Genomic DNA, 144179 nt, shown 5'->3' with positions numbered 1-144179 from the left:
ATGAATAATTATATCACGGTCATCCCAATGCACCCAGGTGACACACCTCATGTATTTAGTTTTATATATTTACAGTATTTATATTGCATGGACCTAGCCAGGTGTGCTAAAAAACTATTAAGAGTACAATGAACAAAGTAAAGCAGGTAGGTTAAAGGGAAGAAACATGGTCAACATGGGAGTAGAGAGAAGTCAAGATTTGAGGGAGAAAGGTTTTAATATGTAAATTATGAATAGGTGAGTTTTCAGTTTCTTCTAAAGTTGAAAAGGTTGTTGATGGCTCTGAGATGTTCGGGCAGGTTGTTTTAGAATCTAGGGCCCAAACATGAAAAGTTCAGGTTCATGGTCTTGCATTGTTTTCACTTTCAGAATTTCCAGAATCATGCATACATGGTTTCTGGTATTTCTCTTCCTTTGGGAGTCTTTCCATTTGTTATTTAGGTAGGTAGGCAAATCTAAGAGGCATATTTATGGAATAGTAGTGCAGTGCAGCACAATAAGTCATCTTGCTGTGCTGCACTGCATCACTGGAAAAGGGCAGGAATATGCCATATTTCAGGTATAAAGTGCATTCCTGACTTCTCCCCCAATGCTGCTGCCCTTTTGGCAACCAAGCACCAACACAGGCACCCTTGCACCATGGTGCAAGGGTGCCTGTGTTGCATGCAGGATTGTTTCTGTGCAGAAAGAGACACCTTCCTGCACAAAAACAATCCTGAGAGCCTTTCTCTCTTTCTGCTGCACACATAGAAAGAGGAAGTGACAAGGAAAGCTAAAGATATTTTTGCATGGTGCACCTCTTTTGGGTGACATATCTTTTTGGTGCATTCCCAGGTTTACAAGATCTTGTAATTCTGGGAATGAGTCAAAAATCATTGGAGTTGCTTGGGAACACCAATGCAATGCCAATTGAACTCCTACCCTGGGCAGACACAACACAGCGATTTGCACTGCTTTGCGTTACTCCAGATTTTTGGAGCCTCTCAAAGCCATGCGAAGTTCTTCCTGACTTAAGGTTGTGTCACTTGTGCACCATGTTGCGTGGTGCAAGAGCGCCGCAAACAGGGTCATAAATATGGCCCTCGGTGAGTAACTTTCTGGATGGGGTGATATGATCAGAATATTGGGTGCATTCACAGGGCAAGTGGACATGTATAGGATGGCCCCGAAAGGGGCAACAAATCACAGCAGTCACTTCACAGCCATGTTCACCAAGAACAGAATGTGTCATCAGAATCATAGACAGGTTCCTTTAGAAAATGGGAACCTGCCAAAAGTGTTGCTACTTGATCTCCTCCCATTTCTTTCTTGGAAGGAGAGTTGTTACTGGAATTTGTAGCAAGTATTTGTACAGCATGAACATGTCCAAATCAAACCTGTATTCTAATAGGCGCTGTGCCACAGCTGCAGAGACAAATGCGTGGATGCTTGAGGAAGCAGTGATAGAAAGTGCTGTTTAGTCCATCTATCTCATTAAGGATATTTGAATCAGTGGTCAAGTTACAACCTACTGGCCCTATTCATATTGGGAACCTACATGTGAAGACATCAGCAGATGTGATTTTCCACTTACACCTGGGCAGAAATCACAGTACAGACAGTATTCACTAGACAGAAGTCAAATAAGGCTACGTTTTCTTTGAGAAACTGCTGCTTATTGAGAAGCTTGTGTTTCTTGCATTTCCCTAAGAGAAAAGTGAGAGGATTTTGTTAAAGTGACCTTGGGTACAGGAAGTGACAGGAAAGGCTGTAGGCTGCCCAATATTTTGTAACACACAGCAACAAGAAAAACTGTAAATGGATGATACTCATATTTCAAAATATATCAGCAAATATGAAAGAAAAAATGAAGCATACTTTAATTCTGAGGTGTGATGTAAACAGACATTTTAATAGGATCAAAACAAATCAAGGCACTTGACTTGATGATGTGCAAACGATAAATATTTGATTAAACCGGCTTTCCACACATTACCATTTGTGTGCCAAATGTTTTACCAGTAAAGCTGAATGTCTTTGCAAATTTAGAGACCATTTCAGTGGAAAATGTACTACCTGTAAATGACAGTGCACTGTCACACCAGGGTTCCAAGATGCACCACCGGCTACATACTACAGCCTTACCACTCTCCTGCTGAATGGATGTGGTACATTTGCTACATCTTGCTTTGAGCAAGGGTTGGATTTTTCAAGATCCCTATGACTTCAGTGGTGTAACATTAATGGCAGCCGCCCACTCTGGAAATTGCTCCAGCACCCCTGCATGAGAGGGCTAATGGAGACCCATGCAACTGAATTTATGATGATAAAGTTACTACTAGGAACCTTACTGGCAGATTTCAGACGTATGCATAGATCTCTGAAGGCAAGGCAGCGATTTACATCCCTGCTATTGAAAACTCTGAAAAAAACAAATTAGGAAAACAACATTTACCTGACCTAAATCGTACACGTTATCAAACTTTAAGGACCACCTGCAACTGGGAAATTATATTGAAGTGTACATATATTAGAGGTAAAAATGCCATGATATAAGATAAGAAAAAAAATCAATAAAAATCTGCTTAGAAAAAAAGGAACACCTGTAACTTTTCCTTAGATGCAGGTACTTGAGGTTGTGGAACAGGACCAGACGCCTCCTGAGATTAAGACACCAGGGATCGGTTTAACCCCTCCCCTGCTCATGACGGAGCCATTCCGTCATGAGCCACGGTTGCCGTGTGCTCATGACGGAGTGGTTCCGTCATGCCGCGACCGTTGGCGGCCGCTCCGCCCACGCGGCGCTGTTTCCCTGCCTGTGCAGGGGGACAATGCAACTGGGCGGAGTCATGACGGAACCACTCCGTCATGAGCACAGCTCAACCGTGGCTCATGACGGAGTGGCTCCGTCATGAGCACAGCGCCACCGCGCTGCCCCCCAACCCGCCTCAGCGAAGGGGTTAAGGACAGAGGGGGGCAGACACCCTGGGAGAAACAACAACATTGGATGGGGAGAGTTGGGTGGCAGAACAGCAGGAATGAATCCAGTCCAGGAGGACAGGAGGCATTAGTGCTGTCCATCCTGCACCTCTCAGTGTAACGCCATCTGTGCCACCAATCTTGAAGGGCATGAGAAATCACCTTCTAACCAGCCTTTAGATGTCTCACGGTCTCCCAGAAGGCAGGTGTGGTGACACACTCAGTAACAGGGTGTGGCACACTATGTGAGGGATCATGGGGATCAGGGGCTAATCCTATTCCCAATGTCGGGGCATATTATCAAGACAGACAATAGAATTATCGCCGCTTTAGCGGCAGAAAACTGCCGCTAAAACGGCGATAATGGGCTTGATAATATGCTCTATGGAATTCCAATTGAAGCCCATGTTAGATGTGAAAGACATCTAACATGGGCTTCAATTGGAATTCGCCTGTCTTGATAATATGCCCCCGGGGGGCATATCAACAAGAACCGGCGATAATTATCGTTGAGCGCACTTAACGATCGGATAATTATCGCCAGCTAGCGCCGATTTTTATTGCTGAGATAGCGTGCTATTAGCAACGCTTATCTCATCAGCGATAAAAATCCTAGCGCTAACTGGCTAACGTGAGATTATCGCTGGAATCCCAGCGATAATCTCACGTTAGCTTGTTGATAGGGACTCACAAACTTAGCCATGATATCCTCCTTCCATAGGATATCATGGCTAACTCAGTCCTGAAGCAGGTGTTAGGAAAGTAGCGATAACAGGTGTTATCACTACTTTTCCTGACGCTACGCTTCATAGCGTTAGGCTTGCTGATAGGAGAAATGTCGCTTAGCAACATTTCTCCTGTCATGCCAGGTCAGGAACGCCCACTTTGCATCTCATTAGAGATGCAAAGCTGGGCGTTAGGAATCCTGACGCTAAAGCAAGGTTTCACGCGTTAGCGTGGCCTTGCTGATTAGGCGATACAATTATCGCCGCTTTTCGTCCGAAACGGCCCCAAAAGCGGCGATAATTTTTTATCGCCTGCTTGTTGATATGCCGCCACATTTCTTAAGAGCAGGCTCTTGCAGGAGCACATTTGTTACTGAGTTCTCTTGATGGGTGGGGCGAGGGGGTTCAGTCCCCAATGATGATGAGGCATACTTCTGAGACACAACGGTCACTGTTTTTTTTTAATTCCCAAGCTGCTTAACAGGCATCTCAAGGACCAGGCTATCTACTCACTTTTCAATTCTATTTATTTATTTGATAAAAAAAAAGCGTCGACTCCGGCATCCTCCATCCCAGTCGCTATTGTGGAATTGGGATAGACCATGAAACGGTCCATTTCTCAAACCTGTCCAATTGCTGGTGAATTCTGTTATAAATTCCATAGCTCTTTGCTGAAGAGGCCAAGCAGCGCTTTGTGATCAATGAGGTGTTTTCTGATATCACGTGATTTTAAGTAAGATGCAATTTATGCTATTAATTTTGGTGAAATAATGTTGAATTGTCATGAAAACTATATTGGTGTGAGTCAAAGTTGCAGAGCTCCACAATGGCATTGTGACAATGCTCGCACTACATAGGGTCGGTCAAAAAATTAACAACGCCAGCGAAACTGCAAATGATTAATTAAAAACGTCTACATGTTTTACACTTGCACATTTTGAAGACAACTGTTTATCATTGCTAGTCTGTTTATCCGCTGGCAAGTGAAACACGATTCATTCGTTGATGATGGTGTTATGGCTTTAATGCTTACGAGAGGACATGTAGGGGCATATTATCAAGGTCCAGCGTTAAAATTATCGCCGCTTTATCGGCAGAAAACTGCCGCTAAAGCGGGGATAATGGGCTTGATAATATGCCGCAGAGAATTCCAATAAAAGCCCATGTTCGGAACATGGGCTTCTATTGGAATTCTCTGCGGCATATTATCAAGACCATAATCGCCGCTTTAACGGCAGTTTTCTGCCGATAAAGCGGCGATAATTTTAACGCCGGACCTTGATAATATGCCCCGTGACTCTCCCATCTTGCCTTAAAGTGAATCATCAGCTCTTTGCTGTAAATCAATCATTTCTCTGCACAGCCTGCGCGAGTCACGTGCGCCTCTGGCGGCCTTGAACCACGAGGGGTCACTGATTCAAGTCCCACTTACAAATGAGCTAATGAAGGTAGTGTGGGATGAGTATTTCAACGTTGTCTTGTATCTCTTTGGTTCATACAGTTTAATGGGAAATTCCGTTTTGTGTGATGCTCCTCAATCACCAATTTCATGCTTCATTTTTATCTGAATGTATTTGTTCAGTTTCACTAACCTAGACAGGATGACGTTGCGGTTACATGACTTAAATCAATTGTTTGGCTTGACAGAGGGCGCAATAGGCATTTGTATTCATAAAAGCATATTTCAGGTACGATTGGAATATAAAGCAATGTTTAATAAATGCAGAAAGGAATTTATTAAAATGTAATTTATTCATAATCCCGATTCGTAGCAATTTTCTATTTGCATACTAGTCTTTTAGCCTCTAGGTCGTGATTAAAAAGTACAATAAATTGTGAGCTATTGTTTTGACATATGCGTAGATTGACTGGTCCAATCATAGAGGCGACGCATCTCTTAGGAAATGAACAGAGCAAAGGCTTATGAATTACATCAGGATATGGTGCATGCATATGAACCTCACGATTATTTTATTTTGATGTATTTCTTTATAAAGTTTTATATAGTGCGAACTTGATCCTGGTAACAGTTCAGTATATGAGTCTAGTGGGAATATAAAACAGACAATGAATCAAATGGGGCTCACATAACAAGGCCAGTTACAAATCCTAGGAGTCAGCAAAGAATGGGCTAGTAACTGATACATAGCGGCATAGGAGGGGAGCAAATGTTTCAACAAGAGAGGAAGAAGGGAAAAGAAGAAAAAAAAATACATGATTAGCATTCAGCTCTGGGCCATAAGGAGTATGTCCAATGCATTAGAGCAGACAATCTCGCTTCCTAATAAGGTAAGATTAGTCATCCTAACTTCTAAAACCTTAATAAATATGGTGCTTGAGGAGAGTTCACAACACTCTTGTGTTTTGGTCACTGTTACATAGGCTCTCAATGAGCATTTAAAAAGTCTTCTATTAAATTATTTAGGAAAAGTGAGCTGGTTATTATTACGCCATAATCATAGGGAACAGAATTAGCATCACTTTTTCAACTGAACATGTAAAGCAACTTTACTCCTTTTTAGGCTTTGCCTTAAATATAAATTCAAACATACATATATATATATATTCACACAACAAAATACAAATGTTACAGGATCATTATAGTTAGGCTACGAATTTACACACACAAAAAACACAGATATTCAGCCATTATAGTTAGAGTTATGTCAAGAAACTATAAGTCATGCTCTAAGGTAACTATACCTCGTACCCCCGCCCGCACAGGTTTCTCATCAATAATTTTACAGCAAATGTTGTACTGATATTATCAATGATGTCATAGAAGATGTAATGAGTGATGTAATAGGTGGGGTAATTAGCAGTGCATGGCGATGGTGTGAATTATATGTACCATAGGGCATTAGTAATAGTATCTTGATATAGCTCTAATTATACCTGCTGAATTTCTATGGTTTTGTGTGTGTAAATTCTGAACCTGACTATAACCTTCCTGTAACCTTTGTTTTTATTAGTCAATATCTAAGATTTTTTAAATTTGATTTCCTAACTATAACATCCCTGTAACCTTTGTTTTTAAGTGATTTTGTATGTTTTTTTCATGCTGTGGAGGGTTGTCCTCAGGCAGTGTGCCTTTGGCAGTGTGTAGCATGAGGTTGGTAGCTGAGCCTGGCCTGTGGCCAGGCGTTGCACCCAGCTGCCCACATGCAGCCAACCCCATGAGGCGATTAAGGTGGGTACGATGCCCCCTTTCCTGTATCATATTTTGTCCCTGGGGACCCCATCTCCCAGGGCCAGCCTTATTGCAAATGGAAAGGGGGCACACGGTATCCCTCCTCATGCTGACAGGGGCAGGGGCAATCAGTTCCCCTCCTCAGGCCAATAATGGCACCGGGGACCCCATCCCTGGGGTCCAACCAGTAAATGGTGGATGCTCTGGAGCCTACCCAGGGCACCCACTGCATATTTAAAAGGGGGAAGGGGCACTAATACCCCATCCCAGGCCAATATTGGCCCAGGAAACCCAATTCCCGGGGCCCACCCAGTAAATGGTGGGTGCCCTGGATCACATCCAGTGCACCCACTTTAAATTCGAAAGGGCGGCACGCATAGCCACTCCCTGAGCAATATTGACCACTGGAATTCCACCCGAAGGGCCTATATAATGCATTTTTAAAATGGGGAAGTGGGAACTGCGTGCCCCCCTCCTTTTCCTATGCAGGTGTGTCCTGGGGGGGCAGTAAATGGTGGGTGGTGGGGCCTCAAAACCCCTCTTCCTCATTTGTTTTAAGGCCAGGCCCTGGGATTGGGATCCCTGGGGCCAAAATCGTTTCAGGATGGGGGCTGCCTGCGCTCCTCTTCCCTTTAATGTAAAAGGCATTTCCCTCCGAGACCTAGCCCACACGGGGGACTTTAGAAAAAACAATTGCATGAGACTGTGCTGGGTTTTAAAATTCATAGATCCACCACAATTTTGTGACAACCCCCCCCCCCCCCAAAAACAATGTTTTTGTACTTCTGCGGCGCCCTGTGGGACCCCACCACCAGTCCTTGGGGGTCAGGATATTCTTACCCTGCCCCCTTCAGTTGTTTGTGCAGTTTTTTTGGGACTCAGGTCTAGTCCCAAGTCCCAATATGCCTGCCAAACCTTCCTGGTTGAATTGTTGGCAGTCAATCAGATCTCACCATGAGATGTGCGAATCTGCGGATGATTCTTGTCTCTTGATAAATAGATTTTTTTTCCTAATAACTGTAAAAATACTGAATGAATTTTCATCAAATTATAAAAAGAGATCTTTCTGAACCAAGTTCTAGCTCTCTGCTAAATTTCATGAAATTCCATTCATCGGTTCAGGCTGTAGTTGTGTCTAAAATCCTTACAGGAAATTGCATAGGGAAACGTGTTTTGGTCCCCCCATTGTTTTCTCGCCCCTACTTGATGAATCACTCAAACAATTTCCAGACAGCTGCTGAAGTGATTGGCGTACTAGTTTTGAAAATTCTGTGAACATTCGTTAAATGGCGCTAACGTAATTATCAAAACAAAAAAGGTTTCTTCTATGGAAACTTGGTCCTAACTACAACTACCTACTGGTGACTGCCAGAAGATAATATATATTTATTTATATGAAGAGTTTTATAAAGCACGAACATGACCCAAATGGGTATCATAGTGCTATACTAAAGAATGTACGTTGGCGTGAGGTAACAGCATGAGCCGTAAGTGAAAGTTTTGAGGTGATTTGTTAAGCAGGGACTGGGAAAAAGGGGTGTCCCAAAACTGTTTTTTACCATGCAATTTCCATAACGATTTTTAGACACGACTACTGCCCAAACCGCTGATTGGAAGTACTTTAAATTTGGCAGAACGGTAACTCTGGGCCCATGAAGAGCCCTTTTTGTTCTACAGTGTAAATCCGTTCAGTAGTTTTTGAGAAATGTAAAGAAAAGCAAGTTTGTATATCTAGAAGCAGAATACTTTGTGGATACTCCCAATTTCATGCACACATCTGATTGGCTGCCAATACTTCAACCAGGAAGTGTTGGCAGCCGTCTTGGGACTTGCCTCAGCCGAGTCGCAAAGATGAAAATATAAAGAAAAGTGGGCAGGGTAGGAATACCCTAACCCCCTAGCTTGGTGCTGGTGTTCCCCAAGGACCCCACCAGGGCAACAATTAAAAAGCATAGTCTCCCACACTTGTTTACATTTTAGCCCCTGGGTAGGCAAGGTCCCGGGTGCATGCTTAAAAGTAGGGAGGGGGGAATGCAGCCCCACTCCTGCAGCATTAGAGCCCAAAGGGCCACCACCTCCCTGGGGCTTTATTAATATAATGAAGGGAGACCATGCGCCCCACTTCAGCTCTTAAGAGCCCCGGGAACACCACCTCCCCGGGGATTTATAAATATATTGGAGGGAGGCCGCATGGACCCTGTCTATTGCCCTTTAATGTACCTGGGGACCACCACCTCCCCAGGGCAGCCACTTGAAAATGAAAGGAGGGTGGCAGCGCAGCCCCCTCCTGGTAGCCACTGATGGTCCTGGGGACCGCCACACTCCAGGGCCAGCTCCTGCTATCTCCCAAGGTGCCCACCCTCAGGAGATTAAAGATACAAATGGTCACCATTGGGGAAGTGTAGCCCCTGACTTCCATGGCAACAGTTTCATAAAGAAGCCATCTCACAAGTATGGATAATTTATAGATTCAATGCATTTTTATTTAATTTCAACAAATTGTTATTTTAAAATTAAGTAGTATCAAATATTGAATCAAGTTGCTCCTATCTAGTAATGACTCAGTAAAAAGTGATAAAGTGAATAAATAGTGCACTGGTGCTAAATATACTATTATATACTTGCAACAGAAAAGGATAGTATGATGTTAATAAATACACTCGTCTTACCAGTGTCAGGATCCATAATCCATTTAAACAGTTCACATTTGAACATTTTCAACGTTTCAACCCACAATGCCAAATAAATCAGAGAAGGGTCATCAGCAGGACAGAAGATTGAAGAAGAACCCAGAATTGAGGCAGTAGTCCTACACTTCAAATGAGTAGTTATCTCAACAAGTGCAAAATGATGGATGTAATCATCCGTCATGCAGACCGCAAATGATGCACTGCTCAATGATATAGAGAGAGTGGAGAATGAGATAAAAGAACTTAATCTACCGGAAGCTACTGAGAAAAATTACAAGATACTTAAAGACATCTTAGCGAAACATCAGGTTTACATCAAAGAAAAGAAGATGCGAAAATTGAAACGCGACGAGAACGATTATAAGAATGGAAGGGTTTTTACCTTTGCCAAAAGATTTGATGAGGCCAAGTCCCGACCATCTGCTTTTAGTGGTACTAACAATCCCTCTGAGATAACAGCCTCAACAAGTGAGTCAGACATCTCCAGCGTACATAGTGAGGCAAGTGATAGTGCAGCATTAGAGTCTGATAGTATGGGAAAGGCGCATGACCCCACCTCCTCCTCCTTTTTAGAGGAACTAACACGCTTCCGCAAGGGTTCAAAAGTCAACTTCAACAGGGCAAATCAAAGAAAACCACAACAAATCTAAGGGAGGGAGCAACAAACACCCGCTCACTAACACGCAATATGAAGAACTGAGTCTAACACCTGGCACTGATACATGTGACTCTGAACATGCTAATGTTGGATCTACCAATGATGTTAATATAGTGAATCTGTCTTGTGCTTTCCCCAGATGCCAGCAATGTTCTTGTGAAAGGCCTTGGTTTCTGTCCAACTACACAACCTGATTTTGTTAACTTACATATCGATTTATTTAAGTTTACCCGTCGAGTCAAATTGAAAAAGTACTTTGAAGAAAATCCCATGACTTTCCAATCTGTGTCCAATTCTGTTCTACTCTGTACCATTAATGATGTGCAAAATATACATCTTTTGTTGTCATTAGAAGATGAGTCAGACACCATGCTAGATACATTATCTGATCTTTAGATCAGATCTAACCTTGATGTGGCCAGTGGATGCAAACCCAAATCCAAATTTGTTCCTATTCTATCTTCGGACAATTTGATAGACTCATTTTATAGGGCTGTTACAAAGGATTTGCATACATTGGAGGATAGATGTAATAAGTCAAAGAAAAAACCCACCTTCAATCTTAGAAAGAACATGTTGCCCTCAAAATATTAGCTGCAAATTCGGATGTTGTGATCAAGGAAGGGGATAAGGGCGGTAATATTGTGGTGATGCAGGATGTAGATTACATCAAGGAGATAGAGAGACAGTTGGGGGATACAGCAGCCTATTTCAAACTTACAGCCAATCCACTAAAAGCTATCACCAGCCACATCGAGGAAACGACTCATCTCAGACATGGAATACAGATTCCTGTTTACTCCATTTCCCAGGGCACCTTGTATATATGTACTCCCAAAGATCCATAAAGTAGACACTCTTTCTCCTGGGAGACCTATGGTCTCCAGAATTGGGTCCCCCACTGAACACCTATCAGAGTACATTGATACATTCTTACAGCCCCTGGTATTAAATCTTCCTTCTTATTTGAGGGACACAGGGGACCTTTTAAATAAACTAGAGGACATAGAGTGGACAGGAGAACTCACCTTTGCCACATTAGATGTATGCTCCCTGTATACTAGTATACCAGTAGAACAGGGGATACAGGCACTTAGGGACACCTTATCTCAAAGAGACACAACCTTTTATGAACATACAGAGATGGTGCTAGATTTTACACGACTGGTATTAGAAAATAATGTATTTTTACATCTAGGCACATGATATAAACAATCTATGGGTGTGGCGATGGGCTCAAACTTTTCCCCATCCTTTGCGAATTTGTATATGGGCAGATTTGAAGCCAAGCATTTATGGATTAACAGCCCGACACATTTAACTGGACAGATCGTCTACTGGGGTCGTTATATAGACAATATCTTTATCATATGGGCAGGCACGGAATCAGAGTTCAGCACTCTGACCGAATATCTCAATGACAATGATTACAATCTCAGATTCACATCTAACTATAATGCATTGGAAATAGAATTTTTAGATGTAGTTGTCTATGCCAAGAACAACAAAATAATGTCTCGAATTTACAGGAAACCCACAGCATGTAACTCCATACTACACGCCTCGAGTGCATATCCCTCAACACAGATTAATGCAATTCCGCTGGGCGAAATGACCAGAGTGAGAAGAAACTATAGCGAAGACAGTATTTTCCTTCAAGAATTGAGCAATCTACAGGATCGCTTTAGAAATAGGGGATATTCTGCTACAGATCATAAGAAATCTAAAAAAAAGATTCTAGGGATATCTAGACGCACGTTATTAAGCAATAGGAAAAAGAAGAATCAAAAGAAATACAACAACCAAATCTGCTTTGTGACAGGATATAATACCCATAGCCATGCTAAATACAAGATTTTCCTTAAACATTGGCATTTATTAACTATGGACAGGTCAGTAGCCAAGCACATCTCTAGTAAACCAAGAATAGTGCATAGGAGAGGTAAAACCCTTAGAGACACCTTATGCACCAGTTATCTTCCCCCGGAACTACAAGGGAACACATGGTTACCAAGTCAACCAAGAGGCTCCTAGAGATGCACACAGTGTAATATGTGCCTATTTGCATGCAACAAGATTAAGGAATTTAAGTACAACACTCCAACTACATACCAAATTCAACAGTTTATCAACTGTAATTCTAGATATGGTGTGTACTGTATACGTTACCATTGTGGACTCATATACATTGGGAGCACAATACGTCCTCTTAAGGAGAGGATACAGGAGCATATGAGAGCAATACGTAATAATCTAATAAGCTATCCCTTAGCAGTCCACTTTAATACCTGCCATCCTAAATTGAACATGACCAAGATTTGCTTTCATGGTATTGCTATGATACGTATTGACCCCAGGGACGGAGACAGAACACGAGCACTCAGAAGAGCAGAAACACAATGGATTCTGCGTCTTCGTGCTGTAGAGATGGGTCTAAATATCGATAGGGAACTTCATGTTTTCCTTACTGACTAGGCAGATTGACTGTGTATTTTGTTTACAGATGTCTCATTGGTCAATTTGGATACAAGGATTGGGATCAATTGGGTGACAACTACTCCCCTATGAGGGAAGAATTCCTAATGAGGGTTACTGAATATTGGATTAACTGTTAAATGATACAGATGTTGCCTTTTCTTCTCACATTGAAGGAATGTATATCTTCTATGGCAATGTGTATTTACAACATTAGAAATGTATTCAAATGTGTTTTTCATTGAAGTACACTATACACAAACTTTGATATTTTAATTTATGGGAACTTTATGTGATATAACATTAAGATGGAGCTTCTATGTCTTGCTATTTGCTGTGAGAAACTGATTTGTCCTTTGTAAATTCAACAATGTGAACAACTAGTAGACGTGAGGTTTATGCATGGGTTCTAATTTTGAATCATAATGTCTTTTTCCAGCACCTCCTCTTATATAATGAGTTCCTTTGTATTTCTTCTTCTTTTCTTTCGTTTTCTGTATCTTCTTTTTCTTTAAGCATGCCTTTTTTGGTTCTTTCTCAGGAAAATCTGATTATATGTTATCTGATGTTTAAATCAAGATAAAACAGATCTCGCCCGATTTTAGTTAAGAATTGTGATCAATTTGGACCATTCCAATATGGCCGACATTTATCTATTGCCTGCCAATTCCTCCGTTTTTTTTTTACTATTGTTGCACATATATTTAATATGTCCGCTTTCCAGACGCAGAGTCAGTCCGTCGGCCTTTTCGCACTTTAGACGCTAATCACACCGGAAATGAATGGATGTTATCGAGCATCATATGCTACCCACACAGGAAATTCCTCTGATAGTAATTGAACGGGTCTTTTTTGGCGCGAATCCCGCCCTATCTTTAAATACAATGGAGAGACAACAATACATAAACTCTGGATAACAACCAACTTGCTCCTTGACATAATTTAGAAACACGGCGTAGGAACACGGCAGATGTGCCATTTCCCGAGGGGCATATCATAGCCTCTCATCTCATCTAATACGAGTAAGTTGACTATCTGGTAGTTTTAAAAGTTAGCTAGACTTCATCATTATTTGCTAAAAGTTACTCACTTCTCGGGCTATCATGAGCGGGGAGACTGCTCTTGTTTAATTATTACGGTGTTACTGTGGGATCTCTAACATGTTCTCAGCACGTCGTTAGCAACGGTATCTACGTGGTTTCCTTAGCTTGCCTCCGAAGATATATTTATTAGGACCATGCCCTTGTTACAGTTTTCATAAAAATAATTGATTAGTTAACACCATTTCTAATAAGTTTTAACAAATCTGGAGGTTTTTTGGCTTTGACACTCTAGATAGAATATGTTACTTAGCTCATATATCGAACTATGAAGGTAGGTTTAAATCCATTATAATTGGGATATCGCACACTAATGGCTCTATTTTTGTTTAGGCCTACTAGAAGAATTCTACTTTGAAATACTGACATAACATGTCACACCTATTTTAAATAATGTATATTAGAGAGGCATTGACTTTGCATATATGCCGTTACTGCTTTAACATCTTTTCCACGGCTACATATCCATATTTCCCTGATTGGGGATTACTTTTCAAATATTTTTTTTTTTCTATATGTGATGTTTAGGGTCCTAGTTTATAGAATATTGGACGCTCTCATACTATTCTTCTTTCTTAGACTAAATATGTGTTCTTCAGCCACAGCTACCATTAGGAACAATGGGGTAATTTCGTAAACATTCAGCTCGGGTTCCTAATAAGATGTATCATTCTCTTAAACATACAGGTGTTTCTCGCTATTGAGGTTAACAAACACTGAACGAATTCCTCCTTTATATACTGCCGGTGTTGGGGTTACATCGCACAACTGACGAGTGACTCATATGATTTAACTAATAAGGTCATCTTTCTTTGGTACCAGGACTTGTCTTTAGGTGATTCAGTACATTCGGTACATAGAATGACCAGTTCTCCCATTTATGACTTTTTTATTCTCATCTAGGGTGTTGTAAATGCTTTAATGCATTCAAGAATAGGATACTTACCTTTTGAAACAATCCGAAGCCTCTTGATATCTACACTCATCTTCATTTTAAAGGTAGATATAGTTACCTATTTATGCTGAATATCGCGGGCCTTATTGGTATTAGTGTCTTGTGTCACATCTTATGCCATTTGGCATCCCCGACTAGTCTCACACAAGGTTTCTCCAGCTCTAAATCACAATATCCATTTCTTTCACACTATACCCTATCGGTCGTTTTTGGTGATCGGTGCTTAACACATTTTATTCCACCTCATTTAAATCTCATTAGCTTCAATATTGTTTCAGTGGGTGCGTATTGTCTTATACACCTGCTTCTTTCTTTCTTAACACTTCTTTCTCTCCATTTTTTTTGTAAGGCTCTTTTTTTCCTTTTTATTTCTTCCTAATTCGCTTTTATGACAAGCTATGGGGTGACCTATGATATAATGGTTCCGACTAACCTGCATGTGCAAATGTATTATTTATGTTCACTTTCTAAAGCAAATATCTTACTGACCAGTGTTTAAATCATTTGCAGCCTTGAAGAAGTTACCTTGTAACGAAACACGTGTCGGCTGTTTATCCATCACTACTAACAAAGAGGCCAAATGATCTTCACGTCCGCGGACATTTTAAGAATATTTGTTTATATTTTGGGTCACCTGCATGTGCAAATGTATTATTTATGTTCACTTTCTAAAGCAACTATCTTACTGACCAGTGTTTAAATCATTTGCAGCCTTGAAGAAGTTACCTTGTAACGAAACACGTGTCGGCTGTTTATCCATCACTACTAACAAAGAGGCCAAATGATCTTCACGTCCGCGGACATTTTAAGAATATTTGTTTATATTTTGGGTCACGCCCCGTTCATTGTTTGAATCTATTTGCATGAAATGTCAATATTTGAAATTAAATGATATTGGGCAATGGATTTACTGCATGGATTGGTTTCCTGTGAGTCATCACACTACTTGCTGAATTTTAAATTATGTCATACTTTTTTGACAAACTGTAAAATATCTAGACAGTGTATACAAAAGCACAAGAGCAGCTGACCATAGGTCCCGCACAATAAACCCTATTCAAAAGTTCATTCAAAAGTTCTGTGCAAATACACCTCTGGAACCCGCCACCCTATGGTTCCACTGGCATTCAGAATCAAACAGTTTTCTGAAAAGGGAGGGTGCACCAGAGATAAAGTCAAATGCATCTGAATATTTCCATGTAGTTTCTTTTATTCTTCAAATAATCACATTCCGGACATCAGCCAACGCGTTTCGTTCCATACAATGGAACTTCATCAGGGCTATTCCACTGGGCTGCAGGAAAATAACCCTGACGAAGTTCCATTGTATGGAACGAAACGCGTTGGCTGTTGTCCGGAATGTGATTATTTGAAGAATAAAAGAAACTACATGGAAATATTCAGATGCATTTGACTTTATCTCTGGTTCACCCTCCCTTTTGAGGCAATATCTAGAGAGTGCCGAGGTACATTGGTTTTTCAAGTCTTGCACGGGAGCTCTTAAGAACTCTTGTGGTGTGACAACTGTGGTAGTGAGGTGTCTATTCGGTTACCTTGAGGGGCACCAACACTATTGGTATCGATTGAATAATCCAAGCCATTTACTGTACATGATTGATGTGCAATCCTGTTGAACCATCACTACCATTTCTCTTGAATGCTAAACTGTATACAAGCTGTTAGTGTGATTCTGCATCTCTTTTGTGACCACAACAGGACATGGTATCTTAGCTGTGTTTCTTCTTAGCAGGCCCTCGTCACAGTATGAGTGACCACCTATTTAAATAAATCAGGAAACTGAAAAATGCAGTCCATAAGATGGGTAATTTGTTAGAGGAATTGCGCCATCTGTAGTGAAACTGAATATTCTACACCCTCTGGAGATGGCAGTTTGTTTTTGCTTGGCAGGACCTTTGACAACTCCCATCAAGCAAGAGCAAACTGTCAGTCCACTCCCTGAAGGGGGAAGGGGGAGCAGGAAAACTGCTCCCACCAGCTGGGAGCAGACTTTTCATCTGTTTTCCTGCCTGCTTGAGAGCAGGCAGGAAAACATATGAAAGGATTGCTCCCACATGCAGGGAGCAGCATTTTTTGCTGCTCCTTACATTTGAGAGCAATGGCGGCTCCTGGAGGAGGCGGGAAACAGGTATGGACCGTGGGGGCATTGAGGCTCCCCACCACGGTCCACAATGTTGCATACTGGGTGACCTGGGTGGGCTCCATGGCACCCAGCATAAAGAGGCTGAGGCAGGGGAATGGGGTGCCTGTGGCCAAAATTGGCCTGGGGAAGGGAGGGCTCACAGCCCTCCCCCATTAATTGTTGGCCAGGCCTTTCTGGCCTTGATGCTCATTTCACAGAACTGAAACCTCAACAGGAGGCACTTACTTAATGAGAAGGGTGCAGTTGGATACCTGGGCCAATGTTTTCTCTGACCAGTCAGTGGTTTCCATTGTGATGGACCTAGGGTCTGCTAATATAGATTGGTCAAGGTGCAGCTCAACAGATCTCTGTTGTCAAATCCAGAGTGGGTAGCCGAGATGAGAGGGTTTATCATAGAGTTATTTCTTATCAATAGAAATATGGCCACTCTTTTCACGGTATGTAAGGGCCTTCAAGGCCTCAGTTAGTGGGAGGATCATCTCCTTTAAAGTGAATTAAGTCAGAGAAGGCACACGAAAAATATTAGGACTACAAATTGCAGTAGATAATGCTATAAAAGCAAGTGATGGGGTAGATGGGATAGAGCCCTGTTCTGGCCAACTTGGTAGGGCAAAGTTAAATCTTAGAGATTTTTATATGCTTGAGGAAATAAAAAATTCCAACGCTTTCCAGCAACAACTATATGAAGAAAACCAGCGTATAGAAAAGTTCTTAGCCTAGTCTACTTGAATTAAGAACGAGAGGGCAAGGATTAATTCCATTGAGAACCCGACCACTGGGAAAGTAGCAACAGAACAAGAGGAAGTTGCTCAAGTATTTCTTCAGCATTACAGGGACATTTATCAAACACAGTATGCAGCTTGTATGACCAGTATAAAACAATATTATTCCTCCATCAAGCTCCCGCAATCGCTGTATTCTTTGTCTCAAGCAATGTTGGAAACAATAATGCCTATCGAAATTCATGAGGCACTTCAAAAAATACCTAATGCTAAAGCATGTGGAAATGATGTATTCTCCTCGGAATTTTATAAAACATTTACCACAGAATTTGTGCCTTTTTAATAGAACTTTTTGATTATGTTAAGGAAGGTGGGGAAGTTCCTCCTTCTTGTAAGGAATTGTCTATTGTAATCTTTCCTAAAAAAGGTAAACATCGGAGAAATGTTAAATGTTAGAATGTTGAATTCACTGGCCATGTCATGAGTGATATAATATGTAACGTCATCAGCAGTGCATTGCAGGGGCGCGAGTTATAGTTAGCTGAACTAACTATAACGGGGAATTTCTCTGGTTTTGTACGAGTGAAATGTCCAACTAACTATAACTTTCCCTAAAACCTATGGTTTTTTCAGTGAATTTCTAAGGTTTCTTAAATGCTAATTTCTAACTATAACGTGCCTGAAACCTATGTTTTTTTCAGTGAATTTCAAAGGGTTTTTAAATGCTAATTTCTAACTAGAATGTGCCTGAAACCTATGGTTTTTTAAGTGAATTTCAAAGGTTTTTTAAATGCTAGTTTCTAACTATGCCTACAGAGGTAGGACATGTGAAGAAAGAAGAGAAAATGCACAGAAAGAAGCAATAGAAATGTAGAAAGAAGCAACAGAAGTCCACAAAGAGGAGGAAATGTGCAGGAAGAAGCAAAACATGTGCAGAAAGAACCATGAGAGAAGCAGAAAGAGGCCTTGTTGCAAAATCATCCTGTGCCCACAACTTTTTCAGATGGGTACCGGTAGTAACTGACTCTGACTAACCAGGCCTAGAGCCAGTGCTATACTATAAGACACTTCGAATACAGTAAAAACACCTACAAACACGAGGGAACACTATGCGTTCGAGTACCCATGTGATTAGCATGACCTCCTCTGTTAAACCCTAGTACATAATAGGGCAGGGGGATTAAAAATACCTCTAAGTCAGAGGTGCAGAAATATGCGACTTTAACTAGTAATCGTGTTTTCAGAGTGGTGGAGAAAGGGTGCTGGGCATCCAACTAACGCTCCGGAATTCCACTGCGTGGGACTTACAGGCGGTACCAGGAGGGATTCTCGGCCCCCAAACTCCCTCAGGAATAAATTGGACTCGAGGCACGTTTGCAGAGTGGTAGAGAAAGAGGGCCATGGCCTCCGAAGACGTCTTAGCAATCCCAATGTGTGGGACTTACTGGAGGTAACAAGAGGGGTAGTTGGCCCCCAAGGACATCCTTGGGGGCCAACTTCCCAAACTATTACCTCCAGTCAGTCCAACACAGCAGCACTGGTAAGCACTCGTACCAGGCCACGCCCACTTTGCCCACCACTCTACAACCCACTCCCTGGCACGCTCTTGGATGGGGATTGAAGTCCCCTTCACTGCTGGGGGTCAGTCAGTCAGTCAGAAAAACTTTATTCGGTTTTTGTTCTAAAACCATAAAAGTTACATAGACATAAAAACAATTTCAGCGAAATGACATAATTTAAATCAGGTAAACAAATAAACAAGCCTGAGGAAACAAACTTTACACATCCATGCAAATTCTGGATTTAACAGAAGCTTTTAAAAATCCTACTATAAAACATATACAGTCCTCTTTCAGTAGTTGCAGGAACACAAGTGCAAACCTGTCTAAAATTCATTCTTTTTAAAATAGGAACCAGAAAGTGCTTGCGAGGAATTTCATATAATTTACATAAAAACAGAAAGTGCAGCATATCCTGCGGAGAATGTCCGTCGCAGCCGCAGGGCGTTAGCACTTGACCTCAATTAAAACCCTTGGGTCTAGCAAGCAAAAGGTGAAAGAGGTTCAACCGAAACCTAGTTAACAAAAATTTCTCATGTGTTGACAGCGACCCCATAAGATAAGGTTCCGTCATGGGGGTTGCCTTGAGCATTATACACATCTGGACACTGGGTTTCAACACCTCCTTAGCTTCCCTTTCCTTTTTCCTTAGGGACAAATGGGCTATCTTGGTCGATTCCACATCCTTCTTTATGATGACATCAGGATTGGAAAATAGATCACCCTGCCATATCCTATCAAAACTATTTTTGATATATCTCAGCCACGGGATACGAGCCGAGTTTTCAAGGGACATGCACCCTCTTAGGATCAGGTGGTTGAGAGTTAGATCTTTATTCAACCAACATTTTAGCCAGAAAATCAAGGGTCGTAAAGCAAGAGCATCACTTAAATAGGGGACCCCCAGTTCCTCGTGTACAGCTTGATTAGAGGTTCCACAGGGAAAACATAGTAAGCGTTTCAAAAAGTAATTCTCTGCTATCTGGAGGGATTCTGCAACAGTGTATCCCCAAATTTCACTACCATAGGAAGCTATGGCCAGGCTTTTGGCCTGGTACACTTCCAACATATCTCCTGTTGGTTTCTTCCCTACTTTAGATGCAAAATTAAAAATTGCTGAGTTAACCCAACCAGATCCCCTTTTTTCTTCAGTATTAAGGGGCCCCATTTAAACTGGTCATCAAAAAGGACCCCTAAGTAGGAGAATACATTTGTGCGGGGGATCTTGGAGGGGCCTACACTAAATTGGAAGCTCTTTTTCGATGGTTGCCCCACTTTCATGACGTAGGACTTGGAATTATTGATTGCCAGGTCACGATCAGTCATGAATCTGGAGAAAGTGGTTAAAAGAGATTGCAAACCCAGTTCGGTCCTGGATATGAGGACGGCGTCGTCCGCATATAGCAGGACGGGAATACCTCGCCGTCCTACACAGGGGTAATTAACTCCAGTTGCCCTTAATGCACTATCCAGTTCGTTAATATAAAAATTAAATAAAAAAGGTGCCAGAATGCAGCCTTGCCAGACTCCCTTCTTGATCTCAAAATCCCTTGTGACCTGCAGATCCTGTGAAAACCTGACATTGGCTTTAGTTGATATATGCAGGTCCTCGAGAAAATTGTTCTCCACCCCCATTGCCCTCATGGACTGCCACAGCTTGTCCCTGTTGACACAGTCAAACGCAGATGACAAGTCCATGAAGGCAAGATGGATAGTTCCGGGGTGAGCAACAGTATATTTGCTCAGTATCATAGATAGATTGAGACACTGAGCAATTGTGGAACGTCCCGGCAGGAAACCATACTGGACGTCCGACAAGATCTTTTGGTCCTCTGCCCAAGATGATAATCTCTGTAAGAGGACCCGTTCTACCACTTTAACCACTGAGTCAATAAGCGAAATTGGTCTGTAACAGTGGGTACTATTTCTGTTGCCCTTTTTAAAAACAGGAACTATAGTACAAGATGCCCAAGACTGGGGACAACCATTCTTTGCCGCAGCGTTAAAAACTGACTCCAATATCGGCGCCCAAAAGGAGGGGTCCGACTTGAATAAATCTGGGGGGATCCCATCAGGACCAGGCGCTTTACCAATAGATAATCCTGTGATGCCTTCCAGGATCTCACCCCTTTCAAATGTTATCACTGGGTCCTTCCTGTCCTAGGGTTCTCTACAATTAAGCTCAAGCGGGCGGTCAAACATAGATTTAAAATGAAGAACCCACTCCTCATCAGTGATGTGTGAGTCAAGGCACCCCCCCTTCCTGGTCAAACAGGGGCCTATTCACAATACTCCAGAACCTCGAACTGTTTCTAAGAGTGCTGGAGTCAATCAGCTCCTTCCATGCTTCTTCCTTCAAAGCTCCCTTCCATTTGGCCAGGGCTAACTTGTATTCCCTACGACAGGCACAAACTTCAGATTGGATTCGAGGTTTAGCTGACAAGACTTCCCTCAACCTCTTGGCTGCCTTAGAGCAGTGGGAATCAAACCATCTGGGACCAGGCAAGATGTTTCCTCTGGCTGGAGCACATAACAATTCAGCCACTTTTTGCGAAATTGACTCAAATGCGCCAAGAATCTCATTTGGGAGGGACTTCTCCGTTGTACATAGTGACAATTCATGGGCAAAGGCTAGTTTTACCTTATTATAAAATCTTTCTGGGGATACCTGGGACCATTTTAGTCTACGCTTCCCATCTGTCGGTCTCAATACGCCCTTGCTCGGAGCATCCCCGAATATTACTGATAGTGGACCTGTCATATGAACTGTTAAGGGGTTATGGTCACTAAATTCACTTTCTACAATATTAAAATCATTAAAAAAAAATGCAAAGGAGACAAAATTAACATGAAGTTAATAAAAGACCCCCTCCCGTGCCCTTTGAAAGTTGGCACCGGAAACGTGGTGCGCGGGTCAGTTAAGGACATCGTAGCCACCATATCCAATTCATTTAACATGATATTCAGCAGTTCCCCTTGAGCGTGATGTTCAAAATGAAAACCCTTCATACGGGGGCAGCCCAGCTCAGAGATGCAAGATGTTGTTGGCTTGCCACAGGGATGTATATTGAAGTCACCAGAAACCAAAAGGTAATGAAGACTAGGGCCCAAGGATTGTTTTATAGTTGCTTCCAGGGCAGTAATGTTACAGGCCTTGTGCTGACATGTCAATGAGTTGTAAAAATGAACAATTCCCCAGCTAATGTCCCCCCTTTTGGCTGACAATGCCAGAATTCCTGGGTGTGTAGTTAGTATCACCTGCAACTTACAATCAATTGCCATGGAAATATATGTGACTAGCCCACCCTTTGGACTTCCACTCACAGATGGTGTGGCCAGAACAAAAAAGGCCTTGTAGCCTTCCAGGAATAGATCGCAATCCACAGACCACGTTTCCTGGAGGCTAATTACCATGAATTGCTTCACATAACACACCCACCGTGGGTCCTGAAGCTTATTTGCCAACCCTGCAATATTCCAGGATAAGGAGTTGTTAGATCTCACAACTGGGTGCCCCACAGCTACCTCACCTGGAGACTAGAGAGGTGCAACCAACTCGGGCCCAGGTGGTATAGGGCCCCTCAGTCAATCACATTCCTCCATTCTGGTTAAAGCAGCAAATCTGTTGTTTGACGCCAATGTGTGGGCGGTACCAAATTGCCTATCTAATTCTGGCGGTGGTTGGACCATAGGAATGGGCTGTTGTCAAGGGACTGGTCTATTTGTGCTCCCCCCTCGGTGGGGTACCCTAGGGCCATTTACAGACATGTCTGAGTAGGGGAGTGGCTTGTAGAAGTAGCACAAGGGTAAGGCCTTGATGACAGATCCTACTAAGGGGATGAGGCTGAAGCCCCTAGAAAGAATATGGCCCGCGGTGAAGAGGTTATCAAAATTCATGATAACACAATCGCCTGTCCCCTGTTTACGTGAGCTCCCAATCCAACTGAACCTACGTGCCATGAGGATGTTTTTAGATACATGGGCACCCAGGGTGGTATTATATGTAAACCAGTGGTTTAATTTATTTAACAGCTGCCCATAATCTTCACTCACCCCGTTGGAGAGGGGGCGGGTACACTCCCCAGAACCACAACATATGGAGTGGATTCGGGTGGGAGGTCAATGGTTGGGAGATTCGATTCCTGAAGGACCCTGCCCTCTGGCCTCCTGTCCCTATGAGGCACTGGGGACCCTGCTCTTATAGATGACTGCTGTGTGGATACCGGTGTATCTACACTGGTGGGCCTAATACTGTTAGAACTATTCTTGTCTAAAACCTCGCTATTTACTGCTGGCCTCACACAAGGGGCTACCCCTGCTCCTTTCCGCCCAGCTCTTTCACCCTCAGTGGCCGTTTGGTCTTTGGTCGCATTTGTGCTAGCTGCCGGGATAACCAGCGTATTACAAACAGCCATCCTTTCTAATTTAGATAACCTATCTTCTACTAAACTTTTTTTTTGAAGGATAGGGTCTAATAAGGTAGACAACATGGTTTCAAGCCTAGCCCAAAAATTCCCCTCCTGCATGCAATCAGTTGGCAGCCCTGCCATAGTCTGGTTCATAGAGATAAGATTTCCCTCTATACCAACACTTGTAGTAGGAACAGCTAACACTTTCCTTCCAGATGTGCCCTGTGCAGATTTATTTGATTTCAAAGCTCACCGGCTCTTCCTTTTTACGGCGGGGGATTCGTTAATATGATTTGATTTCGATTTTGCTTTCTGCTCTGTAGTTGTGGCTTTGGTTATAACAGGGCTAGATTCCTGCTCCAAGGATGAGCAGGAAACAGAATTAAGCCGTGTTACTGGGACAACAGGTGAAGACTGACTCAGCTGGGATGGAGATACATCCTGGTTGGACACCGGCAGAGTGTCAGGGAAAACAGGAGTTAAGGCGAGTCTGCCTTGCGAGGGGTGGGGCTCAAGGGATAGCCTACATTCAGTCAATTTTATTTCATTAATGAGGGCAGATTCGGCCCTCATAATGAAGGCGTCTAAAGTTCCAGCCACACTTTTCCACAGGTTTGGTTTCTGCTTATTCATGATTAGCAGCTTCTGGACACACAGGGTTATTTACTCAAATCCCTTTTATGGTTTAAATGTTTTTATTAGTTGGCAAGGTAAAAGACATAACCACCTACAAACAGTTATCTTCATAGTATGCGATAATGATGCCACTGCGCCCAATGACTATAAAGCATTGCTCAGTTGTCTGCGCCCTGCTGCGAAATACTACCTATAAATTGAGCAATAAAGTGCAAAAAAAAAAGAAAAAGGGGAACAATAAAACAGAAACCAAAAAAAAAAAGGGGGGGACCCAAGAAGAGAAACCCCTCCCTGGCCTGTAACCGTTCCCCTCCACCACCCTCCCATTGTCATGCTCCACGTCCACCACTTAAGCTATATGAACTCTCCGACTACCCCTTTAGCAGTCCGCCTGCCTCACCTCTGCGAGCCGCAGCAATCGTAAATACCTGTGGCATGTGACTTCTCGAAATTCTGCCGCTAACAGTGACAGAAATGGTTGCCACAACTCCCCATACTTAGTTCCCTCCCCTACCAAGGTGAGCGCTAGTTTCTCCATCCCTAGGACATGCCACAGGCGGTGCAGCCAACCTGTGCAAGCTGGGGAATTGGGAGTACGCCAATGTAGGAGAATATTTTGTGTCGCAGACCCTAGTGCTGTAGCTATCTGTCTACCTCTGCGGGATTTTAGTGGATAGGTCAAGGGATTGGGGAGACCCAGGAGGACATAGGCCGGGAAGCGTGGTATCTCGGTCTCGAAGTGGTTATCCACCTCATCCAGCACCTGAGTCCAGTATGGTTGGACATGTACGCACTCCCAAAGTAGATGTACTAGGTTGCCCACTTGGCCACAGCCCCTCCAACACGTCACCTCTCTGGTACAGTCCATTGCATGCAAGCGTTCCGGGGTGCAGTACCAATAGGTCACGATCTTAGTGAGTGTCTCCGTGAGTCCCATGTGGTATGTGAAATGTCTGGCTCTATAGTATATTCCCTCCCACTCTTTATGTGTGAGTACTCTGCCCAACTCGCGCTCCCACCGTTCTCCACTGGGGTTGTGATTGTGCGTATGCATTATCTGCAATCTCTTGTAAAGATCTGAAATGAGTTTTTGGTCTGATGTGCGCGTGAGAAGCCATCTTTCATAAGAGGAGAAGCGTCTGTCTGCCCCAGAGCTGACCTGTGGCTGGAGTGCCCAGTGCCTCACCTGGAAATATCGAAGTCTCTCGGACTCCGGGAACCCAAATTCCTGCTTCAACTGGGCGAACGAGTGGACTCCGTCAGCGCCGTAAATGTGGTACAGAAATCGGCAGCCAGCCGACCTCCATCCCTCAAAAGCTGCCTTATCCATCCCGGGGGTAAAATCAGGGTTATCCGCCAGTGGGGTGAGCGGGGACGGGAAGGTTGTGAGTTCATGTTTGACATTAGTAGCATCCCACACTTCTAGGGGGACTCGTGTGATATATGAAGCATATAAGTTAGGAGGCCTGTGAGGCTTGTGCAGAAAAGGGATTTCCTGCAGAGGTCGGGCCGCCACTGCCTGATGCTGAAATAACCAGTGCTTTTCGGATTTCAAATCCCTTTTAAAGTGCAAATTCGCTTTTGAAGGAAAAGTAGCTAGTGCTATATACAATGTGCAAAATACAGGACAATACTGTGACACAAGCTGCAAAGATAACAAATGTAAAAAGCTCCTCAGGACTTTATAGATAAAAAAGTGCTAGATACTTATACAGTATATAGCAGCCAGATTAATAAAAACAGCTAATCAAAGTAAGGGCGCTAAAGTGCAACGTGCAGTACAGGATCCTGGCTCATGGTACAAAGTCTAAGCTGGGTTTAGTCTAAGTGGTGTAATCACACCTTGTCCGTCAGGGGAGAGTACGTTGAGGATATGCGAATAGCAATACAACCCCTGAACTGACAGCCATCTGGAATGGTGGTTATACCACAAAGCCAACAGTACCTGCAAGCAAATTCCAAAACCTGCAAAGGGCCCTCAGTCGCGGATGAAAGGGGAATGGCCCTGCCCTGCCTCCTCCTGATAACAGGCGCAGGACGGGCCTGCCCTTGGCCCGGGCTTTGCCCGGGCACCGCCTGCGCCCATCCCGTGCTGCGGGAGGGCAGCAGTGCTAATGAAGGGGCTGAAGGCACTGATCTGACGCTGTTTCCCTGCTCCGGGCAGGGGCTGCTGGGCGTTGTAGGCCGTTCCCCTCATGGCAAAGGAAAACGCCAATGTTGCCCAAGCCGTTCCCCTCACGGCGGTGCAAAGGACTCTGGCTGTTCCCCTCACGGCGGAGCAAAGGACTCTCTGGCCGTTCCCCTCACGGCAGTTTGCAAGTGCCAGTAATCACGTCCCTCGCTGCGGGAGGGCAGCAGCACTAATGAAGGGGCTGAAGGCGCTGATCTGATGCTGTTTCCCTGCACCGGGCAGGGGCTGCTGGGAGTTGCAGGCCGTTCCCCTCACGGCAAAGGAAAATGCCGATGTCGCCCAAGCCGTTCCCCTCACGGCGGTGCAAAGGACTCTCTGGCTGTTCCCCTCACAGCGGAGCAAAGGACTCCCTGGCCGTTCCCCTCACGGCAGGTTGCAAGCGCCGGCAAATCACTTAATTTCCCTACCCTCTCCAACCTCTTCTTTTTGGTTGGCGCTACAACCTCTCCTGCTCCAGGCTTGGTCACAACCTTGGCGACACTGAAGCATGCTTTGCAACCGGTAGAGTGCGTTTTAAGTCAGGGAATTAATTCCCCTTCAATCCTGAGGGCCCCTGGGGTCCAACTAGCCCACCAGATACCTCCAGTAAGCGCCACAGAGCTGGGTTGCAGAGAGGTGTAAAAAGGGTCGTGGCCTGGACCACCTCTCTGCAACGCAGGCCTGTGGCGCTTACTGGAGGTACCTGGTGGGCTAGTTGGCCCCCAGGGGCCCTCAGGATGGAAGGGGATCTAATTCCCCAACTTAAAATGCGCCACAGGGCGTGTTTGCACACATGTCACCTCAGAACCCGCCCCTCCCTTCAGCCCTGTGCAAACGTGCCCGTGGCGCATTTTAAATTGGGGGATAAAGTCCCCTTGAATCCTGAGGGTCCCTGGAATCCAACTAGCCCACAAGGTACCACCAGTAAGCGCCACAGAGCTGCATTGCAGAGAGGTGTAAAAAGGGGCATGGCCTGGACCACCTCTCTGCAACGCAGGCCTGTGGCGCTTACTGGAGGTACCTGGTGGGCTAGTTGGCCCCCAGGGGCCCTCAGGATTGAAGGGGAATTCATTCCCCAACTTAAAACATGCCACAGGGCGTGTTTGCACACATGTCACCTCAGGCCCGCCCCTCCCTTCACCACTGTGCAAATGCGCCCCGTGGCACGTTTTAAGTTGGGGGATAAAGTCCCCTAGAATCCTGAGGGTCCCTGGGGTCCAACTAGTCCACCAGGTACCTCCAGTAAGCGCCACAGAGCTGCATTGCAGAGAGGTGTAAAAAGGGGCATGGCCTGGACCACCTCTCTGCAACGCAGGCCTTTGGCGCTTACTGGAAGTACCTGGTGGGCTAGTTAGCCCACAGGGGCCCTCAGGATTGAAGGGGAATTAATTCCCCAACTAAAAACACGCCACAGGGCGTGTTTGCACACATGTCACCTCAGACCCGCCCCTCCCGTCACCACTGTGCAAACGCGCCCGTGGCGCGTTTTAAGTTGGGGGATAAAGTCCCCTTGAATCCTGAGGGTCCCTGGGGTCCAAGTAGCCCACGAGGTACCACCAGTAACGCCACAGAGCTGCATTGCAGAGAGGTGTAAAAAGGGGCATGGCCTGGACCACCTCTCTGCAATGCAGGCCTGTGGCACTTACTGGAGGTACCTGGTGGGCTACTTGGTGCCCAGGGGCCCTCAGGATTGAAGGGGAATTAATTACCCAACTTAAAACATGCCACAGGGCGTGTTTGCACACATGTCACCTCAGGCCCCTCCCCTCCCTTCACCACTGTGCAAATGCGCCCCGTGGCACGTTTTAAGTTGGGGGATAAAGTCCCCTTGAATCCTGAGGGTCCCTGGGGTCCAACTAGCCCACCAGGTACCTCCAGTAAGCGCCACAGAGCTGCATTGCAGAGAGGTGTAAAAAGGTACGTGGCCTGGACCACCTCTCTGTAACGCAGCCCTATGGCGCTTACTGGAGGTACCTGGTGGGCTAGTTAGCCCCCAGGGACCCCCAGTATTGAAGGGGAATTAATTCCCCAACTTAAAACGCACCACAGAACGTGTTTGCAGAGTGTTGCTGGGAGTGGGCAGGGCCTGGGCGATACCGGTCTTCTTATTTTTTTCAAAAATGGAAGGGGGCTGCGTGGCCCTCCTCCTCAGGCCATTTATGGTCCCCGGGACCCCATCTCCCGGGGCCTGGCCTCTCGTTGGGGACTGTGGGGGGAACCCCATGGCCCCCACAGTTCCAGACGGCTCCCATCCTCCTTCAGGAGCCGGCATTGCTTTTCCACACGGGGAGCTGCTGACATGCAGCTCCCCGTGTGGAAAAGCAATCTGGTTTGGATTTTGGAAGAGAGAGCAGATTTCCTGCTCTCTCTTCCAAAATCCAAACCACAGTTTGCTATTGCGGCCGTGCCATAGCAAACAGCAGTGTCCCTGGGGTGGGCATCCCGGGACACTGCAGGAGCCGGACCTGGGGGTGGCAGTCCCAAGGGCCATCGCAGGCTCCAGGGGGGGGCCGCGTGGCCCCCTCCCATCCAATTCACAGCGTGGTCCCCGGGGCTCGGGGGTCCGTAACAGACCCCCAAATTTGCATTTTAGTGCCCCGGGGAGGTAGCGGTCCCCGGGGCGTGTGGGGGGCTCGAGCCCCCCCACATAGGTTTATTTTTTTGGAAAAATAAACCCCCGGGGGTGGCGGTCCCTGGGGCTACGGGGGGCCTGTGTGCCCCTGCAAATATTTGATAAAAGCCGCCGGGGTGGCGGTCCCCAGGGCTTGGGGGGACCTTGGAGGCCCCCCAAACATTAAAACAACAAGCCCCAGGGGGAGGCGGTTCACGGGGCTGCTGGGGGGCCGTGTGCCCCCCGCAAATATTTAAGAAAAACCCCGGGGGTGGCGGTCCCCGGTTCTGCGGGGGTCCCTGGCCCCTGCATTTACATTTACAGCATGCCCCCGGGACTTGGCCCACCCGGGGGCTAAATAATACCGAAGCGTGGGAGCCCGCGCTTTGGTTTTTTTTGTTTTCACGGCGGGATTCGCGGATCCTCCACGGATTTTGCAGTGTTTCTTTTTTAAAAAAATGCTTTTTTTGGCCCTGGGAGTCCTTTTGGGACCCCCTGAGCAGGCCTAGGGGGACAGGGTGTTTCTACCCTGACCCCTTTTCTTGTTTTTTGTGTTTGTTTTTTCGTGTTTGTTTTTCTCTTTACTTGTGACTCCCGTTCTACCGAGTCACAAGATGGCTGGCAACACTTCCTGGTTTGGAGTGTTGAAAGCCAATTAGAATAAAGCTTGTGGTCGGGAGGGTCCGCGGATCCACCGTGCCTCTAGATATTGAAACTTTTATTTTGGGATTTTCTCAGCAGCTACTGAACGGATTTACATCATTTAAAAAAAGGGCGCTTTCTGAACGAAGCACTACCTTTTTGCCAAATTTGGTGTAATTCCGTTCAGCAGTTCGAATTGTAGCAGTGTCTAAAGTTTCCTAGGGGAAATTCATTTTCCAACCTCTTTTTTTTTTAATTTCTCAGGAACTACTGAACGGATTTACACCATTTAACAACAAGCATTTGCAATGCAATAGGTCTCGCATTTGCAAGAGTAGGACCTATTGGCATTGTAAATGGCAATGTCTTTTACCAATGCAGTCTGTACCTCCTGTATTTTGTTGAACGGATAGGCTGGATAGTAAGCGCTATAATTACTGTGCGCTTGCTTTTGACTGAGAGGAAATGACACATCTCATCCCATACCCCTGCAGCGGAGTTAGAAGAAGCGCTGTAAAAATAATTTACAACCATTTCCTGGTGCCCGCTAGATGGCAGTATGCCACAGTTTATGAGGCGTGCGTTCTACCCTCCCATTCAGCAAAGCAAGTCTAGGAAACGTGATCTGGTAGAGGCATTCTGAAAGCCGGTCGTGCTTTGCACTCCTAACTATTAAAGAGTGTGTATGTACACGTGGGATTTTACAGCTGCAAACATGCTTTGGCACGGGAACCCTAATTAAATGTAAAGCTCAAAGCCCAATTGCTCACAAAACTCAAAACAGGTTTTATAGTTCGCTTTTTTTTAACACGTGGCATACATACATTCAATCATCATGGCATTCTTTCTTGTGTTCTGCCCATGAAACGAAGCATCACATTGAGCTTCAGCCGCTATCAGAGAGAGAGGCACTTCCTGTAAGAAAGGGAATGCTGCTTCTACCCCGCCCGGTACGGACGCCCCATTGGTGTAAGTGCATCTTTTTAATAAACGTGAAAAACTCGGCGGTAGAAGGAAAAACAACACGTATTTTATTGCTGAAAAGCGTTAATATTAATTTAGAAACAAAAAAGCGTGTTTATATCAATCAGCGCAAAAATCCAATTCTACTCAGCGCTAATAAACCATCAGTTAGTTGGCGAAAACAGAACGACTGCGTTATGCAAGCAGGCGATATCACCCAGGCACAATGGATGTCAGTATGCTTCTTTATGCGTGAAATCATTACCAAAAACAAACAAACAACAAGGAGCGAGGGGCACGAACCAGGTGCCATGGGAAAAACAAAACAAAGTAGTGCTTACATTAGAAGATAGCGCCCTGCAGAGCAAGTTAACAGTAGTTGATCGATGCTGCTTCCGCCAGAAACGGAAGAAAACGGAAATGACGTGACGGACCACCAGCCAACAAAGAGCAGGTTAAGAAAAGCAATGACATATTTAACCAATGGTAAGTGGCGAAGCACAGAGAAATGCAATGGGTGGTGTTAAACTAGCAATGCTTATTACTTAATGCCTTGTAGAGGCAGCGCATGTGCTGCCCTCTGCGAGACCTAAAAAGGGGTCTTTCGGAACCAAGAGCTAACTTTTTGCCAAATTTGGTGTAATTCCGTTTAGCAGTTTGGGCTGTAGCCGTGTCTAATGTTTCCTATGGAAAAAACACGTTTTGGGACCCACCTTTTTTCTCGGCCCTCGCTTGGCGAATCACCCCGAAGCTTTCAGGATAGGAGCTGACCGGAGCGGGCCACAAGGTTTGAAAATTTCGCAAAGATTCGTCTACCGGCGCCAAAGTTATTGGGAAAAGAAAACTATAACTATCTACTGGCGACCGCCAGTAAATAATCTACTATCTATCTATCTATCTATCTATCTATCTATCTATCTATCTATCTATCTATCTATCTATCTATCTATCTATCTATCTATCTATCTATCTATCTATCTATCTATCTATCTATAGATAGATAGATAGATAGATAGATAGATAGATAGATAGATAGATAGATAGATAGATAGATAGATAGATAGATAGAGAGATGCACATTAGAAAGCAGGGAAAACTCATTTTTCAAGAAAGAACACTGACCAGGAAACTCATTTCAAATAGCACACATTAAATTTGAAGCCGTTTGAGGAATATCTAGTTAAGCATGTGCAAAGTTTGCGCATCTTCACTATTAAATGTAGTATTTAAGTATTTAAGGTATAACTGTTGTATTGTTTATATAGTGCTTCCTACCCTTTGCGAAGACAAACGGATGTATGTCGTTACAACGCACACTTTTACAACGCATGCCCTTACAACGCATTTTTTACAACGCAAAATCCATTACAACGCATTCCATTACAACGCATGACACTACAACGCATTTTTAAAAACTACCTTTACAACACATTCCATTACAACGCATACTACCTTTACAACGCATACCATTACAACGCATAATATTAAATTGCATTTAAGGTAAGTATTAGATAGTATAGGGGTAAAAATTACTTTTCTAACTCCAGGGGGTGCAACAGTAGGGTAAGTGTTGGATAGTATAGGGGTAAAAATTACTATTCTAACTCCAGGGGGTGCAACAGTAGGGAAAGTGTTGGATAGTATAGGGGTAAAAATTGCTATTCTAACTCCAGGGGGTGCAACAGGAGGGTAAGTGTTGGATAGTATAGGGGTAAAAATTACTATTCTAACTCCAGGGGGTGCAACAGTAGGGTAAGTGTTGGATAGTATAGGGGTAAAAATTGCTATTCTAACTCCAGGGGGTGCAACAGTAGGGTAAGTGTTGGATAGTATAGGGGTAAAAATTGCTATTCTAACTCCAGGGGGTGCAACAGTAGGGTAAGTGTTGGATAGTATAGGGGTAAAAATTACTATTCTAACTCCAGGGGGTGCAACAGTAGGGTAAGTGTTGGATAGTATAGGGGTAAAAATTACTATTCTAACTCCAGGGGGTGCAACAGTAGGGTAAGTGTTGGATAGTATAGGGGTAAAAATTACTATTCTAACTCCAGGGGGTGCAACAGTAGGGTAAGTGTTGGATAGTATAGGGGTAAAAATTACTATTCTAACTCCAGGGGGTGCAACAGTAGGGTAAGTGTTGGATAGTATAGGGGTAAAAATTACTATTCTAACTCCAGGGGGTGCAACAGTAAGGTAAGTGTTGGATAGTATAGGGGTAAAAATTACTATTCTAACTCCAGGGGGTGCAACAGTAGAGGAGTGTTGGATAGTATAGGGGTAAAAATTACTATTCTAACTCCAGGGGGTGCAACAGTAGGGTAAGTGTTGGATAGTATAGGGGTAAGAATTACTATTCTAACTCCAGGGGGTTCAACAGTAGGGTAAGTGTTGGATAGTATAGGGGTAAAAATTACTATTCTAACTCCAGGGGGTGCAACAGTAGGGTAAGTGTTGAATAGTGTAGTGTAATATTATGCGTTGTAATGGTATGCGTTGTAAAGGTAGTATGCGTTGTAATGGAATGCGTTGTAAAGGTAGTTTTTAAAAATGCGTTGTAGTGTCATGCGTTGTAATGTCATGCGTTGTAATGGATTTTGCATTGTAAAAAATGCGTTGTAAGTGTAGTGCGTTGTAAAAGTTGCGTTGTAAAGGTTGTTCCCCAGACAAACTATTGTTGAACGTCCCCAATAGACGTTACCAATAGATTGATTTAAATGCATCACATTTTTATTTTTCTACACGCTGACAAAATAGGTAGTGCTGGAAAATTAAACATGTAGCCTTAAATGTAATTTCCCCAATATGAAGAATCCGATTGGTCACTGTGATCACCTGATGTTTTTCTTGAATGTATCCTTTTTTTAAACCTACATTGAGGCACTTGTATTTTTGCCCCAGTCCTAACATGTTTCTGAGTGGTGAAAGAACCCTTCATCACTGTACAGTCACACTTGAAGAAACAAAACATAATGTGATTGAAAAGTGCATATGCAACTCTTGGGCATCTTGGTGGTAAACATGTGCCTATTGTTACCCAACTCAATTGTGATCATTTTGTTATGCTTGTCCTTCATTGGGGCTTTCATAGGAAGCCTCTGCCATTGATTGTAGATTCAAAATCTGGTCATTCATGACGATTAACACAACTTGTTATCCACTGTTGGTATCTATTAAAGGCCTTCCAGGCCAGGCTGACAGGCCTCCCTAAGAGCCTGTCAGTGCAGAGCTGCTTGTCTGCTTTGACTGAAAGCAGAAAGCACAGCTGCAGGAGGTGAAAGGAAGGCAGAGAAGGTAGTGGAAGTTGGTTAAGGTGAGGTATTTGTTTCATATTTGAGACATGGAGGAGAAGCCAGCGCAAGGAGGGCTCTCCCATTACTCCTTTGTCTCAGCCTAGTAATTATAAGCAGGAGCAGATGGTTTTAGGGGCCATACATAACATACAAAATTATAGGTGGGTATCTGTGTGTTTCCGGGATGTTTTTCACCTTGGGGTTCTGAGTGACATAGAGTACTTGAGCTTTATTCTTGTTGTCTATTTGAAAAAAGAATTCCTGTAACTCACAGTTACTGATATATAAGACTATTGTTATGCATGGCTCTCTCTGGGCATCTCGAGCTCAGGTATCAGTTTATAAATCTTGTTATTCACTGCTATGATGTAGCAACAGTGGGAAACAACCACTATTTCCCTATTTGTCTACACCTTAAAATAATTTCAAGCTGCTTTGACAGGGCTGTTTGAAAGCCTTGTCCAATAGAGAGCAGAGAGCACAGCTTCAAGAGAAGAGGATGAGAGAAGAAGCAGGGGCTTGTGGGGCTGTATGGCGGAAGGCCAGAAATGTATTGTTTCACAGTCTGCTAGGGAGGAGATACCATTTTTTGTATGGTTCTCCCATTGCTCCTCTGCCAATGCACTTGAAAGTAGGGGCAAACGATTATGGGGACCACATAAAACTATAGGTGTGTAAACAGTGAATAACCGGTACGTTTTTCAACTCAGGATTCCGAGTGACATCATACAAACTTGAACTGTACTCTTGTTTTCTATGTGATGTCCCTTGGGACCGCTCATTGCAAAACACCCCCATTTTACATTGTTTCTCATCTATAATTCCTCATGTTGACTTCAGAAGCATGACAGGGTGAGGGGATCTATTGGTATTCAAACATCTGTCCATGAGGTCACAGACAGATTACTTGTGTGGATACAATAGCCCACTGTGTGACAAAATACATAACAATGAGTGGAGGGAAGTGTAGGAAAGTAGGATCTGCTTCTTATGGTTACCCCCAGTTTTTGCTGAGGTTTCTTCATTTTAGGACTAGTCTGACTGGGATCCTGCTATCCAGGACCCCAGTCTATCTGCTTTCTCCCTTAAATTGTTGTATATGTACTTTAGGTACAATCCCGATTGGATACTGGGGCACCCTTATCTGTCCTTAGAATATGGTACACCATGTTCCCAGGGCATAGGTACCCCAGAGGCCTCCCATGGGCTGCAGCATGTATTATGCCACCCATGAGAGGCCATTCAAAATGACACGACAGGCCTGTTACAGCAGACTGTGTAAGCTGGTGCTTGCACCACTTACTTAAGACATAGGTTCACTATATCTATCTAAATCACTACACTTAAAAAATTATCAGTCACCCCTATAGCAGGCCTTATCAATCCTGAAGGCAGGGTTCTGGATTTTACGTGAGAGGGTGCCCCTGAATGAGCAGAGCCCCTCTGCAGCCTTTGGAGACCATTCTCCGGGCTTGTCTGTGATGCAGCCAGACATATAGGTTTAAGTGCATTATAACTAGGGCTCCCGGTTTTCCGTTTTTACGGATTTCTACATATAAATACAGACGGAAAACTATATTTCCTTTGTCTGTATTTATATTTAGAAACGGCTAAATACTAGCAAATTTTGCCGAGCTCCAGTGCAGAGTTTCCTTGCCATGCCCTGTTTATCCCTCTCCAGCCGCTCAACCATCTAATCACCAGTAAACTCTTTCACCCGCGTCACTTTCGTCCCCCTTGTCCGACTCACTTCACATGCGCGAGTCACCTCACTCATCCTGTTCAAACCACTTGTCATCCCCACTGCAATGGTGTAACATTAGCCCCCAGAAGCTGAGCACGAGCAGAGAGAAGCGAGAGGTGAACCCAGGCTGATGGAACAACCCAGGGGTAAGCGGGGCGCATAGGGTTCACAGGCTCCAAGTGGCAGAAAGAGGCAGAGGGAATCTTCCCAGGAACCCGACCACTTCGTGCGCTTGCCTCAGCTTGACACAAAAGCCTCACAGCTTATGTATATTCATTGAACGTGTGTGTGTGTTCATTTAGACTTCCTATGCACTGCGGGGTTGTGGCTTTTCGTGTTGTTGTGAAACCCGTAACCTGAGGCCAAAACACCAAGGCTCATTTGCACATCAGTTCTTGGCATCCTTTAGAATAATACAGTTTACCTCTGCGAAGACCCCTCACCCTCCCCCCCACTACCTCTGAAGTTAGGAAAATTTGTATGCGTGACTGTGAAGCCCCCTCGGGTCTAGCCAGCGCTATATAAAACTCCCAATTAAGCCCCCGTGGTGCAGTGTCACCCCCCCCCAGCCTCGTTAACAAGTGAATGGTCTTTTAAAGACCTGTGAAGTACTCGGGTGCGGCTGGCCGCTCAAAAACTGTCTCTGTGTGTGTGCCTGTCAGCATCGCCACTTCCCCCCTCTCTGCCCAGGATCTTCTGTGCCCGCCCAAGTTCATCATCAAATGAGTAAATATTAGGTGGACATGAAACCTGCATTCATACATCGTCCTTTCTGTCGGTGTATCTCCATGTTGCTCTCTACGTGCCTGAGGGTGCACTGTCTGATTGTTTTTGCATAGTGTGAGACTGAGTTCAATCCTGTCTGTACTTTGTCTGTGTGTGTCAGCCTCTGCATGTTGGGTTGTGGTTATAGGTACCTGGCTCTCCCTCATACAAGTGTAGGGTGTCAGAGCACATTGCATCAAACACACATTACATAGAGACTTTCAATCACAATGTGTAAATCAGTGTATAGGAAATGTTACATAAGCCAAAGGACTAAAAGTGTAGGTACATGTCATGCATACTGGTAGGCAGTATAGTTTAAGAGTGCTTGGTCTGGAGAAGCACAAACTCAGAGTCGAAAAAGAAACAGCATAGTTGGGAGTTTTTTCAATAATAATAATGGAATTCTAGCCAAATTAACCCTTTATGCAACATTAATCAATGTTCTAATGTATACTTTGCAGTGGGTATGCAGTCCTATGATAAAAGTTAATAGCTCACTGTTGAATATTAGGACTTTAAGTTATAAATTGCAAGTAACAAAAGGATGTCTTTTTTAAAAGCAGTAACCTGCTGATCTGTTTACATTATATGCACTCTGTAATCTAATTGGTACACGCTCTTTGCAGCAGGCATGTTAACCTTCTGCACTAACTTAACATAAGTTAAAACCTCAACTATACAAAACACTGATCTCTCTCCAGGAAGATAATTAATCACACGAGTTTTCTTGACATTTTTGTGAGGCCTGGTAATTACCGGAAGAAACAAATGCTGCCGCAGGTGCTTGAAAAACATACTAAACTTGCAAACACGCCGCCCCCAGGAAGGCAGCACCCAGTGCGGTGGCACCGGTCGCACCGCCCTAGAGCCGGCCCTGTGTGCATTGTCAATTTAAATAAATGTGGAAAAATACTAGCTGTAATGTCGTCTTTTGCTTGTGGCAAAAATAAATGTGGATAAATACAGAAAAAATGCCCCAAAAATAAATATGGATAATACAGACGGAAATGGCAAGAAAATAAATACCATAAAACCGGGAGCCCTAATTATAACTTTAGGGTAAATGCTAACTTTAAAACGGCTGCTTAGAAACATGTCGTGTTTAGTGTCAAACACCTTGGAAACATGCCTCCACACCAGTAACTGGTGTGGGAGGTATGATTCCACCCTTCTGGAACCACTATTGTGGGTCACCGGTCTACCCGGTACCAGCTTTCTCGACCTGGACAGCACAAAATGGATGCTGCCAGTCACAGACACGGTTCTGCTCTCCTGCGGCTGAGCCGAGCTCGAGCAGAGGAGGGAATGTCAATAGGCACCCTGTCACAGGGAGATGTGACCACCTCCCAGACAGGATTTAGTATCTATTGGGGCTGGGTGGGTGCACTCTGAGAGTTCCAGAAAGTCTGCACTTGGGGCACATTTGGTGTCCCTGTGAATAGTGCAGCTCAAACCAGTTCTGGGAACCATTGGCTCTTGCTCTGGCGCAAAACTTGACAAAGGATATGGGTGTAGCCGAGCCCCTAGGAGGGTCCACAGAATCTTTCTAACCTCTTCCCATGGGTATAAAGTGGGTTAGGTGGCTACAGGACTTTAGATTTTACCTGGACAAGATTCTGCTAAGAAGAAACCAGGTACTTCGACGGCCTGCACTATGATTGCATCACTGAAGAATCTCCCTTGGAGTAAAGGAGTTACTCCCCTGCAGCAGCAGGCACCTAAACGCATCTGACCGGCTTGCTTCTCCAGCGCTTCTGCAGACTCCGAAGATTTCAGCAACACAAGAGGTGGGTTCCCGAAGGTCCCTGAGGTAGATCTGACCTCTCAACGATTCTGAGACCAGTATCCCTTGTGGGGGCCGTGCAACCTGAGCCCCTGTGCACCTCGTACATTTACAAGTCCATACGCTTTTTGGCGATCCCTGATCCTGTGCATTGGACTCCTTGTAGTCCTGACCCTGAGCAGCATTTGCACCAAAGATATCCGCCCTCCATCATCGAGTGCTCTGTGGGCTGGCGCTTTGTAAACTTGCTTGAGGTCTCCTTGTGATCCCTGGTCCGTTGGTTTCTCCAGATGTGCCCTGACTCCCCATTGCTTGGAGAGTCCCCTGAGCCTTGCTGGTCCACACCGTAACCTGTTTCCTCTGACCGCATGGGTTGCATTTGCCAAGGCTTGTTGGTGCTCCAGCCGGACTTCGACCCCTCAGCACTCAGCATCCTTCGTGGGACAGCTCACCTCAGGATCCTGGTCATCCTCGATGTCTCCTGGTCCCCGTGGCTGCAGAGTCAAGCATCCCTTCTTCGCACCTGAAGCACCCGATGGGCATTCGACTACTGAACCCCTGTTCACTTGCCGTGGCCCAGACTCTGTCCCCTCTGCTTTCAGGCTCCTCTCTCCTCGAATCCAGGCTTGAATTCCACTGGACACTTTCGCCTTCCTGGAATCAGTACTTCTTTGCAGCTTTCCATTGAAAACGACGAAGGTTGCCAACACCACTTAACCCCTATGCACCCGTCTCCTCTGGGATAAGTTAACACAGGTACCTTGGTATTCACTGGTTGGTTGGCTTTACAACCTCTTATATTCCAGAGGGTTCGCTTGAAGTCCTTGTAGAGGTTCACCTTCCTGGCAGCAGTACTTCTTTGCAGCTTTCCATTGAAAACGACGAAGGTTTCCGACACCACTTGACCCCAATGCACCCAGCTCCTCTGGAATGCTCGGAGAGGTAACACGGGTAGGTACTCACTGGTGGGTTGGCTCTAGAACATCTTATGTTCTAAAGGGTTTGCTTGAAGTCCTCATATAAGTGTCCTTAAACTCTAACTTTCCATCCGCGACTTGACCATAGAGTTGTACGGAGCAAGCGGTCGTGTTTCCTTACTGCACCCATCCTCCGTGGGCTCCCTGTGTCACTCCTCTGGGTGGTTCCTTGGGGTCCCAGCAATTTTACGTGCTCTGGGCACTGTGTCTATTGAAGTTGTGATTGTTATACCATTTTTTAGTGAATTGTTCGGTCTCCCTCTGGAGCCCGCTGTGTATTTTGCTACTTACCAATATTCTATTGTTACATTATTGTGTGCTTTAGGTTCTAATCTCGTGTAGAGGTTAGTAGAGATAATTATATTAATAAATACATATTTTTATATCCCTACTGTGTGGTTCTCCTTTCATTTAGTCATTCAGGAGGTGATATTCTGGTAAAACAAGATGCTTTACATTCCTTCAAGATTAAGCCTGAAGGTTGCTCTCCATAGCTGCCACTAGGCTAGCTTTCAATAAGTGCACATTTAAATTAACCTCTGTATATGTGAACAGGTGGCTTGCATACCTCACTTTCCATGTTTTGCCAGAAGGATGAAATCTTATTAAATGATGTGTTTGCCTAATTCCAAAGGCTAAACAATTTAGCCTTCCAAATCAATAGTCTTTTAAATAAATATGACTATAGGAGGGTGTGGCCAACATCTGCCGTTCCTGAAAAATATTGCGGGGGTTGACAGCTCTGGAGAATCTTGTGCGGTGTGCATCATGTTGAGGAGGGTGAGCTGAGGCAGCTGCCACTAAGACTGATGCCCTCTCCAGACTGTCAGTGGCAGAGGAAGAGTGAGGCTAGTGCCAAGGGGTCCTGTAGGCTCTGGGATGCTGCAGTGCAACCATGTGAGGGTGTGAAGTTTCCCTCTGGACTCTGACACCTGAGAGATGTCAAAATCATCAGCTGCCACATTCAGTGTGGCTGTGAACAAGGAAGCATACATGAGAGATCTGGGCCTGGCCACATAGACTCCCCATCAAATGGGGTCGCTGAGAAAATTTCACTCTGAGGAGTCCTGGGAGTGCTGGAATGTGGGCACTGATGAGCGGAGGAAACTGGGCGCCTTAGCCACTGCCGCTGTAGGTGCCCCATAGGAGTGGCTCCATGAGGAGTGGGGAACAAACGTACTGGCACTAAAGAGGTCAGATGGGCGTAGATTCCTGTTTTGTCACATTGGGCCCCCCAGGGGACTTACGGGTGGTCCATCACCGCTGTAGTGAGAGGAACATTGGTAGTGCACCTGTGTTTCCTGATGCAGCACTGCCGTGCGGTTAAATGGCCAACTCATTGCCGCAGTGCGGCTGAAGACTCAACACTGCACCTGCTGTGCTGCTAAAGGATTGCCGCAGTACAAACCATGAGCTCTGTCTCACTGTCCCTGGCCCCCGCTCTGATGCAGGCCCTGCTGTCAGGCTGGAGAACTTGATGCATTACTTGCTTGCAGCTGGAAAATAGACACAGTGCCTGTTTCATTGCTGTCACATCGACCAAGCATGTCTGGATTTATGACACATTGCACCTGTGCGCCAAGTTCTTCATTGATGTTGCCCTGCAGGAAGGAATCAAGGCCGCTTGTCCGGAGATGAATGCATCACCTCCCCTCACAGTGAAAAATTGACAGATCACCTTCCCCGACAGTAAGGAATCAAAGCATCACCTCCTCTGCACCGCAGCCAGGAATTGATACATCACCTTCCCTGGCAGTACGGAATCAATGCATCTCCTACCCTGGGAGTAAGGAATCGATGCATCACTTTGTTTTCCCGAGCTTCATCTCCTTTGTGCCTGTTTTCGTCTTTGATTTTGCTGCATCCCAGGTAGATGGTGATAAACAGTGATGCATCCGTAGTTTCCTATGGACGGAACTATTTTTTAACCATTTGAAAGTGATATCTTGATTTGTGTATGTTGGATTTTTGGCATAGATAAGGAGGAACTAAGTCTGCACCTGGGATGGCTGGAGGAGCCAGCATTGCCTGTGGGGAGGTGGGGCAGCCTTAATGGTGGAAGAGCTCCCTTCAGAGATGGTAGAAGTGTTCCTTCTCCAGGCCTATCTCCAGAGGTGCTGGAACTTAGGCGGAGAGGCAGGAAGCTTAAGTTGGAGCTTGCAAAATTTAAGTTGAAGCAGAAAAGAGAGAACATTTTGGAGATGGAAGGAAAGAAATTGGAAATAGTAAGAAGCAAAATAATTTTTGCTCGTGAACTGAGCTTGGGAGAGCTGGAGTTGAATGCCAGGAGGGTTGAGTCCAGCTCAGATAGTGGTAGTGAAAATGTAATATCCAGTAATGCTGAAGAGGTCCACATACCCAGAGACTTGGTGCTTGACTTCAAGGAGGGGGGTGACATACACCAGGGGGTTCAGCTATAAGAGGTAGCTCCTGAGGTGCGCAGGGTCTCTGAGGTAGATTGAGGACCTGGCATGGGGAGACATATGCCTAGTAGTGGGAGGGACACTCTACTGGCTGTAAAGGAGTGTGACAGGGAGAGGAGTTCCCCTATGGTAGAAGTCCTGGTAAGGAAGTATGGAAATACCCCAGAAGAGTGTGGTTTCGAGTTTCAGAGACAGTCAGATACTGTCTCACCCGTCTCAAGGTGGTGATGTGTGCTACTCTGTCAAGGCACTGTATGCTGAGGTGAAGGATAGTATGGTTAAAACAAGGAAGGGGTTGTACAGTTTGAGTGCTGGATATCATATGTTCTGTCACGGTTTTCCAGAGCTATGCCAACACCTGGTGGAGTGTGAGTTCTTTGACCCCAGGGAGCTTGCACTGGAGGCAGACCTTTTGGCGGATGCCGTATTGTCTGAAAAGCCTCTTGGGAGTGATCTTGAAGTGGGGTTGTGTAGGTTTTGCTAACCATGGGAGGTGGGAGAGGTTTGCTGTAGCCCAGATAGGTCCCAGTATGGTGGGATGGGTAGAAGGTCCCACGTCGCTTCTCAGTGAAGGAGGAGAGGTGGGGGTGGACAGAGGCTGGGGTTGCCCAAAACCCAGTCCCAGAGCCTGGATGGTTCCCAGATGGAACACCAGGAAGGGGTCCTAGTCTATACAGTAAGGCCATCCCCTGAGGGGGACCCCATAGTGTCATGAGAGTTGGGGGGCAGCTGTCACAAGTGCCCCACCAATTCTGGTGTCTGGCAACACCACTCCCGAAGGGAGTGTGCCGAAGTCCAGATAGAGAGGGTGAGACAGTCCCCAGTGGAAGGACCAGTGGGTCAGGGGTTACCAGCTCTGCAATCAGAGCACCCCAGAAGTGACCCTGGTGAGGCCACTTCTGACTTAGGGGCTTCATGTGCTGCCGGAGAGACAGAGGACAGGAGACCATTGCCAAGTAGACTCTTGCATAACATTTACAGTAATTATTTCCCTTGGAGGGGGTGGGGGTACGCCCCTGAAACTCCTGGCTTGCCAGGCACATGCTTGGCCTAAGGGTACAGACCCTGGATTGGGGAACAAGTTTCAGGTTAGTACCCCTTAACTGGTGGGAGAATTGAGCAGGACACTTGCCAGTAGCACCATGACAATTCTGGAGTCTGGGGGTACATCTCCACAGCGGAAGACGCAGGTACCCAGAGGGGAAGACAAGGTGTGGGAGAGCCTACCCCAGTCTCCTGGTCAGCCTCAGGGTACAGACCCTAGGCTAAAATACCAGTCTCAGGATACCACTCTTGAACTGGTAGGTGGGAGAGTGGAAAAAGGGTGCCAGATACCTGGGGCTACTGCCCCCTACTTTGAGAAACCACAGACGTTGGAGAGGTCTGAAAGGCCTGGGACCTTGCTCTCATCACTGACGGCTGTCAGTAGGCATTGTGGGATATTGTCCTGATAGACAGACAGTTACCCTTGGGTTGGGGACAGGAGTCACACCCTGGGATGGAATCGGCCTCACCACTGTGTTGGCCATGGTGGTATTGTCTGCCTACTGGGAGACATCTGTGAGCAAAGTATGATTGGACACTGCACAAATGGGATAGATAGAAGAGGAGAAGGAGTCCCCATGGACTAGCTTAGTGGGCCCTGAGACTATGGACAGAGGGATTTAACTGGGTTCAAAGAGGCGTTGAACTGGAACATGCCACTGCTGTTGTGAGCCAGAGTCCATATTCTATCACCCCAAGCAGGGAAGTCCATCAAGGTATTGAATAGTCTACCCTGGCTTTAGGCTGGAAGGGGACTGTGATGGACCGGGCACTTTTTGCAAGGTAATCCCCACCTTTTTTGCCTTCCTCCTCCTATTTTTTCCGACCTGTTTTTGTTGGCTTTAGATCTCCATGCACTTTACCACTGCGGCTCAGTGCTAAAGTGCATATACTCTCTGTCTTAATTGTATTGGTGATTTGTTTATCCATGATAGGTGTATTTGATTTACTGGTAAGACCCTAGTAAGGTTCACTGTGTATGCCCAGGGCCTGCCATTCAAATGCTACTAGTTGACCTGCAGCACTAATTGTGCCCCCCACATGAATAGCCCTGCAACCATGTATCAGACCTGCCCCTGCAGTATCTGTGTGTGCAGTTTTGAATTTCCATGTTAATCTGGCAGGTGTACCAACTTGCCAGGCCCAAGTCTTCCCTTTTACTACAATAAAGGCACCCCTTAGGTAGGCCAATTGGTAGCTCTATGGGCAGGGTGCAATGTATGTGAAAGGGAGGTCAGGTATTGGAGTGACTATGTCTCCCATAGGTTATCTTTGGAGCTTCCTTGTAACCTCTTACAAGTGTCACTTCCAATTGGGAAGAAATAGAGATTTGGAGTTCTGGGTCCCTGAACTCCCAATTTAATATTGCATCTTTTAGTGAAGATGGTTTTTAAATTACATGTTCGAAAATGGCACTTTTAGAAAATGATCATTTTCTTGCTTTACCTTTCTGTGCCTGTGGAATCCAAGTCTGAGGGGGGGTGACAGTTGGGCTGTTTTGCATTCACTCTAGACAGACACAGACAGTGGCGGCTCGCCGAGGGAGTGCTGCGGGGTGGTGGGCGGGGAGGGGAGGGGAAGGGGCAGGGGGGAGGGGGCAGTAGACTCAGACGTACGATGGACAGGAGTAAGTAATTAAATAAATAAAACTATTTTCCTTGCGCTCGCTGCATCGCCAAGTTGTGCCTGTTTCTGTCATTGATTTTGAAAGTGATATCTTGAATAGTGTATGTTAGATGTTTATTTTTTTGGTCTTGTTTTATTCAGATAAAGATTGGGTATTTTTCTAAACTGGTGTGGTGTCCATCTGTTGTGTTTTCGCTGTGTTACTGTGCGTGTTTTGTACACATGCTTTACATATTGCCTCGGAGATAAGTCTGACTGCTTTTGCCAAGCTACCGAGGGGATGAGCAGAGGTTATCTTAGCTGTGTAATCACCTTACCCTGACTAGAATAAGAGTCGCTACTTGAACGGGGTGCAAACCACTGCCAATTAGAGACCCCATTTCTAACCAACCCCAACACCTAAGTGCCTCCCGCCCGCAATGGTGAAGACAAGGGGCCCAAATATATTCCAGTCTCTGCCAAGCACACCCTACCTCATCAGTGATGCCTTCACAGTGAGGGTGACCCTTGAGTCAACTGGAATTCACATTGGACAAACACTCTGTACAATTTGAGAGAATACTGCAAGCAATGCTGGACACCAAGACCTCAATGGAATCGAAGATTGATGCAGTTAATATGGAGGTGGGGCCTACAGTGAAAGAGGTACACACTCAATTTAAAACTTTGAATATGGTCGATGAAATGTAGAGGTGTGTGGAGGATTGTGAAAGGCTCTCCAAGCGCAACTATATCTTACTCTTGGGCTTCCCCAGAACACCCAGAAGGACTGAAAATAGAAATTTGTCTTCGAATATTGGCCGCTGAACACTGTTCTTATCGGCATAGCCCCAAAAGTTTTCCTCAATTGAAATGGTGCACTGCATTCTGAGGTGCCGCCCACAGCCTGAAGACATGCTGCACCCAATCAATGCAAAGCTTCTCAACTTTGGGGACAGAGATTACATTGTGCAATTTTTCAGGCCTAAAGGCCCACAGTAATTATAGGGGGACATAATTACGGCTCGTCCAGACTATACGGCAGAGGTGCAGAGATGCCAGAACTCATATTCCAGGAACAAGCAGCAACTGTACTTCATGGGGCTTGAAATATACTGTCTTGTCGGGTCACCCCTTGGAGACACAGGCAGCCATGGAAGGAGTGTAAATGGTGGAGGATGTTGTAAGACTCAACTAAAACACTTTTGAGACCCTATCCTTGGACCAGAGCTCGGAGTCTGATTCTGTCTCTGCTGGGTCCCATGACTCTGGTGTGTTGGACCAGGAGGGACAAGTACTTACTCCCCATGGGCGGATGATCTCACCTTAGTAGGTGCCCACTACGTGGTCTATGTGGTGGCTATCACGTCAATGTAGGTAAGGAGGCCCTGAACACGGATGGCTGGTGGGGTAGACTGTTAGGGAACACTGCACAGCTAGACTGCAATGGAGCCTCTCTTTCATGGGGACATCAGAATGTTAACCCACCACCCCCCTCATTCTTTCTGAGATTGACAAGTTTCTGTTATAGCCAATTGCATACTTATGCATGTATGTTGCACAGTTGTTTGGCAGTGACCCTGTTAGACACACTACTGGGGGAGGGGACTTGGTAATGTTGTTATTAACACTGGAAATTAGCTGTGGCACAAGATACTCAGCGGGAGCCGATACATACAGGTATACAAATGGGGACAAAAATTTGACTCCGAGAAAGGGCCCGACCTGGGTGCAGTGTGCGAGTGGAAATCAGCAAAAATAAAAGAATGAAACACTGGTGATGCAACTCCAATGACACAATGGTGATTGGTAAGTTGTTTTGCAATATTAAAAGACTAGGATGGACGAAGCAGCTAAGTCTTTAAGCCTTAACTATATTGTGTTAACGTGAAGTATCTATGGTATGGCTACATCTAGGAAATCACACAAAGTATGCATTTACCTCCAATGCCAGCACATTACCCTAGCATTCCTACAAGAAACACATTTGGTGCTTTCTGAGGTTCAAAAGTTGTGTAGAAGATGGAATGGGGCAGACATACGGCATGTCCTTCTCAGCACCTGCTTGAGGTGTGCTGGTCTGGATAGCACCAGGGGTCCCATTTGTGGTTGAGTCCCAGATGGTCATTATGTGTTGCCAGAGGAATACATGATTGGAGACCTGCTGACTTTGATAACACTCTATGCACCTAATACTAATCATTCAGGCTCCTTGTGTCTTGATCCCATTACGGGCTCTGCCACATCTATCCAAGTCTAGTATTGTAAGGGTCCTTTATAGACTCAAGACACTTGGTACCCAGTTAAAAAAAACACCCCTGTCCTGTGCAACCAGAACTACTGAGTAACGTGTGTGTTATATGATATAATGTAAAGAAATTCATGTTATGAGGCATCAATGTATATTTTCTACAGAATTCATTTTATGAGGACGTCACTGTGAGCAAATAATGGTATGAACATGTTCACACCTTATGCCACACAGACTTTGTTAAAAAATTAAGGAGTTATGCCACACAGACTGTGTTAACCACAAAGGATTCAGTAGCAAAAAAAGCTTACTGAGCTCGGACTCTATTATGTGGCAGCCATCTTTGGTGTGGCATGAGTATTTAATGCCACACCCACTTCCAGAAGGTGCTTAGCCTTTCGGGCTTTCAACGGTTGCCAGGGACGCTTACCTGGTTGTGGAGGCGGTGTTCCTTCTGCGATGTCCTGATCAACGGAGCAGCGTATCCTCTTCATGAACACTAGAACCCTTGGCAACAAAAGAAGAAGTTAAGTTAAATGCAAGAAAAATGCACCCATTGCAAGTAAAATGGTCTAGTTTATAAAGCAGTTTGGGACAATCTTAATCTTGTTGGGCGATTTTGCACACATTTTTGGAACTTTTTGGTACAAAATAACACTACCTGAAGAAAGTATATTTAATTTGATATTAGAATTATTGACAATCCGTTTATGCACACTGTTGCAGTGTTTTTTTTGTGTCCAGGCAAATGTTTTTTTGTCTAGTTCAAGCTTGTAAGGAGTCAACACCTGGAAAGCTAGATGGTGTAAGCAATTTGTATAGTTGTGTAAGAGTCAAAAGTGACATTTATAGAAAATGAACAACATATTAAGACTGTGTCATTATTTTTAAATCATACTGTACCTCCATCCGATTCTGCAAGTTTAGTGATGAGAACCACATCATCTTCATACTAAATCCAGACCGTTTAAAACTGCATCTACAAGCCCCAAGGACGCTTACCCGTATGCCCTTGAATCGCAGGTATGAATACTTTAAATAAAAATAGGCCTTTAATTAATCATTGGGGAGATAAATAGAGGTATGAAAGTTGCAGAAAGTCAAACGCATCACAAAGTGTACTTGTTGCCTCACAGGTTGACAACCAGGATCCTCCAAGCATCCATCATCCTGCCCTCCTCTTTGAACTCTACTAATGTTCCTAAAGTTTGGTCCATAACATCTCTGCAAAAAACACAACTTTGTGGATGTAAGGTGAGAACTCATAGTTACTCTGACACCTTCACTATGGGAGTGATTTTGATTTGTGTCCCGAATGTAGATTGAGGTAGATTGGTCCCTCCACTATCTGAAGCTGTGTGCCACATAACCATGCAACACTTGTTTCAGTGGATATAGAATAGGAGGGCATATGACACATGAAGGTTGATGCAACCCACCCTTAGAGAATACTCGTTCTACTCCCGACACATGATATCCACAGGCAGTTGGAACTCTTTTTTTGCACTGACACATTATGCCCACATATAAAAGACTCAGAATACTTAGCACGCACTATCTCCAGTTATTACCCAGTCAAAATAATGCTCTAGTGGGGCCGAGTGCTTGTGAAAATCCCAACCTGGAGGCTTCAAACTGAGACATTACACAGCACACCTTTCTGTGAGATCATAGGGACATATATAACACAGTGTTTCTCTCACGAGGGCTTAGCCTCCACCGGAGCCACAGAATAGAAGTCCTTCAAAGTGTTCATGTAAGGGCAATGCATAATAACCACATGGGACGTTAAATAGGTACTACTCTGGAACATTTGTGATATCAAGTGAGATATGTGAAAGACAGAAACGCAGACACCAGCACAACCGAAACACTTGTCCAACTTCATGACCTCCATAAAACATAGCGGAGCAGCACGGTGGAAAGCTGAGGTGAGGAGTGATTCTCCAAAATTGCTTGGTAGAAAGTCCCCCCCTTTCTCCGATGCCAGCTCATGAAATTGGATAATCATCCCCAATGAAATACCGAAGAAACGCTATTTTCAATCAAGAAAGGTCAATGTACCTTTAATAATTCCCCAATTTTGGAGGACTTAAAACAAACGAATAGGCATACAATCCTATCAATATTTTGAGTGTAGTAGGGACATATATATTTTTTGGTCCTGATGAGTAAAGCAGTGGGGACTGCTTACGAAACATGTTGACCCAGTAGGGAGTATCTAATTGACATACACCCCCTACGCAACCCCAATTTATAACATTCTCAGCTAGGGAATTGAATAAAGTCTGTTTTTTCCACTAGCTAGAGGATTTTTAATTTTTTGTATTTCACTCACCTACCCTATCTCACTCACCATCACTTTACACTTAGTTTTCTTCCTTCACTTAACAACAGTGCTCCCATATACTTATTGGTCGAAGCACGCCCCGCCCCGTAGAGGGACGGGAAGACCCCCATGATGAAGCATGACACTATGGGTATTCATAGTGTGTGAGGGGTATTTTAAAAAAACATTAAGTGCCTTTATCTGACATCACATATGGCACTGCTTTATTTATTCACTATTTAAAATAATAAAATACACAAAAATATACTTTTATATTACATTGAGTAGAACCACTTTGTTTATTTGAAGTCTGACATAGGAGGAAGGTTCTACCAGGAATCCTCTCCACTCCCTCTCTTTGGTAATTTTTCTCCATAAAACATACACAGAACTCAGTGACAGGTCAGAAAGGACAGATTACAGGGAGAATGTAGCACACCAGCATGGACACAGTGAGAAGGCCAGGTGACTGCTGGAGTAGCTGTTAAGGGATGAAAGAACGAGTGCACCGGTAGGGGTCAGATTGGTAATGGGCAACATACTTAACACCTAAAAGAGCATAAGCACAGACTTTGTAGATTACCATTGTGCTCTATACATGGGGGGGGGGGGACACAACCTACCAGAGAACACCTAAATGACTATATCTGCAAGATACCCTCCCCTGCCATAGCTACTTGGTAGAGTCATTGTGAGTAGAAGTTACACAGTCATAGCCCAGATGATGAGAAACAAGACTCAGGCACTAATAGCCTACCCATCTCATTTTATTCCATATAAAAGTACAGGGGGTGCAAAAATTATCACAGGTATATGAAGTGTCAGCCAACTCCTGAAATTATTGTGGGAAGCACTAATAATGGTAATACCCAAACAGGGCTCTGCCCCCTGGATATACATTCATATAGGCCACAGTCATTGCTTGACCAATATTACAACATCCTGGGGAAAGCACTGAATAATAGATTGCTGTCAGTGGTCAGGACTTTAGTTAACACTGATCCAAATGGGTTTATACTGGAATGGAGCACATTTCTGAATATCCGTTGTCTCATGAGTCGAATAGGGGCTGCTGCTCGGAGTGATGAAGGATGCCTGGCAGTGTCTCTGGACAGTGGAAAAGCAGTTTATTCTCTGTGCTGGTCCTATCTCTTGGCAGTACTTCATGAGAATGGAGATCAGCCTCACCTTTACAGGATGGGTCCAAACGCTTTATAACCACCCCATGGCCAGGGTTAAAACGGGCCAAATTATGTTGGACCATTTTGACATCTATAGAGGCACTAGACAAGGATGTCCTCTATTGCCACTCATCTTTGCTCTCGCTATTGAGCCCTTGGCATGTGTCATATGGCTTATGGGTTGAAGTATGCAAGAATTTGGCAATCAGCATGTTTTCACCTTATATGCAGATGAGGCTCTGATATATGTGCTTAAGGCACAGGAATCTGTACTGACATTAATGGACAAACTGCAAAAGTTTGAAACGATGTTAGGCCTATGAATAACCTGGGCTAAATCATGTCAGTTTCCATTGAGCAAGCTGGTACCCAAGCATATAAGCTCCATAATAATAACAAAACCGGAGTGGCTGTTTGATGTACTCTGATACCTGGAGGCGAACTCTGTCCACACTGAATACGATCTCATAGAAGGCAACTTCAGGAGGGAACTGACATTGATCCGTGGCTCTTTGTCTTTCTAGAGTTCATTACTGCTGTCCCCAATGGGTCAAGTGGCTACTGCTATAATGTTGCTGCTCCCTCAACTAATAACGTTTTTTGCTGCATTACCTGTGCTCCTCCCTAAATTGTTTTTCACAGAGACCTACATGGATCCTAGACAGAATTAATTTGGGGTTCTGGAAGGCATAGGGCTGCCCTACATAAACTACAGCACTCAATGTCAGAAGGGAAGTTTGGAGTCCAAACAATGAATTGTACTATGCCACTGCACAAATGCAATGGCCCATACCTTAGATAGGGAACATGTCGAGCGTGTACTGGTCGAATGTCAAACAAGTCCTGAATTGGGAACATATCATTAGGTGGATATCGCACCCCATTAAAACCTTTTCCTGGTGACACCACCCTCATATGAGTGGTAAAGAGGTGCTGGCACAAGAATACATACATGCAAAGGGTATGCCTCCCCCTTACATTCCTCAAATCCAGCTCTGGGTGGGACCTTAATTACATGAGGTAACAAAGAGACATGATATGCACACAAGGGCAGAGGCTGCGTGGCACAGAAGGGAGACCTATACACAGACGCTAAAGCATGCACTTTCCAGGACATGCATGATGTGCACGGGCTACCGGTTGGTCAATTCTTATCATATACAGCTGTACAACATGAGTGAAGGCCGGCGGGGACAGTGGAAGAACAGAATCAGGGGTGTCAAAGCTGTTGCTGGGGCTATTGACACAAAGCAGCTACCAGGAAGATATAACTGCCCTGTACTATCTACTCATTACACAGTAAACATGATCTGGGTAGTAGTGCCAAATGGTCAACAGATCTGGGTAGGGATATCACAGGTGAACAATGGAAGAGAATAGCACAACAGTTGAAGAGGGTCTCCAGGAACCACAGATTACAATACACTCAGTTTAATTACCCACATCAAATCTACCTAACACTGAAGTGTATAAAATGCATATTTCTAGGAGAATACTCAGAATTCCCAAGATGTAATCATCCTGAGGAGAGTTTCTACCACACGGTATGAGACTGTCCAAAGATCCACCAAGTGTGGGGGGACGTGGTGGATCATAACTCAGAAATGGTAGATCACACCATTGCCCAAGCATCAGAAGTATGCCTGCTGGGGCTGATGACCAGACCCAATACAGATAAATATCTTTTCAGGTTTGTGGATTTAGCCGTTGTACTGTTCAAATGGTGCATTACTATGACATGGACAGCCAGTATGGCACTCACCACCAAGTGCTGGCTACACAACCTTCACAAGTGACGGACTGCAGAAACATATGCCCTTTCGTTGGCACGAATGAGGGGATGAGGGGACCAGTTGAGAGCATCTGGGATGTATACTTTACCAAACTGAAGGCTAAGGGCAACCTCAGACCTACTTGAAGCCTGGACCAGATGTCCTGCCGGGACACAGGAAAAATAGTGCTGTGGACTCACCATAGCCACATCAGCACAGTGCAGACTGAGAACAGGCCAACCTCAAAAACATTTTGCGACATGTTTACACAGTGTCAGAATGACTCCATCAGATGCCTTCCTCCTGCTACACACCAGGGAGGTCAAAGTCACTACTTAACCTGCGCCAGAGGGGATGATATACTTCCAGTAATAATGGGTATATTGTTGCATCACATTGCATTTTTAAACACACTGGGGGCAATGAAGCTTCCAACACTGGGGACAAGGTTAAGTACCTGGTAAAAGTATATGTCTCTAGCCAAGAGAACACACATTTGTACAGTTCGTAATTGATGTTTGTAATGATCTGGAGACACTCCAGTCTCATAGGTGGGATGTCATAATTAATGTATAACCACGTCATTGTTTCTAGGGCAGATAAACAGTTGCAATGTTAAGGGTTTGCTCAAATGAAATTAAGATATTAAAAAATAAATAAATACATTTGACTATTTAATTTGATGAATTATCAAATATGCCTTGGTCATTAAAATTAGTGCATTGACAAATAAGCGCAGAGCAATAAAAAGAATGCTGCAAATGTACAATGATATTGCCACATTTGGACTCACTCAGGTTTTCAGTCAAATACAGATTCTGGGAGTGTATGCAATATCTCCCTGAGCTACTAGAGCCAGAACAAGCATTGCCAAAAACAATAACTCTCGTCTACGCCAGAGCTATTGGCTTTGCCAATGTGTTTTAGCCATGTTGCAGAGCAAAGCAACTGCTGTGCACCATGGCTAAACATGAGAAAAAGCACTATGATGTGGCTAGCAGGAAGAAGCAACATGACAGGGAGATAGGGTAAGAAGCAAGAGAGGGAAGGGGTACAACATAATGCACTGGTACTAAACCAACAAGCACGGAGGTGAAATCGCCATTAACTACAGGGACACCATCTACTGCATAATATCCCCTGATGACCCAACACCTGTAATGGAACACCTCAGCTTCCAACTCCACACAGATGGGAAAAGCACCATCAGAGGTACCCTCACCTAAAGACCACCAAGACCATGCCCCAGCTTATGCAACACCATCCCAGAAATCATTGCCCCGCGTGCCATCAACTCCAAGCACTACATTTTCCTAGGTGACATCAACTTCCAACTCAACTAACGCAGCAACGCTAACTCCACCAATCTCCTGGAAAGCATGAGCAACATCGGACTCAAGCAGCTCATCACTGACTTCACCCACATTGCAGGACACATGCTCAATCCCATCTTCACTTCCAGCAACAGACTCAGGTACATCCACATCACACCACTCATCTGGTCCGACCACCACAGCATACACTTCACCGTCGCAGGACCCAACTACCCCTGTGATCCCCACTGATCTACGCAAAGAGACTGGAAAAATGTATTAGAAGACCAGTGAAACAACACGCTCCGCTCCCACCTCTCATATTCTACACACCACCCTGAACAAGCAACAAAGAATGTCACCCAGTGCATCACAGATTGCTCTAATGCCATTACCCCACCAAGAAAGACAAGGTCAAAGAACAAAGCAAAAGAGCAAGCTGGTTCACCGAGTAACTCCCCTCCACCAAATGCAACTGCGGACAACTTAAAAGGAAGTGGCGCATTATCAAGAAAACTGAAGACTGCACCACCTACTGGACCGCTCTCAACCAGTACCACTGCCTTCTGAAAGAAACCAAGAAGAACACCCTAGTTGACGACTGCATTGAAGCCAGAGCAAAGCAAAGAACTCTTTGCCATCATGAAAGAGTACACCAATACCGCAGTTATCGAGATTGACATCACTCCCTCACAGGAACTTTACAACAACCTTGTAGACTTCTTCCAAAACAAGAACTCGGCCATCTATGAAAACTTTGAATGCCAACGCTCCACTACAGACAGCATCAACCAGCTCACAGCAATGAACACAAACCCCAAACCCCTTCTCACCCACTGGGAACTCCTCACCACGCAAGACACTACCTCCATCATGAACTTTGTGCACTCTGGAGCACCCACGGACCCATACCCCACCACGTCTTCAAACTCAAAAGCAAGACAATCAGCGAAGAACTCAGGAAGGTCCTGTATACCACCATCACTGCGGCCTCCTTACCTGAGGACAAACCTGCTGAAGTGAGGCCCATCCAGAAAAAACAATCCATGGACACAGCTGATTTAAAGAACTACCAGCCCATCTCACTGCTCCCCTACCCAGCAAAAGTTCTTGAGAAAGCGACCAACCAGCAGCTCACCCAACACCTAGAAGACCACAGCCCCCTGGACCCTTCCCAATCCAGATTTCAAGCAAACCTCAGCACCGAGACAGTGCTGGTAGAAGCCAGTGATGACATCAGAACGTCCTGGACCGAAGTGAAACAGCATCCCTCCTGCTCCTGGACCTGTCCACCACGTTTGATACCATGTCTCACCACATCCTGATCAACAGACTTCACCACATCAGGATTCAAGGAAAACCCCTCAAATGGATCCCCTCGTACCTCGCTGGTAGAACCCAAAGCATCCATTCTCACACTGTCCTCCTCAGAGCACAAGAAGATCATCTGTGGAATCCCTCAAGGTTCATCTCTCAGCATGGCCCTCTTCAACACCTACATGACCTCCCTGGCCAACACTGTCAGATCACACAGACTCAACAATATCTCCTACACAGACCACACACAGCTCATCCTCCCACTGTCTGAAGATCCCTTCACCACAAAAACTAACTTCTACAGATGAATGATGAATGTCACAGACTGTATGAAGGACAACTGTCTCAAACTCAACTCATAAAAAGTGGAAGTCCTCATCTTTGGGAACAACACCTCACCATAGAATGACTCATGGTGAAACATGGAGCTCGGTACACTCCTGACCCAACAGACCACACCCGCAACCTCGGCATCATCCTGGATAGCAAGCTATCCATGAAGTAACAAGTCACTGTAGTCTCTTCTGCCTGTTTTCACAGTCTTTGCATACTGTACAAGATCTTTCCATGGCTCCTGGTAAACACCAGAATGGTCATCACGCAGGCCCTCATCATCAGTAGACTGTACTACAGAAATACGCTCTATGTAGAAATCACTGCACACCTCCTGAAGGGACTCCAGACAATACTAAACTGAGGGGCAAGGCTCATACTCAATCTCCCCTCACATCACACCCAATCTCAATAAACTTTACTGGCTCCAATTCAGAAGAGGTGCCAGTTCAAGATGCTGACCCATGCTTTCAAGGCCCTGCACAAAGAAGGACCAGTATACATCAACAAATGCCAGACCGTCCACGAACCGACCAGACACTTCCGATCAGCCTCTGTCTCCATCACAGATACCCCATTGATCATTCCAGCCAACAGCGGAGGATGCTCCTTCTCATACATGGCAGTCAAGGCTTGGAGCAACCTTCCCCTGCACCTGAGGATCACACCATCACCCCCCAACAATTCAGAAGAGATCTAAAGACCTGGTGGTTTGTATAATCAACCACCATGGAGAAGCAAACAGCTCCAGCGCCTCAAGACCCTCGGGGGTGATTTGCTGCGCTCTATCAAACATTGATTGATTGGGAGGGGAAGAAGAAACACTGACAAGGGTTGGATGGGAGGAGAAGAAGCAACACACACAACGGGAGGTGGGAGGAGGATGAAGCACATGGACAAGCATGACAGGGGAAGAAGACACAAAATAGTACTTCGTTCACAGCGCGAGCAGCGGGAGGACACTAATCAAGATAAAGAAATCTGTACTTGGTCCATGCTCCACACAAAAGAAGAGGAAGTGAAGCCGGCACTCCTTGGCCAGTTAGGAGGCAGCAAATAAGAGTGACAATGTAGCCAACAAATTGTAACCAAAGGACAGGCTCTAAGCCCTTTGTAGTACACAATATCTCTGGAACATGACATCACATGCACACTGACATAGGCAAGACCTAAAAAGAAGCGGGGCTACTATAAGTCAAACTGACTGATTTTAGGGAAGATAACATATTTTTTATTAACAATACACATTTATGCATGTGGGAGGTAGTTCTTAAGATTGGACAGAAATCTGAATTTCCATCCCTCTGGCTTAAATGTTCTTTTCTTTTTCTGCCATCACGTGTCATGCACCGAGCATGTATGCTAGTGGGGAAGATGTCACCATGATTGACAGAAGATAAAAATCTTCTTAAATGATGTGTTTGTCTGTGTAAGAAATTGGGTTACTGGTTGAGGGGGGGTGAGACCCTACTCAAGCAGCAACCACAATTCCTCTCAGGGTGAACTCACAAGCAAACCCCAAATTAACCTGTGCTTAACCCTCTGGTAGCTTGGCAAAAAAGCAATCAGGCATAACTTAGAGGCAATGTGTAAATTATTTATTCTGTACTTTGAACAGTAATAAAATGAAAAGACAAAACAAGAGAAATCCCACACCAAAAAATCGAGTAAAATCTAATAAATGATTTGATACCAAAGCAACAAAAATCCAATCAGTAACACCAGAGAAATGGTATTTTGAAGATTTAGTGGAAATAGTGCCTAGAAGCACAAAGTGCCAACTGTCCTTATCTGGGCGTGCCGGACCGGGACAAAGTCACAAATTCAGGCTGACCACATTGGCCCGACGGCCGGCTACAGGGAGCCAGATAAACCCATTGAACAAAGTACCTTAATTCTGGTCTGCAGGGCTTTGCGAGAGTCTGTGTAGAGGATACCTCACAAAGTGATTGTTCTGAAGGGCTGTAGGGCAGCAGGACTGTCATGCAAGGTCCTGCGTTGAGATGCAATGCACAGTAGCAGTTCCGAGGAGCTACAGGGCTGCGATGCAAGGTTATGCATCGAAATGCTTCACACAGCAGCAGTTCTGAGGACCTGCAGGGCTGCAATGCAAGGTACTGTATCGAAATGCGTCAAACAGCAGTGGTTCTGAAGAGCTGTGGGGCAATGGGGCAATGGGTCATCGAGTCTGCTAGGACCACAGCTTGCATGGCAGAGCACCTTCAGGCCCCCTTTCAAGGGTCTTGAACAGGGGTGGCCTCACTTTGAGGACAAGACTTACAGCAGGCACAGTCCAGGTGCTGGGGTCAAGATGGTTGAAGCTTTTTTCGTCTCTGAGGCTCTGATCAGGAGGGCAGCCAACTACCCTTTGGAGTCACACTGGTGGTCTTGGGCTCAAGATGCAGGTCCAGTCCTTCTCACACAGGCAGCAGGGCAGCAGAGTAGCAGTCCTTCTCGCAGAACAGCACTGCAGTCCTTCTGAGTCTTCCACAGGTCCAGGGTTGTACTAAAGAGTTGGGTCTAAGGGTCCATTATTTATACCTGGTGCCTAGTACGAAGTAGGAGAGGTTTCTAGAAGCTTCTACCCACCAAGGTGCTTGAACTTTCCTGCCTCCCTAACCTGGCCCCGGCTTGTCTAGGGGCAAAAAAAACTAGTGTCTAGCCCATTGTGAGTGGGCTGGCACAGACATTGTTATATGCAAGTGAGGTAGCTGACTGCTCCGCTCCCCCAACAATTCAGAAATAGCCCATCCTACCCACACATATTCCTCTTTGTGTCACTGCTGGGGCAATACACAAGACCAACCTCCAGCTACTCCTAGTCATGTGACCCAGGATACAGGATGCAGGTATCAAATGATTAGGGCAAGGAAATGCTAACTTTCTAAAAGTGGCATTTTCAGAATTGTGACTTAAAATCCAACTTTACCAAACTCAATCTTTCCATCTGCTCCCAAAGATGCCACTTATTAAATGCAATAAAGGAGACCAATGTTATCCTATGGGAAAGGTAGGCCTCAAAGTAGTGAAAAACGGAGTTAGGAGTTTGTGTGTGTTTCAAGAGTTTTTCACTATCAGGAAATGGAAATCTTAAAAGTATATGCCCAAGTTTTTGAATACACTATTCCCTGCCGTGGCCTCTGAGCTATGTAGGGCCAATCCTAGTCATGACCTATATGTATTAAAAGGGGAGGTCTGAGCCAGGATAAAGGTTTATATAGCTAGGTCGAAATGTCTGTTTGAAACTACACACAGGCTGCAATGGCAGGCCTGAGACATGCTTAAACAAGCATTGGCATAGCCAATAGGTCTCACCTTTGGGACCTTATGTGTTTATATTTAGAAAGGGTATGCAGTTCCTTAAGAGGATGGTTTGTTAGTGAGGTCAATTCTCAAATCCGTCGATATTGATTGGACTCAAAGAACCCATAGGTAGGGAAGGAGAGTTCCCATATTCGGAACTAATGCCCTCACACACCCAGCAAGCTAGGTGTCATGCTTCATCATCTGGGCCTGCTCCTCGTCGGGCCAGCGGTGCAATGCCCGACGGGCACCCATGAAGGGGCTCTTTAGCAGAGATCTTTTGTTCCTTGCCGTTGAGTGCGTGGGTGTGAGGGGCCTGAAGGAGTGTAGATGAGTAGAGTGAGTTAAAAAAGGTTGGATAGTCTGTTGAATGTGTTTATTTAGGACAGCTGTCCACCTCATTAAAAAGTTAGAGGAAGATGGACAGTTAGTGTGACTTGTATTTGTCTCTAACTGTCTCCTACTCTAGTGGTCGACATGTTTCATGCCCTCATGGCATTTCGTCAGGACCTGTGTGTGTTTCTATCGATAGTGTACAGAGGGTGATACTATCACTATCTGGGTCTGGCACCACTAAGGTGTGCCTATTGTCGCAGTGGAGCAACCTAGAGCGACAGGTATTAGTGCTTCAATCAGCTCTTGGCGGTATCACAGGCTAGCCCATTAGCTATAGTTTAATGTTGCCTGAGGTGGTTCGTAACCTACCCATCACCACCAGTGCTGGAAACCTTATATGTTTAGCCAGAACTTTTGGCTATGTTATAGAGCATTGTGGCTGCTGTGCATTATGTTGAAAAGTTATATTAAAAAGTGTTAGGCATTCTTGTTACCTTTATACAAATGAAGACGGCGTTATATACAACTGAAAAACCTGGTTAAAAAAAGTTTTTAAAATAAACAATGTCTTATAGTTTTTTTTTACTTGCACTGCTGGCAACTTCTTCCTGCCTGTTCTCATGGTTGTTTGTTATAATTTTTTGTGTTATGGGGGGGGCGGGACATAAATAACGGAGGAGTGGAGGTTGGAAAACATTAATTTAATTAGAACACGAGCAGCGGACGGACACTAGGGGAGAATTAACAGATGCCAGATTACAAAGGCAGACTGACGTGATGCTTAGGAGGTGCACTGATGCAAAATGGTGGTGGTGAATGATGTTTGGTGCTCAGGTCGTGACACTATATGGTGTGGATTGGAGGTACATTGTGGATTGTGGATTTGAAATATGTTGTTTGGTGTGTAATTATGTGGTGTGTATTGAAAATGTGTGGAGTTGAATTGTGTGGCCTGGAACTGTGGTGTTAAGTGAAATTATGCTTAGTGAAATTGTGTCATGGTGTGGATTGCATTTATGTTGATTGGTGGTATGTGGTATAGAGTGCATTTATGTGGCGTGTATTTATGTTGCATTGAGTACAGGGCAATTATGTGGCGTGTAATTATGTGGCACTGAGTGGTATTATGTGGAGCGTATTTATGTTGCATTGAGTAGAGAGTAATTATGTGGCATGTAATTATGTGGAACTGAGAGGTATATGGAATGTATTTATTTTGCATTGAGTAGAGTGTAATTATGTGGTGTGTAAATATGTCGCACTATGTGGAGTGTATTTATTTTGCATTGAGTAGAGTGTAATTATGTGGCGTGTAACTATGTCACACTGAGTGGTATTTTGTGGAGTGTATTTATGTTGCATTGAGTAGAGTGTAATTATGGGGCATTTAATTATGTGCCAGAGTGGACTTATGTGGAGTGTATTTATGTTGCATTGAATAGAGTGTAAATATGCGGCATGTAATTATGTGGCACTTAGTGGTATTATATGGAGTGTATGTTGTATTGAGTAGAGTGTAAATATGCGGCATGTAATTATGTGGCACTTAGTGGTATTATATGGAGTGTATGTTGTATTGAGTAGAGTGTTATTATGTGGCGTGTAATTATGTGACACTGAGTGGTAATATGTGGAGTGTATTTATGTTTCATTGAGTAGAGTGTAAATATGTGATGTGTAATTATGTGGTGCCGAGTGGTATTATGTTGAGTCTATTTATGTTGCATTGAGTAGAGTGTAAATATGTGGCATGTAATGATGTGGCACTGAGTGGTATTATATGGAGTGTATTTATGTTGTATTGAGTAGAGTGTTATTATGTGGCGTGTAATTATGTGACACTGAGTGGTAATATGTGGAGTGTATTTATGTTTCATTGAGTAGAGTGTAAATATGTGATGTGTAATTATGTGGTACCGAGTGGTATTATGTTGAGTCTATTTATGTTGCATCGAGTAGAGTGTAAATATGTGGCATGTAATGATGTGGCACTGAGTGGTATTATATGGAGTGTATTTATGTTGTATTGAGTAGAGTGTTATTATGTGGCGTGTAATTATGTAGCACTGAGTGGTAATATGTGGAGTGTATTTGTTGCATTGAATAGAGTGTAATTATGTGGCGTGTAACTATGTCACACTGAGTGCTATTATGTGGAGTGCATTTATGTTGCATTGACTACAGTGTAATTATGTGGCGAGTATTTATGTGGCAGAGTGTTATTATGTGGAGTGTAATTATGTTGCATTGAATAGAGTGTAATTATGTGATGTGTAATTAAGTGGTGCTGAGTGGTAGTATGTGGAGTGTATTTATGTTGCTTTGAGTAGAGTGTAAATATGTGGTGTGTAATTATGTGGCACTGAGTGGTATTATGTGGAGTGTATTTATGTTGCATTGAATAGAGTGTAATTGTTACATGTGATTATGTGGTACTGAGTGGTATTATGTGGAGTGTATTTATGTTGCATTAAGTAGAGTACAATTATGTGGCATGTAATTATGTAGCACTGAGTGGTATTATTTGGAGTGTATGTTGCATTGAGTGCAGTGTAATTATGTAGCATATAATTATGTGGCACTGAGTGGTATTGTGTGGAGTGTATGTTGCATTCAGTAGAGTGTAATTATGTGGCATGTCATTATATGGCACTGAGTGGTATTATTTGAGTGTATGTTGCATTGAGTGCAGTGTAATTATGTAGCATATAATTATGTGGCACTCAGTGGTATTGTGTGGAGTATATGTTGCATTCAGTAAAGTGTAATTATGTGGTGTGTAATTATGTGGCACTTAGTGGTATTATTTGGAGTGCATGTTGCATTGAGTGCAGTGTAATTGTGTAGCATGTAATTATGTGGCACTGAGTGGTATTGTGTGGAGTGTATGTTGCATTCAGTAGAGTATAATTATATGGCATGTAATTATGTGGCACTGAGTGGTATTATTTGAGTTTATGTTGCATTGAGTGCAGTTTAATTATGTAGCATATAATTATGTGGCACTGTGTGGTATTGTGTGGAGTGTATGTTGCATTCAGTAGAGTGAAATTCTGTGTTGTGTAATTATGTGGCACTGAGTGGTATTATTTGGAGTGCATGTTGCATTGAATGCAGTATAATTATGTAGCATATAATTATGTGACACTGAGTGGTATTGTGTGGAGTGTATGTTGCACTCAGTAGAGTGTAATTATGTGGTGTGTAATTATGTGGCACTGAGTGGTATTTGGAGTGCATGTTGCATTGAGTGCATTGTAATTAAGTAGCATATAATTATGCGGCACTGAGTGGTATTGTGTAGACTGTATGTTGCATTCAGTAGAGTGTAATTATGTGGTGTGTAATTATGTGGCACTGGGTGGTATTTGGAGTGTATGTTGGATTGAGTGCAGTGTAATTATGTAGCATATAATTATGTGGCACTGTGTGGTATTATGTGGAGTGTGTTTATGTTGCATTGAGTACAGTGTAATTATGTGGCATGCAATTATGTGGCACTGAGTGGTATTATGGGGAGTGTGTGTTATATTCAGTAGAGTGTACTGATGTGGTGTGTAATTATGTGGCACTGAGTGGTATTATTTGGAGTGTATGTTGCATTGAGTGCAGTGCAATTATGTAGCATATAATCATGTGGCACTGAGGGGTATTGTGTGGAGTGTATGTTGCATTGAATAGAGTGTAAGTATGTGACGTGTAATTATATGGCACTGAGTGGTATTATCCCGGAAAGGGAAGTAAAATACCGCACCAACAAGCTTTAATTAACCCTGGGAGCAAGAACAAATTTAAAAAACGTTCTCCTCTCGCCCCTTATTACAACTGGCTGTGTGCGTCGCAGGTATACTCAAATATATTGGCGGATATGATAATGTTTACAGATCACCTCATAGGTGATTCACATCTGCAAAATACATTTCGAATGCAGATGGCACTGCTTGCACTCAACTTGCAAAATAATACAATGTAAGATTGATGTTGCCCTCTCTCACCATCATCTGACAGGAGTCTCCTACAACTCTGCTCTCTTATTAATAGAATGGTCGGAACGCTAAGGCTCCAACACCAAGGCGATTGTGACTTCAGCCTTTATGACTCACCTAGGAGGACTGAGCCTGCATAGCACATGGGTGTCTGAGACCTGGAGGCATAGGAAATCTGCACACCAGAAGTTCTGCACTCTCCCAGTCCGACAGCCTGCGAGGAGGAAACCCAACCCTTCCTGCTCAGCCATGCCTAAGATTCCGATCCTTATATAACCTCTTACAGTTGGTAGGGAAAGTCACTCCAGAAAAAAATTACTGCTGGAGTAAAGGTGTGCTATCCTATGTGGTGTGGCCATTTTCTCAGCTTTCAACTACACTCTCACAAGACCCCCTTCCAACTTCCTCATTCATGTCATATTTACGAAGATCTCAGCACTGATTTCTGGCAGGTAGTTCTGAACACCGCTGGAAAGTGATAGTGGCCTCACCTACAAAGGAAATGTAAAACAATAAGTACCCCCTCTCTTTTAAACGTAATTACTAACTAGAAGCCTCCACCCCATTCCTCGGCGGTACTCCAATAGTTTATAGCCTCATTTCAGAGCACCTGTAAGCCTGGGCAATAGGTGGCCGCCAAGGTAAGCAAGACAGATCGCCCCTTTGGCTCCCCGGTCCTGATTTAGGCACAGGCACATCCTCTGGGGAACGCCTGGGTCTGGTGACTAAAAGAATACAAATATGTATCCTCAGTCCCAACCCTGACCCTCTGTCATGGACAGGTCTGTGAACTGGGCGATTCTTGGCCTCAGACCTCCCCAGGCCCGATGGATAGTGGCCTCAATAAGATCCTCTTAGGCCCCCCCAGAACCAGGCCCATTAGACATTCAGACTGCTTGAGGTGGCAGATAGTGCTGCCCAGGACATCTGTCCTGTGCGTCTGTGAGGCTCAGGCACCTCTGGCTGACAGGTAATTGGAAGCAGATGCAGGCGCTGAGCCCAGGGTGATTTTAAGTGGAGAGGACAAGAACCTTCAGAGGAAGTTGGTAAACCACCATCATTCCCCACCGGCCCACAAGACCCTTTGTCAGCAGAGATGGCATCCATCACACATCAGAGGGAGAAGGGGGGACTTGGTGCGGTCGACGTTACGGAAACATGCAATTTATTTCTCATGCGATGACCACTCAAGGTAAACACAGAGTTGCACCATCATGAGTTCCTGGTTTGGCCCCAGTCCAGACAAGATACCCACAAAACCCAAGGCTGGGAGCCGAGTCCGGTGCGTGCCACCAGCAGAGCAGGCAGGGCAGAGAGGTTAAAGTGGGGGCACGCAAGAATCCCAGAATATGAGGGGCTATAATGGCTGCCGTGGACCCACTTGACTACAGCACATGCAGGGGCACTGCAGACATTTACAGTGCAGTGCATTACGGTTTATACCGGGCAGGGGAGTGGGTATGCAAGGAAAATAGGGCCCGAGGATGACATTAATGGGCAATACAGGGACAATAGTGAATGAAAACAGCCACACCAGGGCCATGCACATACCACTGCACATTAGGGTTTATGCTGGAGTACGGAAGGACTACAGTGTGCGAGGATGGCTGTGCGGGAGGCATGTGTGCACGGTGCACTTTAGGGTTTGTGCTGGAGTATGGCGGGATGATTGTGTGTGAGGATGGTTGTGTGGGAGCGAGGTATGCACATGCACACGCTGCTGTGCACTAGGGTTTATACTGGAGTACGGAGGGACGATAGTGCTTGAGGATGAGTATGTTGGAGGCATGCACAGGCACGGAGGCATACGTGTTTATACTGGAGTACAATGGGGCGATAGTGCGCGAGGATGGCTGTGTGGGAGGGAGGTCTGTGCAGGCACGGATGCATAAGGGTTTATACTGGAGGACGGAGGGGCAATAGTGCGCGAGGATTGGTATGATGGAGGCATGCACAGGCACGGCTGTGCATTAGGGTATTCTACTGGAGTACGGAGGGGCGACAGTGCATGAGTATGGCTATACTACAGGCATGGCCAGATGCTGCTGCACATTAGGGTTTATATTAGAGAATACAGAAGGTTTTGTGGACGGCTATACTGGGGGCATGACCATACTGTAGTATGTAAGGGTGTAAAATGAAGACTCCCCAGCATACTGCAGCACGTGATGGTTTGTACCGAGCAGGGTTATAGGGAAGCTACAGTATGAGAGGGGATACTGGGCTGCGTGGGAGCATTGCAGGGCATGGAGGACTATTGAAGGGCCCATGAAGGAACAAAGAGGTAGCAGAGGCCTGTAGTGGGTCACGTGTGCCCGCTGCAGCACATGGGGTGTACTGTGAAGGAACAGCGCAGAGTGTGGACGACAGGAAGGAGACATGCAGAATTAGAGATATGCAAGAGATATGCAAGAGCTAGATTTGGGCATGTGAGCACATTGTAGCTGGCAAGGGTTAACAAGCCTTAAACAAGGAGGCACTGCAGCTGCTCGCTCCTGCAGGCAAAACGCCTTGGGATGCGAGAAATACAGCTGCAGCGTACCGCGAGTGGTGTGCGCGCTGTAAGAATGCGGCCGCGAAAGTGAAAGCAATGAAAACCAAGCTTTGAAATGTGAGCCGAAGCAGATGGCACACTATGTGCCTCTGCGCATAACCGCAAAGTCTCGACCGTAGGCATCAACATTCTAAGAAAAGGTAGGAGAAAAACCCGCCTTTGCCCAATTGCGTGCTGTCTTTCTTAGAAAGATGCACGCAAAGGCCAATAGGCTGTCAACAAAAAAAAAAACACACGCACTAGTGCGTGCGGTCAGACTCAGAAGTCTTTACTAAAGACTCGCTGAGTAGCGCATGCGCGCTTGCTCAGACGGTACCTAAAAACTACTTAAGTGGGGGGCATGGTTAGTGCTGAAGTCGCAGGCCCTGGGTACAGGTTATTCCACTTTACTAGGGACTTACAAGTCACTTAAATGTGCCTATTGTGATTAAATAAATTCTACCATGTTTAAAGAAGAGAACACAAGCACTTTAGCACTGGTTAGCAGTGATTAAGGAGTGCAGACTTCTAAAGCCCAACAGAAATGGGTTCAGAAAACAAGAGGAGGAAGGCAAAAAGTTTAGGGATGACTTTAAAGAAATGGCCATGTCCAACAGTCCAATGATAGGGCCCTTTAGATTTGGCAGTGAAAAAATACTTTGAATAAAGATGACTATATAATTAAGTGTATTTTCAAATGTGCCTTAAACATTGGTTTGAGCACATTGTCAAACATTAATCGCAATGAAAAGAATGTTGCCTCAAATGTTTAGGTTCTGCCAAATTCAGAATACATAATATGTACTCACCCAAGTCTTCATAGCAGGATTTAGGGGGTCTCTAGGGGAGCTTCTGTATTTGGTTTTTATGCAGACTGACCACAATCAATAAGAAATGAGAAAGAAGCACAGTACCAAAACAGCACTCATCTGGACCACCAACGACATTCGAATCATCCTGGACCAAGAGGAAATAGCGGCCATAATCCTGCTTCATCTCTCTGCGGCCTTCAACACCATCTCTCATAACATTCTCGTAAGAAGACAACACAAGATTGGGGGACAAGGATCTGCTCTCAAATGGATCTGCTCCTTTTGCACTGGAAGAACCCAAAGGGTCAGGCTACCACACGTTGCATCAGAGACCAAGAAATTGACATTTGAAGTTCCTTAGGGATCGTCCCTCAGCCCCCCGTTTCAACATATGCATGACACCGCATGCCAATATAATCAGACCACAAGATATCACCATCATCTCCTATGTCAATGTCACCCAACTCATCCTCTCCCTGACAGAAAAATTCTCTATGCCTGAATCTCTAAACAACTCCCACACAGACTCCAGACCATCCAGACCCCAGCTCCAAGACTCATACTCGACCTCCCATGACACATCCACTTCACACTGTACCTCCAGAAGCTTCACTGGCTCCTCATTCACAAGTGCAGTCAATTCAGACTTCTCACACACACATACAAAGCCCTACACAATACGGGGCCAGAATACCTGAACAGCGGCAACCCACCAGACACCTAAGCTCTGCCTCACTCTCAGTCTCACAGATTGCCCGCATCTGCAAAAGTAAAATTAGAGGTTGCGGATTCTCCTTCATCGCAGCCAAGACATGGAACAACCTGTCTCAACACATCAGTGCCTCTTCCTAACCCCCTCCAGGTGGCGAGTCGCCCCTCCCCGCTTCCCCACTCTGCTACCCTAAAACACCACTGACAGCTTTCTTGGGTGCCTGAAAAGGTCGCAGTTTTATTAGCATGATAACAACTTACACATTTGTATCACATTGATCGTGGTTATGTACATGCTGCATTATTATTGTCCTTGACCCATTTCTAGCAATCGCCTAGGCGAGGAGGGGACCCTTTTTGCGTTCTGTGCTTCCGGGTCTAGGCTTCAGCTTGCTACCGATTTGGCGGGTCTCCGTTTGGACCTGTCCGGGCTGCAAGTGCCGTCCCGCTCGCCCTGTGCCCTTTCGTGGGTCCTCCCCTCGCCCAGAGGTCCCTGCCGGCTGGCATCCCAAGGGCCTTCTCTTGCGCATCTGCTCTAATTTCTTGCGATTGGGTCCTTTGCTTTTTGTCTCCTTCTGAGCCCCTGCCGTGAGGCATCCCAAGGGTCATGAAAGAGCATTACCTCTAAACTTTGCTGGCGGCGTGCCGCCCTTTGGCTTGCTCACTGCCCCTGCCGTGCGGCATCCCCAGGGCCCTGTGAGAGCCTCACATCTATCTTCTACTGAGTTCTTCCCTTTTGTTTGGTCATTTAGTTAGTTTAGCTCCGCTACCCTCCACCGTGCAGCTGCGACGCCCGACTCTTAGGTGTGGGTGGGTGGGTTTCTCCTTCTTCGTCCTCAGCTCGGGGAGGGGGGGGATTTGTGGCTCCACTGGCCCCTGCGTCCCTCTTTATCCCCCCCCCGGCCCCTATGCTCGCCCCCTGATTGGGGGGGTGCATGCCCGTGCCCCCCGGGCCAATCCTGGCTGCGTTGGCTTAGCCCCCACATGCAAATTCCCGGAGGGGGTTGGGCGGGGGAGGGCCACCGCCCCCGGATGGCGTTTTGACCCGGGCCTCTAATGGGTCCGGCTCTGCCTACCCGGCCCGGGTTCTAACTTCTTGCATTCTGCAAGAAGCTGAAGACCTGGCTCTTCCTAAAAGCACCTTGGGACCACACACCTACATACCTGTCCAAGCTCCTGGATACCCTCTTGAATGAGAGTGTAAATAGAGCTTTTAGAAGCAATATACACCTATAAGGGTTATCTGGTTGCTGGACCAGGGCAAAGTCAAAAGTTCAGGCTGATCATGATGGCACGTTGGTTGGATACAGGAGCTGCGCAAATCCTGCTGAACAAAGTAACTTTGTTGCAGGGATTCTGTGAAATCACAGAACTATACTTGGGATAATGGGACCTTAGTAGGCAGGGACTGGGTTATCCTACTACCTTAGTACCCATGAGCAAGGAAATGAGTAGCCTTTGTTGTCTCACTTGCCCTCCTACTCACTCAAAGAGGAACAAGTGATTAGAAACCCTAGAACACATCACTCCCGGCCCTTTCAGGAATCGCGGTTGCAAAACACACCCTTTTGTTCACTCTCTTGTACTCGTCCACAATAAGATCTAACAGAGACAAGAGAAAAGTTTAAAATGTTTATTTTAACTAACATGCTCTAGTATGCAGTATACTTGCCACAACAAGTAGAAAAATGCCTAACACAAATACGGTCAGCATAGCAAGTAGTCCATGAAACATAAAAGGAGCTTTCAGGATACACAACAGAGTAGCCTAACCTCCCTCCCCTTGTATAGAAGCAAAATGATTATATATTAAAAGATCTCTGGGTATTAGCAGCAGACCTAGATAGGAGATCTACATTACAGGTGCTGTCAGGCTCTTCTTCACATAACAAAGGTACATATTCCCAAACAACAGCTGCATCTGCATGTTTAGTCTAGGAGCTAGGGGCTGACCAGAACAGAACAGAATAACAAGGGGTATTGTTGTTCGACCTTGCCTACAATGTTCAGACTAAATCCCAGGAAAGAACAGAGTGCAAACAGCGTGTTCCAAATGAAAGTTTCAACATGAAACAAAGTAAAATAAGTTTGTGTAGCAATGTGCTCAAGGTAGGAGACAGTCTGCAACGTGCTCCTGCTAACATCGGGAAGACGACCATGCCCAAATGGGCCACGTGACATCCCTCCCCTTAGTCAGGACGGTAGCATGAAATGGCACCAGAAGTCCGAGGTAAGCAAAACCAAAGTGTCTCTGACGAGTGCCCAATGCAAAATGTGTCCAAAAGCGAGAAAGGAACAAACTAATTTTTGTACACAAAAATATATCCAAATACAGCATGTCTTAACCCCTTGCCTGCTCATGACGGAACCATTCCGTCATGAGCCACGGGCGCCGTGTGCTCATGACGGTGTGGTTCTGTCATGCTGCAGCCGTTGCGGCCGCTCCGCCCACGCGGCGCTGATTCCCCGCCTGTGCGGGCGAACAATGCAAGTGGGCGGAGTCGTGCCGGAACCACTCCGTCATGAGCACAGCGCGCCCGTGGCTCATGACGGAGTGGTTCCGTTACGAGCATGGCGGTGCCGCGCTCACCCTGAACCCCCCTAGCACCGCGGCAAAATTCGTGCCGCGGCGAAGGGGTTAAGAGACCAATATCTAGGTTGCCAAATGGAACGCCATACGCTCTAATAATCCATCTGAACCTTCCAAAGTGAAGAGTGTTGCCATCCAATTGAGCAATTCAAACAAACATACATGCTCCTCACACCCAGTGGTCGATAGAAGTATCCACAGTGAACCTAAGTCGACATCAATGAAACTGAGATCCAAGAGGCGCTGTGCCCGTACACAGGGACTCTCTGCGGCTGGTGGTTCCAATGATGGATTGTAGAGAAGCCACCTACCCACAGAACAGTCCTGAATATGGGACATCAAGAGGCCCATCAGCAGTTCAAAATCCCGGGCAGTGTGTGACGGTGTAGCCAGGGAGACGTCCAGAGCCTGCTGAAAGGGACACTGTTAGAAATGGGGGTCTCTAGTTGGCAATGGCTGGCCACTGTCCAAGTAGGGACCCTTCTTCCTAAGTCAGAGTAAGCGGGCTACACCCTTTGATAACCCCTGCTCAACCCTGTGGTAACGTAGCACGAGCAGCTAGGCTTATCTCAGAGGCAGTGTGTGAAGCATTTATGACCATACACAGTAACATAGTGAAGAACACTACAAAGGGACACCACACAAGTAATTATAGAAAAATAGGTATCTTTATATATAGACTTATCACAAGACCAATAACGGAAAAAAGCCACAAAACTGCAAAACAGGATTATTCCTGAAATGCTGCAAAAAGAGTTCAAAGTGTGCAAAGAGGAGTTCAGTTCAAAGCAGTGGTCTCTGCAATCCTTTTACTTACAAAGTACCTGGATTCTGTAGCAAAACAACCAAAATGTCGCAAAGGAGCTGTAGCGACGATTTTCCTCATGCGAGACCAGCGATGCGTTGAATCCTTGCCGCAAGGGAGGATGATGTGCTGATCTACAGAAGCGTGTGGGACAAAGGGACAAACTTCTCCATGCTAAGCCGGCGATGCGTTGAAATCCTTGCCGCTAGGGAGGATGATGCGGTGAGCCTGTTGCGTGTGCGATCTTGTTGCAATGAAAAGAAATGGCGCTCCGTGAGGGAGCGACGATCCTGATGCGATGCGATGAAAATGGCGGACGCCCGGTGTCCGCGTTGCGATGTCGTGAAGTGATGAACTCTATGCGATCACCTTTGGTTAGCGAGCACTTGGAGGCCCGCAAACGTGCGATGCGATGATCTTCGGGTTAGCAAGCCTTTGGCAGCCCGCAAACGTGCGATGCGATGATTTCCAGTAGCGAGCCCTCAGTGGCAGCAGCGTGATGATTTTTCATAGGCCTTTCAGCTGGGGCGGCTCGCAAACAGGCATTAGCGGCGATTTTCAGCACTCTCTTCTCTGTAGTAGAACTAGAGGCCCTGGAACTCACAGGAGCCTCACCTGCAGATAGAAATCCTCGCTGGGAGGAAACAGGAGGCTGGAGGTGGAGTCTGATGTGCCTGAGACTCCAGCAGGAGGCTAGCTCTCTCCTAGCTCTTGGGTGATTGCTTTAGCAAGTTGAAATAAAGTTCTCTTCAAAGTCCTTTTCCTCTTCTTCCAAGTCCAGTGAAAACTACTGCAGGCCAATCCAAGAAACAGCACACAAGCACAAGGACAGTCACCTCCTGCAGATTCCTTCAGTTACACAGACAGAGGTTCTTCTTGTTGTCAGGAGCAATACAAATTGTTGGGGTTTCAGCACATATATTTATACCCCAAAAGAATTTGTTCGCAGAAGCTACAAGTCACTGAACCCAGCCAGAAGCAGTTCTGCCCAATCCTGGAGCACTTTGTTTACCAGGCTGCATCCTTCCTTTCAGAAAGAGGGGGTCTGCCATCAGGCGCACAGTGGGAGGTGGAGCCAGCATTCACCTTGCCAGGCACAGCCCTATTCAGTTAGTCAAAAAGGAGGGGAAGTCAAGGGATGGGCTTTTATAATAAGGTCCAGCATACATGCCCAGAAGACTATATTTGAACACTAAGTATGAAGTTCCTATCAGAAGATGAGAAATGAAATGTGCTAACTGTGTGGTTGAACCCAATGAAAGATAGGAGAGGGATCTCCTTATTGGAAAAAGACCCTCACACACCTGACAAGTAGGTGTCTTGCTTCATCATCGGGTCTGCTCCTACTCGGGCCGGCGCTGCAATGCCCGATCAGGCACCCATAATGGGGCCTAATTCTCGGAGATCTTTTTTCCAGAGCCGATAGGTGAAGTGCGAGTGAGGGTCCTAGTGTAGGTGCATGTGAAAGTGTTAAGTGTGTTAAAATAGAGAAAAATAGTCCAATCAAGAAATATTTTAATGAGTATGGCTACTTCCCTAGTTAAAATAAATATAACGCGTATCGTCACCTAATGTTGTGTATTGATACGCTTAAAAAGAGGTCGACATGTTTCTTGCCCATTTATCAAAGTTGATGCCAATTCCTCAGGACCTAGTGATGTACTACCTACACATTTTTTGGTGGTGGTCACCCAACGCATACAGTGAAGAAGCGGCCACCTTTACAGCACCCTAAAAAATGTGTGGGGGGGGTACCTTGGTATCAACAAGGGTTAGCAAGTCTTAACCCTCGTCACCGCCAACACTGATATCTAGTGTCGGTTTACAGGTCGAATCAAAACGTTAACGTTAGTCTGGTACTGGTACGTTAGTCTGGTACTGGTCAGACTACTTGGACCGGTCGATCCGCTGGGGTAGGGTTAACGTTTTGATTCGACCTGTAAACCGACACTAGATCTCAGTGTTGGCGGCGACCGGTACCATTATGGCCCGGCATGGATTGAACGAGGGTTAAGACTTGCTAACCCTTGTTGATACCAAGGTACCCCCCTCACACATTTTTTAGGGTGCTGTAAAGGTGGCCGCTTCTTCACTGTATGCGTTGGGTGACCACCACCAAAAAATGTGTAGGTAGTGCATCACTAGGTCCTGAGGAATTGCCATCAACTTTGATAAATAGGCAAGAAACATGTCGACCTCTTTTTAAGCGTATCAATACACAACATTAGGTGACGATACGCGTTATATTTATTTTAACTAGGGAAGTAGCCATACTGATTAAAATATTTCTTGATTGGACTATTTTTCTCTATTTTAACACACTTAACACTTTCACTTGCACCTACACCAGGACCCTCACTCGCACTTCACCTATCGGCTCTGGAAAAAAGATCTCCGAGAAGTAGGCCCCATTACGGGTGCCTGATTGGGCATTGCAGCGCCGGCCCGAGTAGGAGCAGACCCGATGATGAAGCAAGACACCTACTTGTCACGTGTGTGAGGGTCTTTTTCCAATAAGGAGATCACTCTCCTATCTTTCATTGGGTTCAACCACACAGTTAACACATTTCATTTCTCATCTTCTGATAGGAACTTCATACTTAGTGTTCAAATACAGCCCTATTCAGGACAAGGAGCTACCCCTCCCCATACTCCAATGCAGATCTCTCCATTCAACCCAGGTCTGACTCAGCCTGCCCTGTCCCTCCAAAACCAGACAGCCAATACACATAACAGCAGAGCACACTGGAAGGCTTAGGCAAGAAAATACCTATTTACTAAAAGTGGTATTTTCAAACACAGAATATAAAAATAAACTTCGCTAAAAGATGTATTTTAATATTCCGAGCTCAGGCATACTAAATTCGTTTTTCTACCATGTTCTTTGGGTCAGTTAGGACTATAGAATGTAATAGTCAAACCTCCCATTCTGGCAATGGAGAACAGGTAGCCTTACAGTAGTGAAAAACGAAATTGGGTGTAATTCACAACCAGGACATGCTACACACATCAGGGCATGTCCTACCTTACACATACAATGCACCCTACCAAAGGGGTGACTCACATTATGCCAAGGGAAGGTTCAGGGGCTGGGAAGTGGGTGAACTTCACAGCCAAGATGGCAGTTCTGGACTGCGCAGTGGCAGGTCTGAGACGCACTTTACAAGCTGCATCTGTGGGTGGCGCAAACCAGTGCTGCAGGCCCACCAGCAGCATTTGGTTTACGAGCCCTGGGCACACACAGGCCACGCTACTAGGGACTAACAGGCAAACCAAATAAGCCAATCATGGATATACCAATTCACATCTTATATTTACACAGGGAGCATTCGTACTGTGACACTGAATGGCAGTGGCACAGCGCCCAGAGCATCTAATACCAGTAAAAACAGAGGAGACAACAGCGAAAAATGGAAGGGAGACCCACGCCAATGGTGCCAGGTCTAACAGACACCAGATGCAGTAAAACCCAGGTTGCACACAGGTGAAGTACGCATAACAGAAGGTTAGCCAAAAATCGACTTCAAGAGCCTCCAATGACATGAAACCAAAGAGGTGTTGCATCCGCTCACGGTACAACTGCATTTAGTCTTCTCCTGGTAGAACTACAGATCAAGCAGCAATTGCGGAAGAGAAGTAGCAGAACAAAGACACCACAAACCAGGAGGAGCAGCAGCGGGAACCCACCAAATATGCTGGAAAATAGAATGTATAAAGGCAGGGATTACTCTAAAAATAGTTCAAAAAGAGATCACGAGGCCAGATCCCACAAGTTTAAAAAATAGGCTAGTCTTGCCGTAACAGACGCATTAAATATTTGGTCTATTAATTCCCCAAAACGTAGGGGGAGAATTGTGTTAAACAGTGATTGTATTTCAATGGACATTCTTGCTGCCTGTAATTCTAAGGTCTCACGAGCTGATGTGAGAGCCACTCCTTGTTGAAACAATAGCGCTTTGAGTCTGCTTAGCTGATTGAGATCTGTTTTCAAAGTTGGAATGAAAGGCCACAGCGAACTATCCACACTCTCATGTGGAGGGGGAAACAGTACGTTGTTGCAACAAGTTACTAGCTGGGAAAACGTTTCTATGTACGGGATGCCTGCCCACATACTGCAGCAGTTCTGATTATTAAGTATGAGATAACTGCCATTGGAAAGCAAACCGAGAGTTGGAATATTAGTGGGAAAAGGGATTCGTTTTAGAAAACATGCAAAATTAGGGGCAGAAACATTACATGCGCCGGGAGGTTTTACTTGCCGGCACACAAGGGAATGTCCGACAGTAGAATCACAATCCTTCCCTGTGAGAAAATCTTCTTTCTCAGCACGCTGACAGCGAAACGTAAATGGCAAGGACCATAGCTCATGTATGTAACTGCTTCCAAGCGGTTCATATCTACATATGGGGTAATGTTTCATGCAAGCAGAAAACTGAAACAGCAAAATGGGTAAAGAAATAACACTGTGTATTAACCATACTGCAGTATCCGTCTTGGCTACAGTGAATGGTAATTGTTCAAGTTTTTCAATATGCAGCATAGTGTATGTAGCATCCTTCATGGCCATTAGTTTTTGTCTGTCTGGCAAATTTAAAAATAAAAACAAAGCAGTGGCATTCAGGTAAACCCATGCAACTCTCCCGTTTTTAGGTGTTTGCAGTGTCTACCCAAATTGCATAACTGATCTAAGTTGATTCTGACCATGATACAATGTAGACACTTCAGCTTGTACAATATCACTAACAGAAGATACAATATGGTCCAAAGTATAAATACGAGATGATAACATATTAATACTATGATCCACAACTGCAAGAACTTTATCTAGATTGTCGGGATCTATTTGTCTACAGCTTCCAGTTGTGACAATTTCTAAAATTCATTATAAGCTGCATAAGCAAAATGTTTAGCAAGAGGGGGATTTGGACCCAAAAGGAAGTCAGCAAGGTCAATGTCTTCCAATAAAAGGGAAAGATATTGTTTTACAGAAGACAGCGTGGATTGTTCTAACCAATGTTGACATAATTTACCAACCAAATAAGTGGTACCGTATTGGAATTGGGGGAATGTGGGTATCCTGGATCAGGTCTATGTAGTGTGAACCGTGGAGTAATATTCATGAAACAAGAATGACAAGCATTTGTGTCTGTTGGCCATAAAGCCCACCCTAGTGGTTTATCATGGAAGAATAAAAGGCACCATTTTTTATCATTCAATTTATTTGCTCTTCAGTATAGTTGGTATATGCCTGCCATGTCTCATAAAGGGCCAGAGACAGAATAGTGGGAGTATTCAGATCCTTAATTGTAGCTGATCCCAGACAATTAGTTTGCTGCACCATTTGATTAAGAAATATTATCGAATATTATCAGACATGCATGGAGCAAGGACTCAGTATCTTCCACTTGCCAGAACTTAGTGCCCCATATTGATTTCAACTCAACAATATCTCTCCAATAATCATATCCTTTCAGTGCCAAGTTTTCAATTAAAGACGAGGAATAAATTAACATTGTTTGGGTAAGCATATATTTTTTGAAGGCACAGGAATTAATTAAAAATAATACCAGGCTGTGTCGGAAAGGTTATAACCTGTAAAATATAAATATGTATACTTCCACTTCTGTGTACTAGAACTACCCTTAGGTGGAGTAGGGCAATGTTCCCATTGTATATAATTCCAAAGGGGATGCTGTCCACTAGTTTTATGCAGAAAATTATGTCCATAATGCTGGTAACAAAATAAATGGGCATAGTTAGCTGAATTCAAATACAAATATTTGTATCAAAGGCAATATAAGATTGTAATTTGGAAACAAAGAATTCACAGCATTAACTTGTATATGTTTATGTTTTACGGATTCATAAAGGGCATAGCTGCCCAACGTATTCCCAGCACTGAAATGAGAGATGTTGGTGATGGAGCCTGAGAGTAATCATCATGAGAACAGCCAAACCTTACGTTTTTTCTGAATCTAAGTTTGTCTTTCAGCAGCCTAAGTTCCCTGGTCATGGAATTCAACAGCTTCAGGACCAGGAATGGAAAGGATCTACCTCCTCCTCTTGTTCTCTTGATCCTCTGCATCTTTATGATGCAGTCAATAGATGACCTGAGGGGTCACTTTGATACATATGGAGAGATGAGTTCCCTGAGCATGCTTGGACCCCTGCCATTCATTCCTTTATGTTCCAAGTAGAGGGATTTGAATTTAATCCTGGATTTGATGGGCAGCCAATGAAGCTGTTTCAGAGACGTTTTTACTGATGCCTGTCTGGGTATCTTTAAGAGTAACCTGGCCGCCGCATTCTGCACCACCTGTAGTCTGTTAATTACAGACTTTGGAGATCCCAAATACAGGGAGTTGCCATAGTCCAGACACAAGACCACAAGGGCCTGGACCATGATTCTTCATGCGTGTAGTGGGATAAGATTTAAAGTCTTACGGATCATTTGGAGTAAGCCAAAACGTGTAGCTGCTAGTTTCTGTACTTGGTTTTCCATAGAAAGTGTTTTACCGAGCCACATGCCTAGATTCTTTATTGATGGCTTGTGAGTGGGAGGTGTTCCCCAGTTTACTGACCAGTTAACCATGGCCTTGGGCCAGTGACTGGTTCCTAAAATCATCAATTTGTCTTATCGCTGTTTAGTTTGAGGCTACAGCTAGCCATCCAAGTAGCCACCTTTTCCAAACATCGTACAAATTGTATGTGGTTTGAGTTTCGACCCTCTGCCACGGATACCACCAGTTGTGTGTCATCTGCATACAACACAATTTATAGCCCGAACTCCTGGATAATTTTCACGAGTGGACACATATACATGTTAAACAATGTAAGGCTGAGGGACGAACCCTGTGGTAGGCAACATATCTGATAGACAGGTGAATTCCATAATTTTGAATGATCTGTCACTCAGAAAGGAGATGAGCCATTGGAGGGCTTTATCCTGGATGCCAACCTCTCTAAGCCTGTGTGTCAGGGTGTGGTGGTCCACGGTGTCAAAAGATGCCCTTAAATCCAGAAGCAAGATTGAGTCTGAGCCCCCTTGATCAAGTATCCCTTTAAGCTCCTCAGTGACCACTAGAAGTGCTGATTCTGTGCTATGTTGTGGTCCGAAACCCATCTGAGTCTTGTGTAGAATGTGGTTCTCTTCCGGGAACTGTGAGAGGGTGTAATTAACATGTTTTACTGCTAATTTCCCAAGATGGGCAACAATAAAATAGGAGGAAACTTGCCCAAAACTGCTGGATCTAGGTTGGGCTTGTTCAGCAGGGGCCTAAAAATTGTGTGTTTCCATTCCTTTGGTACTATCCCGGTTTTAAGGGATAGTGTGAGGAGCTCTGCTATGGTGTATAGGACAGAGTCCCCACCCTGAAGTAAAATATGGGGAGGGGCAGGATCTTGGGGAGAGCCTGATTTAGTTTTGCCTAAGAGGAGCCTAGTATTTTCCATGTTCAGGGCAGTAAAGTGATATAGAACGGGTGCAACTGCAAACACTGTGGGTTCAGCTCCTTGATACTGGTCCAGACCTAGGAAATCATCCTGCCGTGAATCCTATCTGCTGGTCAGATTCGCTTGCAGCGAGTTGTAGATGTTATCTACTTTCGTTTTTTTAAACACAGCTTACCCGTTGCATTTCTACCTTGTACCTTGATGAGTGGAATTGCCTTGTTTCATTGTTGTCAGGGACTTGACAATCTTGAACAATTCCCTAGGGGAATTGACAGCCGTGTTAATTCTTTCCTAAAAGTGGTTGGCCTGAGCTTTCTTGATTTCATTTTGATAGTGTCTAATGGCACTCTTTTACTGGATTTTTTAGGAAGGGGCATAGGACTTCCTCCAGTTCCTTTCCATTTTCTTACATTCCTTTTTCAGGGATGTCAGATAACTATTGAACCATGGGGCTCTTTTGGTATTACGATGGGCCCTTGGTCTGGATATCTGAAGGCATTGGTCTGATGCTTAGTTAATTCAGTGTGTCCAGAGCCTGTCGGCCTCATCTGGGGAGTCTGCTAAGATCAGGGAGGCAGCCTCTAGGGTCTTAGCCCATCTTTCCAGTATAATCTTAGGCCATCTTCTACCCGGAATAAAGGAGGTGTTAGAAGCCATCCGGGTAAATGTTTTTGAAATGAGAAAAGAATTAAATAGTGGTCAGACCAAGGGACTGGAATGGGGTATTTACCTGGATTTTTAAGTCGTTGTAAAAGATGGAGTCTAGAATGTGCCCTTTCTCATGTGTCGCAGAGCCTACTAATTGGGTGAGTTGCGGAGCTTCTAAGTCTTGTATTCGTCTCTTAGTGGATGGGTTATTGGATTAATCTATCTGTATGTTAAGATCACCAAGCGTGGTGATGACACCTTTATTCACATTTAGGCTGGCTAGAGAATAAAAGTCCTACATGGCCCTGGAGGCCTGTAGATAAGAATTCCTGAGAAAGAACATGTGGGGGAGAATGTGATTCCAAACTGCAGAATGTTACAGTTAGTCATAGTTAGGGGTGTAGTGGAGCAACTAAACACTTCTTTGAAGATTATGGCGACACCGCCTCCTATTTTGCCCACCCTATCCTGTCTGTGGATGTGATAGGGCCGTAACCACATCTGGGGTTGAGATCTTTTTGAGCCGGGTCTCTGTGATAAACAGTACATCTAGTTGTTCTTCCTCTACCAGAAGCCCGATCTCTACTTTATGCCCTGGAAGAGACCTGGTATTAATTAGCCCCATTCTCCAATGATCATTCTTTCTTTGGGAGCCCTTCGTTAAAGTATTCTCATTTATATGCTTATTTAAAACAAAGTTACATTGGACGCGTCCCTCAGTGTCTCCTCTGGGACTGTCAGGCTTGAGGGAATGAGTGCACTGAGGTGCCTGTGCCGGCCTCAACTGCAGAATTTCTTCTGCACTGTGCTTCAGGAGACCAGGGTAGCTTGAGGGAGTTCAGGTAGGGTTCCTGGCCCCTGGTCAGGCAGGGTTCCTGGCCCCTGGTCCCGTCCAGGTGCGGACAGGCGCAGATGGGCTTGCCTTTGGCACACCTTCGGCGTGCAAGCAGCGCACCTGCTGCTCACGTCTGCTGCGTTCCCAACCCAAAGCTGTCATAAGTAGGCAAGCTTGGTTGAAGCCAAGAGCGCTAACCTTCCAGACTCTATGGAAACTTGAGGACAGCCGTCCTTTCTATGGTTCTTGCCGACTCCTAGCTGCCTCAGTCAAGAACAGTTTCTCCCGCCCAGCTTTAGCGGTCCTGCCACCCAGTCAAACCAGGTAATTTGAAAATCAAAAGGTGGAGTGCATTGGCTGCATAAAATGCATCAAATTCAAATTTAATTTAACATCCCACTCATATGATTGTAACCCAGGTATAACCACATCACCCAGAGAAACACGGAAAACATATGATATCTGTAGGGTCTCCATAGGACCATATACATCGAGTGGCACTTTATCCCATACAATGCCATCAGCGACTGGAACTGGTGAAATGTGAACAAGGGCTTGGTCTCTTTTCATCTTATGCAAGGAAGAATGTGGGGCCAACATCTCTTTGACAAGTTCCACTACAGGGCGTTCTGGGAGGTAGTGGCCATTAATCAAAAGAAAAATCACTGTCACAAATCCAATCCACATGAAGAGGAACACCATGGAAAACATAATCCATATATACATCTAAGGTGGGACCAGATAAGTGTCTTTTAACCAAGCGATGAGAACGCAAATCTGCGCAGGTGGTGGGTGAGAACTGAAGACAATAAAGAAGTGTCCAATGAAAAATTATTCTGATCAACATAGTATCTACCAGAACTCAGCTGAAACAATGGTGGCTATTGTTCTGGACTTAGACTTGCAGCATGCTCTTCCACCGGGGGTTAAAGAGGTGGGGTAGCATAAGCAATTTCCATTGTAGAATATGTAGAAGGCAAAACTGAGAAGTGGTCAACTGAAGACTCTGTCTCCCCATCTGGCAGCCTGGGAGAATCAGTAGAAAGGCTGCCTACAGGTTGTAGCGAAATATTTCGACGTGGCACACTTCTAGGCATACTATTGAGTATCGGCCATCTGGTGTAACTTGACATGTTCAATTGAAAAAGAGCATTGTCCTTGTCTCCTGGTAGTGGAGGTAAAATTACAGTTAGGGTGCCCTGAAGACCAAGGACTGGTACAGGAGCACGATAAGAGGGAGCAAATTCTTTCTTCATCGCCACCTTTTCATGAACCAGATTACCAACTTTCGGTAGCCAGCCAGAAACCGGAATCAGCACTGCAGCATTCAATGACGAGGGTGAAGGCAAATGAGTTTTTGCCAGGGCTTCACAACCCTTTGGTAGATCCTGTAAGATAGCACAGCCGTTATCTATGTCAAATGTTGCAGCAGCCACCACAACGTCTGGACCAAACATTTTTATGCCAAAGAACATCTCGTATGGGGTCCGCCTACTCAGGGATCTTTGAGGGAGATTATTAAGAGCCCTTTAAATCCCATATAGATGAGTCACCGAACAGCAGCCCTTACCTAATACCCTTGCTATTAAAGACTGCTTTAAGTCACAGTTCATCCGCTCCACAACAGAATCGCCTTCGGGCCTATATGAAAACGAGAAATGCGCATGCACCCCCATGGACTTCATCGAATCACTGTAAGTCTTAGAGGCAAAAGCCGGACCTTGGTCTGAATGAAAGGTGCCACAGGCATAAGTCCCGACAAAGACATGCAAATTCATTATAACAGTATGAGCATCAGCAGAGCACTATGGCCTAACCCAGAGGAACCTAGTGCATGAATCCACTGCAACCAAAATATATTTGAAAGCATTATCGGATGTTAATGGACCGCAATGATCAAGAAAAATGCACCCAAATGGATGGTTAGGAATGAAAATATGAGATTGTGGTAAGCGCAAAACAGTAGAACTTTTAATTTGTTGACAAATGTCACAAGAAACAAATATTTGCGAGTCTGCTGGTATAAACCACGCCACCAAATGCATTGCGGTAAAAGAGAAACTGAAGCCGACACCCCTGCATGAGCAGAAACCATACCTTCATGGGCGGCCACATTGAGCTTAAGTCTGCAAATCAAGCGATCATCAACTGTAGGAATAGTTACAAAAGGTACTTTGTCAGTAAACATCTGACAAGTATAACGGAAAGGGAAACCCTGGGGAAATGGAGTGCCCTCCCTCATTGCGGCGGTAGCCACAAATATGTCATCTTAAATTTTATTCATGGACCGTGTAATTGCTGCTGCTTTAACAGTGGGTCCTGAAGATTTGGCTGCTTCATCAGCCATAGAGTTACTAACAGCGTGGTCTCCCGCACGCTGATGTTCTAATGTATGAATACCAAGTGTAAGTGGCTAATGTTCTTTAATAACCACCACACAGACCCAAAGCATTTTATGATTGATTGTGCTACCTTTCGAATCCCAAAAATCATTTTGTTTCCAATAAAACAAATTGTCATTAAAAGACTGTACACAGTAAAAATATTCACATACAAAAAGCGTGTGCAACTCAGAATAAGTAAATTTAAGAGCTAAAAGTAAAGCGCGCAACTTTGCCAACTGTGCTGTGCAGTCCCCAAGGGACTGCGTGTGAACCAAAGGAGACTGAAAAGCTCCATCTACTATTGTACCTACTACAATAGCACAGGCTGCTGAATAAGCCTGTTTAGAACAGTTCACTGACAGAATATTGACATCTAAAATATCAACATACTACAATATCGACTTTTAAATATCGATGTCAAAAATATCGACATCCTATATTTATAATGATAAGTACAAAATGATAGAGAAACAAATCTTAATGTGAAAAATACAATTGTACAAAATATTGTTATATATATATATATATAATAAAATAATACATATCGACTATTTTAAATAATAAAATGTATTTTAATACATAAATTACATTTAATAAACCGTTTAATAAATATAACAAATACACTTAGTTTTACAAAGTTAAACAGACATATATTATAATTTATATCTATATATATATATATATATGTATATATATATATATATATATATATATATATATATATATTTACTTTAAAACAATCAATAAACTATTCATTTTAATTCATTTTAATATTTTAAAACGATATAAAAATTTAACAAATAATGATATATGTATATATATACATATACCAATAACATAAAATCTATTAATAGAAACATTCTATTATAAATAAAAAAATTAAACTATTTAAAAATCTTAAAATCTAAATTTCCCACTACAGTGAGTGCAACAGTAGGGACAGTGTTGGATAGAAGAGGGATACATTTACTATTCCACCTTCGGTCAGTCCAACAGTAAAGAGAGTGTTGGATAGTGGAGGGGTAAAAATTATTATTCCCACTCCAATAAGTGCAACAATAGGTAAATTGTTGGATAGCGGAGGGGTGAAAATTACTATTCCCACTCCAGTCAGTTCAAAATTGCAAACAAACAAAATATCAACAACAAAAAATACATTTAAAACACTTAGGTGCCGATTATGATCCTGGAAAAAATTTCCCCGTACGACTCGTATCCGGTCTTTTTACCGTACGAATCGTACAAGTGCCGTACAAACTGCCAAGTACGATTCGCATGGGAAAAAGTCCATACGAATCGCATTGGGAATAATTCCCCACACGTCCTCGGGTCGGAAAACGTGTCCGACACGTCCCCGGACGATTTACCATACAAATGTGAAAAGTGAAGTCCGACCGCGCAAGTACGATCCATCCCGTGCGTCCGATGTTACAACCGTATGGAAAAAACACCGTCAGCACCGAACTCCCATAGCAACCATGGAGACATGTGCCCGCATACGCGCCCAACACCTCCCCCAGCCCCCGTATGTACGCGCCCAACCACCCCCCCAGCCCTCGTATGTACGCTCCGAACCCCCACCCGTGCATGTACACCCCCGTACGTACGGACCGTACACCCACCCGTGTATATACACCCGTGTACGTACGGCCCGTACCCCCACCCGTGTATGTATGGAGCGTACCCCCACCCCAACAGTGTACGTATGGACCGTACACCTACCTGTGTATATACAGCCGTGTACGTACGGCCCGTACCCCCACCCATGTATGTATGGAGTGTACCCCCACCCCAACAGTGGATGTACGGACCGTACCCACACCCGCGTATGTATGGAGCGTACCCCCACCCCAACAGTGTACGTACGGACCGTACACCCACCCGTGTATATACACCCGTGTACGTAGGGCCCGTACCCCCACCCGTGTATGTATGGAGCGTACCCCCACCCCAACAGTGGATGTACGGACCGTACCCCCACCCGCGTATGTACGGACCGTACCCTCACCCGTGTATGTACGGAGCGAACACACACCCCACCAGTCTAAGTACAGAGCGCACCCCAGGCCCCAACACCAGCACCCTCACCCAACATCACGCATGTACGAGTCGTACCAAGCCAGAGACAAGGACAGCACTGTACAACAAAATGGCCGATGTACGCGCCGTACAGACGCTAAAAACACACGTACACAACCAGGACAAAGCAAAACAACACAAGAAGACTCCATTCGAATCGCACAAAGCCACAAAACATGTCCAACAAGCACAAATACAACCTATTCACTGACCTGCAACTGCCAAACTCCCAAACAGAGGCCCAAAACACAACCACTCCTTATAACACACCCACCCAAAGTTCAAACACAGCCACACCCACCAATGGACCAATAAAAAGGCCCAACACACACAAACCATGATCCTTTGCAACAGACCCACTGCTGCCAGACCACACAGAGAAACAACTGCACCATACTACAACCTCCACTACACCTTACACCTGCACACCTTCACACAACCACCTTCACAAACACACCCTCATCGCATTCACACACACACCTGCACAACCACACCCACACACCCACAACCATCCACACCCACAACCCCTCACCATGCCCACTAACAAGAATCCAAAGTTCACTAGCCAAGAGTTGGAGGTCCTTGTCGACGAAATCCTCAGAGTCGAGCCACACCTCTTTGGAACATTGGTCAGACAGACCAGCATTTCCGAAAAAACAGCCATGTGGCAGACGATTGTCGATGCTGTGAATGCTGTTGCGTCCACCAGAAGGACCAGGCATGAATGCCAAGCCAGGTGGTACGATCTGCGGAGGACGGTCCGCCGCAAAATGACTGACGACCACAACCAGGCCAACATCACTGGAGGAGGGCCGGCCCGCAGACGCGTACAATACCATCTCTGGGAGGAGAAGGTGATGGCCATACTGCCGGTGGTGGCAGTGGAGGGAGTAGAAGGACTCCGAGAGCCTGGTGAGTACACAAACAACTCACCTCACATGGGGGGAACGTCATCCACAACCAAACCCACAATCATGCACGCAACCACCCCAAAGCTATCGCATGACTCAACCACACTCCATAAACACGCACATGCCACTAGCGCCACCATGTCCCATGCACCCAGCTAGACAATGCCAAGTCACAGGCCACAGAAAACACCAACACAAGACACGGTAACCCGGATGGCGGGAGTGTGGGCCTCAAAAATCACATAGTCCAACTCAGAAGCAGACAACAATGCCCTCTGCCCATATGGCCTATGTCACAGCCAGACAAACAGTGTGTCCCCACACAGGAAGACTTGCCTGCAAATGGCGGACGCCTTGCATGAAGACATGGGGGTGAGGGCACTTTTTGCACATGACAGCAGCCAATGAACAGCCAACACTGTGAAAGAGTGGCAGCACACACCACCACAGCAGCAGCGCAGACACAGACACTAAACCCAATGGGTGCCTGGAGATCAGGAACAAACTCACATGAACAAGCCAAGGGCCATTCAAAGATCTGCAAAAGGTGTGTGCCTAGGAAGCTGGGCTGAGGTGACAGAGGGTGACACACAGAGGGAGGGAGACACAGGGAGACGGACAGAGGGAGGAGGCTGACACAGGGAGGGAGGGAGAGGGGGACAGAGAGGGAGTGAGAAAGGGATACACAGGGAGACCAATTCAGCCTTGGGTGGTGTGGGAATGTCTGTTCGTCAGCAGGTGGACTGCGTGCATGTAGACAAGGGTGGCCAGTGCCTGAATCCCCCTCTCTTCTCCATGGCAAAACACTGGGCCATGTCTCAACCTGTGCACAAGCACAACGCCAGCTACCTGCATTATATAAGTGTGTGGAACAACTCCATGTGCCCACATACAGTGCAACACGGAAGGCGCCAATGCATGGCTCACCACACCTGCCCACTCCACTGCTGACTGCAGTCACAATTGACGCAGCAAGTAAGACTGTGTCACACATAGGTAAAGTCTCAAAAGTTGTGGCCAAGGGACATACCCATGCACAAGTGCGCTGTGAGTGGAATACAAGACATATCCAAATACCCAGAGGAAATGTGCCAACTTTGAAACGAATGAAACATGGATGTTGCATGGAACAAAAATAACATTGTCTCTCTCACACACAGGTCAACGTCGTGGATCACCCCCCAACACTGGGGGGGAAGACTCACAGGACCTGGCTCTGCGGGATGACGATCCCACCGGCGGCGACGACTCTCACCACTCTGTGGACGACCCCGACCGACCTGGCCCCTCTGGTGTCCAACCACCTGCAGCACCTGCGTCAGGTACAACTGGGCCAACCACCACCCCCACTCCTGCCACATCCCAGGAGACACCCAGGATCCCTGCCCCACCACCACAACGCAGCCAGGCTGACCAGGAGGAACACGGTGTACCGGGCACCCAGGAGGAGGCAGGCGACAACGCAAATGCCACCCCTCAGGGATCCCGGAGACCCGATGTGCCCACAAGGGCAGGCCAGGTGCAAGTGGGCAGGGGTGGTGGGAGTGGAGGACGGCGGAGGCGCGAGCCTGACCAGTTAGCTACGGAACCGGTATATTCCCATGTAAGAAACATCCTGGACACATACCGGCAGGACACCACGGGCATGAGCCAGGTTGTGTCCACCCTCAACGAGATGAAGGGGACCCTCCAGGAGATCAAGACCCAGCAGGCCCAGCAACATGCAGAGCAACATGCCTGTCAACAGCGACACCAAGGACGGATGGAGGACAGACAGGCTGAGCTCGTGACGGTGCTCACGGGAATTAACCGTTCACTCCGTCGGATAGCCGACAACATGGGCAACCCTCCCTATGCCACCAGGCGAAGAACATCACCACCCACAGGGAGGGATCAGGAGGAGGAGGAGACATCCGACGGAGCATCCCAAACATCGTCATGGCCTGCTTCTGAGGGTTCCCGCAGGAGGGCGGGTCGTCCACGGAAAAGACCGTGAGGGTCGGCGCAACAGCACCATCTCCCAGGACACCTGGCCTGCCACCTGGCCCACTGGACCAACAGCAGCACAACAGTAAATGACATTCTCTGCCACATGGACTTGCTGGTCACTGTCTGACCAATGTTGACAAAGACTGTGGCATGGACTCTGATGATTTCCAATGGCAAGGATACCAACTCCCCCAGTGAACTTTGGATTCCACACACCCGGAAAGCCCCTCTTGTCATACCCCCCCACCCCCAACACGTACCCCAACACAAATAAAAACTTACACGATCAAGAGATGATGCCTACATTTTGCATTATTACCTTACATGTGTCTTGTAAAGTCTAACCATGCCTGAGTTCTCATATGACTTCAACCATCCATACCCTGGGGCCTGAGTCTGGCACAGGACACACATGGGTCACAATGTATTAGGCAAGACAGACATGGAGCACCATACACACCCGTGATGGGCCCAACCAGCTGAGGGGGTGGCCGCACAACCGTGCCGACAGACATATTGAGTACAGCAACAGTCATGCGCAGAGGTCAGGGATCATGTGGAGTGTCCTGGGGGGCACCCAGGTATGTGTAGACAGGTGGCAGAACCATGTCCTGCAAGCTTGAGTCAGGTGGATGCAGAGAATGGTGGCCTGGCCAACATTGGATGCATGGGGATGGCACATGTCACAATACCCACACAGTCATGGACATCATGCACAATACAGAGTCTAATCCCAGACAACCAGCTTGCATCTTGCTACTCTACACATAGACACATAGCCACTATCACTGAAAACCATGCCAGACATGCCGTATGCACCGTGGCAACACACCAGCATTGACTGAGAAGAGGCACCTTGGAGGCATAGGGACACCTTTATTAGTCATGTATTCCGGAATGCAGAGGCATGTGGAGTAACATGTGGGTCCAACACTGGCACCCCCCTTCTGCACCACAAATGCTTGATATCCATGGAACTGGCACACAAGTGTCGGGTAACAGCTAAACACCCCCTGCTGCTCACGGAGAGGCTGCCATACACCATTGATCCTCTGATGTGGAAGTCCCACACCATGTCAAGCCAATGCAAACCATATGTGTCCGAAGGCAGTGTTACACACATTGATGCCATCATCACAATCCACTATCCCATTACAGATGACTGTCAAGAAGTCTGACCATCTATTCAGGTGTATCCAGCTACATGTCATGTGTCCCATGGTGATGCGACATGTCTGCAGAGGAACCAAACATCGACAGGGGCAGTGTGCACACATCGTAAACAACTGCCACACCCAATACACCCCTGATGCATCCCTTACCCTAAGGAGACTTCCAAACTTGTCCGTGCGTGTAACGCTGAGTCAGCACACAATGACGTGTCCATGAGGAATAGCAGTGCCACAACAATGCAACCAGCAGACGGCATGCGCAATACCTGGGGATGAGAGACACACAAGAAGTCAGCCACAAAAAGCACATCCACTTGCATGTGCATGTACTCGACACATGTAAGGATGACAACATGCTAGGTAACAATTATGACTGTGGAAATACACTCATCACTGGCACCATCACTCGAGTGACACATCCACACACACCTCTGACTCACGTGGCATACATGCAGATGGACACACACATTGCAACACATGCCACACAAGGACCAATGCGTGCACACTCAGACACTGGTACTCACCACTAAGCAAAGAAGTCACGTATGAGCCGACTCCGGATGTCCTCCTGCGGAACCACATCCTCCACATCACTAGCCCCATTGCCAAGCCCTTCGTCCTCCACGGGTGGATGGTCCTGATCATCTTGATCCAGGATGAGTGGCACAGCTTTCTCAACTGCCATGTTGTGCAGCATGCAGCAGACCATGAAGATTTTGCAGACCTTCGCCGGGGCATATGGGAGGGCGCCGCCGGTCTTGTGTAGGCACCTGAATCGGCTCTTCAGGAGGCCAAATGTCCTCTCTATCACTCGCCTTGTCCGGCCATGGGCGGTGTTGTAGCGGAGCTGGGCTGGCGTGCTGGGGTTGCGGAGAGGTGTGATCAGCCATGGCATGTTGGGATAGCCAGCGTCCCCTACATGGAAACCACATGGACATAAGTAGGACAGGAGAAGCAGTCGGGCTGGAAGTCTACGCAAAATACAGGACAGACAGAGTGTACCCACCAACAACACATGCTCGTTCGTTGCGCAGCTGCGTCATCATTTCAGGCACCCTGCTACGCCTCATGATGTAGGCATCGTGTGCTGATCCTGGAAAACGAGCACAGACATGTGAAATCACCATGTTGGACAGACACACCACAAGTGCATTGATGGAGTGGTAGTGCTTGCGATTCCTGTACGCTACCTCCTGTGCCTGTGGTGGTACCAAAGCCACATGTGTCCCATCTATGGACCCAATGACATGGGGCATCCCTCCCAGGGCATAGAATCCACGCTTGACACCTGTCAACTGTTCAGGAGTTGGGAAATGGATGAACTCATCCAGGTGAAGCAACATGGCCTCTAAAAAATCATGCAGCACACGGCTGAACATCCTCTGGGACATGCCACCAACATGAGCTATGGTATATTGAAAGGTACCCGTGGCAAGAAAATGTAGGGCTGCCATTACCTTCAGCTTGGGTGTCAGTGCCGTAGGATACCTGAGCAGCGGTTGCAGGTGTGGTGCCAGCCTTGCCGTCAACTCCTCAATCAATGGTTGGGGGAAGCGGTAGCAGCGTATACAATCATTCTCCCGCATGTCAGCCAAGTCCGGAATTGGTCGGGGAGGAGGCGGCGCCCTGCAGTAATTTGGAAGTGACAAGGAAGAGTGAGTGCACTACAACAACAATTTATATGTACTGAGCACATGTTAATCTGTCAATACACATATGCTACATACGGAGTCAGGTATGTGCTACATGCCCTGGACACGTATGGCTGCCAGGTGACACTCCACATCCCATGGCATGGGACTAGCTGTGTCCCAGTGTAAGTGAACAGCCAGACGCAATACAGGAGTGACATACATCAACATATCAGCAGAAGTAGGATGTTGATTGCAGAGACAGGTAGCGGAACACTAGAGCCACAGGTCACATGACATTACACTAGGACAGCCCACACACCTTGCCATGAAGGTGTACATGTCATGACTGACCACACATACATTGAGAGGATGCAGACAGGTCCTTGTTACGCTACTCCGTGTCCCATGCATACATACACACCTTTCATCCGATACCACATGTGGCCTGGTGTGCGTAACAGTGTGCCATGGCCATCTACACACAGACACATGTTGGTTGCAGCAACTGCAGATGCATTTGAGGGAACACCAACATCAAGCTAATGGGAACACACCACACATACATGACATAGTCACATCGTGCAACGTGGGTAGTCACATGTCAGGTGTGGTAACCCCTGTAGTGGGCATCAGGGGACACTTGCGTGTGTTGTTGACTGTGCCATGCCAGTGACGCTCATCTCAAGTGTTCTGTATGACATGCACACATGTCAAAGGAGTGAAGGGCATGTCTGGCACATAGTGCACCATCACACATAACATCTGTACACATCTCATCATACATCTATTGCCTTCACAACTCAGGAGTAATGTGCCACATCACAGCCTTTCACACCTGTGCCCCACACATGTATTACTGCCCAGACAATGCCTTGATGTCCATCCATGGACAAGTATGTCAGCTCTATTCCTTTCTGTGTGCTGCCTGTCACCACTGTTATGTGTGAAAGGCACCGTACATTCACTCTGAGGGCGTGTGTACGTTCCCTATCACTATGGGAGTGCTGCCGTAGGCCTACCCATAGTGATAGTGAGCGTACATGCGTGTGTACGGTCCGTATCACTATGGGAACGCATACGCGAGCACACCCATAGTGATAGTGAGCGTACAGGCGTGTGTACGGTCCGTATCACTATGGGTACGCATACGCGAGCACACCCATAGTGATAGTGAGCGTACACGCGTGTGTACGGTCCGTATCACTATGGGTACGCATACGCGAGCACACCCATAGTGATAGTGAGCGTACACGAGTGTGTACAGTCCGTATCACTATGGGTACGCATACGCGAGCACACCCATAGTGATAGTGAGCGTACACGTGTGTGTACGGTCCGCATCACTATGGGTACGCATACGCGAGCACACCCATAGTGATAGTGAGCGTACAGGCGTGTGTACGGTCCGTATCACTATGGGTACGCATACGCGAGCACACCCATAGTGATAGTGAGCGTACACGCGTGTGTACGGTCCGTATCACTATGGGTTTGCTCGCGTATGCGTACCCATAGTGATACGGACCGTACACACGCCTGTACGGCCCGTTGCTATGCATTTGGGGTGCCCTAGGGCCCCGGAACGCACCCTACCTGTGTGTGAATCTACAAATCTACAAATTACATAGGGTACACATGAGGGACAAGTATAAAGCCCTACATGCATGCTGGTTGTCATGGAGACCAAGTTTAAAGTTTGATTTTTTTCATCAGGTGCCCAGCAAAAGTCGGTTTGAAAGAATCTACTTTGTTACAAAGTGGTTGTGGAGTTGACATCATGCTCAAGAAAAAAAAGAGCAAAGCCACTGACTGTGCTAGGTTTAAAGGGATTGGAGGAAACATAGGATGCAAATGTGAGTGACCAATCACTCTGTACTCCTGTGCATGAAACAGGCCAGCAAGGCAGATATAAGGCAGCCAGGTCCCATGAGAGAGCACTTGCCTGCACATCTTTTGATTCTACAACACTGCTGCTGCTCTTGATTCCCTGGCACCATGTCAAGGTCTGTGGAGAGGGCCCAACCTTTCACCCTGGAGGAGAATCTGGCATTGCTGGATGTGATCCTCCCACAGTACCCCATGCTGTATGGGCGACCAGGGTTTCAGGTGAGTGCAGATTCCACTAGCACAGACTGTGTCCCTTTTTTGTGATATTTTGTATACAAGCACCACGCTTTTTCCATAGATACGAATATCCCGCAATAGCTTTCATTATCGTTCCGGCATGGCGTCACTCTAGACGCAACACGCTGTTACTGCAGGAACAGTCCGTCCTCTCTATTCATAGTTTTGATTCATTTCCGGGTCTCCACTTATCTTTTAAACAGAAACATTTTCCCGCAATCCACACGCTTATCCTTGGCGGCGCACTGCGGTTTTTTTAGATATCTTCTCGCATTGAGGTAAGAATTAGATGGCGCTTGTTACCCCACGATTCGATTTCTTATATTTTCTCGTTCTACGTCACTCGCTCATTTTTTAATTTTTTTCCCACAGAACTGCAATACCTTTTCTTCTGAGGTAAGAAACAATAATCTCAGTATATTACGCACTCTTAGCATGGATACATTAAAACATTTTAGAGTTCTACATCTTGTTTCGCTTTTTTCTTATTACAGCTATTAGCGTTTTTCTTCTACTCAGGTAAGCGGGTGATCCATTTTCCCGCGTCACACTATACCTTGTTGTCAATTTACACAGTATGCTCAGTTGACGCTCTTATTTCCTACTTTGTGTCTTTCTAGTGCACCTCACAGAACTATCACACAGGTAAAATACATCTTAACAGTTTCTTCATCAACATACACATGAGATTGAGTCATTTATTCTATATTCATTCGCATTTGTTCTTCTTTGTTTTAGATTGTCCCCTGATGAGGGAACCGGCTGGTTCCGAAATGCATTGGGCATTAGCACAAAAGTTGTTACAAATCTGTTAATGTGATATACTATTGTTTACATGTTTATGAAAGCATAATGAACGACAACAACTGTCAACTTTTAATTTGTTAAACTTCATTGACAAGTACTATTGTAAGAATGCTATATTGAATACATTTACTTGTTTAAGCAAAAAAGAGTTAGTTGTAACTTTGATAAATAAAAGTACAACTTATCAAAAAAATGAAAGTGCCAGTTTAGACACTTTGTGAACAGTGCGCAGTTATATACAGGCTTCCACCCTGTCATTAATTCTGTTTTATTGGTAGAAGGGGACAAACTTCTACATAACTGCAGCACCACGCAGTATATTCTCAATCTAAATTGAAAATCAGATTAACAAGGAGTGCTCTCCTGGCTTCATAACGATTGTGTCCAGGTGTGACACACATGCATTGTACTGTAGAGTGGGTCCCAGGGGGGGGAATGCCTGATGTCTCCCAGCAAGAGCATGCTGTGGTGCATGTCTGCCGTCCTCACTTGCATTGTGTTTACTGTGACAATCACTGCATGGTGTATGCCACATTCTGCCTGTCGAATCCTCCTGGGAATGTTGCTTCTACAGTCCTCATGTGATTCTGTGGTCACCCCAGTGTGACAGGTGACTGTACCCACAGATGTGTGTTTGTTCAGTGTACCTGTGCTGAGAGTGTCCACATGATGTGGGTGGGCACTGCTGGGAGGAATCTGCACCCACCCCTCCTGTGTCTGGGCACTGCTGGGAGTGATAGGCACCCACCCCTCCTGTGTCTGGGCACTGCTGGGAGGACCCTGCACCCACCCCTCCTGTGTCTGGGCACTGCTGGGAGGACTCTGCACCCACCCCTCCTGCGTCTGGGCACTGCTGGGAGGACTCTGCACACACCCCTCCTGCATCTGGGCACTGCTGGAAGTGATAGGCACCCACCCCTCCTGTGTCTGGGCACTGCTGGGGGGACTCTACACCCACCCCTCCTGTGTCTGGGCACTGCTGGGGGGACTCTACACCCACCCCTCCTGTGTCTGGGCACTGCTGGGAGGACTCTGCACCCACCCCTCCTGCGTCTGGGCACTGCTGGGAGGACTCTGCACCCACCCCTCCTGCGTCTGGGCATGTATGCTCCATACATCCACTATTGGGGTGGGGGTACGCTCCATACATACGCGGGTGGGGGTACGGTCCATACATACACTGTTGGGGTGGGGGTACACTCCATACATATGCGGGTGTGGGTACGGTCCGTACATACACTGTTGGGGTGGGGGTACGCTCCATACATACACGGGTGGGGGTACGGTCCGTACATACACTGTTGGGGTGGGGGTACGCTCCATACATACGCGGGTGGGGGTACGCTCCATACATACACGGGTGTGGGTACGGTCCGTACATACACTGTTGGGGTGGGGGTACGCGCCATACATATGCGGGTGTGGGTACGGTCCGTACATACACTGGTGTACAAACACGGGTGGGGGTACGGTCTGTATGTACACTGTTGGGGTGGGGGTACGCTCCATACATACGCGGGTGTGGGTACGGTCCGTACATACACTGTTGGGGTGGGGGTACATTCCATACATACGCGGGTGGGGGTACGCTCCATACATACGCGGGTGTGGGTACAGTCCGTACATACACTGGTGTACATACACGGGTGGGGGTACGGTCCGTACATACACTGTTGGGGTGGGGGTATGCTCCATACATACGCGGGTGGGGGTATGCTCCATACATACGAGGGTGGGGGTATGCTCCATACATACGTGGGTGTGGGTACGGTCCATACATACACTGGTGTACATACACGGGTGGGGGTACAGTCCGTACATGCACTGTTGGGGTGGGGGTACACTCCATACATACGCGGGTGTGGGTACGGTCCGTACATACACTGTTGGGGTGGGGGTATGCTCCATACATACGCGGGTGTGGGTAAAGTCCGTACATACCCGTGCCCACGCTGTGGAATGCTTGTGCGGCCGGTACCCAGGCCTTTGGCACATGGGTACGGGCCTTACCGCCATTGTTGGGGTGACGTGGGTGTGGGCGTGGTACGACTCGTACCCACGCTCTTAAGGCGTGGGTACGGTACGTACCTGTATTGTTGTGTTGCCGGTTCGTGTCGTCGCCCACTTCCGTTGTGGCGGACGCTGGCGTTGCTGGACACGCCCCCACCCCCTCGACGTGACCAGGGCCTGGAGGTCAGGTATGTCCAGGGCATGTGTGCTGTGTGACTTGGGTGGGGGTTTTGTGTCCTGCCCCTGCCCCCCCCCCCCCTTTGCCCCTGGGTGTTGTTCTGACCTTCTGCGGCATCTGGGTCGGTACCTGTAGAGGAGGTCGACTGCTATGAGGGCCGGGATGACACGTAGGTTCGGGTCCATGTCTGTCAGTCACGTACAGGTGCTCCTTGTGCGCGTCGTCCTGATTTTCCGGCAGTTTTTGGCTGCCGGAAAATATTCTCCGTGCGGGATGACGTCGGTGCGAATCGTACTTCCTGGTTCGTGGAACGCAGGCTGCATACGTCCCAACGTCACGTCGGCGCTTTTACGGATGTCATTTGTGTGTTTATTTTCGTCGGTTGGTGTTTTGTACGATTCGTACGGAAATAGTGTTTCCATGCGAATCGTACTTGCATGTTTGTAAAGTTTTACAACCGGGTACGAGTCGGACGGAGAAAAGCCTCCGTCCGACGGTTCGTACCCGGTTTCGCCAGGATCGTAATCGGCACCTAAATAAATGTAAAAATATATAAATATGGTAAAAATTTAAAAAGCAAATATATATAATATTAAAAATTCAAACAAATAAATACATATGATAATATTAAATACATATGACAAAAACCAATGAATAGTATATTAAATAAAGCAAAAAAAGAATTCAAAGACACATTTTTGATTAGAAATTATTTAGAAACAAAAAAAAGTAAATATTACATAAATTACGTTTTTGTATTTCCTACCCTATACCACTACACTATTCACAACCCACATCTACATTTAAAAAAAATGTAATTCCATATTTAACATAATTAATTATTAATTATAAAACTAATTAAAAAATGTAAAAATGTTGTAACTTCCCAACATTTACCCCTATAATCCCCACAACCCACAGCTAAAATTAAACTATAAAAAAAATAATTACACTATTACAACTTATTTTCAATTAAAAAACAAGTAGTATTCAACAACTAATTATAAAGTAAACAAAATAAATGTACTCCCCACCCTTTACCCCTATAAAAACAAAACCCACACAAACAAATAAACAATTACTCTAATTAATTAACAATTAAATAATTAATATTCATGATCAACCAATTATTAATTAATTAAACATAAATTACTTCCGACCCTTTACCCCTACAAACCCCACAACCCACACCTAAAATTAATTATACAATTTCCATTTTAATTTTTCAATTAATTAATTAATAATCATCAACAACTAATTATTAATTAAAAATAAATTACTTCTGGCCCTTTACCCCTATAAACCCCACAATTAGTACCTAAAACTAATGACAAAATTTCTATTTTTATTTTTCAATGTATTAATTAATATTAATTAACAACTAATTATTAATTAAATAAACATAAATTACTTCACACCCTTTACCCCTACAAACCCCACAGCCCACACCTAAATTTAATTACACATTTTCCGTTTTAAGTTTTCAATTAAATAATTAATAATAATGAACAACTAACTATTAATTAAAAATAAATTAATTCTGGCTCTTTACCCCTATAAGCCCCACAACCAGTACCTAAAATTAATTACACAATTTCCATTTTTATTTTTCAATTTAATAATTAATGTTAATTAACAACTAATTATTAATTAATTAAAAATAAATAACTTTGCACCCTTTACCCCATAAACCCCACAACCCGCACCTAAAAAACATTCCATAGTTACCATAACTAATTACCAATTAATTAATTAATATTAGTTAACAACAAATTAATAATTAATTACAAATAAATCACTTCCTACAATTAACACTATAAAACCGTGATTAAAAATATTAATAAATAGGAATAAAATTACTTTATTATAATTAAATTACTTCTCACCCCATTCCCCTATAAACCCACAACCCGCTAGAGAACTAAAAAACACAAAGGTGCCGATTGCGATCGGGTAAAGAAAATTCCCGTATGACTCGTATCCGTATATTTTTACGTACGAATCGTACAAGTTCCGTCCCACCGGTGAAGTACGATTCGTACGTGAAAAATACATACGAATTGCTTCTGGAAAAGGTCTACGAGATGTACCCGGACAGTTTAACGTACAAATCGTAAAACTGAAGTCCGAGCACACAAGTACGATCCGTACCGCCCTTCCGAATACACAAGCATATGTAAAACGTCCCGTACGGAGCGAACTCTGTACCACTCGTATCCCGGGTAAACTTGTGCCCGGGATACGAGTCGTACAGCCCCCCCTCCCCCGCTTATGTCCGCACATACCCCCGTATGTCAGCACCGTACCCCCATATGTCAGCACCGTACCCCCCCATGTCCGTACCGTACCCCAGCCCCGTACTTGTACGCACCGTACCCCAGCACCGTACCCCAGCCCCGTACTTGTACGCACCGTACCCCAGCACTGTAACCCTGCCCCGTACTTGTACGCACCATACCCCAGCCCAGTACTTGTACGCACCGTACCCCAGCACCGTATCCCAGCCCCATACTTGTACGGACCGTACCCCAGCATCGTACCCCAGCCCCGTACTTGTACGCACCATACCCCAGCACCGTACCCCAGCCCCGTACTTGTACACACCGTACCCCAGCCCCGTACCCCAGCCCCGTACTTGGACGCACCGTACCCCAGCACCGGACCCCAGCCCCGTACTTGGACGCACCGTACCCCAGCACCATACCGCAGCCCCGTACTTAGACGCACCATACCCCACCACCGTACACCAGCCCCGTACTTGTACACACCGTACCCCAGCACCGTACCCCAGCCCCGTACTTGTATGCACCGTACCCCAGCACTGTAACCCTGCCCCGTACTTGTACGCACCATACCCCAGCCCAGTACTTGTACGCACCGTACCCCAGCACCGTATCCCAGCCCCGTACTTGTACGCACCGTACCCCAGCACCGTACCCCAGGCCCGTACTTGTACGCACCATACCCCAGCACCGTACCCCAGCCCTGTACTTGTACACACCGTACCCCAGCCCCGTACCCCAGCCCCGTACATGGACGCACCATACTCCAGCACCGGACCCCAGCCCCATACTTGGACGCACCGTACCCCAGCACCATACCCCAGCCCCGTACTTAGACGCATTATACCCACCACCATACCCCAGCCCCGTACTTGGACGCACCATACCCCAGCACCATACCCCAGCCCCGTACTTGGATGCACCGTACCCCAGCACCGTACCCCAACCCCGTACTTGGATGCACCGTACCCCAGCACCGTCCCCCAGCATCGCGTATGTATGGACCTTACAACAACATTGCATATGCGAGCATGGTACAACAACATCGCATATGTACGCACCTTACATATGCGAAAACTACTCGTACTGAACCAGGACACTGTAAAACAGCACAAGGAGGGTCAATTCGACTCGCACAACACCACAAAATACATCAAAATGACTGACCTGGCACATCCAAACAGGCAAACAGAGGCCCAAACTCACAACCACCTCTTATAACACACCCACCAAAATTTCAAACTCAGGCACACCCACAAATGGACCAATAGAAAGGGCCCACACACACAAACCATGAGCCTTTGCAACAGACTCAATGCAGCTACAGAGCATACCCCAACAACTGCACCCATACACCTTAACATATACACCTTCACACACACTCCTTCACACATACCCCCTCTTCACATTCCCACACACACCTTCACATTCACACCCACACACCCACAACCATCCACACCCTCACCCCACACCATGTCCACAGACAAGAATCCAAAGTTCACAAGGGAGGAGCTGGACATCCTTGTCAACAAAGTCATCAGAGTCGAGCCAAAGCTCTTTGGAACATTGGTCAGACAGACCAGCATAGCCGAAAAATCACGCCTGTGGCAGAGGATCGTCGATAGAGTGAATGCTGTTGCACCCATCAGAAGGACCAGGAATGAATGCCAAGCCAGGTGGTACGATCTGCGGAGGGCAGTCAAGCGGAAAATGAACGAGGACTATGCCCAGAGCAACATCACTGGAGGTGGGCTGCCCCGCAGACCAGTACATTACCATCCCTAGGAGGAGAAGGTGATGGCCCTGCTTCCGCCGGTGGGAGTACACGGACTTGAAGAGGAGTTGCAGAGCCGGGTGAGTACACAAACAACTTACATAACATGGGGTAATGGCATCCACACCCCAACTACACCAAATGCATGCAACTACCCCCAAGCCCACATCCGGACACAACCACACTCAAAAACAATGCTCATGCCACTAACATGTGTATGCCCCATTCACAAAGCAAGGCCATGCCATGTCCCAGGCTACACAAACCACAAACCCAAGACTGGATGTCCGGGATGCTGGGAGGGTGGGGCTAACAAAACACATTGTTCAACTCAGAATCAGACACCTTTGCCCTCAGCCCATATGACCCAGGTACATACCCATGCACCATGCTCAATGCACAGGGACTGGCAAAGTACTGACAAGGTAGCTGACACTTGGCCCTGCTGTAGGCAGCACAAGGCCCTCCTGTGACCACTGTAAACTCAAACACCAACACCACAAGCTCAGATATCTAGGACAGGAACTCACACTCACTGTCATGGCAGCATGTTCTATGAGGGGACAGATACATCACCTGGGAGACCCATTGCCAAATCACACTACACCCACCAGCAGGCCCTGTCACACACACCCCTTACACAAGCACACACCCCTGGGGCAGGCAAAGGATTTACCCACTCTCACAATGGACATGTGACACAACAAGATCAATCCATAGCCAAAGAAGCATCCAAGCCAAAAATCTACATGTCAAACACTCAGGAGAACATATCAATCTGTCCCCCGCAACATACCCATCCACAAGTGAACATTGAGGGGAATGCTAGGCACATACAACTACCTGGAGGAACTGTGCCAACTTGAATATGTATGAAACATGGATGTTGCATGAAAAAGCATTAACATTGTCTCTCTCTCACACACAGGGCAACGTCATGGATCTACCCCCAACAATGGGGGGGAAGAATCACAGTCCCAGGCTCGGGAGGAACCTGATCCCACTGGCAGCGATGCCTCTTAACACTCCACGGATGACCCCAACCCACCTGGACCCTCTGGTGTCCAAGCCCCTGCAGTACCTGCTTCAGGTACATCTGTGCCAACCACCACCCCCATTCCTGACACATCACAGGAGACACCCACAAGCCCTGCCCGTACTGAACAACTGAGCCAATCTGACCTGGAGGGACAATGTTCGCCGGTCACCCAGGAGGAGGCAGACAACCCCGCAACTGCCATCCCTCAGGGGTCCCGTAGACCCGATGTGCCCACAACGGCAGGCCAGGCTCGTGTGGGCAGGGGTGGTGGGAGTGGAGGCAGGCGGAGGCGAGAACCTGACCAGCCAGCTGAAGGGACCAGTATGTCACACATACGCATCATCATGGACGCATTCCGGCGTGACACTAGGGCCATCAGCCAGGTAGTGGAGACCCTCACAGAGATTAAGAACCAGCAGGCTGAGCAACACGCCAGTCAACAAGAACACCAAGGACGGATGGAGGCAAGACTGGCTGAGCTCCTGGCGGTGCAAACGGAAATAAGCCATTCACTCCGTCGGATCGCCGACAACATGGCCAACCCTCCCTGTGCCACCAGGAGAAGACCCCCACCAGCCACAGGGAGGGAGGAGGAGGAGGATTCGTCCGACGGAGCGTCCCAAACATCGTCAAGGCCTGCATCTGAGGGTCCCGCGAGGAAGGTGGGTCGTCCACGGAAAAGACCGTGAGAGGCAGCGGACCATCCACATCTCCCAGGTCACCTGGCCTGGCACCTGGCCTTCATGCGCAACAGCAGCACCTCCTTCACTGACATTCTCTGCCACATGGACTTGCTGGTCACAGTCTGACCAATGATGACAAACACTGTGGTCTGGACTCTGATGACTTCAAATGCCAAGGATCCCATCTCCCCCTGTGAACTTTGGATTCTAGGCACACTGTATAGCACCTATTTTTTCCCACAAAACACGCCCCCCACCGAGAATAAAAATACATTTCTTTAATTAGATGTTGCAGTCATTTTGCATGAGTCCACAACATACGTGTTTGGAAATGTCGAACTATGCCTGAGAGTTGAACTAACTCCACCCATCCATACCCTGGGATCTGAGTTCAGTACAGGACACACATGGGTCACAATGTATCATCCAATACAGACATGGAGCACAATACTCACCCGTGATGGCCCCAAGCTGCTGAGGGGGGGCTTGCAATACTGTGCGGACAGACCAATTTGGAAGAGTATCATTAAGGCGTAGAGGTCATGGCTCATGTCGAGGATCCCGGGGAGGGAGTCCCAGGTATGTTTGGCCAGGTAGGAGAACTATGTCCTGCATGCTGGAGTTCGGTGGATGTGAAGAATGGCGGCCAGGGCAAGGTTGGATGCACGAGTTGGCCCAACGGGGTCTTGGATGACAGGTTTCCAAGGTTGGTTTGGGGTCTGGGGTTGTGGACTGCCTCCTGAGTGTGGGTGAGGAGTGTGAAGGTTATCCTGCAGCAGACAGTGATCCATTGCAGCTATCTCAGGTGGACGGTGATGTGGCTGGGGCACGGGATGTTGAAGCTGAGGTGTGCAGAAGCACCCTGGATGTGGACAAGTTTTCCAGGAGTTTGGCAGCACTTGCTCCGTAGAGGGCGGGGCTGTAGTTGACACGGCTGGTGTCGTGGACCTGGGGGACGGTCTGTCTTTCCTTGGAGTGGATCTATCTGTGGATCATGTGTATCATGCGGAGGGTGTTGCAGCATGAGGTACAGATGCTGGTGAGTTGCATGGCAATTGTGAACGACGAGTCCATGATGCACACCATCTTGTGTGCGTGGCCACTGGGTGCTGGTGCAGTGCCCTGGCAGATGGGACACAAGGAGTTGACCCAGATGTAAGGGGACAATCCTCAGATGATTACCTCAGTCCTGTAAAAGTCCAGCCTCAGGTGGCTGATGTTCAGCCATTCATCATCGGACCTCATGCCTTCTTGAAGGTTGGAACTGGCAATGGCTGTGTCTTTGGTGAGGGTGAGGAGCAGCTGGCTGTCAATGGCATACGAGATGATGATGAGGTTGTGTGCGCTTGTGATGGTGGAGAGGGGGGTCTTGGACACATTGAAAATTGACACGCTGAGAGATGAGCCCTGGGCCATGTGCCAGATGACACCACTGTGCTACATGCTGAAGGCTTGAGTTCCACTCCCATGGCCTTGCTGGTGAGCTACTTGGTGATTTCATCCTGGTCCATCCCCTGGATACTAGTGTTGGAGATGTGTGAGCTGACAGTGTGTGACCACATCGTGCATAATGCTGTGGAGAGGTCAAGGGGGGTGGCCTCACCATGGGTGAGCAGGGCAAAGTTGTCGGTGTTGGTGACAATGATGATGGTTGCAGTGGGGTGATTACTGTGGAAGACGGTCTTGTGCAGGTTGCCTGGAGCTCTTTGCATGGAGGAAGTTTGTCAGTTTCTCGTTGACTGTCTTCCTGATGACATTTTCTGGCTAGTGAAGCACAGTGATGTTCCTTGAGAGCCAGCGTTCCTGCTGTCCATTGTCTAAGAAGGGCCTGGGTCACTGCATGCCTCTATCTACCATGGAATGTGGCTAACTCCAATGATACATACATGACGTGCTGGACGGGGGCTACAAGGATGGGGAATGATGTGGTTGAGATGTTGTGTGGGAAGGGGCCTGATGGAGATCCCCAGGGGATGTTGCACATGAGCCGGGTGTTGTATCTGTTGATGATGGAAGTCCAAAACCTGAGGGTGGTTGGTGCCACGTATAATAGTGCGATCTGCCTCTGTGTGCCAAGGCTAGCGTGTATGTCCATGAGCTTGCAGTGGTAGAAATTTGCAAGGGATTGGTTCAGCCTTGCAAGGGTGGGGTGTCTTTTGGATGGAGAGCTGATGTCAGTGCACTCACGATGCTGATGAGCTCCTTGATGTTGTGCGGTTTTATGGCCTCGGCCCCATCTGAAGGATCTCCAATTGTCCTTGCTGATGATATGGTGATGGCTGTGTGTGCCGTTTTCCAGGGCTGTAAGGCCACTGATGGTTATTTGTGTTGCAAGCTGTGCACAAGAGTCCTGCTAGACGTGTATGAGTCCAGTAGGTCTGCCTTGTCCCAGGTGGCTTAATTGTTGATGTGCGTCACAGGAAAGTCCGTCAACATGGCTAGATTGTTGGATCAGTTGATGATCCAGTGTGTGAGGTTGCAGGGTGTGGCGGTGGTGTTGGTCCCAGTGTCCCACACAGCATGTCTGTGCTGACTTACATCAAGCATCTTTGGGGGATTGGTAGCGGGGTGTGTGGCAGTGTGTTGCTCGTCAGAGACGTAGATGCTAATGTGGATGGACCAATAATGGATGCTGGTGTGGTTCTCATCCAGCCAGAAGTTCCTGGCCCACAGCCACATGTATCCTGTGGATGTGAGGGCGTGCGTGACGATGGACGTGTTGATGGCTTTGCAGAATTGTGGATGTAGGCCTGGAGATCTGTAGATGGGTGTTACTCTGAGGGTTTGCAGGGGGTTTGTGCTAAACCGGATTTGTGACCCTGAGTGCGTACTTGGGAATAGATATCAATTCATCCTCCGGGATTGTTAGTGCCGTCCCTGCGGGTGCTCTTGTATCCGTCTGAGATGGCAATGAAGAAGTTGTGTGCTGAGGATGCTTTCATCCAGGTCACTGTCATGAAGGTGATGTGTGGGCCTGTTGTGTTGAGGAGGTAACAGAGTCCCATGGCGTGCTGGTGGATGGAGCCGGTGTGGAGTAAGAGGGACATGACCTGGTTGGTGTGACAGGGCATGGAAGGCGGGGCAGCGCTGTGTAGGCAGTTGGAGTTGCACACTCTGCATGCGAAGGTGTCGTGTGTGCGCTTAGGGTATGCCTGAGAGCATGCGGTTGATTTTCGGTTGGACATTGCTTGGAGGGTGGCTGCAACATGAGACTGTTGTGTGATATGGGTCATGCAAGGACATGAGGGTCGTGCAATGTGCACGTTGCATGCGCTGACGGTCCTGCCTTTGGCACTGCGTGGCTGCAACAGTAGCACAGACAAGCTGATGCCAGCCTAATGAATGGGTGGAGGGAGGAAGGGAGGAGCATCTTGGAGGCGTGTAGGTTGCAGAATCCGGGAACTTGGTGGGCCCTTGCCGCAGGGGCTTGGCAGTTCGGGCTGGACTGTTCCCATGAGGCACAGGGTCAGACTGATTTGCATATGGCCATGTCTGAACTGGGGTGCAGAGTGGGCTAAAGAACGGTGATGGATTAAACCCAGATCAGTTGACTGGGGGTGAGAGCTTGCAATGTTCAACACTCCGTCCATCATTTCCTTTGGTTTTTGCTTTGTTCGCCATAAGTTGGCAGGGTATGCTCAGACGTGAGTCCCTTGCTCACTTTGCCACTGGATTCAATCAAGCCTGGCTGAAGACGGCTGAAATGCCAGAAACCGGTCCTAGGAAGCTTGTTTCCGGTCCAGGGAAGACATGGCTTGGCAGTTCGGGCTGGACTGTTCCCATGAGGCACAGGGTCAGACTGATTTGCATATGGCCATGTCTGAACTGGGGCGGCAGAGTGGGCTAAAGAACGGTGATGGATTAAACCCAGATCAGTTGACTGGGGGTGAGTGCTTGCAATGTTCAACACTCCGTCCATCATTTCCTTTGGTTTTTGCTTTGTTCGCCATAAGTTGGCAGGGTATGCTCAGACGTGAGTCCCTTGCTCACTTTGCCACTGGATTCAATCAAGCCTGGCTGAAGACGGCTGAAATGCTAGAAACCGGTCCTAGGAAGCTTGTTTCCGGTCCAGGAAAGACATGGCTTGGCAGTTCGGGCTGGACTGTTCCCATGAGGCACAGGGTCAGACTGATTTGCATATGGCCATGTCTGAACTGGGGTGGCAGAGTGGGCTAAAGAACGGTGATGGATTAAACCCAGATCAGTTGACTGGGGGTGAGTGCTTGAAATGTTCAACACTCCGTCCATCATTTCCTTTGGTTTTTGCAGGGGCCGCAGCAGCAGGCGGCATGTACTGGAAACTAGGCCGAAAGTAGCACACAAAGACAAGGATGTCAGAAAGGACAACTGCAACAGGCGTATATAAAGGAAGGAGTGTCAGGTTACTCATGGCTGACCCAGAGAAAATGGATGAACAATCACCAAAGATGACTGACACAGGATCAGGAAACAGAAGGCCGAGCTGCGCACAGGAGACACACCCTCAGCAGGCGTTGATGGCCCGTTGGGGGGAGCAACCTGCCCAAATACATACACAACCATGGACTTCATGCACAATAGAGATTATTAGCCATGAAGAACTGCATGCATGTTGCCAAACTACACATAGACTCATATGTACAATCTTTGACAACTATGTCAGAGATGACGCATGCAAAGTGGCAAGAGACCTGCATTGACAGAGATGAGGCACTTTGGAGGGTGAGGCACACCTTTATTACTCAGGCTCACACTAAGGGAAATGCATCAATATGAACAGACTCACAGGTCATTTGACTGAACATGTGGGACCTACGCTGGACACCCCCTTCACAACACGGATGTTGTAAATCCAAATGAACTGGCACACAAGTTAAGGGGATGAGCCAAACACCTCCTGATTCACACGGAGAGGCTGCAATTCCCCATTGAGCCTGTTATGGGGATGTCCCACACTATGTCCACCCGTAGCATCCCGTATGTTTCAGAGGGAAGTTTTACACACATTGATGCCTTCATCAGAATCAAAACACCATTACAGATGAATGTCACGAAGGGTGACTATCAATTCATGGGAGTCATGCTACATGTTATGTGCCCCATGGTGAGTCGACATGTATGCATGGTAACACAACATGCACAGAAGCAGTCCCCACACATTCCAAACATGTACCACACCCAAAATGCCTTGCTGCAATTCTTACCCAAACTGATATTTCCCCATGTCCGTGCATGGAACGCTGATTCAGCACACGTTGCAATCCTCATGAGGAATAGCAGGAGGACAACGATGACACGAGCAGACAACATGTGCAAGAACCTGGCAAGGACAGACACACAAGAAGTCAGCTAAAATATTTTTCTCCGCATACATGGTCATTTACTAAACAGGAACAATGTTGTCCCCATGCTAATTTAAAAGAAAGTGTCTCAGCTAAAATTTGTGGAATGACATCATCACTCGAGTGACACATCAGAACACACATCTAAGTCCCTTAGCGTACAGTCAGCTGGACACACACATCGCAACACATGCCACCCAAGGCTCCAAGCGTTCACACTCAGACCCAGTGACTCACCATTATGAGAAGAAGTTGCATATGAGCTGTCTCCGGATATCCTTCTCCTCCTCCTCCTCCTCCTCCTCCTCACTTGCCTCGTGACCAAGCCCTTCATCCTCCACAGGTGGATGTTCCTGCTCATCCTGCTCCAGGATGAGTGGCACTGCCTTCTCCACTGCCATGTTGTGCAGCGTGCAGCACACGAGGAATATTTTGCAGACCTTCGCCGGTGCATATGGGAGGGACCCGCCTGTCTTGTGAAGGCACCGGAATCGGCTCTTCAGGAGGCCAAACTTCCTCTCAATCACTCGCCTGGTCTGCCCTTGTGCATTGTTGTACCGGTGATCTGCAGCTGATCTTGGGTTGCGGAGAGGCGTCATCAGTCATGGCATGTTGGGATAGCCAGAGTCCCCTACATGGAAACATCATGTAAATAAGTGGGTCAGGAGATGACTTAAGAGCCAAAGATACAGCAACACACAGGACAAACAGAGTATACCCACCACCAAGACATGCTCGTTCGTTGTGCAGCCGCAGCATCATTTGTGGCACCCTGCTACGCCTCATGATGTAGGCATCATGTGCTGACCCTGGAAAACGTGCACAGACATGGGAAATCAGCATGTTAGCAACACACATCACAAGGGCATTTATAGAGTGGTAATGTTTACGGTTGCGATAGGCTACCTCCTGTGCCTGTGGTGGTACCAAAGTCACATATGTCCCATCAATGGACCCAATGACATGGGGCATCCCTCCCAGGGCATAGAAATCCCCCTTGACACCTGTCAACTCCTCAGGAGTCGGAAAATGGATGAATTCATCAAGGTGCTCCAACATGGCTGCCAAAACATCACGCAGGACATGGCTGAACATTGTCTGTGACATGCCACCAACATCAGCTATGGTGAATTGAAACATACCTGTGGCAAAAAAATGTAGGGCTGCCATCACCTTCATCTTGGGGGTCAGCACAGTAGGATACCTGTGTCGCGGTTGGAGGTGTGGTGCCACCTTGGCGGTCAAGTCCTCAATCAACTGTTGAGTGAATCTGTAACGTCGGATGCAGGCATGTTCCCTCATGGCACCCAAGTCTGGCATTGGTCGGGGGACAGGCGGTGCCCTGCAGAAAATTGTAATGAATAACGAAGATTGAGAGCATAACAACATCACAGTCAATGAACAGAGCACATGGTCAACTGCTACTACACATCTGCTAAATACAGTCTGGTCTGTGCAATACATCCAGGACACGTATGCCAGCTTGGTGATACTCCTACGAAAAGCCAGATACACCTGTTGATTGGCAAGTCTACATGACATGCCCTGAAACGAGCTGGGGCCAGACTGAGTGAACAGCCAGAGACATCACAGGAGTGACATACATCCACATAGCTGCATTTGAAGGATGTCATCTCATACAGACAGCTGACGGCAAGCTAGACGCACAGGTTACATGAAATGTCAAATGTACAGATCACACACATTGCGATGAAGGGGTACACGTGAAAACAGAAAACACAGACATTGAGACGACGCAGATATGTCCTCATGTCAAAATATCATGTTCGATGCATACAGACCCTGCTTACGTGGGAATCCACATGTGGCATGGTGTGCGTAGATGTGTGCCATGCCCATCTCCACACAGACACATGTTGGATGCAGCAACAGCAGATGTAGTTGACGGAACACCAACGGCAAGCTCATGGGAACACATGACACACACATGATATAGTCACATCGGGGCACGCTGATCGTGAAATGTCAGTTGTTAGTGTCCCTGTCCATTGCATCAGGGGACAGTTGCAGGTGGTGGTGACTGTGCCATACCAGTGATGCTGTGCTTGACATGTTTGTACTACAGGCACACATGTGCAAAGTGTGAAGGGGAAGTGTGCCACATAGTGCCCCATCACACATGACATGTGTACACAGGTCATCACACATCAATTGTGCAACTACATGAGGAGACATGTGCAATATCACTGCCTGACACACCTAGGCCCTGCACATGAAAGTCTGCAATGACAATGACTTGATGTCCAGCCTTGTGTGAATCGGAGACCACCATTCCTTACGTGTGCGCCTCCTATCACCAGTGTAAGCGTGTGAAACGCACCGTACACACGCTCTGAGAGCGTGTGTATGGTCCTTACCACTATAGTAGTGGTGCCGTAGGAGTACGCGTGGTACGGACCGTACACACATCGTGTGTACGGTCCGTATCACTATTGTAGTGGTGCCGTAGAAGTACGCGTGGTACGGACCGTACACACGTCGTGTTTACGGTCCGTATCACTATAGTAGTGGTGCCGTAGGAGTACGCGTGGTACGGACCGTATCACTATAGTAGTGGTGCCATAGGAGTACGCATGGTACGGACCGTACACACACGCGTACCAAACGGGACCACTACTATAGTGATACGGACCGTACACAGGCTCTGAGAGCGTGTGTACAGTCCGTATCACTATTGTAGTGGTGCCGTACGTGTACGGGTACATGTGAAACGCACCGTACATGTTTTTTTTAATCAAAAATTACATAGGGGACAAGTATTAGGGCCAAAATGCATGCTGGTTGTCATGGATACAGAGATTTCAGTTGCAATGTGGCCATCATGTGGGCTTGAAAAGTCAGTTGGCCCAAAAATTACAATGTTGCAAAGTGGTGTTTGCCTTGCTATGATGCTCAAAATTTGAACCATGCAAATTTGTGTCATTGGTGTATGTTTAATGGGATTGGAGGAAACGTAGGATGCAAATGAGTCTGACCAATCACTCTGTACTCCTGTAAATGAAAGCCCCCAGCAAGACAGATATAAGTCAGCCAGAACCCATGAGAGGGCACTTGCCTGCACAACTTTCCTGTTGACCACACTGCTGCTGTCTGTGCTTCCTCTGGCACCATGTCGCGGACTGTGGAGAGGGCCCAGCCATTCACACTTGAGGAGAATGAGGCATTGCTGAATGTCCTCCTCCCACAGTACCCCAGCCTGTATGGGAGACCAGGGGAGCAGGTGAGTGCTGACTCCACTACCTTTGACTGTGCACCTTTTTTGTGACTGTCACTTCTGGCATTGTGTCCAGGTGTGACAGACATGCAATGTGGTTTAGAGTGGGTCTCAAGGGGGGGGGGAAGGCTTAGGCCTGTCATGCAGAGCATGATGTAGTTCCTGTGTGCACTCCTCACTTGCATTGTGCTTACTGTGACATTCACTGCATGGTGCATGACACATTCAGCCTGGCAAATCCTTGGTGGCATTTTTTGGCTATTGTCCTGAGGGGATTCAGTGGTCCACCCGGTGTGACAGGTGACTGTACCCACAGATGTGTATGAGTTGAGTGGAGCTGTGGTGAGAGTGTCCAAGTGATGTGTATGCCCTCCTGGACATTGATGTGTGTGAAGGTTCCTTGTCATGTGGGTGAGTGTCTATGTGAAGTGTTGCACCACAGCTGCATGGAGGAGGCAACAGCTCTACCCATCTGATGTAAGAAGTAAGCCGTGCTGTGTGTCTGACTTGCTGAGCTAGCCCAACACCTGTGATATCCCACAGGCAAGTGGCACATGTGCAGAGTGAGGTATGTATCCGCTGTTGCCAATGGCAAGTGATTGATCTGTGCCTGTGTGTGTCTGTGTACTCTGCTGAAGTTGCGTCAGTGGCCTGGGGCCTGTAACTGCTTTGAGGTGCTGTCCATCAGCCTGGTGTTGCATGTGATGCACAGTGTGTGCCATGATCAGGGAGTGTGTCGCACCCCTCCTGCTACCTGTGTACTTTCAATGCCATGTAGTGCATTGGGGCTTCTACAGAGGCCAATGTCTATATGAGTAAGATGCTATTCCTTGGCAGCATCCTATGCCCTGTTCAACATATCATCAATGTTCAAATGTGTGTCTCTGTGACATGGAGCAGGTGTAGTGATGTTGTCTCACTTTGTCATCCTCACAGGTAACTGCCTACGAGAAGGGGGGGATCTGGAAGGAGATCGTCAGGGCCGTGAGAGTGGCAGGGGGTCGCAGTCGGCGCCTAGCCCAAGTCTGAAAACGATGGCAGGACATCCGGTGCTGGACCCGGCGCATCACCCGGGTCCAGCTGGGGCTCTCACCTCCACGCCCCCATGGCGGGCGTCGACGCCTGACCACCCACATGATGCGTGTCCTGGCTGTGGTCTTCCCTGACCTGGATAGGCAGTTACAGGAGGGACAGGAGCAAGGAGGGGGTAGGTACATGTCTGTTTGTTGTGTTGTGTGTCCCCAGCTTTTGGAAGTGCTCTGTAGCCTGGATCCACTGCCAGGGTTTATATGTGCAGTGCATATTCTGTTCCCCAAAGTCAACCATTGCTCTTATTCGTCCCTTCCTCTGCTTGACATGTGTCCCCTGGTCTGTGTGTAATCACAATTGCACATGGTCATCTAGCCTGCCAGTTGATCCAAGTGCACATTGCATTCTGCATCATGTGGGAGGGTATTCTGTGACATGTGTTGGTACCTTTCCTGTGCCCTGTCCTGTTCACTCTGTTGTGGGTCCATATTTGTTGGCACTGATGATGATTCTCAACATGGGAGTGTGGGGTTTCAAATGAACACACTTGCAGCATGCATGACCAATGTTGTGGCCTCAGACATGATGTGCATGAGTGAGAGATATGCATAGTGCCAGGACGGTTGCTCATGTTACAGTCAGATCATTCCAGGCACAAGGAGCAGTGTGCCCACTACAGTCCCCTGAGACACCCTTGCCTCGTAATCATGTGTGTCATCCAACACTGTGTCCATTCTCAGTGTGTTCAGCATATGTTTGCCTCTGTGGCATTGTTCCCTGGCCTCATTTGTATTTATCCAAAGTGTGCTACATGTGTCCACTGGACAGGGAGACCCCATTTGGCTTGTGCATACTCACACTGGGCAGTGCCTGTGTGTCTATTCACAACTATTTGTCGATGGTTGTTTGTCACAAATATGTGTTGGCAGCCTCACGAGGTGATGTGGAGTACATTTGGGAATTCTTGCTGCACATTTTTGTAAACCCTGATTAAGAGGTGTCACTTCTTGATATGTCTCAATCACATTGTCTCAGGTATGGGGGATTTGTGCGGGCGAGGCCTACATGGCCAAATCTTATGTCTCCTTGCCAGGTCTGACCTGTGTGTGATAATTGGCTGGACAGAGACTCAACGTGCAGTGACCCAGTGATGTTGTGCAGGGTTTAATGTTTGTGCTTTGCAGCATGTGTCAATTGTTTAAATACATGATTCCTGCTCATACATTTTTTGCACCAGTGTGTTGTCCAGATGCTACGTAGTTTGGTCTTTGTGTGCTGACATCTGTGTGGACATTCTGGCTTGCCATGGGGGTGTCTTCTCAGTGCAGGTATGCCTTTTTACGACACAATTGCAGGCCCATTAGCTCAGGCATTGTCCTGGGTTTGGACATGTGTGCTACTCCACATGACAGGCAGTGGGTCAGATGTGTTGGCAACTGTGTCATCAGGTAACGGATGGCCATGTGACAACTGACATAATTCAAGTTGTTAGTCACAAGGTATTGTACCTTGGCACTCACACTTGTCAACAGGTCTTCAGGTTTTAAATGCTTTAGTTTGATGTTTTGTTGTTAAGAACAATAATGTGCCTGCATGACAGATGTCTCCCAAGGAAGTGCACAACAAACCACCTTTACACTTTCAGGGAAAACGCTGGCACAATTTAAAAGAAGGCACTGTTCTAATGAGACTGTTTTCCAGATTATACATATACATGTTCCCCCAGTGTTGTAGAAATTGTGTAAGTCCTTGGTTGTTGGTGATACCAACTTACGAGTGTCAAGTCATCAAGACCTCCGTGGGCCCATGTATATGTACTTTCTGCAACAACATTTCTTTCTAACAGTGGCTTCTTTAAAGAAGTCTGCCAGCTTCTTCAATGACTGTGTAAATGTAGTTTTGTGTGCACCTCCTTGGGAGCCATCTGTTATGAAGGCACATGTGTGTTCTGTTCACAAAATGGCACATTCCCACATTCTGACCATGTCGATTATGTAAAGTATTGTGATTCCCAAGGGACCAACATTTTTTCGTTTTGTGTTCAAAAGTACTTACAGGTCTCTGAATGTGGGGTCACCTTTGGTATTGAGGTGTGTTACTTTGCCTTGGGTGCACCACTACCGTTTCTTTCAGGGTAAACAAGAGGTGGCATGACTTCATTGTATTGCTGTGCTCACCTGTTCCCAGACACTAGCTCCTCAGTGTATTTCTCCTTCAAGTTTTGGGCAGGTATGTCCTATTTTTCCTTGTGTCCAAGTGGCATGGTGGGTCTACCAACTGGGGAGTACAGGGCTTACCTATGTGCGGAGTAATCTAGCTGTTACTCATGATGCATTGCCTGATATGCACTGTGACCAATTGGTTTTGTACTCATGTGTCAGATGTATACAGGTGACTGATGTTTTTCTGTATCTTCACCTTGCCCACAGCATCATCATTGGAAACTGAGGGAGACACCTGCACGACCTGGATGAGGGACCCAGCACCTGTGCCACCAGTGCTGGCGAGTCTGTGGGAGCCAGTGGCACGGCGGGTGAGGGGAGTCAGTCGGAGGACCTGTCTGGTGGCGATTCCAACTACGACGCAGACAGGTATGAGGCTGACCTCATTGAGGGGGCGGAGGCTGCTACAACACCTAGCAGCAGCCCAACATCTGTCCCCGCCTCCTCCATTCCCATCACCGCCCTCCCAGTTGCTCCGGTCCCTTCTGTCCGTGCAGGGCACCACCATGTCTCCTTCGGGACAGGCACTGCACCCCCTGCCCCTGTCACCCCTGCTGCCCTCAGTGCAGAGTCTGTGGACATACTGCGGCAGTTGCAGGTTGGGCAGGCATCGGTGCTGACTGTCCTCCATGGCCACACCACACTGCTGACACAGATGGTGTCGTTCATGGGGGGCATGTCAGCAGCGATGTCTGAACAACGCAGGTTTCTGCGGTCCATGGACTCTTCCCTGACGGCAGCAGTAAGTCTCCTACAGCGCTTCGTCTCCCCCTACCCCAGCCCCATCCACACTTCCCTCTCCCATACCTGTCCCATGCACACCCAGACATTGCCAAGCACGCACCCCACCAGACACAGGCAGAACACCACCAAGTAATGGCAAGCACACACCTCCTGGCATGCACACTCAGGGGGATGTAGGCACACCCACTGGGTCTGGGGCAAAAAGACATACACGCAGCCACAGTCTGAGTCCGCAGGCCTCACAACCCAGTCCCTCCAAAAGCACTTCCCTTGGCTACCCTGCCAAACTGACACCCAAAGAGGTCGACATGGGTGAGCTGCCCATCACCACCACTGTGACACCACCCCGCAAGCGGGCGTGGAAGTCCCCAGGCAGGGTAGTTGAGTCCCACCCCCTGTCCACCCCCTCCCCCAAGAGCGCTGCACCCCATCCTTCGGCCACCCCCCCCTCCATTGGCCCTGGGGTTTCTTCCGGTGCAGGGGTTACCCTGGATGCCCTGGCAGCAGTGTGCAGTGACGTGCTCACATCCACCGTTGGCACTACCGCATCCCCTGTGGTGGAGATGTCCACCCCTGCACCCACCACACCTGCCCTTCCCCCTCCTGTCCCTGCGGTGCCTGGTCCTTCCCCACATGATGCTCCCCCGGTCGACAAACCTGAGGGTTCCACTGTGCAGGCAAGCTAGGGGAGACGCTTGCCCATGTGTCCCCCCAAGGACTTCTATTATGGACTGGCCATTGGCCTTTGTATATAGTGTCATTTCGTTATTTGTTTGTTATGCTGAATAAAGCATTTTATTTTTACTTTGAACACTATTGCATTTCCGGTATTGATGTTGGTGCTGAGGCTCCAGGAGTTGGTGTTGTGGTAATGTGTTATGGTTCTGAGAAATGTTCTAGTCTGATGGTCATGAGGTGGACCATGGTATCTGCGTGCCATCACAAGGTCTCTGCAAATAATCATTGGTAGTGTGTGTTATTTTGGTTTTGAGACATTGTCCCAAGGAGTGTTCCTTCCTCTGTGGCACCTGACATCTTCCCTGCAAAGAGTTGCACAATTGTTGTGCTGACCTGTGTCTACATTTCCTTTGTTGGTGACGGATCCCTTCAACTATGGCCATGCCTGCTCAGCAATGTCTCCGGCTGCATCGTCTGTGCCATCCTTGCTAGTCAGTGTACTTGTGTGTTGAGAATGTCGGAATGCCTTCATGGAGAAATTCTCCCTTTTCAGCACTATGCATGTGTGTACTCCCGGCCCAGCACACATATGGTACTTGTTATGCAGGGTATTTGGGCACATGACTCACAATTGTGGGCATTGTATCTGTGGCAACTCCACCATAGTCCTTCCATGAGAGACAACATCTTGGTCGCTGGCCCAACACCTGAACATTCCTATCAGTCCTGGGATGTGCGTGACAGTGTGTGTTCCCTTTGGCTCTCTTAGTTTAGTAGGCAGTGACATGACTATACAGTCTTGTGGCATGATCCAAGTGTGTGTATTGTGCTGCATCCACCAGGGGTGGGTATGCATGTGTTATTTGTCCTTACATCCACATGCAGTGTGTCATGCAGTGGGGGAGTGACATCCATCCTCCTGGGAGTGGGACACTGCTGTCAGTGATGTGTTGTTATGGTACTATCATCATTGTCCAAAGTTAGAGATGCGTACATTCACCCATGGAGTTGTGGTCATCTGATAATGATGTACACCCCCCCCCCATGTCTCTGTCCACTGCTGGGAGTCCTCTGCACCCACCCCCATGTTTCTCTCCACTGCTGGGAGTCCTCTGCACCCACCCCCATGTCTCTGTCCACTGCTGGGAGTCCTCTGCACCCACCCCTCACATGTCTGTCCACTGCTGGGAGTGATATGCACCCACCCCTCATATTGCAGGCCACTGCTGGGAGTCCTCTGCACCCACCCCCATGTCTCTGTCCACTACTGGGAGTCCTCTGCACCCACCCCATGACTCTATCCACAGCTGGGAGTCCTCTGCATCCACCCCCATGTCTCTGTCCACTGCTGGGAGTCGTCTGCACCTACCCCCATGTCTCTGTCCACTGCTGGGAGTCCTCTGCACCCACCCCCATGTCTCTGTCCACTGCTGGGAGTCCTCTGCACCCACCCCTCACATGTCTGTCCACTGCTGGGAATGATATGCACCCACCCCTCATATTGCAGGCCACTGCTGGGAGTCCTCTGCACCCACCCCATGTCTCTGTCCACTGCTGGGAGTCCTCTGCACCCACCCCCATGTCTCTGTACACTGCTGGGAGTCCTCTGCACCCACCCCCATGTCTCTGTCCACTGCTGGTGTTGATATGCACACACCCCCATGTCTCTGTCCACTACTGGGAGTCCCCTGCACCCACCCCTCACATGTCTGTCCACTGCTGGGAGTGATAGGCACCCACCCCTCATATTGCAGGCCACAGCTGGGAGTCCTCTGCACCCACCCCCATGTCTCTGTCCACTGCTGGGAGTCCTCCGCACCCACCCCCATGTCTCTGTCCACTGCTGGGAGTCCTCTGCACCCACCCCGCACATTTCTGTCCAATGCTGGGAGTGATATGCGCCCATCCCTCATTTTGCAGGCCACTGCTGGGAGTCCTCTGCACCCACCCCCATGTCTCTGTCCACTACTGGGAGTCCTCTGCACCCACCCCTATGTCTCTGTCCACAGCTGGGAGTCCTCTGCACCCACCCCCATGTCTCTGTCCATAGCTGGGAGTCCTCTGCACCCACCCCCATGTCTCTGTCCACTGCTGCGAGTCCTCTGCACCCACCCCCATGTCTCTGTTCACTGCTGGGAGTCCTCTGCACCCACCCCCATGTCTCTGTCCACTGCTGGTGTTGATATGCACACACACCCATGTCTCTGTCCACTGCTGGGAGTCCTCTGCACCCAACCCTCACATGTCTGTCCACTGCTGGGAGTGATATGCACCCACCCCTCATATTGCAGGCCACTGCTGGGAGTCTTCTGCACCCACCCCCATGTCTCTGTCCACTGCTGGGAGTCCTCTGCACCCACCCCCATGTCTCTGTCCACTGCTGGGAGTCCCCTGCACCCACCCCTCACATGTCTGTCCACTGCTGGGAGTCCTCTGCACCCACCCCCATGTCTCTGTCCACTGCTGGGAGTCCTCTGCACCCACACACATGTGCCTGTCCACTGCTGGGAGTCCTCTGCACCCACCCCTCACATGTCTGTCCACTGCTGGGAATCCTATGCAGCCACCCACACACCCACCCACTCCCTTGGTGCAGTACACTGCTGTCCTGGGCCTACACACAGACCAATATAAAGGTAATATTCTGCACCAGGCCGTAGGCCAACATTCGTGCGTGTGTACACCTTGTATCCCAAATGTACTGGTGCCGTAGGGGTACGTGTGATACAGACCATACCCCCGCATTCATAGGGTGTTTACGGTCATTACCACGCGTACCCCTACGGACAAAATCCAATGGTGATACGGCCCGTACCCACGCTATGTATGTGTGGGTGCGGTCCGTATCACTATAGTAGTGGTGCCGTAGGAGTACGCGTGGTACGGCCCGTACACACACTCTGAGAGCATATGTACGGTCCGTACCACGTGTACCCCTACGGCACCACTACAATGGCGATACAGACCATACACACTCTCTGAGGGCGTGTGTACGGTCCGTACCACGCGTACCCCTACGGCAACTACTACAATGGTGTTACGGACTGTACACATGCTCTGAGGGCGTGTGTACGGTCCGTACCACGCGTACCCCTATGGCACCACTACAATGGTGTTACGGACCGTACACACGCTCTGAGGGCCTGTGTACGGTCCGTACCACGCGTACCCCTACGGCACCACTACAATGGTAATACAGACCGTAAACACACTCTGAGGGCGTGTGTACGGTCCATACCACACATACCCCCACAGCACCACTATTATAGTGCTACGGATGTGTGAGTACGGTGCATATCCCTATTGTAGTGTTGCCGTAGGGGTATGCGTACACGTCCACTTCCGTTGTTGCGTGACGCAGAGATTGGTGGACATGCCTCCCGGAGTGACCAGACCCTGGGGGTAATGTATGTCCTCAATATTGTAGGTTTTAATTTGGGTAGGGGGTATGTTTCCTGCCCCTCACCCCCCCCTTGGCCCCTGGGTGTTGTTCTCACCTTCTGTGGCGTGTGCGTCGGGTTCGGTGCACCAGGTTGTAGGCTAAGAGGGCCGGGATGACACGTAGGATGGGGTCCATGGCTGTCCGTCACGTACCGGGGCTCCGTTTTCGCGTCAGACTCAGTTTTCCGGCTTTTTTTGGCTGCCGTAAAAAAATAGCTGTGCGGAGTGACGAATCGTACTTGCTGGTCCGTAAAACGCTGCCTGACTCCGTACGAACGTCACGTACGCGCTGTCCAGGATCAGACTCGTACGTATTTTTTAGCCGTACGATGTTTTGTACGAATTGTACGGAAATGCTATTTCTGTACGAATCGTACTTGCTGGATTGTACGGTGGATTTCCCGGGTACGAGTCGTATGGAGAATACACTCCGCACGACGAATCGTACCCGGGTTTTACAGGATTGGAATCGGCACTAAAATGTAATTAAACTTAATTTGATAGCTACTAAAAATTTTACAAATATATTAAAAAACAGACAATACTTATACAAAAAATACATCACATACATTTAAAATATGTACTAAAATACATAACACTAATGAAAAAATTTATATTTTAAACTTCTATATTTTTTTCAAAATGATATTTCTAAACTTAAAATTGATATTCTTGACCACGATATTCTTGCTCTCGATATTTCTGTGTCATGATATTTACAACTCGATATTTGTGTAAGTAGACATTTTGTCTAAATACTGTTTGGAACCAATGGCCAGTTGAGTGGAACCATCAATGTGAATGATGCATTTGTACTGGCAAAACCAAAGCAGGGAGAGGATGAACAAGTTCATACTGAAGAAATTCTTGAATTTGTAAAGAAGGATCAAATACAAAGTTGACATCAGCCGATGTCAAGGACGTAGCCCATTGTATCTAACGAGGATGTAGAGTTTTAGAGTTAGGAACACTTGCTTTTGTGACTGCCTCTAAGGCAGGCACTGGAGAAACAACAAACATAAGTTTACCTTGTGCAAGAGGGCGTTCTTTCAGAATTGTCATCTGCACAGCAGTAAGAATTTTCTGAGTTGGAGAAAAACACAACTCTGCAGGAGAATACAGATGCGATTTATAGGCTATGGGAACTGTGTGACCCTCATTAAAAGTAACATAAGTTAAACCAATGGCTCTGGGTAAAATCCGGATAACCAAATTGGTAGTATTCAATCTAGTTTATGGGTATTGTGTTGCAAGCAAATCAGACTGCAAAGAGCACAGCACTGAGGTATGTGCCGAAAGCCAATTGGAAGACTATAAAGAAGGATGAATCAATGCGTAAAGTTGCTTGATATGCTGAGCATAATCAGGAGTGTAAGTCCTGACAAAATTCAAGAAATCCAGCAAAGATTGCAATTTCTTTAAGGTAGATGGAGGCTGCAATTGAGCACACTTCTCCAAAAAGTGGTGTGCTAACCCCCTACCCTCATTGCTTAGCTCATAACCAAGAAAAAGAATTGCCAAAAATGCAACATGCAATTTTGCACAATGGTATTTGTAACCCGAAGTGGTGAAACGTGTAATAATGCTCAAGATGAGGATTTAATTAATCGTCTGTCAGGTATATGTCATACGCCAAACAAAGAGAGAGGGGCCCCGAGCCACAGAAAGGGGTGGAGCACCAATTAGACAAAAGTCAGTAATAATTCCCCTTCTGTACTAAAGCAAAATATGTTCTATACCTATATTCGCAGCTCTAACTCAATCATTCACCAGGATAAGAACACAAAGAAAGTCCCTCAGAAAAACTGCATATAAAAAATTCCGTATTTTTTATTTAAAAATTATTCAACAGCTGATATTACACAATCAAAAATTCCTATTGCACCGAATTTAAAACATTACAAATTGCAGAAAGCAATACGACAAATGTACACAAAAGCAGTGCAGTAAAACATAACATACACAGTATTATTAAACAATGGGAGATTCAGTAAGAGAAATTAATATTTTCTTATCAAGAGGAGAGACATATGATCTAGATCAATTGTTTTCCTAGCTGATTATGTCAGCAAACAAGTATTTCGGAGAACAAGCGTCAATTCAATCTATATCTGCACTCCTATGTTGTGCGTCGACGCGTTTCGGTGGAAATCAGAGAATAAACGACCACCTTCTTCAGGACTTATGATATATTCTCCCAAACACTAGGTTAAAATCTAAATCAGATAACAAAATATACAAGTTAAAAACATGTAAGACAGTCTTGTCGTTTAGGTGCAGTGTTTCTTGTTAAGTAAAACTATCAAACTAACAATTGCCAGAGACACACTTAGAAATACCCCCATGGGTCCCAGCTTAAAAAAGGGAAATTTTTTTTGCTAACAGGGTGTTGTTAACCTGGTGATTCAACAATCGAACATTCATTCATGTTAACAAAAACATTTATTTCAACCACTCATTCTGCTATACTCATACCAAATAAATGTCCCCATGATATTAGTATACCTTATGTGTAGGACGTGTTGAAAAATGGCTGCAAGGGGATATTAGCCTCCTCCTATAGACACCTCAGGATCACTCAAATGGGTCGCATACCGTTTAATTCACCCATCCGTCTAAGAGACAAAGATATATATAAAAAGCCTTGGATCTAATCTCAAGGTTTAAGAGTGTCACATATAACCTTATACGAATGCCTCAACGTACCTGTAATTGTATGTACTTCAGGTCAATATATACAAATATTAACGGTAGAATAAATCTAAAAGAAAACAGAATTCATCATGATACATTTATGTATAGAGTATAAACTCTTTTATATTGAGTCAGAAGGACTGGAGCTGATGAGCTCCAAGGGTATACTTTTAAAGGGTAGATAACCTCTTATTCTTAGAGTGGAGACAGGGTGTGTGAAGACGGGATGTATGGGAGACCCTTATTCTTCCCTCACATCAAGGCCACACAAATCGTGTTCCTATTGATAAAGAGAAAAAGAACGTATCAAATCCTATACTTCCTTCAATCTGCTATATATTAGAGTACTAGGACCTCTACCATTATTGAGCCAACCCTGTTTCCTCCTATTTAAGTGCTGAACCACTCTCATTCACTAACCAGGCTGTATAACGGCATAAACCCTACTGTTTCTATCAAGGGATACAGCTACCCCATCAAGTTGTACACGAAATACGTGATCATTAAGATAGGGACCATGGCCCACACTGTCACTGGTTAAAACAATGGGAGCGGGACTGTATTGCGGGCTAAGAAACCCCCCACCGCTGGTCATTCTCTGTCCTTGCTAATATGCGGGTGTAATAAGAAGCCTACGAGGCGCGTCTAAGTTTAAGTTTCAGAAAAAACGGCAGCTCCCCAGCGTTATTCGAAGGGCTCACCTTATACCAGCGCATCAGCGTCCTATGTCATCTCCGGGTCCAAGCTCCTCGACGACCCAAAACCGACTAATAGACCTTATATAGTGGGTGTAAATACACCCCCCGATCCAAAAATGCCGCCAGCTGTGTATGTGCCTAGGGCGTAATCATACAGAACAAGGCGGATACGCGCAATCGGCTCTAGAAACAACGGCAAACTATGGCGGCCATCTTACAGTGTAGTTCGTCCAGCCGATACTGTAAGACCCGCGGCAATATCATGGTAGGAAATAAGCCCAGTAAACTTTTTAGAATAGAGGGAAACCATGGCGGCCATGTTGTGATATGTACCCATGAAGCCTACGCCTCCAGAAATATATAAAAACCATAGCTCAACGAGCCAGTAATATCACAACCCAAGGACTTAAAAAACGGGCAGTATCCTAGAAAACCGGCTATTATGTTGACAAAAGCTGTATGTCTTATCTGATAGATCTTTATAAAAAAGCCAGACATTTACAATCGTGTGTATAGAGTAAATTATACTTTAGAAAAAACCTTTTGCGACACCTCCTATCTTAATTCCTGCACTATAGACGGGTAAAGTTCACAAATGATGTTACAAAGATGAAAAACATATCATCTTAGTAACCGTTCCCATTCTTCCTTCGAGTTAAGGCCATTCCGCATTGTATTGAACAGGGAAATATACCACTGTTCTCTTGCCTTCCTTTTCTGTTCCATGTTGCTGCCACGGCCACCCATCCAGATTTTCTCTAGTATGAACCACTGTATGTCAGCATCATTGTGGCCAGCTTCAATGTAGTGGGTGACCAGAGGGGCATTCACTTTTTTAGTGCGTATCGCTGAGCGATGTACTTGTAGTCTAGTGCGTAACTCCCTACCCGTTTCCCCAACATATCCTTTCCTACAGGGACAACGGAGGAAGTACACAATATTTTTACTCCTGCAATTGTTCAGGGATCTAGACGAGACCTTGCGTCCATTGTATTAGAGAGTTTCGGATTCCAGACATAGGGGGCAAACATTACAGTTGCCACATCTCACATTACCAAGAGCCCGGGTTCCCTCTAACGTACTCTGTCCTCTGCCTTGATTTTCTCTGTACGTATGGACCAGCTCATTCCTTAAATTCTTATTTCTTTTAAATGCAAAGATAGGTCTTTCTAACTTCTTGTCCTCATCATTATTGATAATGTGCCAATTGCTATTAATCACATTCTTTATGCGATTGCTGATGTGCGAAAACTGGCTGACGAAGACGATCTTTTCCAAATCTTTTTTGTCCTTCTTTGTTTTAGTCAGCATGGCCTCTCTATTGTAGAATCTGGCCCGCTTAAATGAGTGAGCAATCAACTTTTTAGGATATCCTCTCTCCTTAAATTTCTTTTTCATAATATCAGCGTGTTTGTAAAAATCGCTGATCTCTGAACAGTTTCTCCGGAGACGGAGAAACTGACTAAAAGGGATGTTGTCTCTTTGCGATTTTGGGTGGAAACTGGAATAATGTAGCAGGGTGTTTTTAGCTGTAGGCTTGGTAAACAGTTCCACTTCCAAACAACCCTCTACATCTTTGATAGTGATATCCAGAAAATCTATCCTGCTGCTGCTCCACTGGGAAGTAAATTTGAGGTTCGGGTCTCCCAGGTTAAGCCAGATTAGAAATTCTTCTAAAACTTGGACTCCACCTTCCCAAATAAAAAAAATATCATCAATATAACGATACCAGCCAACCACATTCTCAAAGAAGGGGGCTAGTTCGTTAAAGATGTGTTTACTCTCAAATTCACCAACATAGAGGCAGGCCAAACTAGGCGCACAGGTAGCCCCCATGCTGGTGCCTTTCTTTTGCTTATAAAGCTGATCCTTAAACAAAAAAATATTATTCATAAGGACCATCCTAGCACATTCAACAATGAAATTCATATCAGCTCCTTCTAGGTCAATATTCTCAATTGCTCTACGCACAACCTCTACTGTAGCACTCTGAGGGATGTTCGTATAAAGAGACTCAATGTCAAGAGTCACCAGACATTGAGTCTCCCCACAGAACCGCTGGCCCTCAAGTAGAGATATCATGTGGGCCGAGTCCCGAACATAGGACTTCAGACCCATAACGATGGGTCGAAGAAAGTGGTCCACATATTTGCTTAGTGGCTCCGTTAAAGAGTTGATGCTACTGACAATTGGTCTCATCGGAGGATTATAATAGTCCTTATGAATTTTGGGGAGACCATACAATATGGGTATCTTAGATTCCTCATTATGTAAAAAGTTATATTCTTCCTCACAAATCCATTCTTTATCTTTGGCCTCATTAAGAAGCAAACCACAGTCCTTTGTCAAGGTGGCTAATTGATTTCTTGAAACAAGCTCGTAGTGTTCCTTATTTGCTAGCATCTCCAGCATTTTCTGTTCATAGTCTAAGGTGTTGAAAACAACTATCCCACCGCCTTTGTCGGCCGGCTTTATGGTTAGTGTTACATCATCTTTGAGGAGTTTCAGGGCTTCTCTTTCAGCTCTGCTGAGGTTATTGTCAAATGGTTTAGGGTTTTCAGATAGGATACATTGTATTCCACTTTCTACCGATTTTTCAAAAATCTCATGGTTTTTATTAACCATAGCCAAGGTAGGAGTGAAGTTAGATTTAGGTTTAAACCCAGATACATTATTATTGACCCTTACAGGACGATCTTCGAAAAATCTCCGAAGTCTGATTTTTCTAAAGAAGGCGCGGAACACCAGTAATCAATCTTTCGGATAGAACCCTCACCGAGACAGAAATTAGGGTCTTGAGTAAAGGGTTAAGTTTTATTCCACCGTCCTACATAAACAAATATCAATTGGAAAATGACTTACGCGCCTTCTTTAGAAAAATCAGACTTCGGAGATTTTTCGAAGATCGTCCTGTAAGGGTCAATAATAATGTATCTGGGTTTAAACCTAAATCTAACTTCACTCCTACCTTGGCTATGGTTAATAAAAACCATGAGATTTTTTAAAAATCGGTAGAAAGTGGAATACAATGTATCCTATCTGAAAACCCTAAACCATTTGACAATAACCTCAGCAGAGCTGAAAGAGAAGCCCTGAAACTCCTCAAAGATGATGTAACACTAACCATAAAGCCGGCCGACAAAGGCGGCGGGATAGTTTTTTTCAACACCTTAGACTATGAACAGAAAATGCTGGAGATGCTAGCAAATAAGGAACACTACGAGCTTGTTTCAAGAAATCAATTAGCCACCTTGACAAAGGACTGTGTTTTGCTTCTTAATGAGGCCAAAGATAAAGAATGGATTTGTGAGGAAGAATATAACTTTTTACATAATGAGGAATCTAAGATACCCGCATTGTATGGTCTCCCCAAAATTCATAAGGACTATTATAATCCTCCGATGAGACCAATTGTCAGTAGCATCAACTCTTTAACGGAGCCACTAAGCAAATATGTGGCCCACTTTCTTCGACCCATCGTTATGGGTCTGAAGTCCTATGTTCGGGACTCGGCCCACATGATATCTCTACTTGAGGGCCAGCGGTTCTGTGGGGAGACTCAATGTCTGGTGACTCTTGACATTGAGTCTCTTTATACGAACATCCCTCAGAGTGCTACAGTAGAGGTTGTGCGTAGAGCAATTGAGAATATTGACCTAGAAGGAGCTGATATGAATTTCATTGTTGAATGTGCTAGGATGGTCCTTATGAATAATATTTTTTTGTTTAAGGATCAGCTTTATAAGCAAAAGAAAGGCACCAGCATGGGGGCTACCTGTGCGCCTAGTTTGGCTTGCCTCTATGTTGGTGAATTTGAGAGTAAACACATCTTTAACGAACTAGCCCCCTTCTTTGAGAATGTGGTTGGCTGGTATCGTTATATTGATGATATTTTTTTTATTTGGGAAGGTGGAGTCCAAGTTTTAGAAGAATTTCTAATCTGGCTTAACCTGGGAGACCCGAACCTCAAATTTACTTCCCAGTAGAGCAGCAGCAGGATAGATTTTCTGGATATCGCTATCAAAGATGTAGAGGGTTGTTTGGAAGTGGAACTGTTTACCAAGCCTACAGCTAAAAACACCCTGCTACATTATTCCAGTTTCCACCCAAAATCGCAAAGAGACAACATCCCTTTTAGTCAGTTTCTCCATCTCCGGAGAAACTGTTCAGAGATCAGCGATTTTTACAATCACGCTGATATTATGAAAAAGAAATTTAAGGAGAGAGGATATCCTAAAAAGTTGATTGCTCACTCATTTAAGCGGGCCAGATTCTACAATAGAGAGGCCATGCTGACTAAAACAAAGAAGGACAAAAAAGATTTGGAGAAGATCATCTTCGTCAGCCAGTTTTCGCACATCAGCAATCGCATAAAGAATGTGATTAATAGCAATTGGCACATTATCAATAATGATGAGGACAAGAAGTTAGAAAGACCTATCTTTGCATTTAAAAGAAATAAGAATTTAAGGAATGAGCTGGTCCATACGTACAGAGAAAATCAAGGCAGAGGACAGAGTACGTTAGAGGGAACCCGGGCTCTTGGTAATGTGAGATGTGGCAACTGTAATGTTTGCCCCCTATGTCTGGAATCCGAAACTCTCGAATACAATGGACGCAAGGTCTCGTCTAGATCCCTGAACAATTGCAGGAGTAAAAATATTGTGTACTTCCTCCTTTGTCCCTGTGGGAAAGGATATGTTGGGGAAACGGGTAGGGAGTTACGCACTAGACTACAAGAACATCGCTCAGCGATACGCACTAAAAAAGTGAATGCCCCTCTGGTCACCCACTACATTGAAGCTGGCCACAATGATGCTGACATACAGTGGTTCATACTAGAGAAAATCTGGATGGGTGGCCGTGGCGGCATCATGGAACAGAAAAGGAAGGCAAGAGAACAGTGGTATATTTCCCTGTTCAATACAATGCGGAATGGCCTTAACTCGAAGGAAGAATGGGAACGGTTACTAAGATGATATGTTTTTCATCTTTGTAACATCATTTGTGAACTTTACCCGTCTATAGTGCAGGAATTAAGATAGGAGGTGTCGCAAAAGGTTTTTTCTAAAGTATAATTTACTCTATACACACGGTTGTAAATGTCTGGCTTTTTTATAAAGATCTATCAGATAAGACATACAGCTTTTGTCAACATAATAGCCCATTTTCTAGGATACTGCCCGTTTTTTAAGTCCTTGGGTTGTGATATTACTGGCTCGTTGAGCTATGGTTTTTATATATTTCTGGAGGCGTAGGCTTCATGGATACATATCACAACATGGCCGCCATGGTTTCCCTCTATTCTAAAAAGTTTACTGGGCTTATTTCCTACCACGATATTGCCGCGGGTCTTACAGTATCGGCTGGACGAACTACACTGTAAGATGGCCGCCATAGTTTGCCGTTGTTTCTAGAGCCGATTGCGCGTATCCGCCTTGTTCTGTATGATTACGCCCTAGGCACATACACAGCTGGCGGCATTTTTGGATCGGGGGGGTGTGTTTACACCCACTATATAAGGTCTATCAGTCGGTTGTGGGTCGTCGAGGAGCTTGGACCCGGAGATGACATAGGACGCTGATGCGCTGGTATAAGGTGAGCCCTTCGAATAACGCAGGGGAGCTGCCGTTTTTTCTGAAACTTAAACTTAGACGCGCCTCGTAGGCTTCTTATTACACCCGCATATTAGCAAGGACAGAGAATGACCAGCGGTGGGGGGTTTCTTAGCCCGCAATACAGTCCCACTCCCATTGTTTTAACCAGTGACAGTGTGGGCCATGGTACCTATCTTAATGATCACGTATTTCGTGTACAACTTGATGGGGTAGCTGCATCCCTTGATAGAAACAGTAGGGTTTATGCAGTTATACAGCCTGGTTAGTGAATGAGAGTGGTTCAGCACTTAAATAGGAGGAAACAGGGTTGGCTCAATAATGGTAGAGGTCCTAGTACTCTAATATATAGCAGATTGAAGGAAGTATAGGATTTGAGACGTTCTTTTTCTCTTTATCAATAGGAACACGATTTGTGTGGCCTTAATGTGAGGGAAGAATAAGGGTCTCCCATACATCCCGTCTTCACACACCCTGTCTCCACTCTAAGAATAAGAGGTTATCTACCCTTTAAAGGTATACCCTTGGAGCTCATCAGCTCTAGTCCTTCTGACTCAATATAAAAGAGTTTATACTCTATACATAAATGTATCATGATGAATTCTGTTTTCTTTTAGATTAATTCTACCGTTAATATTTGTATATATTGACCCGAAGTACATACAATTACAGGTACGTTGAGGCATTCGTATAAGGTTATATGTGACATTTTTAAACCTTGAGATTAGATCCAAGGCTTTTTATATATATCTTTGTCTCTTAGACGGATGGGTGAATTAAACGGTATGCGACCCATTTGAGTGATCCTGAGGTGTCTATAGGAGGAGGCTAATATCCCTTTGAAGCCATTTTTCAACACGTCCTACACATAAGGTATACTAATATCATGGGGACATTTATTTGGTATGAGTATAGCAGAATGAGTGGTTAAAATAAATGTTTTTGTTAACATGAATGAATGTTCGATTGTTGAATCACCAGGTTAACAACACCCTGTTAGCAAAAAATGTTTCCCTTTTTTAAGCTGGGACCCATGGGGGTATTTCTAAGTGTGTCTCTGGCAATTGTTAGTTTGATAGTTTTACTTAACAAGCAACACTGCACCTAAACGACAAGACTGTCTTACATGTTTTTAACTTGTATATTTTGTTATCTGATTTAGATTTTAACCTAGTGTTTGGGAGAATATAACATATGTCCTGAAGAAGGTGGTCGTTTATTCTCTGATTTCCACCGAAACGCGTCGACGCACAACATAGGAGTGCAGATATAGATTGAATTGACGCTTGTTCTCCGAAATACTTGTTTGCTGACATAATCAGCTAGGAAAACAATTGATCTAGATCATATGTCTCTCCTCTTGATAAGAAAATATTAATTTCTCTTACTGAATCTCCCATTGTTTAATAATACTGTGTATGTTATGTTTTACTGCACTTCTTTTGTGTACATTTGTCGTATTGCTTTCTGCAATTTTTAATGTTTTAAATTCGGTGTAATAGGAATTTTTGATTGTGTAATATCAGCTGTTAAATAATTTTTAAATAAAAAATACGGAATTTTTTATATGCAGTTTTTCTGAGGGACTTTCTTTGTGTTCTTATCCTGGTGAATGATTGAGTAAGAGCTGCGAATATAGGTATAGAACATATTTTGCTTTAGTACAGAAGGGGAATTATTACTGACTTAGGTATATGTCATAGGCATATGAAAAAGCATCAGAGTCAATTTAATTCAAAATGGACCCTATACGTGCCGCAAATACCCAGGGGCTATTTTTATACCCCATAGGCAATCTCACATAGTGCCTCTGAGTGCCGAGAGCGCTGAATGCGGTCAAGTCTCTGTTCTCCAGAGCCAAATTGTGACTAAAAAGGCCATTTGAAATGTCTTAAGTAGTTTTACATTTTGTACGCATGCTGTACCATGTGTATTCTGTATGGCAAAGGTACGGGTATGGCTAGTCAAGTGTCTGTAATCAAAAACAATACGATATGAACCGTCCGGTTTCAATATCCATAAAACAGGGTTATTCATCGAAGAGACACAGGGTTCAATACTACCCTGATATTCCAATTGAGTCTAATTTCTTTAACGGATGCTTTTGAGTCATGTTTAATTGGAAATTGAGGTTGTGGCTTAGGAGTAGAATGAACGGGCAGGACAGGTAAAGGTGAATCCTTATCCCAACCAGCCTAGTTGCGGTATAAGGCAGAAGCTAAGGCAAGAGCACACTCTGAAGCACAGGCATACTCAGGGGCCGATTCTGATCCGGGTCGGAAAGCACTCCGACCGAGCGGGATCCAGTGTTTTCTGACCAAGCCGGAGTCCTGCAGTCCGACCGAGCGAGTACGATGCGGCCGTATGCTGCCAGACTCAGTTCAGTCGGACTCCCATAGAAGTCAATGGGATCTGGTTGTACGACGGGTACATGGGCTCCCATTGACTGAATGGGTACATCGCGTGCTAGAGTGCCCCCTACAGTGGGTATGCATCGGTGCCATCCGCACTGCACATGCCTGTGTTGGGGGGACCCTTGGGTCTTCCCCTGTGTCCGAATCGTAGGGCTGAGGGTGACAGGGGTTCCGACATGGACCCCCAAAGGCAACTACCTGGACGTTTTGCGAGCCGGACACTCTGGCTCGCACAGGCTGTCCGACGCGTGCATCGTCCTGGCTCGGTCGTAAATCGCATCCATTGCACACCACGGTTAGCTTACGATCGAGACGTACGGAGCGACTCGAACCCAGAAACGACTCCGTAGGTGAATTTCACATAGCTTGCATCGTACTTGCTCACTCGTACAGCTGTACGAGTCGGGCAGAAAACACACGTACGGCTCGTAGTTTTTCCGGCAGGAGTGCGTTCGGTGCCCTTCCCACGCAGATCAGAATCGGCCCCTTAGTATCATCTGGCGCATATTGTGAAAAGGAAGGTATAATCAACTCTTCAGCACGAGGACAAGCAAGAACAAATTTGGGAAGCCAATCTACCTCGCTAGTAAAAATGTCATAAGAAGACTTCCAGTTGTCCCAGAAAATAGCATTTATGGTGTGCTTAATATCATCTTCAATCTGAAGGTATACATGATAAAGTCTATCAGGGAGAGCCGCGCTGGTGTCTGCAGTTTTGACAGTCACAAATGTGTCTGTTGCTTTCGTCTCCAGAAACTGGCGGAGTATCTGCCACGGTAACTTATGCCGCACTGTGAGGGGAGTCACCACCCAACTCCTGTCCAGGAGAAGGGTTCTAACCATCTGGGGCATATTTCGCTGTCAGGCGGCAACTTTTTTTTTTGAAAAGGTGTCCGATATGGAGGTGGTTCCTCCTGTTTGACTTTCACATCAAACTAGCACTGTGGGTCTGGCTTTTGTTGTGTGGACTCTCTTGTCTGTGATCCTGTCGTCCCCTCCGCCAAATTGTTGATTTGACAATACCTGAAAGGAACGAGGAGAAGGAGGAAACCTGGAACTTCTCAAGAGTTTAATTTTAGAATGATCACATAAATCATATCTACATTCAGAAGAGTCAGGTGGTGGTGAACCAGCACGAGACCTAGGCTTCTGTTGCTGCTTAATTTTGTCCCATGTCTTCTTTGGGAAAGACTGGACGTCCCTCCTTTTCAGGAGGGGCTTTACCCTGAGACTGGGTAGATAGTCTGACCCCTAGATTTGTTTGATCCAACGATGTACACAGAACAGCAATAATAATTGGCAACTCGCGCTCCTGATCAATGTCAGCCACTGTCGCAAGGCGTTGGCGAACCTGTAAGCTGACTGCTTCACCCTTAATGTTAGAAAGAATTATTTCGGAGACAAAAGGAAAAAATACCCACTAATTTCATTCCCAAATCCTGGGCTGGACCAGCCCTGTGTTAATTCTGTACTTGCTTCAGAATGCTCGGAAGAACGCTCATGGAGGGGGTGCCAAAACAAAGTGTATACACTGAGGCAAACACCGTCCCCCAGGTGTTGTAGTTTGCAAAAGGAGGAACCAGACCACTCAGTAAACACATAGCAAGGATCCTGTGTTTCTCCACTGGACCAGTGTGTGGTAAGACAGCATCAAGCTGTTCAATCTTCTGAGCAATTCAAAATGGAAGGTCCTCACGTTTCTGAGGACATTTGCCCATCCCCGAACTAATAAGAACTGGGCTAATCACAAGGCCCCGACATTGCACCTATAATGGAGGCGCAGCTCCATGTGGAGCCACTGGAAAAGTGTGAGAAATAAATTGAATCAAGCGTCTATGGGAAGAACCACTTGACCATATAATAAACGGACATCAGCCACAGTAGCCTTAAGATAGTTAGGATGTGTTGTAAAACCGGCCAATACCAGCCATCTGCCACCATCAATACTTAAGGGGCCCATACGAACAAAAGTTATAGGATGGGGAAGTGCGCCATTAAACGAAATCTGGTGCTCCCAGGACGTAAAAGGAATTTCGACCACCGCATAAGAGTGATAGCTGCTGGCACAGCATCGACCGTATAAGCTTGAAAGGAATTATCATTCACATCCACTGCGGGAAATGTGATCCTCGAATAAAAGAACTTCTGGGTGGTATGCTGGATCCACCTCGACCGCAAAGACAACCAGAGACCCCGCATTGGGGATCCCATACTGTAACAAATGATGTGTAACCGTCGCACGGCAATGTGCTGGAATTGCGATCGGTTGAGCCATTATATGTAGCGAAAAGGGACCAAACGGTAGCACAAAAGGGGTCAAAAAACGTTTTAAAATTAAAGCTTGTAAAACCGACAGCAGTAGGTGAACCCTATAAACTGAGGAGGCAGAGCCCTCCCACCACGGATGGCTCCAGGAACTGTTGTGGGGGTATTGTGGACAAGCAAAAGCGATATTCAGGGGTCCCGTAAATAAGTTGCAGACCAAAAGTTGGCGGCGCCATATTGTAGGCATTCTGCAAAATCACAGAACTATACTTGGGATTATGGGACCTTAGTAGGCAGGGACTGGGTTATCCTACCACCTTAGTATCAATGAGCCCAGAACCGACTAGCTATAGTGTCTCACTTGCCCTTCTACTCACTCACAGAGGAACAAGTGATTACACACCCTAAAACACAACACTCCCAACACTCTCAGGAATTGCGGTTGCAAGACACACCCTTTCACTCACTCTTGTACACGTCCACAATAAGCACTGACAGAGACAGGTTTAAAATGGTTTTTTTAACTAACATGCTCTAGTATGCAGTATACCTGCCACAAATAGAAAAATGCCTAACACAAATACGGTCAGCATAGCAAGTAGTCCGTAAGTAATAAAAGGATCTGTCATGATATACGACATAGTAGCCTAACATCCCTCCCCTTTTATAGAAGCAAAATGATTATATATTAGAAGATCTCTGGGTAAAGCAGCATACCCCGTACCTCAGTCTTATAGAGGCAAGATCTACATCACAGGTGTTGTAATGCTCTTTTCCCTATTAAGATCCTTCTCCAAGTTTGTGCCACGTATCCATGTACCCCATATGACCAAAGTACAGGTTCCCAAACAACAGCTGCATCTGCTTGTTTTGTCTAGGTTATAGGGCCTGACCAGAACAGAATAACAAGGGGCATTGTTGTTCCACCTTGCCTACAATGTTCAGACTAAACCCCAGGAAAGAACAGAGTGCAAAAAGAACAGCATGTTCTATGTTAAAGTTTCAGCGTGGCACAGTGCAAAATAGGTTCAAGTAGTATTGTGCGCAAACCACAAGACAGTCTGCAACATTCTCATACTAACATAGGGAAAACAACAATGCCCATATGGGCCACGTGACAACTTGATCCTGGTCACAACATTGAGATACAGGGCACAGCTGGGCGATGCATTAGTGTCGATCACTGCAGTCGAGATAATGAGTTGGTTTTCCCTGTGCAACCATGCACCAGTTCCTAAGACGAAGCACAAAGGCAAGATGCATTGGATCCGAAGCCATGCCTTGGGTTTTTCCACGCAGTCGTGGGGATGCGTCGATCTTTTCACACTGCCGCGGCAATGTGTTGTTTCTGATGCATTGGTTCTTAAGGGGAGACACTGGTTTCAAGTGCGATGCTCTGGGTCTGTTCATGCAGCAGTGGATGTGTCGGTTCCAGTGGAGCAAGCACCTGGATCCACTTCCAATGGACCATTCACAGCAGAAGGTGAGACTTTTATGTCCCTAAGTCTCAAAACAGGAGGTAAGGCAGCATGCACTTGGAGGTTACTCTGGGTTCAAGCAAGAGTCCAGTTCTTCCTCAGCAGTGGCAGAGGGTAGCACACAGCAGGGCAGCACAGCAGAAAATCCGTTTTTTCAGAGCAGCAGTCCAGCAGAGTGGCAGTCCTGGTAGCAGCACAGCAGTTCTTCTTCCACAAAGTCCAGCTGCCACCCACCCCAGTTGTGTAATGGAGACAGGCTACAGTAACATAGAGCTTTTAGAGCAGAGAAATGTCATCTCTCTAAAAGTTACATTTCTAAACTAGTAATGTCAAATTTAACTTTTCCAGAAAAGAGAATTTATCATTACCATTCCAAATAGATTAAACATGATGTAGCCACTCCTTTTCAATCAGGAATTACAGCATAAAAGTGTAATAAGGAATTCCCAATGTTAACCTATGAGATAGGTTGGCCTGACAGTCCTGAAAAACGAATTTAACTGTTTTTCACTAACACGACATGCAAAACCAAAACGTATATGTACAACCTTTTAATTACACAACACCCTGCCTTTTGGGCTACCAAGGGCCTACCTTAGGGGTGACGTATGTGTAATAAAGGTGGAAGTTGAAGGCTTGGTAAGGGGTTTTAAATGCCAAGTCAACATGACAGTATGAATTTCACATACAGATTCTGCAGTGGCAGGTCTGAACCATGTTTAAAGGGCTACTTGTGTCAGTGGCACAATCAGTGCTGCAGACCCACTAGTAACGTTTTTCAAAATGATATTTCTAAACTTAAAATTGATATTCTTGACCACGATATTCTTGCTCTCGATATTTCTGTGTCATGATATGATAGAAAAATCAGACTTCGGAGATTTTTCGAAGATCGTCCTGTAAGGGTCAATAATAATGTATCTGGGTTTAAACCTAAATCTAACTTCACTCCTACCTTGACTATGGTTAATAAAAACCATGAGATTTTTGAAAAATCGGTAGAAAGTGGAATACAATGTATCCTATCTGAAAACCCTAAACCATTTGACAATAACCTCAGCAGAGCTGAAAGAGAAGCCCTGAAACTCCTCAAAGATGATGTAACACTAACCATAAAGCCGGCCGACAAAGGCGGCGGAATAGTTTTTTTCAACACCTTAGACTATGAACAGAAAATGCTGGAGATGCTAGCAAATAAGGAACACTACGAGCTTGTTTCAAGAAATCAATTAGCCACCTTGACAAAGGACTGTGGTTTGCTTCTTAATGAGGCCAAAGATAAAGAATGGATTTGTGAGGAAGAATATAACTTTTTACATAATGAGGAATCTAAGATACCCGCATTGTATGGTCTCCCCAAAATTCATAAGGACTATTATAATCCTCCGATGAGACCAATTGTCAGTAGCATCAACTCTTTAACGGAGGCACTAAGCAAATATGTGGACCACTTTCTTCGACCCATCGTTATGGGTCTGAAGTCCTATGTTCGGGACTCGGCCCACATGATATCTCTACTTGAGGGCCAGCGGTTCTGTGGGGAGACTCAATGTCTGGTGACTCTTGACATTGAGTCTCTTTATACGAACATCCCTCAGAGTGCTACAGTAGAGGTTGTGCGTAGAGCAATTGAGAATATTGACCTAGAAGGAGCTGATATGAATTTCATTGTTGAATGTGCTAGGATGGTCCTTATGAATAATATTTTTTTGTTTAAGGATCAGCTTTATAAGCAAAAGAAAGGCACCAGCATGGGGGCTACCTGTGCGCCTAGTTTGGCCTGCCTCTATGTTGGTGAATTTGAGAGTAAACACATCTTTAACGAACTAGCCCCCTTCTTTGAGAATGTGGTTGGCTGGTATCGTTATATTGATGATATTTTTTTTATTTGGGAAGGTGGAGTCCAAGTTTTAGAAGAATTTCTAATCTGGCTTAACCTGGGAGACCCGAACCTCAAATTTACTTCCCAGTGGAGCAGCAGCAGGATAGATTTTCTGGATATCGCTATCAAAGATGTAGAGGGTTGTTTGGAAGTGAAACTGTTTACCAAGCCTACAGCTAAAAACACCCTGCTACATTATTCCAGTTTCCACCCAAAATCGCAAAGAGACAACATCCCTTTTAGTCAGTTTCTCCATCTCCGGAGAAACTGTTCAGAGATCAGCGATTTTTACAATCACGCTGATATTATAAAAAAAGAAATTTAAGGAGAGAGGATATCCTAAAAAGTTGATTGCTCACTCATTTAAGCGGGCCAGATTCTACAATAGAGAGGCCATGCTGACTAAAACAAAGAAGGACAAAAAAGATTTGGAGAAGATCATCTTCGTCAGCCAGTTTTCGCACATCAGCAATCGCATAAAGAATGTGATTAATAGCAATTGGCACATTATCAATAATGATGAGGACAAGAAGTTAGAAAGACCTATCTTTGCATTTAAAAGAAATAAGAATTTAAGGAATGAGCTGGTCCATACGTACAGAGAAAATCAAGGCAGAGGACAGAGTACGTTAGAGGGAACCCGGGCTCTTGGTAATGTGAGATGTGGCAACTGTAATGTTTGCCCCCTATGTCTGGAATCCGAAACTCTCGAATACAATGGACGCAAGGTCTCGTCTAGATCCCTGAACAATTGCAGGAGTAAAAATATTGTGTACTTCCTCCTTTGTCCCTGTGGGAAAGGATATGTTGGGGAAACGGGTAGGGAGTTACGCACTAGACTACAAGAACATCGCTCAGCGATACGCACTAAAAAAGTGAATGCCCCTCTGGTCACCCACTACATTGAAGCTGGCCACAATGATGCTGACATACAGTGGTTCATACTAGAGAAAATCTGGATGGGTGGCCGTGGCGGCATCATGGAACAGAAAAGGAAGGCAAGAGAACAGTGGTATATTTCCCTGTTCAATACAATGCGGAATGGCCTTAACTCGAAGGAAGAATGGGAACGGTTACTAAGATGATATGTTTTTCATCTTTGTAACATCATTTGTGAACTTTACCCGTCTATAGTGCAGGAATTAAGATAGGAGGTGTCGCAAAAGGTTTTTTCTAAAGTATAATTTACTCTATACACACAGTTGTAAATGTCTGGCTTTTTTATAAAGATCTATCAGATAAGACATACAGCTTTTGTCAACATAATAGCCCATTTTCTAGGATACTGCCCGTTTTTTAAGTCCTTGGGTTGTGATATTACTGGCTCGTTGAGCTATGGTTTTTATATATTTCTGGAGGCGTAGGCTTCATGGATACATATCACAACATGGCCGCCATGGTTTCCCTCTATTCTAAAAAGTTTACTGGGCTTATTTCCTACCACGATATTGCCGCGGGTCTTACAGTATCGGCTGGACGAACTACACTGTAAGATGGCCGCCATAGTTTGCCGTTGTTTCTAGAGCCGATTGCGCGTATCCGCCTTGTTCTGTATGATTACGCCCTAGGCACATACACAGCTGGCGGCATTTTTGGATCGGGGGGGTGTGTTTACACCCACTATATAAGGTCTATCAGTCGGTTGTGGGTCGTCGAGGAGCTTGGACCCGGAGATGACATAGGACGCTAATGCGCTGGTATAAGGTGAGCCCTTCGAATAACGCTGGGGAGCTGCCGTTTTTTCTGAAACTTAAACTTAGACGCGCCTCGTAGGCTTCTTATTACACCCGCATATTAGCAAGGACAGAGAATGACCAGCGGTGGGGGGTTTCTTAGCCCGCAATACAGTCCCACTCCCATTGTTTTAACCAGTGACAGTGTGGGCCATGGTACCTATCTTAATGATCACGTATTTCGTGTACAACTTGATGGGGTAGCTGCATCCCTTGATAGAAACAGTAGGGTTTATGCCGTTATACAGCCTGGTTAGTGAATGAGAGTGGTTCAGCACTTAAATAGGAGGAAACAGGGTTGGCTCAATAATGGTAGAGGTCCTAGTACTCTAATATATAGCATATTGAAGGAAGTATAGGATTTGAGACGTTCTTTTTCTCTTTATCAATAGGAACACGATTTGTGTGGCCTTAATGTGAGGGAAGAATAAGGGTCTCCCATACATCCCGTCTTCACACACCCTGTCTCCACTCTAAGAATAAGAGGTTATCTACCCTTTAAAGGTATACCCTTGGAGCTCATCAGCTCTAGTCCTTCTGACTCAATATAAAAGAGTTTATACTCTATACATAAATGTATCATGATGAATTCTGTTTTCTTTTAGATTAATTCTACCGTTAATATTTGTATATATTGACCTGAAGTACATACAATTACAGGTACGTTGAGGCATTCGTATAAGGTTATATGTGACATTTTTAAACCTTGAGATTAGATCCAAGGCTTTTTATATATATCTTTGTCTCTTAGACGGATGGGTGAATTAAACGGTATGCGACCCATTTGAGTGATCCTGAGGTGTCTATAGGAGGAGGCTAATATCCCTTTGCAGCCATTTTTCAACACGTCCTACACATAAGGTATACTAATATCATGGGGACATTTATTTGGTATGAGTATAGCAGAATGAGTGGTTAAAATAAATGTTTTTGTTAACATGAATGAATGTTCGATTGTTGAATCACCAAGTTAACAACACCCTGTTAGCAAAAAATGTCTTCCTTTTTTAAGCTGGGACCCATGGGGGTATTTCTAAGTGTGTCTCTGGCAATTGTTAGTTTGATAGTTTTACTTAACAAGCAACACTGCACCTAAACGACAAGACTGTCTTACATGTTTTTAACTTGTATATTTTGTTATCTGATTTAGATTTTAACCTAGTGTTTGGGAGAATATAACATATGTCCTGAAGAAGGTGGTCGTTTATTCTCTGATTTCCACCGAAACGCGTCGACGCACAACATAGGAGTGCAGATATAGATTGAATTGACGCTTGTTCTCTGAAATACTTGTTTGCTGACATAATCAGCTAGGAAAACAATTGATCTAGATCATATGTCTCTCCTCTTGATAAGAAAATATTAATTTCTCTTACTGAATCTCCCATTGTTTAATAATACTGTGTATGTTATGTTTTACTGCACTTCTTTTGTGTACATTTGTCGTATTGCTTTCTGCAATTTTTAATGTTTTAAATTCGGTGTAATAGGAATTTTTGATTGTGTAATATCAGCTGTTAAATAATTTTTAAATAAAAAATACGGAATTTTTTATATGCAGTTTTTCTGAGGGACTTTCTTTGTGTTCTTATCCTGGTGAATGATTGAGTTAGAGCTGCGAATATAGGTATAGAACATATTTTGCTTTAGTACAGAAGGGGAATTATTACTGACTTAGGTATATGTCATAGGCATATGAAAAAGCATCAGAGTCAATTTAATTCAAAATGGACCCTATACGTGCCGCAAATACCCAGGGGCTATTTTTATACCCCATAGGCAATCTCACATAGTGCCTCTGAGTGCCGAGAGCGCTGAATGCGGTCAAGTCTCTGTTCTCCAGAGCCAAATTGTGACTAAAAAGGCCATTTGAAATGTCTTAAGTAGTTTTACATTTTGTACGCATGCTGTACCATGTGTATTCTGTATGGCAAAGGTACGGGTATGGCTAGTCAAGTGTCTGTAATCAAAAACAATACGATATGAACCGTCCGGTTTCAATATCCATAAAACAGGGTTATTCATCGAAGAGACACAGGGTTCAATACTACCCTGATATTCCAATTGAGTCTAATTTCTTTAACGGATGCTTTTGAGTCATGTTTAATTGGAAATTGAGGTTGTGGCTTAGGAGTAGAATGAACGGGCAGGACAGGTAAAGGTGAATCCTTATCCCAACCAGCCTAGTTGCGGTATAAGGCAGAAGCTAAGGCAAGAGCACACTCTGAAGCACAGGCATACTCAGGGGCCGATTCTGATCCGGGTCGGAAAGCACTCCGACCGAGCGGGATCCAGTGTTTTCTGACCAAGCCGGAGTCCTGCAGTCCGACCGAGCGAGTACGATGCGGCCGTATGCTGCCAGACTCAGTTCAGTCGGACTCCCATAGAAGTCAATGGGATCTGGTTGTACGACGGGTACATGGGCTCCCATTGACTGAATGGGTACATCGCGTGCTAGAGTGCCCCCTACAGTGGGTATGCATCGGTGCCATCCGCACTGCACATGCCTGTGTTGGGGGGACCCTTGGGTCTTCCCCTGTGTCCGAATCGTAGGGCTGAGGGTGACAGGGGTTCCGACACGGACCCCCAAAGGCAACTACCTGGACGTTTTGCGAGCCGGACACTCTGGCTCGCACAGGCTGTCCGACGCGTGCATCGTCCTGGCTCGGTCGTAAATCGCATCCATTGCACACCACGGTTAGCTTACGATCGAGACGTACGGAGCGACTCGAACCCATAAACGACTCCGTAGGTGAATTTCACATAGCTTGCATCGTACTTGCTCACTCGTACAGCTGTACGAGTCGGGCAGAAAACACACGTACGGCTCGTAGTTTTTCCGGCAGGAGTGCGTTCGGTGCCCTTCCCACGCAGATCAGAATCGGCCCCTTAGTATCATCTGGCGCATATTGTGAAAAGGAAGGTATAATCAACTCTTCAGCACGAGGACAAGCAAGAACAAATTTGGGAAGCCAATCTACCTCGCTAGTAAAAATGTCATAAGAAGACTTCCAGTTGTCCCAGAAAATAGCATTTATGGTGTGCTTAATATCATCTTCAATCTGAAGGTATACATGATAAAGTCTATCAGGGAGAGCCGCGCTGGTGTCTGCAGTTTTGACAGTCACAAATGTGTCTGTTGCTTTCGTCTCCAGAAACTGGCGGAGTATCTGCCACGGTAACTTATGCCGCACTGTGAGGGGAGTCACCACCCAACTCCTGTCCAGGAGAAGGGTTCTAACCATCTGGGGCATATTTCGCTGTCAGGCGGCAACTTTTTTTTTTGAAAAGGTGTCCGATATGGAGGTGGTTCCTCCTGTTTGACTTTCACATCAAACTAGCACTGTGGGTCTGGCTTTTGTTGTGTGGACTCTCTTGTCTGTGATCCTGTCGTCCCCTCCGCCAAATTGTTGATTTGACAATACCTGAAAGGAACGAGGAGAAGGAGGAAACCTGGAACTTCTCAAGAGTTTAATTTTAGAATGATCACATAAATCATATCTACATTCAGAAGAGTCAGGTGGTGGTGAACCAGCACGAGACCTAGGCTTCTGTTGCTGCTTAATTTTGTCCCATGTCTTCTTTGGGAAAGACTGGACGTCCCTCCTTTTCAGGAGGGGCTTTACCCTGAGACTGGGTAGATAGTCTGACCCCTAGATTTGTTTGATCCAACGATGTACACAGAACAGCAATAATAATTGGCAACTCGCGCTCCTGATCAATGTCAGCCACTGTCGCAAGGCGTTGGCGAACCTGTAAGCTGACTGCTTCACCCTTAATGTTAGAAAGAATTATTTCGGAGACAAAAGGAAAAAATACCCACTAATTTCATTCCCAAATCCTGGGCTGGACCAGCCCTGTGTTAATTCTGTACTTGCTTCAGAATGCTCGGAAGAACGCTCATGGAGGGGGTGCCAAAACAAAGTGTATACACTGAGGCAAACACCGTCCCCCAGGTGTTGTAGTTTGCAAAAGGAGGAACCAGACCACTCAGTAAACACATAGCAAGGATCCTGTGTTTCTCCACTGGACCAGTGTGTGGTAAGACAGCATCAAGCTGTTCAATCTTCTGAGCAATTCAAAATGGAAGGTCCTCACGTTTCTGAGGACATTTGCCCATCCCCGAACTAATAAGAACTGGGCTAATCACAAGGCCCCGACATTGCACCTATAATGGAGGCGCAGCTCCATGTGGAGCCACTGGAAAAGTGTGAGAAATAAATTGAATCAAGCGTCTATGGGAAGAACCACTTGACCATATAATAAACGGACATCAGCCACAGTAGCCTTAAGATAGTTAGGATGTGTTGTAAAACCGGCCAATACCAGCCATCTGCCACCATCAATACTTAAGGGGCCCATACGAACAAAAGTTATAGGATGGGGAAGTGCGCCATTAAACTAAATCTGGTGCTCCCAGGACGTAAAAGGAATTTCGACCACCGCATAAGAGTGATAGCTGCTGGCACAGCATCGACCGTATAAGCTTGAAAGGAATTATCATTCACATCCACTGCGGGAAATGTGATCCTCGAATAAAAGAACTTCTGGGTGGTATGCTGGATCCACCTCGACCGCAAAGACAACCAGAGACCCCGCATTGGGGATCCCATACTGTAACAAATGATGTGTAACCGTCGCACGGCAATGTGCTGGAATTGCGATCGGTTGAGCCATTATATGTAGCGAAAAGGGACCAAACGGTAGCACAAAAGGGGTCAAAAAACGTCTTAAAATTAAAGCTTGTAAAACCGACAGCAGTAGGTGAACCCTATAAACTGAGGAGGCAGAGCCCTCCCACCACGGATGGCTCCAGGAACTGTTGTGGGGGTATTGTGGACAAGCAAAAGCGATATTCAGGGGTCCCGTAAATAAGTTGCAGACCAAAAGTTGGCGGCGCCATATTGTAGGCATTCTGCAAAATCACAGAACTATACTTGGGATTATGGGACCTTAGTAGGCAGGGACTGGGTTATCCTACCACCTTAGTATCAATGAGCCCAGAACCGACTAGCTATAGTGTCTCACTTGCCCTTCTACTCACTCACAGAGGAACAAGTGATTACACACCCTAAAACACAACACTCCCAACACTCTCAGGAATTGCGGTTGCAAGACACACCCTTTCACTCACTCTTGTACACGTCCACAATAAGCACTGACAGAGACAGGTTTAAAATGGTTTTTTTAACTAACATGCTCTAGTATGCAGTATACCTGCCACAAATAGAAAAATGCCTAACACAAATACGGTCAGCATAGCAAGTAGTCCGTAAGTAATAAAAGGATCTGTCATGATATACGACATAGTAGCCTAACATCCCTCCCCTTTTATAGAAGCAAAATGATTATATATTAGAAGATCTCTGGGTAAAGCAGCATACCCCGTACCTCAGTCTTATAGAGGCAAGATCTACATCACAGGTGTTGTAACGCTCTTTTCCCTATTAAGATCCTTCTCCAAGTTTGTGCCACGTATCCATGTACCCCATATGACCAAAGTACAGGTTCCCAAACAACAGCTGCATCTGCTTGTTTTGTCTAGGTTATAGGGCCTGACCAGAACAGAATAACAAGGGGCATTGTTGTTCCACCTTGCCTACAATGTTCAGACTAAACCCCAGGAAAGAACAGAGTGCAAAAAGAACAGCATGTTCTATGTTAAAGTTTCAGCGTGGCACAGTGCAAAATAGGTTCAAGTAGTATTGTGCGCAAACCACAAGACAGTCTGCAACATTCTCATACTAACATAGGGAAAACAACAATGCCCATATGGGCCACGTGACAACTTGATCCTGGTCACAACATTGAGATACAGGGCACAGCTGGGCGATGCATTAGTGTCGATCACTGCAGTCGAGATAATGAGTTGGTTTTCCCTGTGCAACCATGCACCAGTTCCTAAGACGAAGCACAAAGGCAAGATGCATTGGATCCGAAGCCATGCCTTGGGTTTTTCCACGCAGTCGTGGGGATGCGTCGATCTTTTCACACTGCCGCGGCAATGTGTTGTTTCTGATGCATTGGTTCTTAAGGGGAGACACTGGTTTCAAGTGCGATGCTCTGGGTCTGTTCATGCAGCAGTGGATGTGTCGGTTCCAGTGGAGCAAGCACCTGGATCCACTTCCAATGGACCATTCACAGCAGAAGGTGAGACTTTTATGTCCCTAAGTCTCAAAACAGGAGGTAAGGCAGCATGCACTTGGAGGTTACTCTGGGTTCAAGCAAGAGTCCAGTTCTTCCTCAGCAGTGGCAGAGGGTAGCACACAGCAGGGCAGCACAGCAGAAAATCCGTTTTTTCAGAGCAGCAGTCCAGCAGAGTGGCAGTCCTGGTAGCAGCACAGCAGTTCTTCTTCCACAAAGTCCAGCTGCCACCCACCCCAGTTGTGTAATGGAGACAGGCTACAGTAACATAGAGCTTTTAGAGCAGAGAAATGTCATCTCTCTAAAAGTTACATTTCTAAACTAGTAATGTCAAATTTAACTTTTCCAGAAAAGAGAATTTATCATTACCATTCCAAATAGATTAAACATGATGTAGCCACTCCTTTTCAATCAGGAATTACAGCATAAAAGTGTAATAAGGAATTCCCAATGTTAACCTATGAGATAGGTTGGCCTGACAGTCCTGAAAAACGAATTTAACTGTTTTTCACTAACACGACATGCAAAACCAAAACGTATATGTACAACCTTTTAATTACACAACACCCTGCCTTTTGGGCTACCAAGGGCCTACCTTAGGGGTGACGTATGTGTAATAAAGGTGGAAGTTGAAGGCTTGGTAAGGGGTTTTAAATGCCAAGTCAACATGACAGTATGAATTTCACATACAGATTCTGCAGTGGCAGGTCTGAACCATGTTTAAAGGGCTACTTGTGTCAGTGGCACAATCAGTGCTGCAGACCCACTAGTAACGTTTAATTTACAGGCCATGGGCACATGTAATGCACTCTACTAGGGACTTACAGATGAATTAAATAAACCAATTATGGATAAGTCAATTAAACCATGTTTAGGGGAGAAGCATGTACACTTTAGCACTGGTCACCAGTGGTTAAGTGCTCAGAGTGCTAACGCCAACAAAAAGATGCAGCAATAGTGGAGGTAAACAGGCTAAATGTTTGGGGAAGAACACCCCAAGGCTGTCAGGTCTAAAAATAACATAACACACATAACGATGTTGTTGCATTCCAGCACCCCCTTCCTTCAACCTACTTACTCGTTAATGTGGAAGGAGGAAATCTATCCAATATGCAATATAAACTCAAGGTGCCTTTGTTAGACCACTGAAGGACCAGACAATATGGTGCCGATCACGATCCGGTAAAAAATATCCCCGTGCGACTCGTATCCGGTCTTTTTACCGTACGAATCGTACAAGTGCCGTACGAACTGGCAATCACGATTCGCATGGTAAAAAGTCCATACGAACCGCATTGGGAATCATTCCCCACACGTCCTCGGGTCGGAAAATGTGTCCGACACGTCCTCGGACGATTTACCGTACAAACGTGAAAGGTGAAGTCCGACCGAGGAATCACGATCCATCCCGTGCGTCCGAGGTTACAACCGGATGGAAAAATCACCGTCCGCACCGAACTCCCATAGCAACCATGGAGACGTGCCCGCATACGCGCCCCCAGCCCCCGTAGGTACGCGCCGACCCCCCCCCCCCAGCCCCCGTAGGTACGCGCCGACCCCCCCCCAGCCCCCGTAGGTACGCGCCGACCCCCCCCAGCCCCCGTAGGTACGCGCCGACCCCCCCCAGCCCCCGTAGGTACGCGCTGAACCCCCCTGTATGTACACCCGTGTACGTGTCGAACCCCCCGTGTACGTTCGAGTCGTACCCCCACCCGTGTATGTACGGTGCGTACCCCCGTGTATGTACGGTGCGTACCCCCCCGTGTACGTTCGAGTCGAACCCCCCTGTGTACGTTCGAGTCGTACCCCCACCCGTGTATGTACGGTGCGTACCCCCCGTGTATGTACGGTGCGTACCCCCCGTGTACGTTCGAGTCAAACCCCCCGTGTACGTTCGAGTCGTACCCCCACCCGTGTATGTACGGTGCGTACCCCCAGCGCTATGCGCTGGGGGTACGCACCGTACATACACGGGTGGGGGTACGACTCGAACGTACACGGGGGGTTCGACTCGAACGTACACGGGGGGGTTCGACTCGAACGTACACGGGGGGGGTTCGACTCGAACGTACACGGGGGGGTTCAACTCGAACGTACACGGGGGGGTTCGACTCGAACGTACACGGGGGGTACGCACCGTACATACACGGGGGGGTACGCACCGTACATACACGGGTGGGGGTACGACTCGAACGTACATGGGGGGGTACAACACGAACGTACACGGGGGGGTTGGACTCGAACGTACACGGGGGGTTCGACTCGAAGGTACACGGGGGGGTTCGACTCGAAGGTACACGGGGGGGTTCGACTCGAACGTACACGGGGGGGTACGCACCGTACATACACGGGGGTACGCACCGTACATACACGGGTGGGGGTACGACTCGAACGTACACGGGGGGTATGACTCGAACGTACACGGGGGGGGTACGACTCGAACGTACACGGGGGGGTTCGACACGTACACGGGTGTACATACAGGGGGGTTCAGCGCGTACCTACGGGGGCTGGGGGGGTTCGGCGCGTACCTACGGGGGCTGGGGGGGGTCGGCGCGTACCTACGGGGGCGGGGGGGGGTCGGCGCGTACCTACGGGGGCTGGGGGGGGGTCAGCGCGTACCTACGGGGGCTGGGGGGGGTCGGCGCGTACCTACGGGGGCTGGGGGGGGGTCGGCGCGTACCTACGGGGGCTGGGGGGGGGGTCGGCGCGTACCTACGGGGGTGGGGGGGGTCGGCGCGTACCTACGGGGGCT

The sequence above is a fragment of the Triturus cristatus genome, chromosome 5_1 (genome assembly GCF_964204655.1).
Source record: "Triturus cristatus chromosome 5_1, aTriCri1.1, whole genome shotgun sequence".
NCBI classification, from domain to species: domain Eukaryota; kingdom Metazoa; phylum Chordata; class Amphibia; order Caudata; family Salamandridae; genus Triturus; species Triturus cristatus.
The sequence above is the reverse complement of the archived record's forward strand: the minus strand, read 5'-3'. Positions refer to the sequence as shown.